The sequence below is a fragment of the Mastigoproctus giganteus genome, chromosome 10 (assembly GCF_048544385.1).
Source record: "Mastigoproctus giganteus isolate SK-2022 chromosome 10, ASM4854438v1, whole genome shotgun sequence".
In the NCBI taxonomy this organism is placed as follows: domain Eukaryota; kingdom Metazoa; phylum Arthropoda; class Arachnida; order Uropygi; family Thelyphonidae; genus Mastigoproctus; species Mastigoproctus giganteus.
The window spans coordinates 1133216-1235000 of record NC_143584.1 but is presented as its reverse complement, the minus strand read 5'-3'; the positions used below and the strand labels follow the sequence as shown (position 1 = coordinate 1235000).

Here is a 101785-nt window from a genome sequence, read left to right as displayed (position 1 = left end):
TGCTGCAGTTGACACAGTTCTACAAGCACGATGGGTAGCAAGAATAATGCTTCTCTGGATTGAGTTAAGCTTCTGTTTGATTTTGCAATTGGTCGCTCTGTGAAACCATGCTCCTGCAGCATACGTGGCGATAGGTAAGAAAACAGCTTTATAGTATAACTGTAAGGTACGCTTAGAGAGACCCCAGTCGCTTCGGGAGATTCTGATAATTGAGGCAGAGAATTTTCTGATTTTGGCATATAAATGTTGCAAGTGTGGTAAGAAGGATAGCCGGTGATCAATAACGACCCCAAGGACCCTGGTCTGTGTCACCAGGGGGAGCCGTATTCCATCTATCTTGACCTGAGGGGGCCGCCGAAGATCCAGTTTAGTTTTAAAAATCATCATATTTGTCTTGTGAGGATTGATGTGCAGTTTGTTAATCTTAGCCCAGTTGGTAAGGTTAGTTAGTACTAGGTTAGCAGTATCTTCCAGAGCAAGTCTTGAGTGTCCGGAGACAACAATGGTAAGGTCATCAGCAAATGCAATGACCTTGGTGCGTTCAAATGATCTGCTTAGCCAATCTTGTAAAACTACATTCCAGATCAGGGGGCCTAGGACAGATCCTTGGGGGCAGCCCCTAAAGACTGGTCTGGTGACGTGCTGATGTTTTGTTTTCACCATAACTGACCTTTCAGAAAAGTAGTTTCTAGTTAGCCAGTAGAGTTGTGAGGAGCAGTTGGCTAACCGGAGACGCTCCAGTGCACTCTCCCACCAAACTTTGTCAAATGCACCCTCAAAGTCAACACAAACAGCAAGCTCATACTTTGACTTAGATGTTTCTAGATGAAGAACCAGGTCGAAGAGGGCATCTTCGCAGGAGCGGCCAGGCGTGAAACCGTATTGTGCTGGGGAAATAAGATCTTGTGATTGGAATAAGTTGACAATCCTCAGGGCCATGAGGCGTTCCAGGATTTTGCCTAGGTTGGCCAAAAGAGCAATTGGCCTAAGGGATCTTGGCTCCATTGGTGGCTTGTTTGGTTTAGGTATAAGGTGGAGGAGTGCTTCCTTCCAGTATTTCGGAAATTTTGATTCCAGGAGGCATTTGTTATACAGGAGTAGCAGTAGGCTGGGTCTTAATTTATAAAATCTTTGTATAAACATATACTCAATCAAGTCGGGGCCTGGACATTTTTTGGGATTAATTTTCATCATAGCTGTTTCAAGTTCTTGTGGGGTAAAAGGGTTAGTACTGTTGGATGCTATATAGTTAGCATTGTTTCTTCTGATTGTCATATGTTCTGGCATATCTTCTGATACGTCATCGGGGGGGGAAAAGCTTATCTAGTATCTCGTTGACTGAGTCTTCCCAGTTGGTGGTTTCCCTCATAGCAGTGGCAACCGATCCATAGATTTCTGGGACAAAGGTTTTGTCCCTTGTGATTTTGTACAGGAGGCCCCATGGGTTAGTATTACCTGAGTCTCTGACAAATCCAGTCCAGGTTTCTCTTTTGCGAGCAGCAATAGCCTTGGTGTATTCATTCTTCTTTATCAAGTAGGCAGTGTGAAGACGTTCGACATCAGGGGGAGGCCAGTCTCTATGGCGTTGGTATTCCCTCCTGGCACTGTGGGTGTCTTTCCTGAGTTTGCTTAGTTCAGCTGTCCACCAGGCACAGGGTCTTAGCACGATAGTCTTTTTCCTAGCAGACTTGTACGCTGCTTTTGATAAAGAATTCTGAATCTTATGTCCAAGGTCAACTGCTGAGATGTGCTCCAGGCCCTGGATATTTGAATCAGGGAAGTCATTCTGGATGGTGTCATCAAAAGCGGTCCAGTGAACTGTTTTCGTGGAGAACCTAACAAAGTCCGGGGTCCGGTTCGTGGATGTTGAGTCTTTCAGGTTCAGGCAGAGGTTGAATAGGATCACCCTATGGTCACTGAGTGTCCAGTCTGGAATGATAGTCCATTCGCTGACTGCTGTCCTGAGATCCTTGGTCGAGACTGTAATGTCAATGTTGGACTGACCTGATGGACTGCAGAAGGTTGTTAGCTGGCTGGGCTGATTGTGGACAGTAAGATTCCTAGACAGGATCAAGTCTTCCAGGAGAAGTCCTCGAGGGTCTGAAGCCGGGGAGTGCCAAAGTGGGGATTTTGCATTAACATCTGAGGTGATGACGATAGCTTTAGAGCCAAGAAGGTCCAATGCGTGCTCAATATAGTGGAGTGACTCTTCAATATCCATAGATGGTGGGCAGTATAGAGATATTAGATAGAATGAGTGTGAGTAGAATGTTATCTGAATACAGGTTGCAAATTTTGTGCATAATCCATGGATCACCAGTACATCAAGATTTCTATTAAGCACTACAATACAGGATTTTGGGTCCTTTGTAGCAGAGTGGATGACTTTTGCATGTATGGAGTATCCCACAATCTTATCACTGTTGGACATCGGAGTTCTGGAGGCATAGGGCTCTTGGATGGAGATTATATCTATTGCGTGTTCTTCTGCTGCTCTTCTAATTTCGTCAGCAACTGCCCGAGACCGGTGACCATTTATTTGCATTATTCTAAGTTTTGTAAAGGGATTCTTGTTCCTAGAGTTTACTGAGGCTGAATATATTCGGAGTGGTTGTGGTGGTCTATCATCGGCTGACTGTTTCTGTAGGAGGGTTAGAACAGGTTCATCCATCAGCGGTCCTTAGTCTTGCCAGGTCGAGGGCTCTTTGATATTCTGGGCAGGCTGCATCTCTGACCGAGTGGCCGTGCTCTTTCTTTCTCCTTTTGCAATTAGCACAGCAAGGACTTTCATCCCTATGTGGGCATTCAGCAAGCACATGTCCACTGCGGGCACAGTGTCCACATGTAGGAGAGGAGTGTGTGCAATGCTGTGCTGAATGCCCAAAGCCAAGACACAAGAAACACTTTGTTAGTACTGTGAAGGGTCTGAATCGGTGAGCACTACAGCCCAGGAAGATTCTATCATGGGACATGATGTACTTGAAGAGTCTGGGGGACACTGTAATGACGCGATGTGATGCTGCAGATGAGCGAGCCTTCATAGAGAACCTGTACACCATCTCTTGTTTAATCTCTTCAAAAGAGATGTCAAACTTGTCAAGGTTTTTGTTAAACAAGTCCTCCAGTAGTTCTGTATCAGTGATGGTATTGGGCACGTCATAAACAAGGACTGATGGATCGGTGCGTTTAGGCGGGTTGCTGGACAGGCCAGCTGCCTGCAGAGCAGGTGCCATGGAGATTGAGGTCAGATCTTCCTTGTTGGTGGCTTCAAGGAGGACCCCTCGATTGCGAATAACACGTAGCGATTTAACTTTTAGTGTTTTAAAGTCTTTCTTTAGGGTGGTTTGGACCAAATCTTTAACCTCCTCGCTTGTCTTAAGTTGGGAGCCTTCAGATGCACGCAGCAGGAGGATGTGCTGATCCTTTTTAGTGGCTTGTGTCCGCTGGAGGACTGCTTGTGGCTGCTGACTGATGGGGGATTGGTGTGCTGACCCCACGACAGAAGCAAAGGATTTTGATGGAGGTCCACTTTGTTTCTCTTTTATCATCTTCACAGGCTCTCGGCCCTCACTTGAGGGCAAGGGTAGCTTGGAAATGGTGCCAAGAACCTGCTCCAGGATAGCCGTATGGGAGGAAAGTTCCTCATTAGCAGCCTTGAGCTTAGCATTTTCAATAAGCAGAGATGTGGCTATTGACTCTAAGTTGTCCCACATCTCCTGAATGGAGTTAGCAGCAGATCTGGTGAATCTGTTTGTTTCTTGGTTCAGAAAGTTTGCCAGGCCCCTATGCAGCATGGAGATGACCTGGTGGAGTGAGGCTGCATCATTGGAGTTCAGCCCAGGGACTGAAGCAGTATCAGGAATAGCAAGTCTACTAGAAGCTGGAAGGCCTGAAGCAATCAGTTGATCCAGGGCAGAGGGAAGAAGAGGAGCTCCAGGTGCTGTGGCAGAAGTTTCTGGAGCAGAAGATGGAGCGAGAATGTGAGCAGCTGGTGAGGCCAGGATCGGATGTGGTGACTCAACTTGGGAGGCCCTCCCTGTTTCAGCTAGTGATGAATTTGTGGCCATAGTGGCAGTTGGAGCTGTCAGAGTTTGAGTGCTCTGATTGGGGTCTGAGGGCTGCTTGATTAGATGATTGGGTGGGGAAGCTTGATAGAGGGCTTGAAGATGGGGAACAGGGGCTGCTGAGGCAAGAGATTCCAAGATGGAGGCAGCAACAGGGGTTGAAATGCTAAAGTTTAGCTCAGCTGTGGGAGTCTGGGGTGGATCAGCAGTAAGGATCCTGCTGTTTTTATCTTCTGGAGACAGGTTGTTGGAGGAAGAGAGGGGTTGGGCCCGGGACCTTCTCTTGGTCTTCATCTTCTTCCTCCTCCTTGGTTTACCTCCTGACTTAGGTGAGGGGAGGTACTCAGGGTCATAGGGCTCTTCCAAATTAGAGCTTGAATCATCCTGGGAGCTCATTACTAAGCGTTTTTCCCAGTTGGGTTGAAACTTTGAACTTACAGTGAGCTGTCTGATAATTATTGGGTTCTCCTGATTTCCGTTGAAGGCACGTGACTTTTCTTGAAAACCTAAGTTCAAACTATTGTCACTGGGGGATGCTGCCAAATTACTTGATTTGTATAAAGAACCCGGATGAAGCATATTCTTTAGCGGCCATGTAGTACTTACCCTTAATTTCCATATTAATCAAAGTCATTATAAAATGTTCAAAGCTAAATCTTTTATCAATGATCTCTATTAATAATCATTAACTATGACGTCACCAATGAATCTCCTAACGAAGTTAATTTATTAATTACAAACAATTATAAGCCCAAGCGTGGAATAAGTGTCTAGCTTCGGATAGGCTAAGCCAGCCAATCCAGACCAGGTCTTGTGATCACGTGATCAGCAGTTCCAGACAACGGCCTTTGTTCTCAACAAATGTGGAAGAAGCAATGGCCACCTCCAGGTAACATAATTATTGAAGACAAAAACATTTCCCCACAATACTCAAAAAATTTTAGAAACATCATTCTAAAAAAACATATGAGGCAAAATCGGAAATCCTAAAGATTTACTAGGCACAATTCAAACTACCTAAAGCTAGTCAAAACTTATATATCATCAGGTTATAAATTGCAATGCAAAAGAACGGACGGCCGAACCTATATGGCGCTGGCTTGCTATCCTCCGTTGGAGTTGACAGCACAAGACAAAAATTAAAAACTGCTATATCTCCAAAACACCTTAGAAGTTCGGCACAAAATAATATCTGCGGACTCACCGTCACCTAGGGATCTTGGATATCACAAAATAAATCCAGTATAGGGGAATTATACTACTTTTAAAAACTCATAGAAACGGAGCACCAAATTACACGTCCATACTGCCGATTAGCCATACGTGTAAGGGTGTTTGGGGAGATCGCCATCTCGTCCACAGCAGTGTGCGCCTTTTAGTAAGGCAACCAGCCAATCCAGAGGGGGTGTAGCGCTCCTAACAAGTGACGCCGTATTAGAAAGCCCACAGAACTGCCGCTCTTTAGTCGCCCTGGCAGAAATCCGTCACCCTGGCCTGTCCATCGCAGATAAAAGCCCCGATCTTACTCAGAATGAATTAAGGACGACGGGAATATCCCGCATAACCATAGTGATCCCGTAAATATTATTACAAACGTCTTAACTAATCTTTGCACTCAACTAATGCATCAGTATTTACTGCAGGCTTCTGCGCCTTTGCCAGACACATTGCCAGATTGTAAGTGTGGGTCACTTACTGATGAGCTACGTGTTTTTGGAGTTATGAATGAACGGATGTCAGCCGAAATATAACGAGTGAAGTCCTACGTCGAAGATCTAAACCGCCAACTTACAACTCGTGATGGCTTTTACCATACACTAGATAAAAGTCCTAAAGAACGTGACACTTCATATTAAGCCCTTTCTAACTCCCTAGGACTCCCGCCAGAGGAAACATGCTCCTACTCTGAAAGTATTACTCACTTAACCATTCCGATTAAACGTCTAGGAGCACAATTAGAAGATCTATGGGATGAAGTTTACTCTATGCGTGAACAAAATAAAGCTGTCAGGCATATGAGAACGGATCTCTTTGACTCATCTCGGTCAAACCACAATATCGTCCTACAGAGGTTAGCTAATCTTCAGCATCTCTCCAATACTGATGCGGCTAATGAACTGTCACTAGAAGAGAGCCAGCACAGCCTTGAAAACGACAAGGGACAAATCGGATCACCAAAGATCAATTTTCGACTGCAGAGTGCTCCTTCCAGTGAAGAATACCCTATCACAATGCATAATTGCCTATGTCTTGATCACTTCGCACAACTCTCAGAGCACCTTATCCGGTCAGAACGAGTAATTAAGGAGCTGTCGTTGCCACTGCAAACTAACCTTGCAAACCTAACTATAGAAAATGAACATCTAAGTTCTCAAAACAAAGTAATATTAGACAAATATGATGACGTAGAAACACATCTGCATGACTTGAAACAGTATGTTAGTCAAATCGGAATACCAACGAGTCAACGTTCATTTATTGAACCAATATTGCACCACCCTTCTCCCTATCTTTCTCCCAATACTTCTTCCGAAGAGCCCACTGTGGGGAGTAAGCCTGATTCCACTGTGACCCCACCTCATATGTGTGAAGAAGAGAAAACAAATGAATGTGTGGAATTTCGGGAAAAAGCAACTCCCTATCTAAAGCAAGTTCTTCAGCAGAAATGCTACTCTACTAAGCTGCCATCCCGCGAATACGTGATTCACATGTTTCCCCTGCAGTTGCCGAGGCACCTTGTGCAACCAGAATCACCCTGACCTCTGTAGGCCCAGAAAAATGTCCAAACTACTTCGACTTTTACTGTGGGTGCCACATTAACTCATATAGGAAAATGCATCGACAGATCCACAACAAATAATCCAGTGGCAAATTGCCTCAATGAAGACGTTACTGAGTGGCCGTATCAAGAAGCTAATACTTCATGCAGCAGTCTGCCGGATTGCCCGCCAATCCAGAATGCTGCACACTGTCTCAGTAGCCTTGTGCCGAATAGACTGAATAACAAATCATATGGGAACAGAAATGAAATTTTCTTCAAAAGAAAAGTTGTTCAAAGACCTCCCGTCTCCTCCTATTCACCTAGTCGTAGCGGGTACAGCCGAAACAACTCCATCTTGGCCGCTGGTACACAATAACAACTGCGGTAGCTTGTCAGGTGCATCATTCTCCTCTCGAATAAAACCCATGATCACAAGATTCATCCAACAATCTAAAGCCATTTTTGTTTCCCGAGTCGCCCCCCAAACTACTCCAGACCAAATTGTGTCTAAATGTCTACGACTCATGAATATAACTGTAAGAGTCGTCCTACTCAAGAGGGCAGCCACATATGCGTCCTTCAAAATTGAGTGTGATGAAAAAGATATTAATAATGTTGCCGCCACTTCCTTCTGGCCAGTGGGAGCTCTCATCAGACCTTCTTATTATCACAACAGCCAGCCGAGATTAAAACTACCTCGCTATGTATATCCCAGTAAGCCAACCACAAACTCACAAGTACGACGCCAAAAGAAGGAAACCAGGCCACTGAAGAATATACGCACCACGTCAGTTACACAGGATAATGAACCTCTACCAGATCGCCAGTCTGATGTCAATCGAATTTCTACAATAGTCACTAAAAGGTAAAGTGCAGCCATTATAAACCCACTGCAGAATGGAAGCCTCCTCAACAATTCATGCTGAGAGAAATGGACCATAATCTGGCACGCTGGTCCAGTGCGGGTTGGCAGATCGACCGTATTCAGCAGTCAGGGGCTTGAACCCAGGTCTACTCAAAGAGCGTGTGCTACTGCACTCCCGCTCCTGACCACTCGGCTACGGAGGCCTATTCACTACCCGACACATGATACAAAGTAAGACTATACCCCGTAAAAGACCAACTAGGATACAGATAAAACCATTATCCATAGGGAAGATTTTTTATCAGAATGTTAGGTGCTTACGAAACAACTTGGATGCATTGGAACAAATGCTCTTGTCACGGTCTGCTGATGTTATCTGTCTCACCGAGACCTGGCTCCAGCCTGGCTTCTCAACAAATTACATGTGTCAGCCACCCATATAGTATGTGGAGATTTCAACCTTCCACCCAACTCAATAACCGGCTGGACACCATGTTAAATAAACTACAGCCATGCTCCATCTCTCTTATCAATGGCCAACCTACAAGTGGTGAATAGACTTGACCTAATTCTGTCTTCTGGTAAATGTATAATTGATGTACACCCTGAAATGTTCTTTCCATCCGATCATAGCCCAATTGTAATGCTCATAATGATACCGTATGTGGACTTCAATGCCAAGGAAAAAAATTAAGAGCCAGCTTGTCACTTCGCCAGCCTTTCTGGACCCAAATAAATGCTTATTTCCTGCCAGCTGTATCCCGTGGGAATGTCTACTCAAATGTGACGCCTTATTTGCAACAACTCTCTTAACCAGTTGGATTAACTCTATTACAGAATTTGCGGCTTCCAAAGTAGTAAGGATGTCATCAAAATCTAAAACCTGGTGGAACTCCAGCCTAACTGCATTGTTTAAACTAAAGCAAACTCTGAACAGAAAATGGAAACTGTCTAATGACACACAAAATAGAATTAACTACTCGAGGGCCACAGCAATATTTAATAGGGAAAAATCTTGAGCAATCAGCCGCTACATGAAAGACACACTTGACAGAGGAAAGCTACCTCGTTGCACACATAAAAGTGATACAAATCAGGGGCTTGACAAAGAAGCGTGGATGGACCACATCAGCTGTTCCTCCGAAACTTAATGGCAAACCTATCCCAGTTGTTGAGACGCATAGAGATCTCGGAGTAACATTTGATACGAAATTTACGTTCAAGTCTCATATTGACCCGATTGTAAAGAAAATGAACTACTGGTGCTGTTTTGTTGGGCAACAAAACAGCACCTCTTGCACGTGAAACAGACTGCAACAACCGCACGATATTTAAGAACCATAGTGTATTCAGCTATTTTGTATGGCGCTAAATTGTGGGCGTCAGCCACCCCTACCCACATTAGGAGAATATATACAAGTGAATTCTGGCTGCTGAAGTGGGCAAACCATAAGCACCACCTCCCACAACAGTTAAGGACCACGCAGCTCTCTGAACAGCTTAAACTGCAGCGTTTATCAGACATCATTGCCTGGAAACGTTTAATAACTACAATCAAAATGATGACTGGCACGATATCATCACCATGCTTCTGGCAGCTTTGTGAGTGGCACATCCCGCCATCTGCATTAAGAGGTACAAAATCCTTGAGAATGAAGACTGAAGATGGGTTTATACCCGCCAGTGCGTTAGAATCAATTCAGTTCCTTAAACGTATAGGAATTGACCTACTAAGGCTCATAGAAGACCCGAAATATAGGAAACAAACCGCAGTGTGGCTCGCTGAGGCTACTGTTGCCTGGTAGTTGTGTGAATTTCTGTCAACAACTGTGTGTACGCAATTGAATATGTCGCACAAGTTGATCAGTGGATGTGATGTTAAGATGAACTTGTATTACAATGCCAGGACGCTAGACAGAAATGCAGTGATGAGTAATGCAGTTTATATTTCATCTGTTCGTGTATATTTAACCTTTCTTGATTATTTTAGCCATTCTTTTATTTTATACCCCTGGCATTTTCTGCCGTGAAGGGAATTTGTCACTTACCGGTGTACACCTATATCTTAATTTTGGTAGGACAAATAAAGATTTATTTATTTATAAGACAGTTATCTTCGAGAGTGTACACTTCCACCAAACTTCCAGCAACGCCTTCTGAAGAACTTGTGAGATTTCTCAATTTGAACGGCCCTTCTTTGTAAGAACGCTTCGAGGGAACTGCCAGACGTTAACCACAGACTTCGGAATATTCGAACGGGCGATGGACAGTTATGAACTCTGCCGGTTTCCACGATGCGTGAAAGGGACCAGGGTTCGAATCCCGTCAGGCGAAAAGAATTTCGACCGGCTTTTTTCATACCGTGGCTGAATTACTCCGCAGGGTATGCGAGCTGCACGTTCGGTTTTCCGCGGAACACCGAAGTTTTTCATCCAAAGAACAAAGTGTGGAATAGTACAAATCCAAAATTTTTATATACTGTAAAAATTACGGCCGGCTACCCGTAATGTCTTACATATACCGATTCATATATTATGTCTATAAATTGCGCGTGTTCTCTAGTCGATTTGCCTGGACGAAAAAATCCTATCTAAGCCCGAGTCCGACTAACTCAGCCACGGAGTGAAAAACCCACTAAAGTTCCTCGCGTCATCGATGGGATTCGAATCCGGGCCTCTCCCACCCGGTGTGAGGGGGACGGTCACGATACTAATGTATACACGGAATATAAATACGGCCACAACGCACCGGTGCCTCATAGCCTTAGTTGTTTTGGTGTTACACCAACCTACCCAGAGTTGTCTGTAGCGGGTGATGAAAGACCGGCGAGCAATCGAGTGGATGCGCTCACTGCTGGATCGTTCCACACCGCTTCTATGCGGGGGAGGATTAAAGTAGTGGCATTATTATTATTATTGTTGTTAACAGCTACCAAACAGCAATGAAACGTGCCTGAGGATGCAGCTACAAAGCATTATTCCACAGCTTCAAAGCAGAAGCTTGGAGTATACATTTCCAAAGTAAAGAGAAAGTAAATGTACATAAGAAGACTACTCAATTGAAAGATAAAATAAATAAAATTAGGACTCATCCGTCATTCAGGGTACCATTTAACAGCTGGTTAAGAAGGAGTAAGTCGGCTTTATCTCTTCTTTTTTCCAGCGTTTCGAGTCCAAAGAGTCCAAACACCACTCTTGGTAGGCTTTCTCATTGTGTTCAAGGCCACTTTTAAAGCAAACGTACTTTTTTGAATATTTTCAATTTCTCAATTTTGGTAAGCAACATGTGAGGACCAGGCCTGTGAGGCAAATTCTAGGGCTGGCCTCACATAGATTTTGTAAAGAAAGATGAAAAGTGCCAACTGATTGAAGTCTCGGTTAATTCTTTAATAAATGATCAGTTGGCGATGACCACCGCCAACTGAAAGCGGAAATAATTAGTGCGGCCCTCCTTTCTTTTCTAATTTCGAATTTTTTTCCGAGATGTTTTCGCGCCGATGCACCGCAACTTCGAGCACCACAGTCACTCCGGTGGTGCGCCGCAGTAGCGAGATATTGTGAAGCGCGAGGGGGCGGAAAATGTTTGGTTACCTGATGAGCGGTGCTCTGAGCGGGCTCGTCTCCCGCAGTGATGCAGTTTCCGGCGTTTTACGCGGTCGCCAGTCAGCCATGACCTCTGAGTCACGTCCCTCTCGATGACAGCGCCATCTATCCGACGAAGGAGAGCCCCTCGTGGCAAGATCGCGTGCTACACAAAAGGCCCGTGCTGACGCGGTGGGACAATAGGCCATTGGACGGTACCTGCGATCGCCACCCTCTCGGAAAGCCGAATGGGAGACATCACGTGACGCAGCGATTGCGTGCAACACGGATCACGGCAGCGAGAAACAGTGACCTTCTTACAGCGGCCGACCCACACACGTTTTGGATTCCGGAGTGGCAACAACGTCGGAACTTTCTTCGTTCTCACCTGCGCGTTCTTTATGTGCTGGCCGTGTGTTTACCGTCAGTGATGACCCCCGCTCTCTCCTTGGTCACAACATCTATGACAATTCCCTTTCACGCCATCCCCTCAATTTCGCCCGGCGTGGAAGAGATCGACTTGTCCCGTCACGGGCTTCACCGCCTTCCCGAATCGCTGTTCTCCAAGCCGGACTTCAAGTCGCTCGACCTGCAGCGCAATCTGCTGGGCGAAGTGCAAGGTTCCGGCCGTTCGCTGCATGACCTAACGATTTTCCGCAATCTCGCCAGGCTAAATGTGGCCGACAATGGACTTAAAGAAATCCCGACTTCCGTGTGTCGCCTTACCAATCTCACTCACCTGGACGTGTCAAGGAATGCTCTCCGTACTTTGCCTCCCGACATCAGTCAGCTTGTAAGGTGAGTCCGTTTTCGTTCTATTCGCGAATGTGTTTTTATCATCGGGGTTCTATGAACGTGCAAGCGAGACTTCATCGAGTCGAGAAAATAAACTTGAACGCTGTATGGAAAGAACGAAAACTGACAAGGTGCGATTTTAGCTTTAAGTGTTCCAACTGCGATTCGTAGTACGGTGCAGTTGGTGGAGCGCAAGAAGACCCCAAAGAGGAAACTGAGAAAGAATGAGTTTTATCGCACCAGCGTCAAAGCACTCGATTATGGGCCACTAGATCGTATACTGGAACGAACTTCAACAAACCGTCGAAGACTGTTGGTTGCAGAACGTGACTAGTGGATGACACATCAGTGGGCACTCTGCGTGAGGGGAAGTGGTGTGTGTGTGCGTGTGTGTGTGTGCACATTACTTGGAACCAGTATCAATTGGCAATGAGCCAATTGCTAGTAGCTCAAATACCCCTCTTCTGGGATATTGCTGCTGTCTGGAGAAAGGACGATTCCAACCTCACTCTTGTCTACCCTATAACCTCAGTTCTAGTTCACGTAAGAGAAAATGTCAAGAAATCTGCGTTCGATTAGTCTGGGGAAGGGATGGGGTTCTAGCATTAGAGGAAAGTTAATAATACAGATAAGGGGTAGAAGACAAAGAGTCCCGAATCGCACTTCTGAATTAATGTGATGAATTTACTGGCCAATCCATACTGGCAATACTCTCTCTGCAGAGGGTGGAAGAGCTGTTTGAGGATGAACATTGTTTAATAAAAGAACGTCGGGAGCAGCTGCTCCTGCGAAAATATGGATCTCCTTTTTTGATACTTTACAGCTGCGAGAGTTCCTCCTGGGGCACACCTGTACAGCCATCAAAAGCGATTACAGACCACACCATGAACTATCGCCTCAACACTTTCTGCGATGAAAGCAGGATGAAATTCGTCTCCTCCTCCTATCCAGAAGGAAGTGCGTTTAAGAATACGATTGAAGCGTGTACTGGAGTACATTAATACCGTGGTCCATTTCTCCCGGGACCAGTAGCTATGATGTCAACACCAAATCAGAGCGTTTTTTTTTTTTTTTTTTTGTATACAGTGGTGAAGAGGCTCGTCGTGCATAAACCCTTTTAAAAACGGCACGAACGAATATAAGCCTTCCTGCGGATTCGTGGAACTGTAAAGCAATTTTCCCCGCTGTGCGATTTCTATAACGTCTCGCATTCGCAACAGTTAACGGCCATCTTGCGTGACGGTTGACTTCGGATTGACCTTCGTGAGAAAGTTGCGTTTTGGTTCTTTTACGACGCCGCGAGATGCATTCGAGTCACACCGCGAATGACTCGGCCCTTGGGTTGACCTTGTCTCGCTTCCAGCGTTCCTATTTCTCTCCGCCTCAAAGAGTTCCCCAAACGGCGTCCTTGTGGCTTTTCACGATTCCACCCCCTTTCTTTACAGGTCCACAAACTGTTTTTGTTTCTTGAAAAACAACGAATATTGTTTTCTGTAAACATTTTTATTCGCGGTTCGTGTTTGTTGCTAAGATTTTGAGGCGGCATAATTCTTCTCGACACCTTCGCGTCCTTAAGATTTCAATCGACTGTTCTCCGTAATATCCCCGGCGCATACGAATTATCTTTGAAAATGGCAGCACTTCGACCGAAAATAGCGGACGCAGTGAATGGAAGAAGGTCGTCGCTGCAGAAGAGAAAAGGAGTGGGTCACAGACCACGACCTCGAGACAGAATCGGAAAACCTTTTGCGAAACATCGACGAAAGCGTGTGCGCGGCAAAGATTTTCCGAGACCGTGAACACGAGAGAAAATAAAACGCTAAGAGGTCAGCCGTACCTTTAAATAAAGTGGCGATGTTATCCGCAGCCCGCCGCTTACCGTGGCAACCCGCAGGCAGGAGCGCGAGAGGCTCACCAGGACAAAGACATTTTGAACCTTTGTTGCCGCGGTCCAGTGGTCTCGTTAAATGACTCGACAGACAACGCTTTCAACGGGTGAAGAAATGTCGAAATGCCGGATGAAAATCTCATCCCCCCCCCCTAGAATAAAGGAACGAAAGATAAATTTGGTTCCCACAATAAAGAACACGTCGTTAGTTGATTTTCCACGGGGTTAAATCGAATTATTCCTCGATTGACGATTATATTTTCTTGTAAATACGCCAACACTTCTTTATTTAAACGGCAATCTCCAACTTTGTTCTATGAATTGATGTCCTGTTGGAGTAGTTAGAAAACAGTTACTTTTTGGATGAGGGTGGAAAGCTATTGATACCGAGACAGTCGCATCTATTGTGGAGGAGGACTGAACAATCCATAATTTGTTCTTTCTTGCATACGATGGTTTTAGCGGTGAATGGTTTCTTAAGGATCTTTTAAACCTTAACTGTTTGTAATATGCTGTTCAATTTATTAATTATTTTGTTTGAAATCTGTTAAACTCGACCTAATCGTATCTTTGTAGTATTACGAGAAATTTAACTTTTAATAAAAAACATTTCAAATTTCAATATTAACTATAAATAATAATTTTTATACTAACGTAGTCTCGAATTCGCTTCCTGATGTCCACGCTTTGTTCAGTTTACAGTGTCTTCGCGCCGACTTCAACCTGCTCACCTGCGTTCCTGGTCAAATGGCGGCGCTCACCAAACTGGTTCATCTGACCCTCAGCTACAACGAGCTCACTCGAGTGCCCCGCGAGGTCGGGAAATTCACGTCGCTGCGCACGTTGGATTTGTCGGGGAACCAACTGAGGCAGTTCGACCCGGATGTGTGGACTAAGATGGCGCAACTGCAAGAGTTAAATCTCAGCGAAAACAACTTCCTCGGCACCATCCAGTTCCCTAAGTTACAGGTGAGACCACCCTCTCTTTTTCTGAGACGTCTTCGATTGTTATTTGAGAAATGACTCCCGAGTGTCGTTTCTAAGATTCACGCGCTCACCGAGGACAGTTATTCCTCTTTAAAAAAGTTGCGAAATCCCTAAATATCCCTCGTTAAAAAAAATCCCTAAATATCACGTGTTATGATAAGAGGCCGTGGGCCGCAACCTAAAGCTTCAGTCTCTTCCACACTACGAACAGTTTGTTTTAAGCTTGAAACAGTGGCGAGTCACCTGACAGATGTCTCTCCAAAATAACGGTCCCGCTTTAACTGTTTATAATAGCTAAATATTACTTTCACTCTCCCATTCTTCTTCTTTTTTCTCATATGTACAAATTACGCAACACTCCAATTTCCCGTGTTTCACTGCGCACTGAATTTCAAATAAGTGTGAAAACGGAAGTAACTTGAACGTTTTCTTTTAAAAATATTTATAAACGTAAGAAGTGGAAATCCGTGCGCGTGCGTACGTTTGAAATTTCGGGCGGTTTTTTGTTCAACTGGAAAATGGGAGAGACTGATAGTTTCGCGTTTATATTTTGTCTACAACTTTTTGGTTTCTTTTAATTTATTTTTTTTTTAAAATAAAAAAGGTATAAAAATAATTAACTTTTTTACTAAAACGTATAATCCATTTAAATAATAAAATATTGGCGAGCTTTAAGCAAATTAAAAGCGGCAAAAATTTAAAAGTTGGCCACCTCTCGGGTGGTTCTCCACCATTTCTGTTACAATTTGGAGAGCTAAACTTGGCCAGAATATATTGTGAAGTTAATAATTAACTTCACAATATATTTCAACCAGGAATGAATTAACTTCGGAAAGTAAAAAGTGCAATTGCGTCCATCTTTATTATAAAATTCGTCTCGAAATTTCGATCACAGCGTGCGATCTTCCCTTTTCATAATCGGGTGGTCTTCCGGATGCGTTTTGTTTCTACACGTGCCCGCTGGTCAATTGATGTGGGAACGCTATATCCTTGCAGCGTAGGGTTCAGCGTTCGCGATACTCTTATTGGCAATGTGGACACCGCTGTTGTGAAGAAGCGCAACCCTTATGGGAAGCAAAAGGTGGTGAAAAATGATTGCCTCCCCCACTGACACCGCGTTCACTTCTCAGATTTGACGAGGAGAAATGCGGCAGTTGTCCAGAATAAACTCATAAACTGCGGACAATTGGCAACTGTTAATATGAAACGATTGACTGCTATTTGCTACCCTGGTCAGCCTGAAAAAGAGCAATCTCTATCTCAGGCTGACCTTTAATTACATTTGCGCTCATAACAACTGTTCTTTTGGCGTTGCAGCACATCCCAGTTATTCAGTTGTGGCACCTCGGTGGCATCTCAATCACTGGCTCTGATTGAAGAAGTTGCCATGTGGCAGAGGAGGGCGTATGACGTCACATTACACGAGGACCATATTCAAAGTCCTCGGGGAATAGCCAAAAAATTCGAACACGTGACCCTACTGACTTTACAGTACCTCCTTGTGGTACGACCAAGGGAAGGAGCGCGAATGCGGATAGTGAGACGAGAAAGACGAAACAACTAAGCAAAAAGAGCGCGAGATGCTAGCCGTTATTTCTGAGAGGCAACGAAAATTCCAGGTGAAACTTGACATCCCCCTTCGCACGCAACTGTCGCAGAATATCCTCCAAATGTAGATTCGAAAGGTCCTCTCTGTATGCGAATAAATCGAGAAACAGCGAAAACTTTTCGGCTTCACTCAAAATGTTCTTTCTTTCTTTCTTTCTTTCTGCGATTCTGAATTCTGTTTACCGAGCGGTGGGCAATGTTTCCTGTTTCCCAGAAGAGAGGGACTCGCCACGCGGGTAGCCATCCTGCGAAGCGTACCACCAGGTGGCATTGTTTGTTTTGTTTGAAATGAAGTGAACTGCGGAGAAGACTGGGTAATTAGTCTCGCCTGGTGGAACGGGCGTTCTGTTTGCTTTCACGACATCTTTTCGACTCGTCTCTTTTCGGTGTTCGCCGACTTCATCATGAAATCCCTTCCAACGATGCCAGTCAATCGGGGGATTTTCGGGGCAGTTAAACTGACTTTGGGGCGTTTTTGCGGCATCCACGTTTGTCGCGGATGCAACGAGTCCAGGTGTCGGGGCAGATACGCGTCGTTCATCTGTCGCTCCACTGCCCCATTTGTACGTCGTTTTTCCCTTCGTACCGTCACCTTCACGCGCCATTGCGTCCGGCAATTAGCGCGAAATGGGATTGCATTTTGCGCCGACTGCATCCGCGACAATCGTCCAAGTAATTAAGAGCTAATTATCGCGGAATCTCGCGCTTGGCAACTGGACCAAGAAACGCTTATCGATTTCTATTTTCGGCCTCTCCTTCTTTGTTTCGCCATTCTATTCCTGGTGACAGCCGACTTATCGGTCGCCATCGAGACCTACTACGCCAGTTAATTGAGAAGCAAAAAGGCTTCCTCATTCGCCGCTTATTTCTTTTTGCGGCTGTCGTCACTCGCCAGAATACGGCAATAGTTTTCCTTTTATATTTCGGGGAGCTGCCCCGAGGGAGAGACTCGCGCGCGTGAAGCCGCAAATACAGTTCACGTTCGTCCAATGATCTCCAATTTATCTGTTACGCCTAAGATTTCGCCTCCGTTTTGGCACGTCATTTGCGCGACTTTAACTTAGCGTTAGAAAAGGCACGTGATGCAAGAAAACGAGCTTCGGCAGGAAAAAAAAAAAAAAAAACTGCCATTTCACCTGTCCATTCCCTCCAGCAGGTGGCCTCGTTCTTCCTGGAGTTTATTCAACCTAAAACAACACGTCCATTCTAACAACAGATGGAAGTTTGTTCCAGCAATGAGCCACCCCCTGGCTAAAGGAAAACTTCAGGTTATCTATTGTGCAACCAATTTTTTCCAACGGTCAAACACCCGGGGCTGAAATTTCCAAGAAAATTGGTTCAATGAATTTCGCCTCCATTTGTTTTGTCCGTTTCAAGACTGACACAGAAATATTTACAATTTTTTCCCCAGTTTATTTGTGAACACTGCAAGTTTGACAGATGAAACGATTATTAAATAAATAAATTTTCTGTTTATACAGCGGGACAACCACACGGTCAGAGGAGTTCACAAGTACGGAATATAACGAAACGGCGCCGTATTTAGCAGTCACTCGAGATCCGTGTACCTATGCGCCCTGGCGCCTGACCAGTCGGCTACGGCGGATTTAAGTTGACTCCTTACAGATTTCCGCCTTCATTAGACAAACCGGGAATCTTTCGCTTCGACTCTGCCACCACGCGCTTTATGAAGTTCAGTCCACTGAACACAATCGGAAAATGAACGAATGACTCTCTCATTGACTTCTTTGACAACTCCCAATCACTGATGAACTCCATCCACCTTTGCCCGTTCTCTTGTGTCGCAAATTCATTAGCTCTCATTTAATTAATGCAGTTTTTTATTCCTTTTTTTTTCTTTAATTAATGCAGTTTTTTATTTTCTTTAATTTATTGATTATTTGTTTTATCGGTAACTGAACTTAATGCTTCTTTTGTACATGATTTTAATGTTTGAATGTATATCGATGGTATATGTTACTGTTGGATTTCTTATTATTGGACGATCTATTCTCGATTTAAAACTACTGCAGAGGGGGCAAAATATTTCCCAATTTTAAACCAGCACCAAAGGGTGGGGGGAAATAGTTTCGGGGTTTTTCTCCCTTTTGCGCCGGTTTAAAATCGGGAATCAGTTAGGCGCAGAAATAAATGGTCCGATCACTGGGAACTGGTCGGTGGAACTAGGCCAGCTCTTCACTCCTTGTCGCAAAGGTCCATGGCTGTGAGCACTATTACAGTCAAGATTGAAGAGATACCACGTGCAACAACCGGTGAAGGACTGCCTCACCTCTCTATATTTTCTGCATTTCTCTCATGCTTTTGTAATTTATAGCACCTTTGAGAATTCTTTCAATTATATAAAATAATAAACAGTACGTTCTGTACCTTTCAGGTCAAGCATACATGTGCTCCATGTAACTCCCGGACACATGTCCCTGTCTTAACCTCTGTATGTAAATATCACCCCCCTAGCTTCCTGTTGTCCAGGGGGTGGCTCTTCGACAGAGCAATAAACAGATTTAATAAATGATAATAAAATAAAGTAAATTTCAACCATTCCATTTATTGATGTGGAGTGTTTGCAAAATGCAATCGATTCATTTGTAATAATCATTTAACTAAGATTGCAAAAATTTTCACAGCAAATTCAAAAAAAAAAACTCTTTCACTCCTCAAAGGTGGTACCCTCTTTCGATTATAACGTGACGACATTTAATTACTAGCGCGATCGTTAAAAGCCAATTTGATTTTTTTTTAAATTCACAGAAGTGTACAAAGTTTGGTTTACAAGTTTTATTTTTATTTTATTTTTATTTTTAACATATGATATACACAACAGGCATTCGCCCAGTTAAAGTGTATAACAGAGTAAAGGTTGTACAAACATAAAAATAAATGGTACACTAATATACTTTGTACAATGGAAACGGGAAAAGTTCAATTCACAAAAATAAAAAGATATTCATGACGTCAAGTCCAGCGCTATGTAAACTCGCAGAACGCAGTTGTTGCAGGAGACATCATCATCACACACACACGAATTAATGAGGACATCTTTAGCCCAGAACTCATCCGTCAATCGGTCAACCTACTCCAAACAGTTCTGTGAAATTGTTTCTTGTTCACAGCCATATCCAAGTCAAACTTGTTCATGAGTGCCAATGTTCTTTTGAAGAAGGAGTTCCTGGATATCTCTAATCCACAGTTGCCAATGTGGAATGCAGTCTTCTGTCTAGTAGCCACTGCTGGAGCGTGTAGGTCAATATGGCATAGAAGATCCGGCAGGTAGGTTGAACCAGCGAAGATGTGGTACAACAGTTTTAAATCAAGAACAGTTCGCCGAGTTTCCAGAGATTGAAGCTTGAAGTAGGAACAGAGATTCCGGTAGAAGATTCTGTGGTAAAAGTTACAGGCCTTCGGGATATCCGTTACGCGCGCAATTTTTTTTTATTACGTACGAAACAATATTGAGATGCGTTAGTGTGCCCCAAGTTAAGCATACTGTTCCCTTTCAAATGAACTCGTTCACGAAACTTCTCAAGATGCCACTTCTGAAAAGCGAAGATTTTCGAGGATCGCGTATTTCGTAAAAACCTGTTCTAGTTTTCATTGAGCAACTCTCAAACGAATTTTCTCTACCGACGAACCCTCACGCTTATCCTTGGCGAATGCAATTCCCTAAAAAATATTCAACGCAAAAGTACTCGCGGCTTTTACTGAACCTTTTCGCAATTTGATTCTTCTACGTCGATCTCTGCTCTCAAAAATTCATCGTTCAATTGTAAACCAAATTGTCCGCAGCTACACTGCCCAACGAAAGTAACGGAACCAATTGCTTTTCGTCAATCTTTTATTGTGGACAATGTCACCGAAGGCAAAAAGTTGATTTAATGGGCATCCTGGCACGCAATTTACGAGTATACGGTAGAAATCGATCGTCCACCTTACAGAGCCACACTTCACGAAAATAATTGGTGCCTGTAAAAACACGGCTCGCGACTACATCGCCTCATTCCCGTTATTTTGGCTCACTCAGTGGGATGGAAACATCTCCAATACTCACGATGGCGGGTCGTCGATGCTTAGATGATTCTTTCAGATGGCAGACTGAATTTAAGCCGGGCAATCGCAGGCGGAGGTGGCACGCCGGTTTTATGTGTCACGCAGTGTCGTCTCGGACAGATGGAAGCGGCTTTGGGAGACACGACAAGGAGAGCTGGCCAAGGTCACCCGGAACAGACCGCTATTTGGCTCCAACAGCAAGATGGAACCTTACGATGTCCTGTCATTAACTGTCTCTTGATATTGCTATAGCAACAGGTGAAAACATTTCTAACCGCACTGTGTTAAGAAGGCTCAATCGAGTGGACTCTACGCAAGTAAGCCAGTAGTTTGTATCCCATTAACTCCAAAAAACCGCAGAAGCTCGTCGAAACTGGTGCCATGAATATGAATTGGAGCCCCGACAAATGTCCCATTTTAGCCTACAAGTAGATTCTGGATGTTATTTCACCTGCAGACAACGAGGAATGCGGTACCATCCGCCCAACTTCGGAGAAATGGACACGCGGCGGAAGGGATGTTCTCGTTTTTGCTAGAGGTACCGAGAACAGATCCTCGAGCCCTATATGAGACTTTTTAGGGGTTCTGTTGACCCAAATTTTATTTTCATGCACGATAACGCTACTGCACAGAGCTGAAGTGAGGAAGGAATATCTTGATATGGAAGATATTCAACGACTACCGTGGCCAACACAATCGGCAGACTTAAATCCCATCGGACACGTGTGGGATATTCTATTGCACGCGCACAGCAAACTTATTGGTCATTTGGTGAGCCAAGGTTTGCGCTGGTGGAAGAATGGAATTTGTTGCCACAGAATCTAATAGACACCATCATATTGAGCATGTTCACCGCTGTCAGGCCTGTTTGGCCAATTTAGGGGATCGTACGCTGTACCGAGGTCATGTGACCATATTTTCTAGCATCTTGTATCGACTTGTGATGTTACCCTTTTTAGTAATTCTTATACAACCCGTTATACCTGTCCAAAGTTTCTCGTTATCTCCTTATTTCATCTTTATTCTACGCTACACCGCCGTACCAAATTTTGTCCCCCCTCATTGCAAGCTGCACGAGTTATTGCGAGTTGGTACATCATCGCGAGCTGCACCGCGTTTTGTACGTGTTCTGTGAATTTCGTCGAGAAGTGTGGAAGTGTAAAGGGGATGTTGCGCGCCTCAGTGCCTTTAAAATTGTTTGAAGCGCTTCACTACCGCGCTATTTCTTCGCATCTAGATTTGATAGTTTTGAGTGAAAGGCATTTTTAAAAAGAAAATCTTCTCGGAAAAAACTTTCGAAAACTTAATGAAACAACGGACAGGAATCGCGTAAATATCGAAGCGCAGCTTCGCAAGTACATTATTTTCGGTAATATTGATTGGTAAAAGAAAATTATAAATTAAGCGATAATAAATGCGCACATCGGGGGAAACGAATCTGGCGCAATGTGGTTTGATGCGCCCTCTACCACCACATCCGCAAGTTGTTGCCCGAACTTTGGTCCTCTCGCGTACGAAGTAAAATAACGTAATATTCCCCAACTTTTATTTTACGTGTTTGCTTCTACTATTCGTGTTTCGAAAGTAGCCACCGTCAAAGGTTTCTTCGTTAATTCTAATGGAAAGAACCCAAATTGCTTTTCTTCTTCTTTCTCTGATTAACGCGAATCCCATTTATTTCGGAATGACCCACCCACGACCGTTGTGACGGTCGTGGGTGGGAACAAATTGATTAAACTGGATTTTAGCCCCGTTTTCTCATAATTAAAGCGAGTCGCGTTTCAGTGAGCGACATAATGCGGTCGGAAAGTTAACGTCATTAAACGCGCAAACCCCCCTAATTATTACCGCCTGCGCAGTCTTTCGAAATGATTCCACCTACGGTTTTTTCAACGAGACTCAATAAAAATCGTCATCGAATAAGGGGGACAGTTTCGCTTCGTAATTCCTTAACCCTTCAACCTCCGCAACATAATAGGGCATTGTTGCCGCACGTCGGAATTGCGGAAGTGAGGGCCACAAGAAACAGCACGGGAAAATTGCTCCGTTTACAGCCAACGCGGAGGAAAAACACGATTGTACACGGTTATCTTGAAGGAGAAAAGGAGAAAAATTACCCCAATGCCCGGCGAGATTTTAACTGAATTCTCTCCTCTTTAACAACCGTCGTCTCCGACCCTTGAGTTTTGCCATTGGCAGCGAACCTCGCACAATTCTAGTTTCAATATTTCAGTTCTTAATAAATCTTAATAACTGAAATAATTTGAATCGTACTCTAGTTTCTTTTAAAAGTGCAATAACTGGAACGTTTATTAACATATTACTAAGGGGCTTCGCCCACCCCCGAGCACGCTTTTCTACGTTAAATGTTGGGGTATACAGAATAAGTAAAATCTTTTCTACGCGAAAGACACCTGTCGAAGCGCACTGGTCCATATGTAATCGGGAAATGACCTAAGTAATTATTTACCTGCGCATTTGTAGTGCGCGGCATTCTCAAGATAGAATAAACATCGCGGTAAATCTCCAGAACGGTGTACACCCTCCAACATGGCAGCGAGCAAAACAGTGGGAAAGCAGTGATTGGCAAGTTGTGACTCCCATATTTGGATAAACGGACAAGAACAAAGCAGTGATTGGCAGATGTCACTGCTTTCCTGCCCACTCTCCCCCTAGGTTATGCCTAGGGTGTTTTTCCCCACATTTGCCGTTGTTTTTAAATCGGGAACTCGTTTTCCCATTTTAAAACAGTGGGATGGGGGTAAACACCGTATCTAAGCTAAGCCCCCCTCCTTGGCAACACAAAACAATCAGAAAAGGGAGGTGCCTTCACCTTTCAATTATCGCAGTTTTCCTCGCTTTCATCGAACTACCTGCCGGTGTATAGTCCTGGAATTCACACAACATCATCACTATATAATTAAGGCGTTCACCCGCGTTTATATAGGTCACTTAGGAAAAGGCCTTTTGCTTTGGGTTCCACAATGCATGAAGAATATTGCTGCATCCCAAAGAGCGGAACTAAAATATTTACAAAATAATAAACTACAATATTTACAAATATACAATTTCATTAATATACAGAAAATATTACGATGGAACATCAAACGTTAGAAAGTGAATCACGTGCACCAGGTAGGTGAACGTTATGGAAGCAGTTGTCAATAATTAATGGCATTTGTAGTGACGTAATTTCCTTGCGCTCTTCTCCCATTGGCTCGCATAAATATCACTGGGAAGAAAACGTTTTTTAATGTATATATGACAGCGCAAACTATATATCAAAAATTCATTGGTCATTGAGTACTGGATTTTAAGATGGTTAAACCATCTTAATGGCCAATTTTCACCATCTCGCAATCTACAATGTATGCAAACCTTGGTTGCACCTCTTGAAATCGGTTGCTCATGGCAGGAAACCTAGGCAACTTCTGTCAGCTCCTCACCGATCGCCTCGGTGCATGCCCCTAGCTGAAGGCTGTGTAGGGGTGAAGCGTAAGCAATAAATTGAGTAAATAATAGTACATATTTCGATTAGCAGCATCTTACGCTTAGTGGTTTACAATCATTTTAATAAGCCAATTTTAGCTATACGTGGCGATTCCTAAAATTTGTCGTTGAATTCTAATTTTTTTTTTTTATTTCCTTTTTAACGATAGAATTATATCGGCGTAGATTTTAACAAGCGGTTGAACTACGAAAAAGCCTACCTTGACAAAGACAAGAAATTTGACGATTTTAGGGTAGTGGTTGAAACGATCTACTTTTACTTTCATTCATTTAAAACTGTAACGAGATAAAATAAAAGACGAGCAGCAACGGAAAGTACACTGAGCAAGACACACGGCATCCAGAAAGGTGAAAGTTCACTCCACACACCAATCATTTTATTCCTAAACTAGAAAAATTGCTAACGTAGCGGGTCAACGTGTACAGTTGCAATTGCGACAGCAACAAAAAGAAGGTGATCACAGTGGGCTCAAGTGGGATTTACTCAAAGAGGTAACTACCATCAGGGGTAAAGGGAAGGGTTCTTACTTTCGTAAGGACGACTACGATGGTCTGAGACAGTATTTAAATTCTATACAGTGGGACCAACTGATGATGTTACCAACAGCAAATTCAAAACTAATGAGACATATGGCACAGAACAAAAATGCATGGGATACATATAAATTAACACGTGACGCAGAAGCCTATGATAGATACAAGTTGATCTGTAACCAAGTTACAAAGGAGTTTAGGCAGGCGAAGGCAAATTACGAGCAATCTTTTGCAAGGGATGCAAAGAAAAACAGCAAAGAGTTCTTTACTTATGTAAACTCTAGAAGGAAGGGGATGAAACAGATTGATCCACTTGATATCGATGATTCAACTGTTGATGATCCTGCTCAGGTAGCTAAAAAACTAAATGAATATTTTGCATCGACATTCACACATGAGGAGTTATTCAGCAAGGGGAATGCCAGAGGTGTATTCAACTCTGGCAGTAAGCTAGAGAATCTTGTAATAACTGAGAGTAAAGTGGAGGAGAAACTGTTGAAGATGAAACTCTGTGGTACAAGAAAGGCACCTGGGGTGGATGGGATCTATCCAGTTATATTAAAGGAGGCGGCAAAGGAAGTAAGCAAACCCTTAGCCATAATTATGAGAGCTTCTTTGGACTCAGGAGAGGTACCCATAGACTGGAGATGTGCAAATGTGACCCCAATTCACAAAGGAGGATCAGAGGGCGACACAAGTAATTATAGACCTGTCAGTTTAACTTCTGTTCCCGGAAAATTAATGGAGGCACTAGTTAAAGAAGCACTGCAGGATCATCTAGACAAGATATCAGTTATAGCTCAGACACAGCATGGTTTTGTTAAGAGGAATTCTTGCCTGACCAATTTGATTGGATACTATGATTTAGTCACAAAAGAACTGGATGCAAAGAATAATTTTGATATTATATACTGTATTTGGATCTTAGAAAGGCTTTTGATACTGTTGCACATGGAAGCCTGCTGCACAAATTGGACCAGTATGGTGTTAAGGGCAAAATGCTGCTATGGATAAAGGGATGGTTGAGTGGGAGAAGACACTGGTAATCAATGGACACTGCTCATTGTGGACTAATGTTATTAGTGGAGTCCCTCAGGGCTCAGTGTTGGGTCCATTGTTGTTTTCTGTATTTATAAATGATATTGATGATGGTATATCGGGCTTAATGTCCAAGTTTGCAGACGATACAAAGGTTTGGCAGGGTTGTTAGGGACGCTTTGCTGCTGCAACAGGATATGGAAAGGTTGAGCAGATGGGTTGAGAGGTGGCAAATGAAGAAATTTGACAAATGAAAAGTACTACATATGGGAAACAGCAACCCCAGAGCAACATATCAACTCTCTGGTACTACACTGACAATGGTAGAGAACGAAAAGGACCTGGGGGTAATTATGCAGGCAGATATGAAGTTTTCTGAGCAGTGTAGACGGTCTGCAACAGTAGCTCATGGTGTCTTGTCAATGATATACAGGAAATTTTCTAGCAGGGATAAGGAGGTGATTATTCCCTTGTATAAGGCAATGGTCAGGCCACACCTAGAGTACTGTATACAGGCCTGGAGGCCTCATTTCAGGAAGGATGTAGAGCTGCTGGAACGAGTACAGAGAAGGGCAACTAGATTGGTGAATGGGACAAAGGGGTTCTCTTACGAAGAAAGGCTTAAGTTTTGCAAATTACAGTGTCTGGAGACTAGGCACCGGCGAGGTGATCTGACAGAGGTGTATAAAGCCTTGAATGGTTTGAGCATGCTCAATGCTGATGGGATTCTCCCACTTGCTCAGAATAATCACCTAAGAGGGCATAAATTCAAATTGAGGAAGGACGGATGTCGGATAGATGTGCGGAAATTTGCCTTTAGCCAGCCTGTAGTTGGTTGGTGGAACAGACTTCCATCCTTTGTTGTGGAAGTTGATAGCCTAAATAAGTTTAAGACTCAGCTGGACAGGTATTTCGAACGAACAGAGGGGTGAAATGGGAGTGTTTTTTTTTTTTTTTTTTTTTTTTAGCTTGCTTTGTTGCATCAAATGCCTCTACTAATGCTAACATACAAGTTCTAATCTTGTATGTTGTTCATCCTTCAACAAAACGTCTTACTCCACCAAGCCAGTTGCGATTGTGGACACCGGAGTTCGCGATTTAATGTCAGTAAAACCGCGTACTCTGGTGGAGGAAATATGTTAAATAAATATGTTTAAGTGACCTTAAGTGAAGGGTAGCGTTGCCAAATCTTTTATTACAATTAGCCAATTCCCACGTATGTATTCTCGAAAAAAATTAAAATCTGAATAATAATATGGGGAATAAAATATGATGAAAAAAAAAATATATATATACATATATGGAGGATGGATATGTAATTCTTCCGATAAAAGAATGCTGTACTGTATTGTAGATTCGTGAAAGGCAGCGTTTTTAATGAAGTTCTAGCGAAATTTCGTGCTATAAAAATGTTTTAATTTGAACAGGAACAGTGTAGAATGTGCAGTTCTGAAACACGCTTAATGTTCTTGTTGTTTCGGGTTTTAGGAGGATCAGCGGATAAGGCCATGTTGCTCCGCGTATATTGCTGTACGTTGTGTGTGTTCTGTGGTTGATTTTCTGTTTGCTGGACGAAAATCCCGATTTTCCAGGAGAAAAAGAAAATCATGCCACCCTCTCTTGATACCAGCTAACTCAGTCACGTTGTGAAAAAGACCGGTAAGAATTTCTCACATCATCGACGGGACTCGAACTCAGTTGTTTTCCACCTGGTATGAGGATTCTGCTACCAACTGTGCTACCCACGAGGGCCAAACGTCTAATGTCCTGATGAAATATTCCCAAAATCTTACTCCACCTGCTTTTTAAAAGCACAAAATAGATAAATAAAAAGAAACATTGATTACTTCCCTGCCTATTGATGTTATTATCATCACTCATTTTTCGTTATAAAGTGTTTTTATGATTAAATAGCGGGACTGCTTAATGCTTTATCTTAGAGATATGTTAGGTCCGCTACTTTTTGGAATAACGTTCTTCCTCCTATTTCTTAATCTGTTCTCCGTGTGTGTCACATACTGTTGGATAAGAAATGTTCCTGCGGACTTAAAAATAAAGAAAAGACACTTTCCAAAACGTGCAGCGTTGAGCAGGTACGCTAACGAAGAAAACTCGTAATTTCAGGCATAGTCAAAGGACATCTTTACAATATAGCGAAGGAGTAATACAGAAAACAAGAGAAACTGCTGTGTACAGAAAGTACTTGATTTGTTAGAAAAACAAAGATACAATTTACGTAGTTAACTGTATCTCTCCTCAGTCTTGAGGGATGCAAGTTAAATTAGTGATGATCGTAATCGGATGATCATAATTGATAGTTATTAGTTGATTAGTTAACTGAGAGATTTTAAAAATCGAAATTTAATTCCTTAAAAGTCAAAAGTTTATTCCAATTTTGATTATAGGGCAACTTCGGCTTCTTAGTTTAGCGAAAAAACGGCATAATATATATTTAATCTTCTTGGAAAGTGTTAGATGAATCATAAGTAAGTAAAACTATAACTATATTTAAAAAAAACCAAACAAACAACTGTTCGTAATTAACAGAGTTAAAATGTGTATAAAAATAAAAAATGAGCGCAAAAACTTACTGTTCCAGTAACGCTAATTCCCTCCAAATCCGTTATTTTCTTTTAAAGAATATCTCGTAACTTTACTTGATCTTCTTTTTCTGAAAGCAACGTTTACTTTTTTTAATTCATATTTTTATGAAAAACAAAGCTAAAAATTTTACAAAAACTGCGAGTGAGTGCTGCAAATATCTCCATACAGTACTTAAAATTAGCGAGAAACGCAGTTCTTTACATTTCGGGAGTGTTTGGTTATCAATTCGTCAAAATGATCACACTATTTCTCTGGAGTGGGGAGATCATGGAATCGTACAGAAATTACTTCTAAAAACTCCCACGGGACCAACGAAACACGCTGCAAGTTTGGTGTTGGTCCGACCTCCTTTATATGACAGGGGGGTTTCACCACTGATGGTAACAAACTGTTTATTCGTCACTAACCATTTAAAACACTAATCAAGAATTGGGGCAAGGATATGCGAAAGAGGCTTACGATTAGCAAGAGGATGAAATTTTGTCAGCAACGAGTTTGCTTTTCTGCATAGAAATACTGAGTGATGTTGAGAGATTCATAATGTTGGCCTTTGTTGTGGGTAAGTCCTTGTTTTTGGAAGTGGACGGGGCTCAGGATGTGGAAAAGGACTGACTACTGGAAAAACAGGCTGGGGGGCTGTTGGTAGGATAGTGAAACTCTTTCCTTCTATTAATGTTATACCTGAATTAATAACCTGAACGAGAAATGAATCAGAAAATTCCCTCGTCATGGAAAGGTATTTTCAAAGCTATAAATTATTTATGTCAAAATAATGGGTTATGCACGTTTATTACTTTTAAATTTTATACGATTAAGGAAGAACGTGGGAGTGTGCTCTTACTATATTGACAGAAATTACGGTATGAAACTTTATACTTTTCTTCTGTGGTATTATATGGCTATTTATGCTTCCAGAAATTAATAAATTGTATTCAGAATAAGGTATTGAATTAAACGAGTCTTCTTTTACTTTGCAGAATCTGCAGCTTCTGACCATCCAGAACAACAGCATCGAGCGTCTCCGTGTCGAAAACTTTGCGAATTTGAAATATTTGGATTGTTCGTACAATAACCTCTGTACTCTGTGGGTGTATGGAGGGGCTCTAGAGGTCCTCAATGCATCCAATAACAGTAAGTCCGTCCGCTGTTCTATTTCGCTAATTCCCCTTTGCTGCGCAATCAATGATGCGCGCATGTTTTGACTGGTTTAATGCATTTGGAAGTTATCGGATGCGCCGATCAACTTGCCACTAATCGTTCACGTCCATGTACTTCTCGGTTATGCGTGCAAGCTTCAGGTAAATCCCTCCCATTGTTTTTCTGATTCGAATGAATGATGATGTAATTTGAATGATGTATTTACAGTTTTCATTTAATGACTTTTTTTTAAACGATACAAAAAGCAATGGGAATATTTATGCAGATGATATTCACCCATAGGCAAGTTAGTATGATTTTTACTGAATTGAACCTTGTTTTAGACATCTCTTACCGAGATGGCCGGGTCTCAGCATTTTGCTGCCCATGGTGAAATAGGAATAAGATACCCTTTAATGTCAACTGGCACGTTTCGCAAGTAACTCCCTCAGCCGTTTTGTCTCTTCTTTTCACCTACAAGCGCTTCCCTGTTTGTCACATTAGTAATGAGTAAATGCAACAGAATTGAATGTTATGCATAAATTCACAAAGGAATTAAAATTATCGATAAAGTTTTTTTTTTTTTTTTATGAAAACACCAAACACGAAAGGTATCAAAACCTATAGTACTTAGTACCGTGCATGGGTTGAAGGAGAAGTATGTGTGTGGGAGGGGGGGATGCCGGAAACTTTGCTCTAGAGACTAAACATGGGTTTCACCACTTCAAGCCTCTAATAAGCAAAGTGGTGGTATTTCACCGGTTGATGAAAGTCATCTACCACCTAAGTGCGTGGAATGACATTTATACGAGAAGACAAATATTATTAGAAAAATATGAGCGTTTTATTCTGATTGTTTCCTTTATATTTTAAAAATTGGATTCTACTCAGGTCACAATTAAAGTCTGCGTTATTTGTAATGTTGTGTTAAGCTTTGATTTTAAGATAAGGAATGAGGAATCTGGAATAAAGTTTTTACGAACGAGAAATTTAAATTTATAAATCGATACGCAATCTGTACCTTTCTACTTCTCCCTTAATGAGGGTGGTAGAAATTTAGTACATTTATTTCTCTCTTCTGTAATAGGGAAAAATTTTATTTTTCTCCTCCTCAACGTAAAATATGTCTCGCGCAAATCGCGATGAAGTTGATGGACAAGTTCTGTTAACACGCTGTTCTGATTATTAAATTGAATTAACTTAAAATAAAACCCAATAAGATTAGGGTAGCAAAGACATCAGACACATCTGATCCCATATATGAACGCTATAAATGATTTATTTAGGAAATTAACAGAAAACCGCATTCCATTATACAAATCCATTTAAAGCATTAGGAAAGAAGAAAAGAACGTTTAACTAACAAAACATACTTTAAATTATTGGCATCCCTCCCTTAAAAATCGAAGGCCCTTTCAAAACTTTCCTATCGATAAGTATTAAAACAGTCCACACTGAAATTATACAAACAGCAACTTAAACTATTACTCCTCCAAACTACCACCACTAAACAGGATGTTCTAATGAAATTTAAGCGAGTTGGAAAATTTAAATTGACCCAAAGCGTGACAAAATATTTTCAGAATACCATCTTCGAGTGACAAGCGACTGCATTCCATAGTTTTATTTATATCTGTGGAAAGTTTATCGACCATGGTCTACTTTTTGGAAAACCAGATGCGATACGGAAAATATTCCAAGAGTTTTTAATAAATTTTTTTTTGCTGGAAGGCTAAAATTTGCAATTACAAATGAGAAAAATCAGAATTTAAACTTTTTTTTTTTTTTTTTTTTTAAATTTGACGTAAATGCGAAGACAAAGTATTTTAACAAAATTCTCTCATATTAACGTACACCAAGAAAAGGAGCTCTCGTACTTTCCTTCCCCTGTCCTTTTTCGCCTTCTACCGCCCTCCCCTGCTCCCTGAAATAATGCAATGGAACTTTCCATAAATAAAATGCTAACTTTCTTACCAGTTAGGAGTAATATTTTAAGTTGATGTCCGTATAAGTTCTGAGGCGAGTGTTTTAATCCGTACCGGTGGGAAAGTTTTTCAAAGGGTCTTCGATTTTTAAGGGATGAATGATCTTATATGATATAATCACAGGTACGTTTACCTTTCTTCTTTCCTAATAGCTTAGATATATCTGTGTAATGGACTGTGCATGTATTGGTTCCCCCCCCCTACCAATTTCCTAAATTAGTCGTTTATAGCGTTCATAACACGAGGTCAAATGTCCTAATGTGAATTGCAGTTTTTGTGGTGTATGTGCATAGCGGGTTTCGAAAAGGAATCAAAAGACCAAAAACATATTTCCGCTTATGTTTGCGGTCCAACGTTGTTCGTGTGAACGCGTCGATGAGTGTATGTTGCCATTTTGAATCATCGTGGCTTTCAAACACTTACTTGAACTGTCACCAGAAAGATGCCATTCTTTTGGATACAATTGTGACTAATGTCAATTTCTTCATAAAGACCAATCAAATCTTAGAGATTCTGTGGAAGTCGTGCAGCTGGGATTCGGTAGACTCCACTCTTTAAAACGACATACTGTACCTCCAGCTCTGCATTGGATTTGGTTAGGTTGCATTGGAGGATTTAGCGACGGGCTAGGACCTCCAAGTCCCTCGCTAAATCATCCAATTCTTGCTAATTATTATGGAATTGTAGCGATTTATTTGAACAGACTTCTCACGTGTAATCTCAATAGGTTCATCATTGAATTAACCAGGTTCGTCATCGAATTCCAAAAATGAATTTGGAAATTGGAAGGTCTTCGTTGTGTGCCACTGGAGCAATAGAGGGTGATATGTTGAAATGCACTAAAGCTTTTCGATCCGCAGAATTAAAATTTGTGTGTATTAATATGATGTGTATCGATATCTGCATATTGTGTCTATAAATTACTTGTATTTTGCGGTCAACATGTAACTGTTTGATGGACAAAGTTTTTCAGGGAGGAAAAACCACGTAATTCTCGCTTGAGACCGACTAATTCAGTCACTTTGTAAAACAAGCCCAAAAATTCCACGTCTTAATAATGTGATTCGGACTCGAGATGTTTCCATCCGCTGTGGGAGGAAGGGAATTTTATTCTTTGTGATACCCGCAAAGATTTTGATATATTCACCATACAAAAGTAGCAGCCTCCAAATCGTTTGTGCGTTCTTTCCATATTGGAGGAGAAGCAAAAGATATATACGCTTAGGAATACCAGGAAACCCATCCCTATAACGTTGACTTGCAGCTACCAAAGCATATATGAGGTGGCCACAACTTTCCTAGATCACCCACAGACATTGCAAAATAGGCTTCATACGTACTGAAAAACATGGTGCCACATTGATTCACCAGCTTCGGATCTCTACAAACATAACAGAAGGAGTCTGCAGATTACTTACACGCTCACTTGGCAGCCATAGCAAACCTCAAAAACAGTTATGCTAATACTTACAGGCACAACACCCTGTAAAGTTTTCTATAAACTTCTTTCGTCGCCGCCGTAGCCAGGTGGGCAGGAGCAGTGGTGCAAAGCACACGCTTCTTGATTAGACTCGGGGTTCGAGCCTGTCACCACCAAATACGGAAAGGTCAGGGAATGACCACCGTATATCCCCGAGCAGTATGGCCTTAGTTGCTCCTAAAAACCAAATAACAACATAAACTTCTTTAACTGCAAATTAAAAAGTAGCGCGGCAGTGATTAAAAGGCTGGCGAGTTCGAATCCTGTCAGCCGATGCGCTGGAATTTTTATGGGTGTTTCGCAACATTTGCTACATTGGTTTGTCTCGGGCAACAGATGCGTGTTTTATTTCTAGAAAAGTCGGGCTTTTCATCCAGTAAGGAATAAACCACCGAAAAATACACGCAATTACAGATACAATATACTCGCGCCTTAGTTACTTTGATACTTAAAGATCGATACCTTCAATCGGTGCCTGACTGGATATTCCACGCGTCCCTCCCACTCGCAAGTAGGTCAAATTCCTGCGAGTGTTCCTCGAACCCGGCATTTCATAAAAGAACACATTCAGTACTAAAGTCCCAAGGGATTTAGAAAAAACTTTCCACGGGTGTTTTCTTTTGCTCAGTGCTCTAGACCGAAGTACGCGTATCGTCCACAGCACTTCAGAGTTAGCTAAAGAAAATGAGGATTAGAATTTGGGCCTTGAAATGGGCCAATCTCATTTGGCAATCTTGTCTCCTTTGTGGTCTTACTGTCTGTGATCTTACCTCCCAAATACTACTGCGAAACAAGTCTGGTGCACAACTTTCGACATACACTTTCGGTGCACAAATTATATTTACATTTGGTAATCTGTATAGAATTAAGGAAGGCCATCTCAACCTGGAAAATGGTAGGCTGGCGTGTCTCTGCAAGAAACTTAAGCGCTGAACCTGCGTTTCACCCAACCCCCGGAGACTTTGTTCGTTTTAAGACACCGCTGAATTCGATTTATTCAAACCACGAGTGCAATAATAAATCCCCCGTCAAAATGCAGTGGCAAAGATTGTTGCGGCAGAGTTAGCCGTTAAACTCAGTTCTTATCTTGTACATATTTTAATTTTATTCTTCCCCCCCCCCCTCTTTTTTAATTTAAGGAACTGAGAATTTTATAATTAATTTTGTCTGGTCAGATGTTGGTAACGTGTTACATATCCTTTCTCAACGAGTGTCCAATTTTCAGTGCTGCAGTCAACAGTACCACATCTTCGTACAAACATTGTACAAGTTGCGTAGCAAACTTTGAAAGCGGGCTGCAGGCACAATGGGTAAGGGTCATCGACACGAACAAATGGACTCGCCCCGAATGGGCATCGTCAGCAGGTGCAGCAGGAAGATCAAAGGAGACGCTGAGCACGCACACCACAGTGGAGTGCAGACGGGGATGCACTTCAGTCGGGGATGCACCAAACGCACTTGTGTCACTCATTTCCGGTCAATTGGGAAGACGGCAGGTTCGCTCAGTGTTGCGCCAGCGTGGGAAAGAGGAGTTTCCTCAAGAACTCGAGGGTCACGTATTTCTGCCGGTGCCGTTTTGGTGGTCGTATTTCCGTTCTCCGTGGGGTGCCGTTTCTGCGACGGAATGCTCGCATATGGCCTGCGAAGGAACTATCAACTCTGACAGCTGAATTAGCAACCTGTCAGTTTACTTGCTGCAGTGCGCGCGGCGACCACCTGCCCCACTCACACACACCACACGTGTGTTCTTTTGAATAGCTATTATATTGAACCGCCTTGATTAGCTGTCTGAATACAGATTTCCTTTCTTTCATTTCAGAGCTCCCCCGAGTGGAATGTCTTTCGACGCCATCTTCTCTGCACGTTCTCAATGTTTCCTGGTAAGTACAGAAGCGCAGTTTCCTTTCAATTAAGATTCTATAACACGAGTCTAGGTTTGAAGCAATGAAAGTTCGAGCTCTACTTTTCGGAACTTCCAAAAATCAAATTTGCTTAAAGTGCGACACACACCTTTAGTTCGGTGCCATTCGTTGAATGTGTCCTCTCCTGGTGATGTGCTCCTTGTTGGCCAGAGTTTCACAACTGAGTCAAGCGTCTACTCTTAATCTGCAGTATTTCTGTGCAGTCAGACTGACAGAATGCGCTCTTGTCCAGAAGTTCTGTGAGCTCGATGCCTCTTTGAAAATAAAATCGGAAATTACTCGGCTACTACCTCAAACACTTCTTGCCATGTGAGAGAGGTTCTGCAGTTTTTTACAACAGGTTTTGCTTTTCTTTTGTATTTTTATTTGCATTTTGTTTTTCAATTTGGCTCTAGTCTGCATCTAAATTTAGATTTTGTATCCTTGAGAGTAGAATCACGTTTCCTACTTAGTATTACAATGGCTAAATGATGCGAGGAGATCAATTTTTCTGCATTTACTGAAAGAGAAGAAAATTCTATTACCCGTCCCTCTCACCAAAGAGTTGCTATCCAATTTCACGTTAAACTTCACCAAACTCTTCGCCTCGACCACCGTCGCTGGCAATTCATTCCAGTGATGTATAACAAGCTGCCTGAAAGTAAACTTCGAGATCCAGACTATTACTTTCTAGAATTTTTGACCTGCGTCGCCTACTTATTTTCTCTTGTTTAAGGTGAAAATACCCCTCCCTCATTCATTTTACTAATTCACTTCGGGGTCTGATATCTATCTAATCAGACTGGCCCCCCCCCTAAGATGTCTAGTCCAAGCTTTTCTGCCGACCGGGCTAGCCGGGTGGGTAAAGTGCCTGCCTGGCAATCCAAAGGTCGGGGTTCGAATCCCACCTGTGGCTTGGATCAGAGTAGAAAATGAGAAAAACCTTGGGAGGTGCAATATGGCCACGGAAGCTTTTCTAAGCCGTCCTTCATAGGGACATTGATTAGCGTCCCTTACCAATTTGGTTGCCCATCTCTCAACCTTTTAAAGAAATTCCATGTCTTTCTTGAAGTGTGAACATAATATTGTAATATAACAATAACTTGAACAGGATGTTCTATAGATCCGCTTTGACCATCCTTATACAAAAAGGCATCTTTTTCCCCTAATTATGTAGGCCCTACGACGTGCTTTCCTAGACGTTTCTTTAAACTGCACGCAAAATTTCACGTATGACTGAATCGTAAAATCTCCCCACTCGAGTCTTTCTTCTTGCACCACTTTTAACTCGAAGACCTAAACTTCAATCTCCACTTCATTTGTGCAACCGATCTCAGATACTTTATGCAAATGGTGTGGTTCTGATCATTAACCACCTTTCCTACTGTTAAATCATCAACAGGCATTGGCAACTTCCCCGTGCATTTCCTCATCAATGTCAGTAAGGAAGATAAATAAATAAATTGTCTGTTTTTACTGAGGGACTTGAGGAGTTCACAAGGTGAAGAGAATACAAGAACAGCATTGGGGAAGGACTATACAAGAACAGCATTGGAGAAGGAAGGAGTCAGCAGGACAATGCTCCACGTCATACCGCTTGCGTTCCGACGGACCGATTTGAGGATATGAGCGTCGAAAATTTGGACTAGTGAGCCCTCAACATCTACAGAGAGCTTGGAAGGATTGGATCGTCGGGTGTGAGGAGTGAATGCCTAAAAACAGAGCTGGACTGGTCATCGCTGTGAAACCAGAGGAAAATATCCAACGACATTTATCCAAAAAAAAAAAAAAAAACTGGTGGAGATAGTTCACGGAACCGTAATGCGGCTAATGGTTTCAATACTAATGGTCGTAGATATGGTGTCCTGATATTATTAGAAGAGCAGAGTATTTAACATCAAAAGAGTCGTTGATTTTGTAGACACCAATTAATATCGGGAGAGAATTTTGTCGGAGAATTTCCTCGTACTGGAGATCGAGCAAGTTAGCGTGTCTTTGTCCTTTTGTCCTTCTTCATCGCTGGTGTGGTGCGTGTAGAGCTATCTCAGCACACCCTTTTTCCTGATTGCTATCACTTAGTATTTGGCTGTTATGAGCTACTGAGAAAGATAGCGTAATCTTTGACGGTTTGAGCTGTTCCTGAATGTTTCACTGATCAGCTGTTATAAGACTTACGAAAGACTCGTAAGCTCACCTGCCACTGCTTTATTGCTGTGAATTCTTGTCGACTGATCTCTGGACAATTTTGAATTGTAAAATTCGACTAAACTCACTTGAAGTGAAAAGGAATTATTGCTCCACGTTAGTATCTGCTGTGTAAACTGTTGTATATACTTCATCTTTACAATATACACGGTCTAGCTGATCACACTTCATGGACTAATGTCATTAGTGGATTCTCCCAGGGTTCGGTGTTGAGATCATTGTTGTTTTCTACATTGATCAATGATATCGATGACGGTATATCAGGCTTAATGTCGAAGTTTGCAAATGATACAAAGGTTGGCAGAGTTGTTAATGACAGTAATGATGGTACGCTACTGCAACAGTATCTAGAAACGTTTGGTAGATGAGCTGAGAAGTGGCAACTGAAGTTTTAACATTGACAAATGGAAAGTGCTCAATATGAATAGCAGTAACCCCAGAATAACGTATTCAACTTCGCGGTACTACACTCAAGGTAGTGGAGAATGAAGAAGACTGGTGGGAGGGGGGTAATTGTGCAGTCAGATTTGAAGTTTTCAAAGCACCGAAAACTGGCTGCCAGAGCAGCTCATGGGGTTTTGTCAGTAATATACAGGAACTTTGCTAGCAGGGGTAAGGAGGTGATTATCCCTTTTGTATAGGGCAATGGTCAAAATGTCTGAGTTTTCGTGTGGCAGTCTCCAGGGTTTCTCACATACGCCACAAGGCAATAGTCAGGCTACACCTTGAGTACTGCATACAGATCTGGAGGCCTCATTTTAGGAAGGGTGTAGAGCCGCTGGAACGAGTATAGAGAAGGGCAACGAGATTGGTGAGGAGAACAAAGGGTTGCTCTTATAATTTGCAGAACTTAAGCCTTTCTTATCAAGAAAGGCTTAAGTTCTGCAAATTGCAGGAGAATAAGAACCTCTGAGGTGACCTAATGGAGGTGTATAAGGTCTTGAATGGTTTGAGCAGGCTCAATGCTGATGAAATTCTTCCTGTTGCTCAGATTACGCACTTGACAGGCATAAATTCAAATTGAGAAAAGACAGTTGTAGAATAGATGTGCGGAAATTGCTGGAACAAACTTCGATCTGTTGTTGTGGAAGTTGATAGCTTAAATAAATTCAAGGAAGAACTGGACAGACTTTTGGAGCGAATGGATAGGTGAAGTGTGAAGTTTTTTTTGGCTGAATGCTGTATACGCTTGCTTTCTTGCATCATTGTCACTATTAATGCTAATGGATGTGTGTGGGGAGAACATTGTTTCGATTTTGGTTAAATAAAGAAAAAATGTTAGTCGAAAGCTAGAGTATGTTACTTTAGGGTATTTAAATTTCAGCTTCTACCATTGAATTATCTGTAAAATGTCATTTTTCAGGAACCACTTCCAAGAGCCACCGAAATGGATATGCGAAGCCCCTCTCCTGGTCGAGTTAGACGTGAGCCACAACGGACTGGAATCCCTCCCAGACAGGTATGAACGCATTGTTTTCTGCGGATGATCTTTCATACATTGCAAAAATTGTTAGCAGTTCCGTTCACATTCTTTTTCCTGTGGCTTCACAGCTCTTTTGGTTTCTCTGCGCAGATTCCTCAGTTCCAGCCAAAATTACCTTCAGGTCCTCAGGCTAAACCACAACCTGTTGTCGTCGATTCCTCCTCACGCCGTGCAGAGCTCGCTGAGGTGTCTACACATTCAGCACAACAGGATAACGCACCTTCCAGACAGCCTCTTTGCTTCACTGAATAGGTACGGTGGCATTGCTTTTTTTTCAAGTTTCAATATTTTGGCGGCAGTGGAAGATTTTATGCTTTTGCAACATAATGCTATTACATAAGTGTACCAAAATATTGTCATATATGAGATCTTTAGAATTCGTCTAAGCTGCTTCCCCCCCCCCACTAGTTTGCCATGGCTACCAAACGAAGTGCTCGTTCTATATTTGCAAATATTATCTACGACCGAAATCAAAATTTCGATCCAATATATTTAATTTTTTTTATCAAAATTTAATCTCAAAATTGCTCTTAATGTGTCCCAACATTTCGTCTTCTATTCCTTGATGCCACACAATGAAGACCTGTCAATTCCTAATCCATCTTCAAGAGAACTGGATGATGACTCTGGTGAAAGGGATAATTGAAACTACACCACCAGAAATCTGTTTAAGTAGCGCAACATTTACTTAATCACCGAGGAGTGGATGGCGGATGACTTAATGAGAGACTTGGGTTTAACGAAATCCACAGCAGTCCCCCTGATATCTCACTCATGAGTGGAATCTGTGGTATCCCAGCTGCACGACTTCTACATACGGAAAAAGAACTGCCATTTATGTATGCTTTTGTACCGTTGCGGAATCGGGGGGAGGGGACTAGAACAGTCAGAGGAATCGACAAAAGGTTTTGTACGGTTGTTAAAGAACACGAGAGGGACCTTTCGAGACACTGATGTGGGTCCCAGACAGAAATTGTAGTTTAGCCACTGGTTAGAGAGGATCAAGTATAACCACTATACGAGTTAAAGGGTTGTCTGTGGGAGGACTTCAAGTGCTGGGCTTGCGAGGTGTTTTCTTGCTTTCAATGCTTCTAAAATGGTTGAGTGGTATATTGGCATTGCAGGAGAAAAGAATGATGTGCCAGACTGAAGCAACTCAATTCTGTCGATCTTGTTAGGAGAAGTTGAAATATTCACACAATGCAGTAAAGAATACTTGGTTCAAAGAAACCCAGTCTCGCTTTTATCAATGAAGTCTGAGTTTGAAGCTGGGCAAACAATTGTTTAAAATATTGGATTCTCAAGATGACAAACAAATGCAAACATATGCAGCGTGTTTCCAAAATTGTTCGGTGCATATTATTGGTCCACAAATTAAGCAGATGTTGGCTTCACAAGAACTGAAAGGCAAAATGACACTTGCTGAGCGAAATGCTTGGCAGTTCTTTTGCCTTGTAGTGAATGGCTTTCAGAGTGAAAATTGACAAGTTGATTAGTGAAGAGCATGGGGAGTGAAGAGCAAAAACTTTAAATGTACATTGTTGAGGGAATTTTTTTTTAATTAATCCAAGGATGGTTTCCATTGCTTAATTTGAAAATCTTTAGTTTCTTGTTTACTAGCAACTTCTGTATCGAATTTTGCTAGTGTTAATAGCAACGATGAACACTCTGTTCTGTGCAGAAGTTAAACACTATAATAAACTTGATATAATGTTATTGCATATTTACTTTTATTTCTGGACGGGCAAACAGTTTATGCTATGCAAAAACTAAGACAATATTCAGAATCAGCAGACTCAAATTCGTAAGAGATGCAGATAAAGAGAGCCTTTTTGAAAATTTCCGCAGATGGTTATTTACCAGTATTATTTATCACTTAAGGTATTATTTTTAATACCTCCTATTTAGAGTCCTGCAAGAAAAATATATAACCAATTTCGTGGGGAGAGGAAGCTACAGAAAGGGTGAAAGTTTGTAAGGGATTAGGCTTCAGAAAGATAAGTATAACTTTGGTCAACGGTGTGTATCGATTCTCTTCATGAATCGTTGTCCGTTTGGCTGATAGAAAGAAGGGTTATATGACGTTGCGAAAAATCTAATAACTATTTGGAGACCTACTGAGCTGTAGTGAGAGAAGTACTGTTAGTCTCGCGACCCAGAGACAATCAAGCAGCACAGCTCCTGAGCAGGAAAAAAAAAGTATTTTAAGACATAAACGAAAAAAGAGATTCTAGATTGCAGCATTCGTAATGGACTCCAGAGTGCGAAGCTTGCTAGACGTTATTGGCTGTACTGAGATTATCACTTCAGCATTAATTCCTGTGCACGAAGTGGAATGGTGAACCGTCGCTTCTTCCTAACGATCACATCTATTTCAGCTGACTCTTTCGCATCACTCAATGCAATTGGATTGCTTTCAGTTTGAAAAATAAAGTTGAAATGCCACCAAGGCGTGCAAAAAGCACAAATGTTCTATTTTTGTTTGAGTCTACTTCCGAAAAACTAAATTGAAGCGCAGGCGACTTTACGAAGATTAACAAAGAGTTCTTCTTAACAGAGGAAGAATTGGTAGTTTCTTCTTAAGCTTCAACCTTGCGAATGACATCATTCTAAGTTCTGCATCGAAGTTGCGAATTTAGTGCTGTATTTAACTCGTAATTTAATATTTCTCGCAGTTATTCGTTACGCAACTCCTAACTTCTGCGCGTTGTTCTATTCCAGCCTCGAGGAGCTCAACGCCTCCTTCAACCACCTCTGCCACGCGCCATGTCTGGACTCGTGTCCGAAACTCAGGAGGCTCTACCTGTCGAGAAATTCCATCAAAGATCACGATTTTGAGAGGATCTCCAGGTGCTCAGGCTTGCACACTCTCCACCTGGGATTCAACGGCATAACCCAACTCCCTGAAAGGTGAGCTCCAATTAATACGCTTTTCAATATATCTTGAAATGTTAGGTATTTTGACAGAATTCTAATAAACCGAAAAACGCAATAGAAACAGGGAAATGTCTAGACTCGGTTGCTGTTCACTCGAGGTCTGTATTTCTCAAGGTATTATATGAAAATATCTTGAAAAATGCACTTAAAACGCATAACATTCTGTCGGTCGAATTCAAGATTCCAATGAAATTACTTGGCTATAATAATATCAAAGTAGCGCATAAAAGATTTATAGAGCCTAAATTTAAGCGGTAATTTTATTTTATTGCGATTTATAAAAGCTTTACCAAACCAATTTATATATTTCGTTTTAAGAACATTTAAAATCGGTAGAATTCGATGAAAACATTACTTCAAACCTTTCTTTTTAAAAATTTGAAATATTTCAATGCTCCTCGGAAAAGTACAAAACTGCTGAATGCGGAAGAAAAAAAGTTGGAAACTTCAATTATTTGTATCCATTCAAACTGGTTTCTCCGCGTACCAAGGCATGCCACTGAGTAGTGCGCAAAATTGCGGCGCTTCCAGTAACTTTCAGCTTTAAGGTGTTGGACAAATATAAATTCATTTTAATATTCATCAAAATTGCTTATTTGACATTCGCCTGTAATAAGGACAAAACATAAGAAACTGGCAAGTCAGAACTGCATGGTCAGCAAGTGACCATAACCCCATAACGTTTGAAGTTGTTATGGACTCAGGCTGTATGGCAAGAAGGAACTCATACGATTTCCCAAGGTACAGGACTCAGGGTGCAAATTGGGAAACTTTTGAGAACAGGCTGTGCGCAGAAGCCACGGCTGATAACATTGAGAGAATTGGGCAACTACCGGCAATGGAGCAGGTGGGAGCCGTAAATGACCTAATAAGGTTGGTCTGTGATGCCTCTCTCGCAAAGAAAAAGAGAAAACAGAATCATGTGCCCTGGTGGTCTCAGGATCTCACAAATCTGAGAAATGAACTGAAAAGTGCTCGGCGTAACTATCACCGTGCCAAGAGAAATAATAGGGCTAGGGTTGAGGTGGACCGTCTGGGCGACCTTTACAAGCTGGCCAGGCGGACCTACTTTAATCAAATTTATAGAGAAAAGAAGAATGCTTGGGAACAACTGGTTAAATCGACACTAAAGGATGAACCGTGGGGACTTGCTTACAAAATTGTGGCGGAGAAATTGCACCCTGGTGAGATCGTTTCGTCTATCGTGGCTGATGGGCAAGAGACTCTTTCTTGGACAGAGTCGATGAATGCAATACTGGATGGCATTATTTGCCAAGACATTTGTGTACCAGAGAGTACGGAACAAACAAATTTAAGGATGGAGCACTTGATGTATTTTGGATTAACTGATGAGGACCCGTTTACTAATCTTGAAATTGGCGCAGCTATTGACTCTTTGAAGGATAACAAATGTCCAGGCTTAGATTTACTTGAAGTTGCAATATTAAAAAGAATCTGGACAATCAAACCACAACTAATTGCTAATCTTCTTAATTCCTGTTTGGCTGACGGGTGTTTTCCAACTCCCTGGAAGCAAGCCAATCTTAAAATTCTGGTTAAAAATCCTAACAAACCCCTCAATGTTCCATCCACCTATCGTCCTATTGCATTACTACCAGTGCTAGGCAAGGTTTTAGAAAACGTTATTGTAACTAGATTTATGAAATATTATAAGGCTAAAAATCTACAAGTAAACACTCAATTTGGCTTTACAAAAGGCTGTTCAACTGTTGATGCTATAAAGTTTGTAATGGATTCGGTCTCGAATGCGGATTCCAAGTATGTCCTCGGCCTTTTTGTGGACTTCAAAGGGGCCTTTGACACCTTATGGTGGCAAAGTGTCCTGGCGAGGTTCCGGGAGGCCGAGGTGTCTGCTCCCCTTTATCGACTAGTTTCTGATTATTTCCATGGTCGTAGCCTAGTGGTGTATTCTGGTGTCTGTTCGCTTACTCGTGCTGTTACTCGGGGTTGCCCTCAGGGATCAGTCCTAGGACCGATCTGCTGGAATGTGGTTCTTGATGGGTGGCTTGGGGTACAGCGCGACAAAATTTTGAAGGCAGCATATGCAGATGACTTGACCATTTTGGTTTTTGGAGAGTCTCGTAGGGAACTTGAAGAACGTGCGAACGAAATCTTGGAAGACCTTGATGGTTGGTGTAGTATGCACAAACTACAGATTTCTATTGACAAAACTAAACAAATGCTTTTGAAAGGTTATTTGAACCTGAATAGGCCCCCCAGTATAAAAATTAATAATCAATCCATTAAAATTGTAAGAACGTATAAATATCTTGGAATAACGATGGACGATAGATTTAGTTTCGTAGCCCACGCAAAAAATATGCTGAACAAAATAAAAGTCTTAACTGGTAAAATCATTAGAATAACTAAAAATGTCTGGGGAATTAAACCCGCAACTTTAAAGTTATACTACGAGTGTATTTTTATACCAATAATTTGTTATGCTGCAGGTGCATGGGGTTATCGTGTTAATAACTGTTTAGTCTCGAAGTATTTGACTCAAGCGCAACGTTTCTTTCTTCTTGCAATCACAAGAAATTGCAGAACAGTGTCAACAATGGCACTCCAAGTACTGAGTGGAAAACTTCCCATTCAATATGAAGTTATTTATCACTACTTACAATATTATCGTCGGAAAGCTTTGCCTGCAAGGGTGAGCAACTATTCAATTAATTTAGACATACCAACTAAGGATGATAATTGTAGAATTAGAAGAGAGTTTGTTAATAGTTGGCAATTAACTTGGTCCAATGCAGAAGTTGGTAGAGTTACTTTTAGATACTTTCCCAACATATTAGAATTTACCAAGCAACGGTTGGCCTGGTTTTGCCCAGGTCTGAATGTGTCTTTTCTTCTAACAGGGCATGGCAGCTTGAACTCCAAATTGTTCTCTCTGGGGTTGGTTGCCTCTCCATTGTGTAAGTGTGGTGCTCCTGAAACCATGGAGCATTTAATATTTAACTGCTATCTCTATACAGACTTAAGAAATAATCTACAGCTTCTTACAGAAGTGTACAATGAAGATGACCTACCATGTTTTGTCAATGATAAAGAAAATTTCCTAGCTTTTTGTAATTTTGCAGATAAATTGTTTGCACGTAGGAAGAGATTAATTGGAGTCGATCTGTAAACAGTGATGCCAAGTAATCCAGAGTCTGTATTCAAGGACAAGCACTTTTTTTTTTTTTTTTTTTTTTCCTTAAAATATGTTTTCTGTAAACAAGTCCTTAGTTCTCTTTTCTTAAGTAATTATGTTGATTCCACGATGGTAATAATGTTGTGTTTTGCAGATTATTTGCCATAAATATAAAATTAGATTTAGTAGAATTAACAGAGGTTGTCTGTTGGTTGTGTTAGTGGTTCTTGAGCCGAGTGTGGTTTCTGTCAAACTGTGACTTGTAAAGACTACCACGATATTAATAGCGATTTTGCGTACAGTGGAAAAACTGGCTGTGCATGTTGTAAATATATGATATTGAATTGTAAAACGCTGACAGGGTGCTACTTATGTATGTCCATGGATAGCGCCTCGCTATTTGCCTTCTGAGTTTAACGGTGAAATCTGGTAGTGTCGGATCAGATAATCATAGCACCAGCCAGGAAAAAAAAAAAAAAAAAAGTTGAGGTAAAGTGGTTGAGTCCTGTAAAACGACTGAACAAGTGTGTCTGGTTGCTGTGGCCTAATACTTTTTAAATGGTGTTAATTAATGTAATGAAGTGTTATTCATAGTTTTGGTTGTCTGATTAAGTCCCCCAGGAGTGGTGATCGTACTCACTTAGCTAATAGTAAACATTGTATATAGTTTTTTTTATTTTTTTTTTTATTATTATTATTTACTTTATTTATATATATATATATATATATCTGATAATTAAAATAAATATGATATTTAAAATAAAAATAAATAAATATGGCTACATAGCCATATTTATTTATTTTTATCACTTTTGCCTAACTTTTACCTCACATAATATATATATATATATATATATATATATTATATATATATATATATATATATTTTTTAACTCTATCCACTATTGTAAACTTCTCTCTTCTATTTCATGTGAGGTCTATCTCTCCCTTATCTTCTATGCAACCCCCCCATACCTCAATTGTTACCCCTACTTCCTTTCCCTTGGGGCTCCCAGGCTTGCCTGACAGCCCCAGTAAGAGTCTCAACTAGAAAGTGAAACTGGCGCGCCTCCTCGTGGCCAAGGTTGGGAGTCAGAGGGCAGGGGACCAAGTGTCCCCTGCCTCCTGGCTGCAAAGTCGCCAGTGCCGGCACTCAACACTCATCATAACAAGACACATACTTACACACCTACATACATACATACACTTGCCGGCCTTCACCTTTTCAGATGCTACAGCGGCATATAGGGGAAACCCTGGAGACCGCAAATGAAACAAACACACCTTGACACCTTGTAATAACGATCATCGATGATCCCACTTGCACCTGTGGTGGGACTGAGAGTTGGTCGCACCTTATGTATGACTGCCCCCTGTATGAGGATCTTCGCTGCACCTTTATCACTTCCTTGACCTACATACCCAAAGACCAAGAAACACACCTGCTTGATAGTAGGGAGGAATATACAGCTTTTACGCGTTTCGCACAAGAGCTCTTCAGCCGAAGGAAATCCTTATCTACAGTTCCTGTACCTGCGCCACAGCAGTCCCAAGGAAGACAACAGACGGTTTGAGACCATGATGGACTTTCATCCAGACTAGACAGTCATGAACTTGACTGCCACACCATCAAACGGACAACTATCTGATGACTGGAGTTTGAAAGCTACCATTGGATCGAATTAAACCCCTGGATTGGACACCACCCGATGTCGATGACAGAGGCGCCAAATGGCGATCCTATCTGTGCTCAATTGTACAGTCACTTTCGACCCCATTCCTTCCCCTTTCTTCGCCTTCACCTGATTGACTGAGTGTACATTGACTGGTTGGGGATGCCTTCGCCTATATCCCCTTACTCTTACTTTCATTCTCCCTCTTCTGTACACCCTGTACTACCTCACTCTATCTAATCGCTGCTTTTTTTTTTTTTAATTAATTAATTATTTATTATTATTTTTTTCTTTTAATTAATTTTTTATTTTTATTTATTTATTTATTTTTTTATTTTGTTTTATTTAATTTTTTTTATTATTATTATTTTTTTTTATTATTATTTATTATTTATTTTTTAACTTGGTCTCCGCTCAGGAAGCTGAGGCGACCCTGACGGAGACTAGCCAGAGAACTATGGGCAGCCTGGCTACCTCCTAGTGGTGTGTGCGGACAACGTGGGGTTCCACCAGGGGCCCTGCGGCGAAATGCCAGGACACACAACAGAACCCTACACAAAACTACACATTCAACACACTACACTTTTCTGGCATTTACAGTGTTCTGTATTTCTTCACAGGGTACATATGGCGCAGATGTGGGAAACCACAGGTGGCGCCCGACCCTAACACTATGCACACTATGTAATAACGATTCATTAAATAATTTAGCTGATGACGCTAAATAGAAGTTGGCTAATCCTGAAAGCAGAAAGCGTTTTGCTATTTTCTCAATTATTTTATTTCGATCAAAGTAGACAGAATATTTAGCCCCTTTAATGTGTATAGCAAAGGGGGAAAAGAACACCAGTATAAACACCAGATAAGGGGTAGTCTAGTATGAAATAATAATACAACACGAAACGAAACTGAAAACGTGTCTTGTGTACTTCATTCGCACTTTTCATTTCCCTAAAAAATAAAAAAAAAATATTCCTTTTTACGGATTACCAGGTTCAACTTAGGGAAATAAAAATTTTGTATTTTTTTTTTTTTTTTTTTTTGAAATAAGGGATTTAAAAAAAAATTGAAATCGAGGTAATGGTGCTGCCATCTCGTAGCGGAATTCAAAAATAGAAATGCCTGGGAAATAACGCTTATTCGCACAAAATGAAAGTACAGTAAATAGCTTTTCGTTTTTGTATTAGTAGTGGCAAATGATACAAAGAAACAAGCTTGTACATCAGCCCCCCCTTCCCCAATAAACGATCAATATTCTCTTCTAATAAGTCTAATTCTATTCAAACTACCCACTCCTGCAATTGTTCAATGACAATCGCTATTTATCAATCCTACATCTTTCGCAAAGCTATTTTTGAGTTTTTTTTTTTTTTTTTTTTTTTTGTGTTTATGTTGTTAATGATTAATGGCCAATGATTGGCGCTGGTCTCGCGTCATACGATGATAAAATTCAACAAGATGTAAACGTCCGGCCGAGTTAAAATCGTGCGATGAAAAATGTAAATTATTTTTACAATCCCAGTTGACACCACCAGAGGCCGCCACGAGTATTAACAACAGCTTTTCGCAATGAAGTCGGTGATTATTAATATTAGCTACATGGTGCAAGGAAGCCGAGACTTATGCTGCACCAGCTAAAATAAAAAAATAATAAATTTCTCGAGTTACCCTGAGAGAGAGAGAGAGAGAGAGAGAGAGAGAGAGAGAGAGAGAGAGAGAGAGATGATATCCAGCTCAGGACCCTGAGTGTGCCAAGCCCATACTCACCACATGTGAGCCTCTGGGATTGATGATCAGCAGCTGTCTGTTGGCGAGTGGGCCTCGTTTGTCCGTTCTGTTCTCTTCCAGTTTGTAAATTGATGATAACTCTGCGATTATAGGTCCATCAGGGAGGCGCTGTGGTCGCGTTCTGTATCAGTTTACGTTTGACTTTTGTGAATTATAATTATAGTTTAATTATTTTATAGCCGATTTTGCGCAGTACCAGTTGTTTCTACAGGAACTGTTTCTCCCGGCCTTCGTGATCGATGCTTTATTGATCGTCAGTTAAGTGTTTTTATCTCGATTACACCGGATTTATATTCGTTAGGCCTAGTTGCCATCCACGTCACTTACATGCCTGGATTGTATTTTTATTTGTAGTTATTAGATATTATCAAATCACTTTGTGCGAAATATTACAAAGTTCAAGTAATATCTTTCATTATTCATTGAACATTTCCTTGTATATCATTATTTTGTATAAATGGAGCCGCAGATTTGTATTATCTGTGCGATGAATACCTATGTTGTAGCATCTGTTCTCACTTCTACTGTTCTTCAGTTGCATTCCCTTCAATCGCCAGCTAACTAGAAAAGCCCGCAACCGTTGAAAGTGTGGGAACTGCCTCCCCATCTCTAAATCTTCCACCTACTCTTCCAGTTTTCGTTCATCTAATACTGATATCACTTCTAATGATAGTTCTAAAAGATGGTTAATCAGTCACATTGATGATCTGAACTTGTCTTTAATAACTAATAAAAACTTCATCTGAAACACTATCCTTGCAGCGTAGTAATTCTTTGTTATCTAGCCTTCTCGAACGGCAAATTGCTGTAACAAGTGATCTTTTGGGATCAATGAATAGTCTACTTCAAAAAGTACAAAACCTATTCCAAATGCATAGTAAGATTCCTACGCATGATGCTTAGACTTGCCCACAACTTATTTCCAGTTCTACTGTAACTGAAGCCTGTACATCAGCCATTTCATCTCGTGTTTGTGTCTGCTGTTCTGACAATGTTTTTACTGCAGTCCAGTGCACACTCTGTAAAAACCATATGTCAGCGTTGCCTCAAATATCTGCCTGACGATGTTCGTACACATCAGAACCCTTGATCTCACATTTGCCTTAAGTGCTACTTTACTTCTCCGTCTACTGTTGGCCCTCTGAGTGTCTCCCATTCAGCACCAATCTCTAATCAATCGTCGTCGCACTTTCAATCTGTATCAAGTTCTAATGGGCCTCCTGTCTCTACTATCTCATCTCTCACCCCAGCTTAACAGAATTGAGTATCTCTGCAATATTCTTCTTTCTAGAGCTCCCAGTAATGAACCGACAACCAATCCTGAAATTATATCCGGCAACCAATCCTGAAATATTATCCCTCTTCTTGCACAAACTGTCACCCTTCAGATTCATTCATTCAGACCACAAGAATTGTCTGATTTATTCAGACAATGCTTGAGAACAGGACCATTATTGTTCGTAATGGCAATCTGCGCTACACCAGGACTATTACAGCTGACGTGACGGGACGAACTGACATCATCACCTTTGCCGATGATACTGCTGAATACATCAATGACTTAATCCTTCAGAAAATCTGGAACCTTGAGGCTTTCTCCGGTTTCGGACTTCACATCAATCCTGAGAAGTCAAAACAGTTGACTCTCAAACGGAACCCAACAACGGTGCTACCCATTTTAAGAGGATCCGCGATTTCTACCGTCCAAACAACATAGAGATCTGGGCGTTCTTTTTGATCAAAAGCTCTCCTTTCTACCGCACATAGACCACTTGCAAATAAAGTTCTGTCGATTCCGGTAGATGATTAAACAACTAATGCACGTCCATGACCAGGTTGTTGGGTGCAGATATATTAAGACATGTGTTTATGCGGTCATACTCTATGGCGCCGAATTTAGTAGTAGTAGTGGCATGTGATGCAAGAAAGCAAATATATGAGCTTATGCAGCATCAGCCAAAAAAAAAAAAAAAAAAATCACACCATTCCCTCCAAATGCCTGTCCAGTTCCTCCTTAAATTTATTTAACCTATCAACTTCCACAACGACAGATGGAAGTTTGTTCAAGCAATTAACCACCCGCTGGCTAAAGGAAATTTTCCGCACATCTATTCTACATCTGTCTTTTCTTAATTTGAATTTATGCCCCCTTAGATTCGTAATCTGAACAAGTGGAAGGATCCCATCAGAATTCAGCGTGCTCAACCCATTCAAGGCCTTATATACCTCAATCAGATCACCGCGCAGGTGCCTAGTCTCCAGCCACTGCAATTTGCAGAACTTAAGCCTCTCTTGGTAAGAGGATCCCTTCATTCCCCTCACCAATCTTGTTGCCCTTCTCTGTACATGCTCAAGCAAATCTACATCCTTCCTAAAATGAGGCCTCCAGACCTGTACGCCGTACTCAAGGCGTGGCCTGACCATTGCCTTATACAGAGGGATAATCACCTCCTTTTCCCTGCTAGCAAAATTCCTATATATCATTGACAAAACCCCGTGACCTGCCCTGGCAGCCTGTCTACAATGCTCAGAGAACTTCGGACTGCACAATTACTCCCAGGTCATTTTCATTTTCTACCACCTTAAGTGTAGTACCACACAGTTGGTACGTTTCTCTCGGGTTACTTCTACCCATATGCAGTACTTTGCATTTGTCAAGGTTAAACTTCAGTTGCCACTTCTTAGCCCATCTGCCCAAATTATCTAGATCCTGTTGCAGTAGCACACTGCCATTACTGTCATTAACAACCCTGCCAACCTTTGTATCATCTGCAAACTTCGACATTAAGCCTGATATACCTTCATCAATATCATTGATAAATATACAAAACAACAGTGGACTTAACACCGAACCCTGTGGGACTCCACTAATAACATTAGTCCAAGAAGAGCAGCGCCCATTGATTACCACCCTCTGTCTTCTCCCACTTATCAATCCTTTTATCCATTGTAGCAACTTACCCTTAATACCATTCTGCTCCAATTTGTACAATAGTCTTCCATGCGCAACAGTGTCAAAAGCTTTCCTGAAATCCAAATATATGATATCAAAATTATTTTTTGCATCCAGTTCCTTTGTAACCACATCATAATATCCTATCAAATTTATCAGACAAGACTTTCCCTTAACAAACCCATGCTGTGTCTGAATTATTGCTGCAGTCTTGTCTAGATGATCCTGCAATGCATCTTTAACCAGTGACTCCATTATTTTACTTGGAACAGAAGTTAAACTAACTGGTCTGTAATTACTTGTGTCACCCTTCGATCCCCCTTTGTGAATTGGGGATACATTTGCACATCTCCAGTCCGTGGGAACCTCCCCTGAGTCCAAGGATGCTCTCATAATTATGGCTAAGGGTTTGCTTAGTTGCTTTGCCGCCTCCTTTAATATAACTGGATAGATCCCATCCACCACAGGTGCTTTTCTTACGTTTAACTTCAACAATTTTTCTTCCATTTTTCTCTCAGTATTACAAGATCATTAAGCACCCTGCTACAATTTGATAACCTTCTGCCATTTTCAAACCTTAATAACTCCTCATGTGTGAATGTAGATGCAAAATACTCATCAGTTTGTTTGCTATCTGAGCAGGATCATCAACAGTCGAACCATCGATGTCAAGTGGACCAATCAGATTCATCTCCTTCCTTTTAGAGTTTATATAAGTAAAGAAATCCTTGCTGTTTTTCTTAGCATCTTTTGCCAAGGATTTCTCATCTTTTGTCGTAGCAGTTGAATTCTGGACTTCAACTGCTACGACCCATCTTAGACGGATTTTCGCGGGGGAATTGTGGCTAATGCAGTGGGCCATATGGAAATTTCGGCTTCCCCCTCTACCAAGGACCACCCAGATGGCGGCAGCTCTCAACTTCAGATGTTTTTGCCATCAAAATGTTGGTCAGCATTATTTTAGTACCAGAATGCTGGGCTAACTGACCCGTGAAAATGTTGCAAGACATACACTCCTTGGACGGCGACCTCTACAAATTCGCAGTGGATAAGAAATATAGTCAGAAAGCACTCGATCGAATTCCTTCCCAGGACCACATCAGAGGACACTAGAACCTGCTCCCGAGGGCCTATCTATCAGTGCCATGGATCCATCACCCCAATATTCAAACCTTTCTGGAGTCATAATGCTGTTTTTTTTTTTTCCATCTTTGTTTATTATGTTGTGTAATTTCTTTTATGTAAACCCCTGGCTTGTATCCGTGAAGGGAGTTGTATACAGCAATGTGCCTTCTGTATATAATGAAGAGTTCTTCTATGTTACAGTCTAACACCGTACCCATTGGGAAATCCCAAGGCCTTTGTCCACTTCAATGTACAATGTAGCGTTCCAAGCTCGTTCTTCACATCCTTCAACTGTAGGACTACTGAATTCCTAAGCCTCACCCAACAAATACTATCAATCAATCTTCCATTGCTGATGTTTTTGATTATGAAATTGTGAAAGAGTTCATCCAGAATGATCGCGCACAAACCTAATTACTCGCAGGCCGCGTGACGTAATATCGCGTGGCCTGTGAGTAATTGGGGCGACTGCGGCCAAGAATAACAGATCAGAAAATCCCCCAATGTGGGGGGATTTCGCATTAATCATTGTGGCTATATTCCTGACTATACTATAGTACCACGATGCTTTAAATGCCTTGGCTACGGCCATTCAGTTAGGACGTGTACTCAAGAAGCTCAAACATGTGGTCACTGCGGTTGTTCAGGTCATAATATTGCAGATTGCCAGAATAAAGACAAACCCCCTGAATGTCCGAACTGTAAGCGGAGAAAAAAGAACTATGCTCATTCATACAAAGATGCTAAATGCCAAGAATATTTAAAGGCGCTGGAAATTATCAGATCTAAAACTAGTTATGAATAATACACCTCCAATCAGTTCCAACACAAGCAGTACAAATTTAAAACAATTAAATTTTCTCCAACTTAACTGTCAACGTGCGATTGCAGTTATGCATGACCTCACCACAACCGTTCTTGATCACTCTATTCATATCATGGCCCTACAGGAACCTTACTCCTATAAGGGATTAGTAAAAGGTTTACCTATGCGATTTAGAGTCTTACAATCTGACCCAGACATTACTGGTACTGGCGGAAATGCAAGAAGGAGAATTTGGACAGCTATTGTCATTGCTGACCCTAATTTAACTGTTACTCGGATTTCAAGTCTTTGCTCTGCACACGCAGTCTGTGCCTGCATTGAAGGCTGGTTCGGGAAATTTTATCTTATCTCGATTTATTGTCAATGTGCCCAACATAATGATTCTATTCAACCATTTGTGAACTATATTGATTCCGCCGTGAGAGCTTTACAGAATGAACAAATATTCCTGTTAATGGATGCTAATGCCCATTCGACACTGTGGAATGCTCAACAAACAAATGAAAAAGGGGAACTTTTAGAGGAAGTAATTATGACACATCGTCTAAAAATTCTTAACACACATGGACATCCACCGACTTTTGTTTCCACACGTGGACAATCATTTATAGATGTCTCCTTGGCAACACTGTCTTTGGCCCAAAGGATCTCGGATTAGCAGGTTAAAACTGATTGGGTAACAAGTGACCATAATGTTATCAAGTTTACTATGACAGATATTGTTTCTCGTTCTAGATCGGATCCTTTTGATGTGCCTCGTTTTCACACTAGGTCTGCAAAGTGGCAGGTCTTTGACAAGGTAATAAAAGAAATGTTTACTCCTGAGCAGATGGGTATTATGGAATCTCTTCCTTTGGATAATCAAGTTGAATTTATACAGAACACTATTATACAGGCTTGTGAAGCCTCAATGAAATTTAGAAAGCGCAAACCATATCACGTTCCTTGGTGGTCTTCTACATTAACTGATTTAAAACAGCTTACTAGAAGGACTAGACGTGAATTCCAGAGGGCGAAGAGAAATCCATCGCGTACGGTACTTGAATTGACGGTTTTACAAAGTAGATACAAACAAGCAAGACGAAATTATCATAATGAGATTCGCAAACAAAAAAGGACTTCTTGGGAGAGTTTAATTAGCACCCAGGGAAATAGTGATCCCTGGGGACTTATTTACAAGCTTGTGACCAAAAAGATTCCACCAGGGGAGATTTTCACTTCTGTCACAACAGCAGAAGGTCAAAGTACCCTATCTTGGTCTTCTACTATAGATAGAATATTAGACGTAATTATACATCAAGATTCTGATACTAATATGTCACCGGAACAAATTGACATCGTACATTTAAATTCTAACTACACAGGATTGACTGAAGAACCTCCATTCTCTCTGGAAGAGGTCGAATGCGCAATAAAATCCATGCGCTCAGGTAAATCCCCTGGGTATGATAAAATTGAAGTTGATGTTGTTAAAAGAGTCTGGAAAATTGTACCAGCTTCAATATTAATTTTGTTTAATTCATGCCTACGAAGTGGTGAATTCCCTAGAGTGTGGAAAAGAGCTTTGCTCAAAATCTTGCTTAAGAATCCCAAAAAACCGGCTGAGGATCCATCATCATATAGGCCTATAGCCCTTCTCCCAGTTCTGGGAAAGGCGCTAGAGAAGGTTGTTGCCAGCAGATTAATTGCAGCATATGCCGACAAAAGACTTGCTTCTGGAGACCAGTATGGGTTCACCAAAGGACGAGGGACAGAAGATGCATTAGTTAGACTTCTAGATATTCAGGCTGATACAGATTCCAAGTATTTGCTCGGCCTCTTTGTGGACTTCAAAGGGGCCTTTGACACCCTTTGGTGGCAAAGTGCCCTGGCGAGGTTCCGGGAGGCCGAAGTGTCCATAAATATATATAAGCTTTTAAAGAGCTATTTTTCTGATCGTACCATTTCTGTCAAATCTGGACTGGAGGAGGTTTCTCGCAGAGTTACAAGAGGATGTCCACAGGGGTCAATACTTGGTCCCTTGTGTTGGAATCTGGTTTTTGATTCCTGGTTGGTTAAGAGTTTTCCAGCTATTCATATGATCGCATACGCTGACGATCTTACAATATTAATCCAGGGTAATTCTAGGAAAAGCCTTGAAGAATCAGCAAATGCTGTGCTGTTAGAACTCTCCAACTGGTCTTCAACACATAAATTGCAGGTTTCAATTGCAAAAACGTCTCAGATGTTGCTTAAGGGAAAGCTTGACCATGGAAGACCTCCAGTTATTAAATATAGGGAACAAACCATTAAGTACCTATCGAAGACCAAATACCTAGGCATTTATATTGATGATGCTCTCAGTTTCCTACCACATGTTCAGTATGTGAAAGAAAAGGCTAAATTGTTCCTGAGCCGAATTAAACAGATAACAAGACAAGACTGGGGTCTTAGAGGTCAAACCTTACGACTTCACTATAATTGTGTGTTTTTGTCGATAATTTCTTATGGAGCTGGTGCATGGGGCTTTAGAGCTAATAAAGTTGCTGTAGTAAAGCAACTGTTACAAGCACAGAGGGCTGCCCTCCTAACCATGTCAAGAGCTTGTCGAACTACCTCCACGATGGCTCTTCAGGTTTTGCTTGGGAAACTACCTGTCCATTTTGAAGTTCAGTACCGCTACCTTAAGTATCACCTTTTGAAGAAAATACCATTGACCTATGATAACATCCAATTAGATCTAAGTGCTCCCATTAAGACTGAGAAGAAAAGATTAAGGCAAATTTTTATTGCAAAATGGCAGCAGGAGTGGTCTTCATCTGATATTGGTGCAGTCACAAGGGACTTTCTGCCTGTAGCAAGGGAAATTAAAAAGGAGGAGTTAAAGTGGTTTTCGCCGGGCTTATATGGTATGTTTATATTAACTGGCCACGGAAGTATAAATACTAAACTTCACAAACTGGGACTTTCACCAACAACATCTTGTTTGTGTGGCCAGGAAGAAACTGTTAACCATATTCTTCATCAATGTCATTATTATAACGATCTTCGACGTGACCTACTTAGTGTAGTTCCTAACTTGGACTCCAGCAACAATAAAATTCTGGTTGAGTCCCAGACAGCTTTTAATGCTATGAATGTGTTTGCTTCTCGTGCATTTAAAAGAAGAACCGAAATTAGGTCCTAGTTTTACTGTTCCTGCGATTTCTTGGATCCTTTATTGGATTAGGAAAGAAATATCTCTCATTTTTGATTGGATTCTATATCTGCAACTGATTAGTATCATTAAGTGCTACACTATACTTTCCTGGATTTTATAATAGACTTGTTCTTGATGTGGAACTGTTTTCAGCAGAATAGGTATTTATTGTATAAGGAATTTTGCTCTACTCATCGAGATATTATTTGGCCTTTAGCGTTTCATAGTTTTTGGAATTAATATTTCTTTGTGAGTGACATGTGACCACTGTGACTTTTCATATTACAGACTTTTCCTAGTAACTCTGTTATCAACTATCTTGGATGATTATCTTAGACTTTTTGGGCTCTCTTAGAGCTTGTATTTAGGCAAGAACTTTTTAAAACATAATTTTGAACCCTGCCTAATGTGATCTCATCTAGGATTTGGACATGTATATTACTTTTGCGTTAACCCTGAAACATTTTATTTATTGGGCCAGGTTATGGCATTACCCTGGCATTACATTGGACGAATCTGTACATAGTGTATATTCTGCTGTGTTCCTGAAGAAGAGGATATTGTACATATTGCACATAGTGTCTTTCTGTGGAGCTTTTCAGAATTCGTGGATTTGCTTTCACTGTGTTTTTTGTTAGAAGATCAATTATTCTTCAACAACTGAAGACGTTCTGCCTACAAGGGGTTAGGCAAACTGTAAATTAAGATGTTTTGCTGATCCTAGTTCCTAGGATGGGATTTTCCATGAGATAGGTCTCCATGGTTAGAGAAGTTAGTCCACTTCTCCCTACTTTATTCTTGCTTAACTTCTTCTCACTTCTAACTATTGGAGAGTCCCTCTGTTGATTCTCCTCTATTCTATCCATTTACCTCCCCAGATCCCAAACTTCTCCCTCTGTATTCCTCTTTTTCCACTTCATTCTCTTTTTCGGGCACTCTCAGGTGTTATGCCCTGGGCTTGCCCAGCAGGAGATAATTGATCCTGGCCGCCTCCACGTGGCGGGGATGGGGGGTGAGACGTAGTGACCAGGTGTTACTGCTTCTTACCTGCTAAGAGCCAGGTACCGGCCGATAACATAACAACAGAACACATCATAACACTTACACGTCCAACACACTGCATACAATTGGCCGGTCTTGGCATAAGCTTCAACACAAGAAGTACAATAGCGGCTTATGGGGGAAACCCTGGGATCCGCCACAACAACACATGAATATCCCCTGAATATCCCCCTGTGGCTATATTCTCTTTTCGCTAATTACAGTGGTTGTTTTCTTTATTTGTTTTAATATAATTTATTTATATTCATTTTGCCCCTGTACCTTAGTATTGCTATCTATGGCAATGGTTCGCTAATATTTTCTTGCTCAACAGCTTCCTTGAAGCACTAAGACCCACAGACTACCTGACCCAGTAAAATTATCAGAACTTTCCAGGAGCTGAGGGATTTTTTCCTACAACCATCGGTTTGTCACGAGTAAATGACACATAGCATTATAAAACGGGTATTTATGGTGCCAACTATTTCTAGGTATACGCTTTAATGATATTCATTTACCACGATGCAAATGAAATTAAATAAGATTGGTCAGCCATCGCATGAAACTGACTTTGAAATTCCCATCAACTTTAAATCCTCCAAAAAACTAACTTTTTTTTTTTTTGCCCTGTACTATTGTTGCTTTACCTCTTTTGAATTCCTACTAGTCTAAACGACTACGTCTAATTATTCATCATTTTCATAGCTGATTTCTGCTCAATTTACTTCATTTATATACATTTCGTCCCTCTAATAATCACAGTAACTATTAGTTTATTTCTGTTCCTGAATTTAATAAAGTTCTGAAGATCTCTGATCTGAGCACATATCTTTCGGAGCCTTTCCTGGAACTCATCAGCTGTTCTGTGATCCGCTTTCCTTCTGAACTAAGCCTTTCCTTTCCTTTTCTCTTCCCTTTAGAATTCCACACCTTTTCAGTTACTTTTCTCTGTTCAAGTCACGATATGTAATATACCAGCTAGGACTGTCACATCACTCCAGTAGCACCGAATTCCGCACCCTCCTCCCATCACTTTTTCCTTTCTCTCTCCTTTTCACTCATTTTTTTCTCTCCAACATCTATCAGACTTTCTTTTCGCGCAAAAACCTTCTATAATTCCCTGTTATTTGCATATCTCCGCCTATTAGTTCGAACTTCAGCCAATCACTGTTATCTCTTAAACTTATTCTTCTCACAACTTCGCTTTTCCCTTGCAACGGAGCCCTTCTACCGTTAGATTATGTTTTTGAACCACTCCCAGCCAACACCCTTCCACAATGACTACGTGCCGCATCTTCCAGTGCCTTTATGACAGGTCCGTCGCAGGAACTGTGAAGGGCAACAGAGGGATGGGCTGTTTCCATCACGGCGGAAATTAAAACCGATATTTTCGGGGTCTTCACTTATACGGTGCTCTCGGCCGGAGGGTTTCACAACTGTCGTCTGGTGTTGATACTGTTTCGTGAGCCGCACCTGGCCGTGGACATGTTGGCGTGGGGTGGTGGAAGTCACTCGCGATTTACAGGGCAAAACTTCGCCGTGTTTGAAGAGGTAACCAACGGTAAGTTGACTCGCAGATTTTACTCGACCCCTTGGACATCCCCCACTAGCTTGGACCACGAGGACTGATACCGAGGATTAAACCTCCCGTATTGATAAGGAGCGAGGCGAACTTTCTTCCTCGATGCTTCTCTCGGGTTTCCAAATATCGGGAATAAGATAGACCATTCCCTTCGTTTAAGGAATACTTTGTTCTTAATGAAGTTAAAATAATTAGAAATGACACAATTGTGATTTCCCCTCGTTAGTTTTCTTCAACCTTCACTGGCAGACAAAAGTGCTTCGTCTCCTCTCCGGCTGGAATCTCCTGCCTTGTTTTGACCAATAGAAATGTTCGCTTCCACTAAACCTGGGACGACTGGTTTAGATGGTTTTGTTTCATCGATCATTTTCCTCAAGTTGGTGTATTGTTGAGCCCAGGTAAGTGGTCGCAGATTCGCATTTTACGCACGCTAAAAAATCTGTAACAGAAGCCCTCCTCTCCCCACTCGAAACCAGTTTTCTTTTTTCGTGTTCTCTTTAGAGAGTGAGTGTATTTCCAGTGAGTGTTCGGAGCAGTGTCGTAATCGGCACATTTGGTACGACAAATAAAGATTCTTTCTTATTTCCCTGAAGCCACTTACCAGAACGTTCTTTTCCCACAGCTTCTTCAAGGCGCTGCCATCTTTGCACGAAGTCTCGCTGGCCGGAAATGAAATTGCCCGACTTCCAGAATCCTTGAAGCGCCTACAAAATCTCGAGCGTCTGTACGTGCATTCCAACAAGCTGGAGACTGTCCCTCCTCTGGTGTCAAACGCTCGTCTGAAGGTAAGTGGGCTGCAGCGGGAAATGTTCCCACTTGCTGCAATTTTAGTTCGGGATTCGATTGTTTAGGATGGAAGACGTTTCCAATCAGTTTTTAATTGTAGTTAAAGAAACAAAACTAATTTGCATCAAAATGCATTTTAAGGTGAGTTTTTTTTTCTTTTGTGTAATTAAGGTGTCAATCACCAGTGGACGGCGGCCTCACGTGATTGTGAAACGCACGAAAAACCCCCGAAAAAATTCCGTGCAATTATAAAAAACATTCAATGTTTTGTATCGGTTTCAACCACGTTGACCGAGAACATTTCAGCGGACTTACTTTCATTTATGATGGAACCTGAAATTTGTAATGATGAAACCGGAGAAAGGTACTGGTTGAGTAAGAAATTTTGTTGAAGGACGTTCGTCAAGGATTAGAACTGGATGATATCATCTTCCTACCATACAGTCAGTGCAATGTACACTCTTCATTTCCATGTTTAATACCGTACTACATATTCTGGATTGGATTTTACTAAATTGGTTTAGTAGGATTGCATTACTTCAGTGATCACGAATTGACTACCCAACTAATTATTTTTAAAATCAGTTTATTTCCCCAAGAAACCTTGGGTCACCCCGGAAAAGCACTGTGCCAGAAGGGTGTGAATATTTATAGACAATATACAAGAGTACATGCGTGCTCGACCCAAGAAATTTACAGGATTAAATGTACAATTGCATGGAGACGAAAACAAAAGTCTTTGACATATACAAAAAGCAAGTAAAAAAATAAAAAAGCAGTCAGTCCAGTCATATCCTGGAGCAGGTGAACATCAGATTCATTATCTGGTAGCAGTTCTTGAGGATTTCGTTCCTGTAGAGCTTGTCTTCACAGAACCTATTAGAGTGGATCCTAAATTTATTGAAGCTCCGAAGACAATTGGCTGGAAACATGTTCCTCAGAGAATCAATGCTTGACAACGTAAGACGTGGAGGGACACAGGAGTCGGGGTGCTCCCCTCTTGCTCTCCTCGGGCCAGAGATTAATGTGGATACCGATGGATCATCAATTCGCCTCGTTATAAGCCATGCAAGTGTGAGGACATTTTTTGTCATGATGAGATGTCTCCAGGGAGTGGTGCCCAGATTTGCTTGTAGGATTAATCTGGAGATAGTTAGGGGGTGGCCTACCACCCTGTTCATCCATCTAAGCAACCAGTACTCTAAACTGAATACTTGTTAAGGTATGAGGCACGGGCACATGACCAAATTTCTGATGCATAGAGGGATTGGAATAATACACCTCAGGATGTGCCGAACAAGCAGCGCTGGCTGATGCACACCAACGAGCTCCTGGCGCACTGCCCAAAGAGTCGCGTACATCTTCTGCCTCATACTGACAAAGTGAGGCTGAAAGGCGAGCCCAGGTGAGGCCAAGGTCAGTGTAAAGTGTTTTTGGATCAAACGGCACCAGGAGTTTCCCCCGTCTTTGTGTAGTATATGTTGTCGTGTGATACAGTACACTCTAAAGACCAGAGATTTAAAAGTGTGTGGATCATGTATATGTGTAATGTTTAGTACCGTTGTTCATCTGGCCTTTTAGCCGTTGGGCCCCTAATGGGACCCACCGTTGCCCACACTTGGCCTCGTGGAGGCAGACCAGGTACACCCAGTATAGTTATATTTACTCTGACAGGCCCTGCCACCTAATTTCCTGAGATTTTCAATGGCTAGGACCTAAAAAAAAAAAAAAAAACAGTTACTATACTTTATGCTGAAAGGGAGTAGGGTATGAAAAGGCCGAATGGTAACAGGGTTGTTGCATGGTTGACTTAAGATTGCGTGTGGGTTTGGAAAATTTTGGTTTCATTAGACGCGGTCGCAAAGTCAGAGAGAGAGGGTGGGGAGACTGAAGACTGGGGAGATAAGACAGAGGTGGAGTAAATAGAGAAGGCGACCCCAGATGTCAGTGAGGCATGCCCATGCCCCACTAGATGGAGAAAATGGGTTGGTGAGGAGGGGATGAGATAATTGACTTATCCTCCCCCACCCAGGAAGTAGGAAGAAAGTACTGTGCAAGAGTGCACTGATATGGGGAGGCCAATGGCTTTAGCAGCAAGCTGCAGCAATAGTCATGTCCGGTGTGTTTGTTTCAGAGGTCACAGCCGCTGGTGTCAGGTTCAGGAGATGTGTAGAGTCAAGTCTGACTTGGTGATCACTGGTGTCTTCCGCCGCAGAGGAATCTCGAGACAGGTGAGCAGTAGACTGCGTCAGTTCCGTGTCCGGTCCTGGTCCTGTTGCAAAAGGTCCATAGTGTGGTTAGCTCAATCTTTCTGTTTGAATGTTTCTGTTCAATTAGGTTGTTGTTTCATTCAATTACTGGCTTTAGTTCTGATGAATAGCAATAAGTGTCCTCCGCCTAGAAAACACCTCTTGCGCAAACTTCGTGAAGGCCAGGAACTCCTCCCTCGAGTCTAGAAGGTGATGCTCCAGTCCTGCTGGTAGATATGTGAGTTCCGTCATAAGTCGACAGCGGAAGTCCTCATAATGGTCGCAGCTGTACATAATGTGGGACCATTTTCTGTCTCTCCACATGTGCAGAGGGGGTCTTCTGTTATTCGAAAATAAGTTAACCTGGCGTTGAAGGCACCATGGCCTGTCAAGAGAAAGGTTGTAAATAGACCTGGGGGGAACCAACAGGGGGTTCTAGGATACACGCGTCCGACTGTAGGCAGGAACTTCCTGGTAATTCTCCTTTTTGTTGAAGCAGCCACCTTTCCTGCCATGCCTGCTGCACACGATTCTCAAGTCTGGTTCTTTCTTCTCTTCTGTTCCCTGCTACGTTGATGGTGTATTCCCCCAGAGTTTAGGGTAATACTTTGGTCAAGGCCAAGGTCAGTATGGGACGTCATTTTTTGCACTGGCTTCCCACTAACAAAGATTTAGATTTCATTTTTCACTCTCTTCTTGGTTATCGGTAGTTGCGCTGATTTGGAAGGGCTCAGATGCAGCCCAATTGTAGCAAGATAATTTTCCAAGCTCAGTATCTGCCTAGAAGCTTCTCGGTTGATATCATGAATTTGGTGATTATGATCTGAGCTCAGGTAGAACTTCAGATCGTCGGCGTAAGAGACAAAGTTAGGATTCTGAGCTAGGAAAGGCTCCAAAACTGCTGCAAACAGGATAGCTAAAAGCACGCTTCCTTGCGGGATGCCTCTGGAGACGTCAATAGTTACCCGGAAGTCGTGGGTCACAGACAGGTGTCTAGGAAATAAAATTGACTTCAAAATTTGAAGTAAGGTATCTGCCAGGCCGAAGTAGTGTTTGAGAATGGTATGGTAAAAAGAGCTGGGTGGTGTATTCTGTCATATGCCGATTTAATGTCCAGGAATATGATATCAATCTGTGATATCATAATACCGTGTTGAGCCACCGTTCGCACGAATAACAGCCGCTATTTGCCTAGGTATTGGCTCCACTAAATGTCTGAAGGTGTCTGTAGGGATTTCAGCCATATACTGCTTGCAAGGCTTTCCACGGTGTCTGAATAGATGACGGTTGTCCATATGCCTCACTTCACATTTCAAAACTTCCCACAGGTGTTCATTTGGATTGAGGTCAAGCGAATTTGGAGATCAATCGAGACGGGTGATATCTTCACCGTGTTCCTCGAACAATTCGTGCACTGTGCATCCCCGATGACACAGCGCATCATCGTCTTGGAAGATCCCTTTCTTTTCGGGAAAAATGAAACACGACAGGGTGCACATGGTCTCCTAAGAAAGGAAACTTTCTTATGTGCACCCTGCACTCTAAGATAGCGAACCCTCTCCCCTCAGTGGAACGTTTTTTCGTCCTCCTGAGAGGGGGGGTGGGTTCGCTATAAGGTGCTTCGACAATATTAATGCTAATAGAAATAACCTTTCCGTAGGTTTTGGATGTTGCCTGCAACGATCTTCGGAAACTCGATGTGCAATCCCTGGTGACTCCGTCTTTAGTTTATCTCGATCTGTCCTCAAACTTTGACCTGGTGATCGAAAAGAATGACTTCCAAACGCTGTGGTGAGTATTGGATTAAATATAGAATTTATTTTTAAAATTTTTATTTTTTTAATTTTTATTTATTTAATTTTGTTTCTTATTTTTTCGCATCGTCCCGTAGGACACCATATTCGATGCAGCTTTTACCGCCATGTTTCCTAATTTTATGAGATTCTGACTCTAGATCAACGCAATTTTCGAACTAGACCTACGAGCCCTTTCGCAGTTTTCTCTCATGCAGATTGAGGTACTTCAACCGACCTTTTGAAGTGCGTTTGATGCAGTTAATCTTTTATTAAAAGTTTTTCCAGTATGCTATTCGTAGTCTTTTACTTAACTGATTCTATTTCAGGCAAAAAGTGTTAAAACGTTCTCATCAGATAACATTTTTTAACGACGGAGTACCACAAGGATCCTCTCTAGGTTCGTTTCTCATTCACACACGTTAATGGCCTGGCTTTTATCTTAAGACCCTGTAATGCGCGTTTACTGCTGTATGTTATAAAATTCTGCATGTCGTGTAATTGTAGAGAGGAAAGATTTAAAATTTCAGCATTTCTTAGAATAATTTGAGTTGTTAACAACCCATGCATTATGCTAATCCCTTACTGTACTCTTTCCCCATCACCAAAATGCAATTATTCAATTCTGCTTTGAACTAACAAAACCCTCCAGCTCGGTGACCTCGGCAAATTAATTTATTCCAATAATCCACAACGCGAGATGAAATTCATGAGCCCTCCCCAATAAAAAAGGGAAGTAACAGAAGGCTGGATTTGTTTGTTTGTACTGCTCACGTTTGTTTGCACTCAATGGGCCCCCACCCTAAGATGTCTAACTGACAATCTTTGCAGTCTGGATATCGATTGGATCGATATGAACATCGATTAGCAACCCCCACCAATTTCGTTGTTCCTCTCACACCTTTCTAGAAGTTCTACGTCTTTCTTCAAGTGTGGCCTCCAGACCCGAGCACGATATTTTGAATGCAGTCTCGACTTTGTATGAAACAAAGAGACAACGACTCCCTTCAAATAATCCACACTTCCCCACTTGCAAAAGACTAATTTTAAAAAAATTAGATCAATGGGATTTCAATTAAAGTTGGGCAACTTTAATTGAAAAATTAAAATTGTTTTTTTTTATTTTGGGTTGGGCATTTAAAGTTGGGCAAATCATGGACAACTTATTGTCCATCATTTGCCCAACATCATTTACCAACGACGAAAGTAAACATTTCTCTCTATCCGATGGGGCATCTTGCTGTACTTGTGTTTCAGTCAGAGAGCAGTGCGTGGGCTGCTTCCCTCGTTGCTTTTTGTCGAACAAATCTTTTAGAAGGTGCCCCTCGGTAAATTTTCTTTTGATGAAAAAAGGCGAAGGAGCTCGATTTAATTTTCGCTTCTGCATTTTGCTTTTCTTCCAGCAACCAACGATGCGTGAACATTGTGGACATCAGCTGCACCGGACGTGTCGGCCCGAACAGCGAATTGAGGAGGGCTGAAGACGATTCTTCGTGCCAGTGGAGCATCGGTTTCTCGGAGAGTCCTGCCGGCACCTGCAGGTAAAAATACTTGCTGTGTTTTCACGAGCAATACTTAAACGAACTTCTGAATTCTAAATTCTGTCAAATTAGTGAAATTCTGCTGGCATTTTTATCGGGTACAAAGGTCGGGCTGCTCTGACTGTCGTCCTCTATTTCTCAGTAAGGAAATGACGTCATTGTGTTTTCGATTGTGCGTGTAAGTTGGTCTCATTCGATGCTCGACTCGATGGGTGCAAAAGTAACGAGGGCTTCGTCTCTTTTGTAGGTTGTTCGTGTTCTCCGCAGACTCCAGCAGCGTGATGCTCGCCTTGGTGCAACACGAAAACCCCACACAAGTGGCGGCAGCAATCGGCAGGTTATCCGGGATGATCAAAGCGCACGAAGAATACAAAGACCCAAAGAATCTGGAAGCAGTCGCCTCTAGGTAAGTGACTGGGTAAGTTCGCCCTCTCGAACGACAGCAGTCTGATTTCTTCCTGATCTTAGAGTGATTATATAAAAAAAAAAAAATTAACCCCTCTTACCACCCAAAACAGTGCAATGTGTACTGTGACGCAGAAAAACCATGCACAAAGCCGAAGGTAAATATAAACACTCACTTCAAGACAAAATAACAAAGCACCAGAGGGAAGAAACCTATTTCTTGTTAGCATTAGTGGTGGCATGCAAGAAACGTTTGTCTACTTCTTCCTTCGATTTATTTAAGCTATCAACTTCCACAACAACATATGGAATATTTCAGCAATCAACCTCCACTCGCTGGCTAAAGGAAACCTTCCGCCATTTTCTTTCTCAACTTGAATTAATACCACTCAGGCTTTTCGTCTGAGCAAGAGGAAGAACCCCGTCAGCATTGAGCCTGCTCAAAGCATTCAAGGCCTGATACACCTCAATCAGATCACCTCGCAGGTGCCTAGTCTCCAGATGCTGCAACTTACAGAACTTAATCCTTTCTTGGTAAGAGCACCCATTTGTTCCCCTCACCAATCTCGTTGTCCTTTTCTGTACTCGTTCTAGCAACTCTACATCCTTCTTAAAACGAGGCCTCCAGACCTGTATACAGTACTCAAGGTGTGGCCTGATCCTTGTCTTATACAAGGGGACAATCACCTCCTTATTCCTGCTAGTAAAATTCCTGTATATCATTGACAAGACACCATGAGCTACTCTTGCAGCCCGTCTCCACTGCTCAGAGAACTTCATACCCGACTACACAACTACCCCAGTTCTTTTTCATTCTCCACTACCCTGAGTGTAGTAAGTTTCTCTGGGTTTGCTGCTTACCCATACGCAGTACTTTGCATTTGTCAATGTTAAACTTCAGTTGCCACTTCTCAGCCCATCTGCCCAAATTTTCTACATCGTGTGTAACGTATTGTCATTACTGCCAACCTTCGTATCGTCTGCAAACTTGGACATTAAGGTTGATATACAATAATGGGCCCAACACCGAACCCTGGGGGACTCCACTAATAACATTAGTCCACAAAGAGCAGTATCCATTGATTACCACTCAGTCTTCTACTCAACCACCCTTTTATCCATTGTAGCAACTTGCCCTTAATGCCATACTACTCCAGTTTGTACAGTAGTCTTCCATGCGCAACACTATCAAAAGAATTCCTGAAATTCAGGTACATGATTTCAAAATTATTTTTGCATCCAGTTCCTCTGACCAGATCCTAGTATCCAATGAAATTGGTCAGAGAAGATCGTCCCTTAACCAATGCATGCTGTGATTGAAGTGTAATTGCATTCCTGGTCTTTTCAATGATTGCAGCTTGTAGTGGAGATGAGTGTTGGGTGCTCATCTTTGGGTGTAATGGGTAGTATGCCTTTCGTCATAATATAAACTAGTCTTTACGAGTATCATCTTGGCTTGTGCGTTGTGGTAGAAAAGGATTTAATTTTTTATAATTTTGTCTTTAAGACAATAATTCGTTTCGCTTCATTTTGATTAAGGGCTTTTGGATTTTGCTCTCTACTTTACCTCGTTTTCTTTTAACTGTGGCAAAGCGCTTTCGACCTAATGCGTTCTAAGTCGTTTGAAGCCCAAAAGATGGCCATTTCTTCTTTTGGGTGGTAAAATTAAGCTGCCCGAAAGTCTTTGACTTGAAGAATGATTTTGACAGTCTTCGATTTAATTCAACTGTTTGAACCTAGTTTTTACCGCTTTAAAAATGCTAACGAGTGAAATAAATGGCCCAAATATTTGAAATATGTGAGTGGTACGTCCTCCCCCTCCAAGTCTCTGAGGTTAAGTTCCAAATCATACTAAAACGGAACCGGTTGCACATTTCTGATTCCTACCGGCTCAAGCACTTCCAAACATGCAAGCGCTCCAAAAAATGAAAACAGATGTGCAGGAATTGATGAAGAACAAGAAGCGCATGCAGCCCCTTACAAGTGAATCTCTCATCTAAAGGCGAAGTAAATGGTTTCAAGTAATAACAAGTGTGTGCGCAGCTTTGAGGTAACTTCATCTGCTGCTGCCTGCAGATTCCGTGCATGCGAATCAGCACTGTTAGTAACGTATGAACATGGTGATCAACTGTTCCAGTGAACTCATCTGAATTGATTTGTATGAATATTTTGGTTTAGTTTATAAATTGTGCATAATGTCAGTTTATATACGTAACTTCCGATCACTATATGAGCATCATATGATCCTACCGTGATTATGGATAATAGTGTGCATAAAGTTATGTAACCCCCCCCCCCCCTCTCTCTCTCTCATCATCGGGCCTTTAAGATCCAGGAATTATTTTTTTCTACTTGCTTTTCTGTATATGTACGAAGATAAAGCTCTTTACAAGCACCAAAGAAAGCACATCTACTAAAAGAAATCGGCCATCACTTTGATGCACAACTTAAAGAAACACTTGACAACATTAAACAGCATCTGCTCTTACAAGAAGATCACTTTTAACGAGAGATCTTCTTCGGATTTCTGAGATGTAAGTGAATAATCATCGGTGATGAAAAGACCACGGTATCTTATCTCAGGTCCTGTCAGGGTCCGAATAAGGTCTGCATACGGTTGCAGTCGAGATAAAGTGTACTCTAACAAAGCGATGTAAGTGTCATACCATCGATTCCTCAGGCACAGAACGAGACTTAATTAGTGCCGGAAGAAGGTCTCTTTTCAAATTTCGGTGAGGTTCTAGGAAGTGGGCCTTCAACTGGCAACTCTCTTGCCTAAAGCATTCCATCTCCTGACTGCTCCTGAAAAGAGCGAACAGAAATGATCGCTCATCTCCATATTTCACAGCCGTGAGATTCCCAAGAAGATCAGTACCGGTACGAACCATCCCTGTTCCGTGTGTCATCGACCAGAAAGCTGCAAGAATGGCCACATACTTTGCTGGATCCACCTATCTCTGCTTTTCTTTCCGCAATCCCAGAGGCCCAGTAACAAACTCGCTTGTGGATGTGAGAGAATGTAAGTAGAAGAATCATTTAGAAGATTTTCTAAAAGATTGGTTAATTCGAAAGCATAACATTCAAAAGGCATTCGCTATGGACTACTCAGACTTCCCATTTACGCCCTACGAATCGGCAACATCTTCCATGCGCGCAAGAACCGCATCCTTTCATCTTCTAACTTTCCAGACAACCACGTGGAATACGAATGAAGTGACAAGAGGGCCAGCACATGTAATCAACACTTCCAGAACCCCGACAGAACTCTATACTCGCAATACCGGATATTGGTAGTCTGGATCCCTCGTGTGCATATTTTACATAAGATCCCGTGGTTCAGGAGCAACTATAATTCCATCGTTACTGGAGCAACTGTGCCACTGCACTTTGGGAAGTCCTGTTTTTCACGCGGCAGAATGATTGCACAATAGTTCCAAAGCCCTAAGCTGACAGCTGATCCAGAGCCCCTACAAGAACTTTCACTCAGCAGCGAGCCCCCCAGGGTGCACCAGTACAACTCTAGGAGAATTGGAAATGAAAAATAAAAGGGTTTAAATTACTTTTACGTACCCCAAGTAGTAGCGCATTTGAGGGTACCTCGCCATGTGTCCCGGTTCAGAACCGGTTTTCAGTTGTTACGATTTTACCTTAGTTAAGTTTCGTAGATGTTCCAAAATCTGTCTCCTCCCTCGTTTAATTTTAGTGACTGAGATTAGGCTGTAATTTATAAATCAGTCCGTTTTACGTTCTTTTCCCTTAAGAATTCATTCAATGCTTCTGTTTCTTCTCAGAATCTTTCCCACGGTTTTTTTATTTTGCTTTGTTTTTTTTAGCATATGCAGAAAAAGTCTTCCTTCCATCCTAATAATCACCATCTGCACACTACACAATGGGTTGAGCGTGCATTTATATACATCGCGCGTATCATTTTTAAATCCACTGTTATTTAATTCGCTATTAAATTCATTCTTATTAAATTTAGTTTTACATTATTGAATGAATAAAACATAATACTAACTTAAACGCGTGTACTACTACATCCTCGCGTTGACCTCTCAGTTACGTGATGCGTGACGAATGGTACTCTGCTTCTGCGCTCATTTTTGTTTACTTTTTCAGGGTGGCCAAATCCGAAACGTCGAGATGCGACCTCTCCTTGACCTTTTGCCACATCTCCGTTCCCTCGACAGATGTCAATCGGACTGTCCGACTGGTCAGCACGGGCTCGGCTGCCAGCTGCGTCGTCGTAGGACAGGAGGGGAACAAGGTGCTGAGAGACGGGAAAAGGACAAACACGTGGGCACGAGCTTCGTACGAACTTCCCGCACAGGTGAGTGGACATCGTCTAAAAACGTTGTCGTTCGCGCACGTCGTCAGACACCGACGGAACACACCACGTGCACCTTCTTCGTGCGGCCGATCACTTGGATAGCGGCCATATTTTCAGTAGCACGTTGGTTTAATCCATCCTTTCCGTTTGTCTTCCCGCTGCACTCGCTTCGACACTTTGCGCACATTAACGAAGAAATGCACGGACCACCACCTCCAACATTTCGATCTGATTAAGGGTTGCCGATCAATCGGGGACGTTTTTGTTTGTCGTGTCATCCGTGGAAGAGGTTTGGAGAATGCGAGCAGTTCCTGTGGACATTAATAGGTTGTCGTGCACGTTTCAGTAACTCGGGTGTTTGCAGCTGCCATAGAAAAACAAAAGAATCAACCGATTGCAGCCTATTTTATGGTTGGTTTTTTGAAATTGCGAGTTGTTTGATACGTCCACTATCATCTGGTACCAGGTGGTTAACGAATCTTTGCCTGAGGTTTCAGATGACTTGAACAGACTTCAAAGATGGTCAGAGAAGTAGCGGCTATATTTTAACGCAGCTAAATGCAAGGTCTTGCACGTGGGGAATAGCAACCTAGAAATAAATTACTCACTTGGTGGCGGTCGAATTTTAAAAAAAAAGGGGGGTCTGGGCGTTACGATATAGGCAGATATGAAGTTTTCTGAGCAGTGTAAACAGGCAGCCAAGAAAGCCCATGAGGTCCTACCGATGATTTATCGAACATTGTGCTATAGAGATAGGGAGGTCATAATCCCACTGCATAAGACAATTGTAAGACCACATTTGGAATACTGTGTTCAAGTATGGAGACCTCATCTGAAGAAGGACAGAGTTTATTGAAAGGGCAACTGGAATGGCGAGATCGGCAAAAGGGCGACCGTACGAGGAAGACTCAGATTATGTGATCTACAGAGCTTGGCAACAACCAGGCACCTCTGACCTCGGCTCCGAAAAGGGTTAATAAAATGATTTGAAAGTGGAATTTTCGCTGTTTTAAAGAATTCCAGAACTATGGGGAGTTGTAAATTCAAATTACAGGGGTTGAGGTTTAAATTAGATTGTACGAAGTTTTCTTTCAGCCAGCGAGTCGTTGATTGCTGGAACAAGTTGCCCCCTCAGGTAGTTATAATTTTTATTATTATCACTTTATTAAACAAAAACGAATTCATCTAGGAGGGTGGTTCATAACTTGTTAGATAGGAACACATAAAATAAAATACATGAATAAGTCATTTTGCTGAACGGAATATCGCCAGTCCAATAAGACTTTTCAACACGCTATAAAGCGTTCCTTACAGTTTGAGTTCATGGGCTCTTCAAGTCTCTTGCTATGAAAGCTTTAAATATTCCTCGCGTCATCGACGGGATTCGAACTCTGGTCTTTTGTGCCCGGTGTGGAAAGGATGGCGATTAATACCAACTGTGCTACACAAAAAGTACTTTTCGCCGAACGTGGGGCTCGAACCCACGACCCCGAGATTAAGAGTCTCGTGCTCTACCGACTGAGCTAGCCGGGCGTTGTTAGTTGAGGCTGACAGTATGAATAAATTCAAAGCCAACTGGATACTTATGACGAGGGATACTTCCTTGCACTACATTGCTATTACTATTGTTATTTATTACTAATAATAAATAAATATTCATTTATTGCAAATACAGCAAGCCCATCACAGCGCATGGCTAGGGGCAGGTAATAATACAAAGGGAATGACATAAAACAATCGAGTATATGTACATAGCAGATTTCATACAAACATTAACAATCACTAGGAATTATGAGTTCAAAAAGAATTTGCAGAACAGGACATTTGGCTTTCAGTTGCAATTACTGAGTTGGATTATTTTTCTTCATTTCATCGGAGATCTGACTCCTGTAGGCTTCAGAGTTGATTAACCTGTTGCAATCAATGTTGTGATGATTTATGAGGTGAAGAGATGCATTGCGGAACATTCTGTCCATTTGTTTGAGCCTGGAGAGGTTGGATTTGAATTGCTGGTTTCTTGAATTTTCCCTGTTGGGGATATCTATTATATTGGCTAAGTTTGGTGAATCGCAAGCAGAGGTGATTAACTTTGCAAGAAGCATGACTCCAGACTCGTTGAGCATCTGTTGCAGAGGCTTTGTTTTTAGGTTTTCATAAAACTGTTGCCTGGATATTGTGAGAGAGAGAGAGAGATAGATAATCTTTATTACCCTTCACGGCCATAAAGCCAGGGGCTTACAGTTTCCCAAACTTCCGGGAAAATTGAACAATTATTTACAAAAAGGTAATTTTACAAAGAAAACATTATAATACAAAGGAGAGAACTCCTTACGAGAGTTAAATCTGATTGAGCTGGCTTAACATCGAGATAAGAGCACCAGCTCAATCAGACAGGAACAGATGCAAGGTACACATGTCATTGCTGATTAGTCCTACTCATCATAATTTTTTTCCGGTAAGTCCGGTCAGCAGCGAATTTGTTGAGGTCGGCGTCCAGTGCCTGGGTTTGCTTGAGCATCTGCTGAGGAAGGAACCTGTCCGAGAGATGGAGTCGTGCTGAATGCGAGTAGAGCTCGGGATTGGCCCTAAGGGCAGCAGGGGGGATCCTCCAGCCACAGGTATCCCAGAATGAAGGTGTTGCCATTATGCCTGTTATCATCTTGACTGTTGCTAGGAGGCGTTGGTCTTCGACTAAGGTGGGAAGCCGTGGAATCCCGAGAGAGTTGGCAAGCTGTGTGGTACGAATCAGAGCTGGAAGGTTGTGCTTCCTGTTGGCCCACTTTAGGAGCCAGAATTCTGTGGCAAAGAGTGGTTTCTTTATTGACGGTGCCGCTGACGCCCAAATTTCAGCAGCATAGAGTAAAGGTGGAAAGATAACTGTTCTTATGTACCTCACAGTTATCTTTTTATCTGTGATATGAAGGAGATGTTGTTTTGCTATCCACCGGAGTCTTGAAGCACGTGTGAGGAGCATGTCCATGTGGGCGTTGAATCGAAGTTTTGGGTCGAATACAACGCCCAGATCACGATGGCTGGACACAATTGGGATGAGGGTGTTGCCAACCGAAGGCTGGAGAGAAGGCGTTTGCTTCAATGAATACACCATGAATTCGGACTTAGCAGGATTGATCTTGAGCCCAAACTGGCAGAGGTAAGATGTGACTGTGGTGAGTGTTGTTAATTTCCACTTTTACCAGATCTAGGTCTTGACCTGGGATGATGGGAGTGAGTATCTTGATATCGTCCGCATAGCTCAGTAGACATCGAGAATGTGCAACCAGTGGGAAGATAGTGGATGAAAATAGAAGGCCCGAAATGACCCCTCCTTGTGGGACTCCTGCGGTGACGGATCTAGTAAGGGTGCGATCTCCTGTACGAAGCTTTATAACTCTGTTATTCAGAAGAGAGGAGAGAAAGCATAATATGTTCCCTGTGATCTGGAAGTGGCATTCCAGGAGAGTGAGAAGTTGGTTTACTTGGACGGCATCAAATGCAGCCTCAATGTCTAAGTAAGTCACAACTAGTTCCTGCCTATTCTCCAATGCTGACAAGATAGTATTCGTGGTGGCTAGCAGATTGGTGATCGTTGATTTGTTTGGAAGGGAGTAGTGAATTTGGGCTGGATTACTGGGCAAGATCTGCTTAGTGAGGATGGGGAGTAAGGCCTTCTCCAGGAGCTTCAGCAGGCTGGAGGAGTTGGAGATGGGTCGGAAGTGTTTAGGTTTCGATGGCGACTGAACTTTGGCTAAAGGTATGATGAGATAGTTTTTCCACTGCTGTGGGAAAATTTTTGTTCGAGAGTAACTGGTTGAAGATAATTAAAAGTGGCTGAATTGTATGGGGAAAACGAAGCTTACTATTGAGCCATCTAAGAACCCAATATTCTAGGGCAATGAATTACTTGGCGGTTACTTGAGGAGCACCAGACCAGATTTCGGAAGCATAGAACAGAATGGGAAAGATGCATCTATGAACATGCTTAATGACTGTGTTTTTTTCTGTCTTGAATCGCTGCTGTTTCTTGTTTGATTAACCATTTTGCTTTTTGAATTTTTTGAGCAACATATAAATAGTGGGCATTAAAGGAGAGATTTTTATCAAAAACAACTCCAAGGTCTTTGTGAGCGTAAACATTTGGGATTGGGACATCTGCAATTTTTATTTCTATGTGGTTGGGTTGTTTCTGAAGGGAATAAGTAATTTGAGCAGATTTGCTTGCATTTATATTCAGATTGAGATCTTTCAGGTACTCGATGATTTCACAAATCTGTGAATTCGCATCATTGATAACTTTGCGAATATCATCACTGGCTTTGGAGATTATAAATAACTTTAAATCATCGGCATATGCCAGTAGATTTGGATTTTCTTGTAGAAGTGGTTGAAGAGATGCTGAAAATATAGTACTGGAGAGAACGGCTCCTTGCGGAATGCCTGTTGAGGTTGTGACGAGAATATTGTCAGTACTAGTGGGGAAGAGGAGAAGTCTGCGATTTAGGCTGTATTGAAGATAGGAAATAATCATTGTGTCAACGAGAAAATGATTTTTTAGTATTTGAAAAGCTTTTTTGAGATCTATGTTGTCGAAAGCACCTTTGATGTCAAAATAAAATACATCGCATTGTGCCTTATCTTGAAACGCAGTTTGGATGCGTACAATGGTGTCAGCTAGGTTTGTTGTTGTGGAGCGCCCTTTAGGACCAAAATGCATATTGACAGGTGCATTAGCGAAGATTGCATGTTGAAGATATGGGAGCATGATTTTTTTCAATAATTTTAATAATTATTGACGAAACAGCAATTGGTCGATGGCCGGGATGGTTATTTCTGCAAGCTTTTTTAGGAATCAGCGTAATCCTGAAAGTTTTCCACTGTCTTGGAAGGAATGGCTGAGGATTGCAGCTGGAAATTATATGCACCAACGAATCAATGATGTATACGCTGGACAATATAATAATAAAACCAGGGATGCCTTCACTACTATCAGGGCGTATTTGGTTAACTGCACGCTGAACTGTATTCTTGTTCACAAGTTGGTTAATTAGCAGGGCTTGACCCGGAGACACAGTGTTGCACGTTTACTTACTGTGTAGCCTCTCGAAGTCCAATAATCCACTCTCCAGTGAAGCTGCTGATTTCGGTGCCCTGGCAATCCCGATAATTTTGTTCGCTCTGAAGCCTATCCCGCGAAGACAGGAGCCCCTTAAATGCGTAACACAAGTGTTACTTTGAAATTTACGGCCCCTACATTCGTTTTTCTGCAGATCGTTCCTTTTGCACATCTCGGCGCACTACTGATTTGCATGAACTTCCGATCGTTCTTTCTTCACGCTGCAATTTCAATGTCACAGATTACACAACTTTCGATGACTGCAGATCGACAATTCCATGTCCAGTTCTCCAACGTGGTAAGCAACGTCTACATCCTGGAATGAGACATGCAGCTCGGTGGTTGAACTGTCACATCTCTTTTCCACTTCTTTAAGTGCTCTCTGATAGTCGATGATGTGAGGGGAAGAAGCGAATGCAGCGTGGCTTTTTGGATCCAACTGTTTCGTTTATGGAAGTGAAGTAGTTCCGAAGCCAAGAATATTCATTGACCTCTAACTAATTTATGGAGCAATTTCGCCACGCAAATGAAATAAAAGCCAATTGCATCTTCGGTCGACTTGATGTGAGCATCCCCTGGACTTAGGCGGTGACGGGACAATTGCAACTTCATTTACACCTATGTTTATTGTATTTATTTACTTGCAATAATATCTCTCTCTCTCTCTCTCTCTCTCTCTCTCTCTCTCTCTCGTATCTGGTTGCTCCTCGCAATTAGCGTAGTGGGCCGTCCTCCCCACACCGGTTGAAAAAGACGTTGAATTCTTTCTTTAACGTGAGGAATTATGGGTTTTTCACAACATGGTTGAGTTAGTCTGTCTCAGGCGAAGGTAAAGTTTTTTTTTTTTTTTTTTTTTTTTTTCTCTCTCTCCAGGAAATTCGGATTTTCGTCTAGCAAACAGAAAATCGACTCCAGGAGCACAATAATGCCTCAGTCGCTGATGCGCCAAAAAAATAAATAAAAAAAAATCCAATATGACAATTTTTTTTTTTTTTTTTTTCGCATTTTCTCCACCGAGCTTATGCAAATATCGTTCGTTCGAACGATGTTGATGCAAATGTCTAACGAACCAGCCCTAGTGCAGGAAAAGCAGAATTGTTAAGAATATCGCAACAGAGTTGCATTCACAGTTTCACCGATGCCATCCAGAGAACCGAGGCCAAACTGCGCAAATCCAACCACTCTTATAACTGTACCACCACTCAACTTCAGCACAATCTGGATGGAACCGTTCTTTGGGGACCGACGCCTAATGTGTGTGAGATGTAAATCTTGTGTGTGTGTGTGGGCTGGGGAAATTAATAGAGGGTGAGAATTGTAAGATACATTTCTTACAAGGTTTTTTGTATGTGATGAGAATTTTAGTTAATGTATTGATTGGAATGGACTCAGGAATTAAGTCTATCCTTGCTCCATGTCTATTGTCTATAAATTGCGTGTGTTGTGAGATTGAATTTCTGTTAGCTCGACGAAAAACTCGAGTTTCCAGGAAGGAAAACCATGCTATCCTCGCCTGAGACTGACTAACTCAGCCGCGTTATGAAAAAGAGCCATAAAAATTCCTCTCGTCATTGACGGGGCTCTTTTCCACCCGGTGCGGGGGGGATGGCGATCCTGCCAACTGTGCTACCTACGAAGGCTTATGTCCAGACTGTGTAGCACGATTCACAACTCCACATGTCAGCCGCAGCTGTAACGTCCAATGCTGTAACGTTCGCTTGTTTTGCTGTGGGCTTACTGGATAGATGAAACTTGGAGGGACTGAAAACCATCAAATCGACCAGCAATTTACAGACACAAAATATACGGGTTTATGTAATTAATTACGGGTAATCCTAACTTAATAATTTGATATCCAGTAAACCCAGCAAAGGCGCCTTTTTGACTTCCTCTCTCTGTCTCTTTCACCTCTCTGGGGATCATTAATTACTGCCACAGTTCTTGTGAAGGAAATAATTACTGCATTCGCCTTTTTTGTCTCGTTCTGCCTGTCATGTGTTCTGTGTGACTACCTTTGCATTGCATTCTACTTTTAGGTGATACTGCTATCTACCTGTCGCATAATCTGCAAAATTAACTATTGCTTTCCAGGGCAAGGGCAAGGTCAATGGCCTAATATTGATATAAACTATTTAAATTGTTGGCAGGGATTCAAGTGGGCAGGGCTTACTTGAATCCTTGCCAACGACAGTTCACGAAGTGATTCGTGCTAAAAGACGGGTTATTAATTGATAAATTTCCGAGGTGGCTAATTTTTTGGTTTGGGGAAGGTGCTGTAGCTCTTGGCTTAAGGGTGCAATGGGATGCCGTTCTGTCAAGAAAACACATTGTTGGACATTATGTATCAAAGGCTCCACTGGAAATAGCAATTTGTGCAGACACATTAAATTATACTCGTAACTCTGGCAGACGCATATCTATTGACACAATGAATGGATCTATTATTTAATAACATTCTGAAAACTAAATTCAATAACAGTTTTAAATAATTGATATTTTCTTACAGGAATGTGTCTTGGGCTGTCACGAGGAGCCAGTAAAGCAACTTTCAGACTGCACTGAGAATGCTCGAGACTTCGAGCTCTCTGAAGTGAGCCTGCACTCGACGGACCGGTTTCTCGTGATCGGCAGCGGAGCTCTTCTGAGAATGATGGAAGTGGATGATGTGCTCGACCAGCTGCGGACTTCCAAGACTCCCGGCCAGATGGCAAAGTCCTTGTCCCAACTTGCAGGATCCGTGGCAAATAGCCATCCAGAAACTGTGGCAGTTGTCAGGTTCCACATTCCCGAACCCCCCACAGAGTTGCCTCCGGCAGAGACCAGCGAAGTGGAGAAGAACGAGGAGGATGCCTCAGACGATGGTGAGAAGTTTCGGTGCTGGGAATTCATGCTGGAACAAAACCACAAGATGCTCTTCACTAAGGAACTGGAGACTCTCCATCGCTCTTTTCTCCACCACCCGGCACAACGCGTACATCTCCTCCACACTAGGTCACCACTGCAGCGATATCCTGCCAAGGGACACACTTAACAGATGTGAATCCACGATAACCGTTCCAACGCAAATATGTTCTGCAGTTCTCAGCAGGAATCTGAATTCACCTACGGAAAAGGGAAAAAATTCCCAGTTAAGAAGAATAAGTCTTTTAGAGAAAATACGCCCGAAGGGAAATGTTCCCCATTTTGCAAGCCAAAAAGTGTGATCTGTCATCTGTGGAACTTGTTGGGGATAGTTTAACTCTCTCTCCCATTCCTTTTTGAATTGGAATCCGTCAGCATTTTCCCTAGAATGTAGAATACCCTACGTTTCGTTCGCAAGATATCTGGAGTTCAAAAGTCGGATGCAGCCTTTCTCAGTCGGTCAACAGTGACTGTCCGATTTTTACGGGAGACTTAAGATTCAACAAGGAACTTTGAACTTTCTATGGCTCCTCAAACTTTGTACATTAAGCAGTAAATAAAATTGTAAAAAGTCGTAGAACGTTCATTTATTGAGATGGTTACAGCAGTCTTAGAACTCTATAAACGGTACACCAATCACGACACAATCCATCTGATTATTGACATTCAAATTTTGGCCCCAGTCAAAACAGAGCAGTGCAGTTTTTCTTCTTAAATAAGCCAAAAGTCACTCCAAATTTAAAGCAGAGCCATCGGGCTGTCTTGTCTAAATGGTCCTTGTAAGTAGCGCTTAGGGAATAAGAAATCGTCCTGCTTTTAATACATTGAAAATTCAATCGAGCTTTTCACTTCTCGTTCGCTAAGTTCCTAAACACCATTCAAGGGGATCACTTCACTTCTCGGTTTCCTATTGCTGTTTGATTTTCCTTAAAGAAAGATTGTCGGTAAGCTCGAATAACGATGTCACCTGACGGCGCTTTTGAAACCTAACATGACCTGTAGGCTGTGGGCAAGCGTTGGCAAACGAGTTAATAGGGTCATTCACTTTTTAGATATTTATTGACTGAGAACATATATTACAGAAATTACAATAGCAATGTACAGAGCAAATGGAATCACATTTCCGTAAATCATTTTTTTTTTGTGGTGGGGAATGAACGGTGGGGGAAAATGGCGAGTTCTGTGTGCACAGCTTCTTTATTCTGATGGAGAATCTCACACTCACTCTGATCTAACTCAAATGCGACTTCATCAGTCCCAGAGGATTGATTTTTGTCAGTCCATCATCGAAGTCGTGCGGATGAAGTGGAAGTTACCTCTCGAACCGCCTATCGAAGTGCACTTGGTCCGTTTCGCCGGTCACTTTCAGGTAGTTCTGAGCGTTTCTCTGCTTCCGCTGGTAACTAGCTTTTTGTCTCGCCATCCTCGAAACGATGACGATGAGAGCGACGAGCAGCACGAAGAGGGTGACAGATGCCAATACAACGACGGCCTTCGACCCTCCGGACTTTGTGGCACACTTCAGGGCATCGCTGGGAACCTCCACAAGCACTTTCCCTCGGAGAGATTCGGGTTCGCTGCACCTGTCGTATGAAAACACAAATCAATTACACGAACTCTCAAGTTAATATTTCTGTAATTTCGGCTTGAGCTAATGAAGTAATAAATTAATTAATTATCGACTAATAACTTAACGAACTGTTCACCTTATTGGTTCAATCCACTAATGAAAGAAGCTTAATAGAAAAGGGGTTTGAATTTTCCTGTTAGGGCCACGTAGGCATTGCGGGAGTTTGGAAGAATACCATGCTTTCTGGTGTCATGTGTATTCGAATACATAGCGTAGTCCTCCACTTTTTTTTTTTTTTTTTTTTTTATGTGAACTCCAAACATGACAGGTATTAGAACCTATAGTACTTAGTACCGTGATTGGGTTGGAGGTAGAAAAGACGAAAGAAGATATTTGTTGACATTGGACTTGAACTTCTGTAGATTGTAATATTCAGGAAATACGTATGAAGGAAGGTTGTTCCAGAAAACGGCAGTTGAACGAATAAACGAGGAAGATGAAAAGTTGGTTCTGTGGGTTTGAAGTTGGACAGTAAATGGCTGGTGGCGGCACGTGTTCGGACTGTTTTGAAAGAGAGAGAGCGGGAATTATAGAAGCCAATTCAGAAGAACAGTGCCCATGGAAGTATCTGTAGAAGAGGCATGCAGCAGAAACAGTACGTCTATGAGACAGCGGGTGGAGAGACTCTGTTAGAGATGAATCATTAATTAGCCTAACTGCCCTCTTCTGAATGGAATCAAGAAGCCTGGGCGAGGTTTTAGGGGCACCACCCCAGATGTGGGAACAAGATTCCATGGCAGGGCGGATTTGCGATTTATACAGAGTGAGCAGCTGTTTGGAAGAAAAGTAACGCCGAGAGCGAAAGTGAAACCCAACTTTTTTAGATGCAGAGGAAGCAATGTTTGTAATGTGCTTGTGCCAAGAGAGATTAGAAGTCAGGGTAATCCCCAAAAGAGATATATCATTTTGCCTAGAAATCGGAGTGTCACCAAAGATAAGCATAGGAGCAGAAGAATCCTTTTTGTGAGATATAAGACAAGACTGAGTTTTAGAAGGGTTGAAATCAACTAAGTTGTCTTTGCCCCACTGGAGAATTTCCTGTAGATCGGCATTTAAGGAATTGGTAGCGGATTTTCGAGAAGCTGAAGCTGATTGAGCAGGACCATGTTTCTCAAAATGGAAAGCGGAATGCAGTGTGCTATCATCGGCAAAACTATGGATAGGATTTCCAGTCAATGGAAGAAGGTCATTAATATACAAGAGGAAAAGAGTGGGGGAAAGAACTGAACCTTGGGGGACACCGGCATTAGTGGGGAAGTTAGAAGACAGAGAGCCATCTACCATCACCCTCAGTGAGCGATCAGAGAGAAAACTGGATAACCAATTACTAAAAACAGTTGACAAACCATAAGATGGAAGCTTGTTTAGAAGACCTTTATGCCAAACACGATCGAAAGCCCTTGAGACGTCAAGAGCAACTACTTGTGTTTCACCGAACCTTTCCATTGAATTAGTCCATAAATGAGTAACATAAGCCAGAATATCACCAGTGGATCGACACTGACGGAATCCATACATATCGCTGCGCTGATCTGAAGTCACAGGGGAGGGGGTTCAAAGAAATGTGCGTTGGCTGTCATGTGGCAGCGATAACCACTTCAGTGCGTCGTCAAATACGTTCTACCAATTTCTTATAAAGCCAGTAGTATTGTGACAGCTCTCTTCCACTGAGAGAGAGAGCCGTCTTGATCTTCATCCCAAAGATCTTCATTTAGGTTGAGGTTGGCGCTCTGCCAACGTCTGTGTGTCGGACGAAATATTAATAATGGTTCTGTGCACTGAAGCCAACTGATCTAGTCCATGCCACGAGAATCCCAGGCCATGACCATCGCTGTGCTCGTAATTTCACGTTGGAGACAGCATACTCTGGTTACAACCATCGTTTTGCAGGCATCCTTGATACCAAAACGACTCTGCCAGACCGAAAGAGTGTAGTGTGACCTCACTCCTGAACGTGAACTGTACATTGATCTACAGTCCACGTTCGGTGAGCCTTTCAATGTCAATCGATGGATTGTAGCCCTTTCATGAAATAATTTCATGTCCATTTCGCTGTGATCAGTGGCCACTCCGAACTGAGATTCTCTAGTGTCTGATGGCGAGATGAAGGCATGTACATTTGTAACTCAGGTTGGTCGGTATTTTCTTGGGCTCAGTGTGACCTCTGTACTTCTACAGCAGGGTGTCAGTTAATTAAATGAAATAAAATAAATTTTTCCGTTTGTACTCCGGGAAAACCATATGAGGATTTCATAGAGAGAGAGAGAGAGAGAGAGAGATACAAGGACATTATCATATTTAGTAGCCACTTGAGTTTTAACCACAGTCAGTCAAATCAAAAGCAGGTACTTCTGTACCCTCATGCTTGACTACTTTGTGCTAGGCGGAACTTACATTTGCATAAATTTTTGAGGGAAGTAAGTGTGATGTTTGTTTCTGTGTGCTCTGAAGTCCGATTTGGTATGTGTGTGTGTGTGGTCCGCGGCGGAACAACCTCCACTCATTATATCTCAGTCCGAGATCGATTAACTAGATGCAGAGCGAAAAAAGCTGAGAAAAATCGAAGATATTTGATCTCTCACGTTGTTCCACTCTTTAAGCGCGTGCCATGAGCTTGCAGAGTGAAACAACGTGCAGTGCAACTTACCTTGACAATTTGATCTCTTTAACCGCATTTAGTGGCCATGTTCGTCAATCCAAAATGAAAAAGTTTTTTTTTCTCATGCATGTCACGTAGAAGATCATCATTCTGAACTTCCTTACTAACATCATATACAATTAACTTCCTTCCAGGTCTTTTGAGAAATCCAAAAGCTAACCCAAGACGTGCCAATTGTTCACACGTTTTAATTTCTTATGTCTTTCTTAGTTTGGGCCTCTAAAACAATGCCACGATCAAATACGTTTCTTACCTTCTGTATCCTGACCCCTCTCAACGAGTTTCTCATTTCCTTATCAACAGTAATTAGTAATTCGAACATCTTCACTTCTTTTAAGTACAGAGTCGTCATTACCTTGAATTAACAAAACATGTTCACCAACATATAATCTAGCTTCTTCATCGTCTGAGGAACGCACTTTCAAGCCAACGTCCTTCGCAGCAGAAGTCACGTCACTCTTAACTACATAAAGTTTCAGATTTTGTCGATTATCCATATCTTGCTTATAATTCTGAGCGGATTCATGCGTACATTGTATCCGTTCCTTAAATTTCTCATTCTGTATTCCAAAACCATGGCCTCAAGCAGATCCCATCAAAACAGCATTCTGCTGATTTAACTTCGATTGATACCGCTCTCCTTGGCAAAAAGGAAATCTTCCAAATCTTTGCATAAATTAAATGTTAGAGTATACATTTCTACACACAACTCCCTTCACGGGTACAAGCCAGGGGTTTACATTACCTCCTCCAAAATCACTATCTGCAGGAGGCAGTTTTCTCTCCCCAAAAGAAGTCCTGTTTTTGGACATCAGGATTAAAATTCATGTTTTCGTTCCTAATTTCTTTTGAGCACGACGACAAGATACTCGCTTCAGTCTCATTCCCTATCGCAACTTTAGCTGAAGAATTTTTATTTTTCTCAGCCAAATCCATATCACTCTGAACATTTCTCTTAACTTTACTTAATTCCTTATCGCAATCATTCTTAAGAGTATTAATCTTGACTTTTATCGTATTACTTCGTCCTAAAACAGGAGATCTACTGCATGATGAACACAGTGATCCAACCGAACTTTCTTCCCCACCATAGTATTTCCGCTTTTGATAACGATTTTCATGGAATATTCAGATCTACGTAGTATCAAAAGTGCAATGTCCTTATCGTCCCTATTATTCACTGTCCAATTCTGCCGACATGGTAGCGTTATTCGAGAGAACCTCCTTCCATTCCAACATCTTCTCACCTACACCTCCAGAGACAGAAGCGTCGGAAGATTCTTTGCTTGCACTCATTGACAATTTACCTTGTGACATACTTGGATGCTGAAATTCCAGCTTGCGCGAAGAATTCCAATTCTTCCTTAATTTATGTTTGTAATTGCAGACTTAGTGGTCTCTCTACTAACAGTGAGATTTGACTCCTTAATACCATTTTCAAGGTTTGTTGAACCTGCAACCTCTTTCAATTCAACACCACTAATTTTCTCACATGTGAGATCAACCCTGTGTGTATCTGACTCCATTTGATATATATATTTTTTATCACCATAGAGGGCACAATTTCCCAAAGAGGGCACAAAAGTAATATAGATGTCGCTGCACAAACAGATAGAGAACACTAATAATCATATAGTTGGCACTACCGGCTTTCTTCCTTCAATAACAATGGAGGCCTTTACTAAAGAAATCACAAAATCTTTAAAATTCTATCTTTTCCGATGAGAAGATATTTTGTCTCAAAATTAGATACAACTAATCAGCCAGACACATCCTTCCATCCATACCTTGCAGGATTCAAAAAGTAGCTCTTCGAACCTCTTGGTTGATCTTCTTTAGTTAATACGAGGTAGGGTTAACAAAATTGAAATTAAAGTGGAATTTACTTACATCTCCGATGATAACAAAATATGCATGTGATACGAATAAGGTAATACACACCGGGCATCAAACACTGACAGATTTGAGAGCGAACAAGAAGTGTCACGTTTACACTTTCAGTTGGCGTTTCTAAGGTGAATGGCTAATTCCAAACACGAACGCCTCCAGGTTTGACCTCGTAAGTTCAAAGGGTTTCTGAGAGGATCAATGATAACAGCTGGTCATAAAAAACGCCCGGCTGATATGGACTAGAAGGCATAAATACTGGACTGTTGACAATTGGAGAGCTGTGATATGTGGTCTGACGAATCCAATTTTGCCTATACTGATTTTCCCCCCAGAAATTGGGGTTTTTTCGTCTAGCAAAACAGGCAAATCGACCAAAGAACACGCGCAATTTACAGACAAAAATATGGGTTTATGTAATCAATTATGGGTAACCCTAATATAATAATTTAATTTGATTTTATACTATAATGATTCTAGATACAGAGTTTATACAGGAGAAGAGATGAGATAGGACTGTGTGCACATGATCCAGACTGCATGCAAGGTGTCGTGCAACTGTTCAACAATGCAATCTCTGCAAGTTATTTTGGGTTACTGTTCCAAAGTGTAGTCATTTCTAGGGATGTTCGGTAACCCTTCTGTTATTCGCGTACGAAACTTGGAAAATGAAGGAACAAGTTAAGTTCAGCTTACCTGACAGTATCTAGGAAGTTGTTCTTCGCCTGCATCTCCTGCATCCACTGGATCCTGCAGTCACAATTCCACGAATTGCCATTCATCTCCAAATACTTCGGATTCAGGCCACGAAGTAAGTCGACCGACAGAGTCTCGAGAGCGTTGTTTCGCAGTACCAGCGTTTCCAGACGGACAGCCCTGATAGAGGAGTTCCAGGAAAATGCCAAGGGATCGATGTAGGACAGTTTGTTGTTATGGCTGCAGTGCAGTTCCTTCAGGTTCAGGAGGTGCCCAAACGCGTAGGCCGAGATGGACTGCACTTCTTCCAGGTTGTTCAAGTAGAGCAGGGTCAAGTTGGATGCCCCCTTAAAGGCGTCTGCCGGTATTTCCGAAATGGGATTCCAGCTGACGTCCAGCAACTGCAGACCTTCGAAACCGTCCAGGCCCGATGTGGGGATCTCGGACAGTCCGTTCGAGGAGAGGTAAAGTTGCTGCAGCCTCGGGAGGGAAGCTGCCAGATGGTCGGGGAAGACGGTGAGTCCAGTTGTTTTCAGATTTAAAATTTGCAATTTATTCAGGTGGCGGAACAGCTGGGGGTCGATTAACTTCAGCGGGTTGAACTCTAAGTTCAGTTCGTTGAGGTTGGGAGTTGGGGAAAACATTTTGCCGTTGATGGACTGCAGAGTATTGTAGCTGAGGTCGAGGATTTTTAGGTTGCGCAGTCCAAGAAGGGCCTTCAAGGACAGACTCCAGATGCTGTTATGAGCCAGATTCAGACGATCTAGAGAGGTCAAAGGCTCAAACACTTGATCATGAATGACCTGTATGGCGTTGAAAGACAAATCAAGCTGGTGAATCCCTTTGCCTGCAGCGAAAGAGCCTTTTGGAACCTCCCGTATTCTGTTTCCCCGAAAGCTCACGGCAGCGATCGCATCGGGGAATGAAACGTTCTGTAAGAGAACCTGCAGGTAAAGGCTACCGCAGTCAACTGTGAGGAACCCTTCCGAGGAAGGAGGAGAAAGGGGACAGGTGCATTGGTAGCTGGGTCCGCACAACTCGTCGTATCCGTTGCTTTGATTTCCACCAGCGAACGTCACAGGCAGGGGATCGATGAAGAGGATTGCGAAAACCAGATATCGGCTGCATACGACTAACGTCGGCATCTGAAACAAAGAAAGACGAAATTACTTTCCGATCTATGTGTAATCGTTAGTTGATTACCTAATTTTGGACACTCATAAAAATGCTTTTGGACGGTAAATAAACAGCGCTCAGTCAACAGCAGATCCGAAAATATTTTTTAGGTTTCGAACATATTAAAATAATCGATTCGTTAATGTAGTCCCGTTCTGGTTGCTGATCAGTTAACACTCCCACGAAACTGCATTCTTGCACAGATGACGGCAGTATCTCTTAGCAGAGGATACTGATAGCGACACCCGTTAAGTTTGAAACTCCATAAATTCAGAGAAAAGAAAAATCGGATTTCGCTGACAAGTGGTATTTCTGGCAGTTAAAATATTATTCGATGTTTTTGTTCAACTCAATATCGCGCAGTAATACGTTAGGCCTTTTAACTGGCATCGATTTGGAGACTCAAGTGTAAATTGGTTCGTGTACAAACTCGTGAGGGACGCATCTTTCAATGACTTCCCTTTTCGCTCTCACCAAATTGCACAAGTGCAATGTCATCGAAGAGTTGTCTTCGTACGTCGGAAAGACATTTTCGCATTTTTACTGTAAATATTTCCCGTCAGCCCGCGAATACACTCCTTTTTAAACCCGGACTGCTTCTTTCAACGGATGTCACCATCGTCTTCGTAAGTCTCCTGTACTCGCGATAATTTCTCATTCAGGTTCGTTTTCAGTAATTATGAAATCGTTTAAATTGCAGTCCGTCGGCTACACTGTTTCTTCTTCGAGATGTTCGATTCGCCTTTTCCAGGGGTCGGCGTGTTAGGAAAGAAATAACGTCTTAGTCCCGATATAAGAAGATTGAGCCTTGAGATTATTTCTCTGCTCATCCCAGTGAATCGAGTTTCCGTCCCTGGGAGGTGGAGCTGTGCTATTTAATTCTTAATAATATCCTCGGCTTGAAAACACGAACAAAATTATTAAAATATAAAAACATCGTTCATCAACAAAAATCAACCACAGAGTTTTGAGATCCAAACTTCTAAGCGATAATTCTGACTAATGTTAAATCGGCGTACTCGTGACAATCTAGTACCACGTGCATTGACGTCTCTTCCTCTCCACAGGTACATCTAGTACTATCTATAATGCAATAATTGACATAATCTTACTGCCAGTCCATGTCCGGTTAATAAGAAAGCTGCAGGCATGCCAAACCGGAGCCATCATCTTTTCCTTACATCAATAATATCTAGGCAAAAAGATATAGGATTGCTTACCCTTAATATTTTTGTCCCATCTCTGTTGCATAAAGTATATAATTCATTTAATATCCTTTTCTTCTCTATCTTTAAATTATTTCTTGTGTGCTTGTATCAGGACAAGATGTTATTCCTAATACAATGATAGATATAATTTTCTTTATTATCATACTAGAAAGAACAATTAATAAATGCACAGGCAATTTCCCTGCAGCGCCTCTGTTCTGAAAGCTCGAGTTGCACCTAGAAGAGCAAATCTCTGCACTTGATTTAGATGTTTTTCAATAATACTCTATGCTGCCAAGCATATGTTACTATGAGGATAAATAAGCAATCATATAAAAGATTTGCCGACCGGGCTAGCCGGGTGGGTAAAGTGCCTGCCTGGCAACCCAAAGGGCGCGGGTTCGAATCCCGCCTCGGGCTTGGATCAGAGTAGAAAATACAAGAACTTTGGGAGGTGCATTATGGTCACAGAAGCCGATGCGCTAACAAAAAACATCTATAATAATATAAAAGATATATTTATCATACCTCAGTCAACTCGTATAATTCTGTGAACTTAGCATACAATGATTTTACCTTATTTTTAAGAAGCTTAACATGCTTAGAAAAGAATATCCGCTCTTCCAGATATAAATTCAAGTACCGTAACAACCTAGAGCAGGGAGATTCCCTCTGCTTTTTCAGCGCCCTTTACTAAGGATGTATATATTTTTTTTCCCGCATTGTTCTTCCAACCACTGGATTTCTATTCATGCAACATAAGGACTTTGAGCAACATAAGGACTGTTGTTCTATACGATATTTCAAGTTTATACACCACGCTCCAGTCTATTAATTTCCTAATATTTCACTGGCACCTAACTCAGAGCAAGACAGCCAGATCATCAGCATAAACTATAAATTCAATTAGGATATTGTCGTTTTAGAAAGTCATCCATTACTGTATTAGGTTCCATGTGAAGGAACACAGCAATTGATGAATCCTGAAGACGTCCTCTGCTTACATCACCGAACATTGAAGACATCCTCTGCTTATTAAACAAGTTATTTAAGTGGATCTAGTTTCAATAACTATACTTCTGAAAAAAGTTATTTTATATATTTTTTTTTATGAAACCCCCAAACACGAGAGGTATTAGAACCTATAGTACTTAGTACCGTGCTTGGGTTGGAGGTTGTGAAGACGAAAGAAGTTTGTTGACATTAGATTTGAATTTCTGTAGACTAACTTTCAGGAAATACGTATGAAGGAAGGTTGTTCCAGAAAACGGCAGTTGAGTGAATAAACGAGGAAGATGAAAAGTTGGTTCTGTGAGTTTGAAGTTGGACAGTAAATGGATGCTGGCTGGTGGCGGTACGTGTTCAGACTGTTTTGAAAGAGGGAAAGGGAATTATAGAAGCCAATTCAGAAGAACAGTGCCCATGGAAGTATCTGTAGAAGAGGCATGCAGCAGAAACAGTACGTCTATGAGAAAGTGAGTGGATAGATTCTGTTAGAGATGAGTCATTAATTAACCTAACTGCCCTCTTCTGAATGGAATCAAGAAGCCTGAGAGAGGTTTTGGGGGCACCACCCCAGATGTGGGAACAATATTCCATGGTAGGGCGAATTTCCAATTTGTACAGAGTGAGCAGCTGTTTGGAAGAAAAGTAATGCCGAGAGCGAAAGAGAAAACCAAGTTTTTTAGATGCAGAGGAAGCAATATTTGTAATGTGCTTGTGCCAAGAGAGATTAGAAGTCAGGGTAATCCCCAAAAGAGATATATCATTTTGCCTAGAAATCGGATTGTCACTATAAATCAGTATTTATGCATGGGCAATGCACTTCCATCATTTCTACTACCCAAGAAGTATGTATGCATAGTTTAATTACATCTCATAACGAGCTGCCGATGTATTGCACTGCTTTGAATACCACCACCCAGACGGCACCATTTCGAAACTTATTGGTTTACTCATTGTTCGGTGGGCAGGTACACTGTTGCAGTGCCGGACCAAGGTATTTCAGCGCTCCAGGCAGAACGATTTTTCGGCGCCCTTTACTGAGGATATATATTTTTTTTCCCCTCATTGTTCTTGTTTTTGCACCCCTTAAAGAATGGCGCCCCGAGCAAGGGCCCTGCTAGCTCGTGCCTTAATCCCGCACTGCACTGTTGCAACAACAAGGTACCTGTCCACCCACCGATGAGTGGGTGGGCAGTCGGTGGTATCCGCCGAGAATAAGTAACAGTAACTTTCTCCATTGGTGAAGCGTTACTTATTTAAAGCAGCCCAATACCTCGGCAACTCGTTGCGAAGGTATTCACAATATGAGATATAAGTAAACGATGCATGCATACTACTGGACAGTAGAAATAATGGAGTGCATTACCAATGCATAAACAACCTTTTTCATACTCTTAGATATTTAGTCAAGAAATATTTTCAAAACTATACTTCTGTTTAAAAAATAACTTTTGAACACTGAATACAAGTTATCTGTACATTGAGCCCGCCTAATACACGTAGGATACCTCCCCACCAGAGCATGTCAAATGCACCTTTAAAATTTACACTCTTTGTAGATTTTAGTCCCAATCCAGGTGTGAACCAACTTGAACAGGGATCGAGGTGGGACGTCCACATCACGCCGCCCGTATGTTACTAGACAATCCTTGGATAGGAGTGTGTTAAGTGCCAAAGCAACTGGCTATTAGGCGTTAGTATACAGCGTCAACAACTTGCTTGTGTTCTGCGGTCGATTTGCCTGTTTACAGGACGAAAAATCTGAATTTCTGTGAAAAAAAAACCTCGCTTACCTTTTCCGGAGATCGATTAATTCAGTCACTTTGTGAAAAAGACCCATAAAATATCTCCTACCGTCGTTGACGCAAGTCGAACTCAGGTCTTTTCTACCCACTGTGGGGAGGACGGAGATTATGTCCACTGTGCTGCGTGAGAGGATGTAAGTGGTATCTGAAAAGCCCACCCAAATATCTTCAACGTATTTATCTTCAATCTACCGTTATTTCTAAAATTGTACGTTTTTAAATTTTTTTCTAATATAAATGGTCCCCTTTTATTATTCTTTTAATAAAACCCTTTCATTGTCCATCACAGTGAAATGATTTTAAGAGAAACATTTAAAAATGTAGGAAAATGTAAGTGTATTTTACAAAAGAACCCGCAAGACTTTTTATAATGTGAAATTTTAGAAGTTTTATTCTTGTGTTTTTCAATATATTTTAGATGTTTTTTCCGTCAATTTTCGTGTCTGATCTGCGAAATGTTCCACCTCCACTCGTGTTTTCATAAATAATATGTAACCTGTCAAAATAATCAACTTGTTCTTTGAAGTAACTCCTCATTGTGTTCGCTTTTAAAATATTTGGAAATAGCCTCCCATTGATATTTTTACAAATTCTTGCCTTTTCGCCTGAAATGCCTTTTAATATGTATATCGCCACGTGCAAAACAAGTGACACAAATCAAAAATTCTGTTACTGAGATCTTGATAGGAATCAACTGGAAAAAAGGGCGTCCTTTGGCAAAAGGATTATTCAATCGCGTAGATCTTTTAGGAGGAAATATCTGCCTGTTTTAATTAGCCGTTTCTTAATATTTATGAAGTGGTTTGAATTAAAATTTGCCTATATGTCCGTATCTGTTTTATTTATTTTTGTTTCACGATATATTAGCCTATTATTAGTTTCATGATCATCGCATCTAAAACCGGAAGTTTGTCTCCGCTTCCGATTACAGGTACATATTGTGATAATTAAATCTAATAATACGCTAAGAGTACGCAAATACATCGGAAAAGAAAATATATTTGGGTCCACGTGACAATTGTACTATACACATCTAAGAGAGTCATTGAAATAAGATTTGCAATTTTCCTGCTATGTGGTACTTAAGAAACAAGTAAATAAAATAATTAATACTAATAACGATATTGGGTTGGCGATATCTCCAACGGCGTTTTGAAGTTTTGACACTCAGTGATCACTGAATTATGACCACCAGTAGATCTCACCAGTGAAACATTGGTCCGTACGGACCAGGGATCCTAGCTCTTGCCAATAAAACATGCCCCGCATTTAGCAACCACCACCATCTGCCTGGACAGTGGGCACCATGGACTCGTATTACTTGCGCCACACACACACACACACACACGAAGAAGTCAGTTGGCGTGTTGCAGCAAGTATTTTTAGATTTATCTGACCAGCACAAGCGTTTCTAGCCTTCCAGTGTCCAGCGTGTGTTGTTGTTTCAACAACCAGCGTGTTGTTAACACCACAGCATTCGCGGTCAACGACGATCAGTGGTGAGAGGAGAGAGTGTCTCTTAGGTCATCTTCTGTGGTGTCCCATACATCTGATTGTGCAGTGCATCGTCATTTGGGATATTGTTCCTGCATTCCTCATATATTGTGATGCTAACTATCGCACAGTGACCTGCTGCATTCTTCGATTACCACGAACATTCACCTTGCCCAATCCTGTCGGTGGGAGGTGGTTTGACCAGTTTTCGACACCATTCTTTGTATACCTTAACCACAGTGGGCCATGAGCAACTGACAAGACTTGCCGTTTCCAATATGCAAGCACGCAACACACGAGCTCCCACTTTACTACGTCCCATAACTGTTGCTTTATCGCTTTCACTTGCACGGCCAAGGCGCCTCCGTAGCCAGGTGGGAAAGAGCAGCAGTGCGTAGCACACGCTTCTTGATTAGACCGGGGTTCGAACCCGTCACCACCAAATACGGAGGATACGGAAAGGTCAGGGAATGACCACCGCATATCCCGGAGCAATATGGCCTTAGTTGCTAATGCTCCTAAAAACCAAATAACAAACAAACATTTCTTGCACGACCAGATGCAAATTTCACTACCGTAGCGTATGAAGACAGTGTGCTTTTTATAGTGGGAACTATAAAAAGCATAGTCCATTACGGATGTGGTGGTCAGAATTCAGATATCACTGAGTGTCTGTCTTGAACAGCTGACGTTATGACCTTTTATATATGAATTTGTCGCCTTCTGTATATCATTTTCTTTTCTTTTTTCCTCTTTTTTTTCCCTTTTCTTCTTTTTTATTTTCCTTTTTCTGTTTTCTTGTCTTTCTTCTTTTTATTTCCTTGTATTTTTTTATATACGTTACATAATACCAGATTCAATTTTGCATTTATTATATCTTAAAGACACCGTGTGTGATATACCCATTATGCAGCATTTGTCCAACAAAAGTACCCAGTATCCTACAAATTCATCAATTTTTTTACCGAGCTCTTGCATAAGAAATGTCTGTCTCTTCCAGTAAACTTTGTACTCTGACAATGCACTGCATTATTTCGCTATGAAGGAAACACGAAGTTCGATTCTGAGCAAGGAGAAGTAAAAATATATTTTGCCAAATCCGAAACTGATTTAATTCAGTATTTGAAAAAGAAAGGAAGTAAAAAGTGTTGAAAGTCTTTCGTAAATTGGAACAGACGGTGAATATTTAGTTTATTTTATATTTATTTAAGCTTATATATTGTAGTACAATAAGATAACGTAGGACTGGTAGATGGCGCTGTTATTAATTAATAACAGAATTCACTGCCAACCAACATACGAAACGCTGTGACTTTAATCTTTTCTGAATTCGCATCGCGTTGAAAAGCAAATTAAGGTTAGAACTTTAAAGAAAAGTGCGCTTACCGTTGACATGTGAAGAAGGCAGTAAATAGGTGTGCTGAAGGCTGATAAGGGACGGCGGAAAACTGAACTGGTCGCACGTAGTAAATGTCGAAGTTATCAGCAGTTGACTCTTGAAATCTATTCTCGATACACCTACATAATGATAACTGCGGACAAAAGCTGCTGTTTGTAATGAATGCATTGTGTTTATCCACGCACTTTAGCCTCTCCCGATTGTTTATTTGCCCCAAACCACTGAATGTCAGGAAATCGTCGATGCACTAATCGCAATAAGGCCAGTTGCGACAAGAATTGCAAAATATTTTTAACTACGCCAGTTAGAAAAGGACAGGTGGAAACCGAAAGTCAATAAAAATTGCGGTCAATCAATGACATATTATAATCACATTTTTATTTGGAACAGGACAAAAGTTTTATGATTTTTTTCTTTTTCTGGCAGGTTACTGTATTTGTAAAGAAATAGTCTAATCAATTTCATGCATTACATGACGATTGTGGCCGTGCGTTTTTACTGTACGCTGTGCTCCCGAGATTATTTTTCATAGTTAGCTTTGTGCGCAGGGACAAAACTGAAATTCCTGTTTAACTATATTTTCGTTACTATTTTTATTTATTTATTTTGTCAGGAGAAATCCTGATCAATTAATGCGGCGGGGTTAATGCATTAAAGGCGTTAACTTCCCACCGCGTTAATTGATCAGGAACACTTGCAATAAAAAAAAAATAATAATAAAAAAATCTTTGTTATCTTATCTTTTCTTGCCTATTATAATTTATAATTTCAATAAAATTACATGATTCAAAGCTGCTTTATATTTCAGACCTGAGAGAAGAAGCCGAGAGAGCCATTTGGCCTGGGTTCAGAAACGGGAAGGGGTATTTAAATAAAGTAGTATACCCAAATAGGATCGAGTACTCAAGTATATTTTAACTCAATCATTTTCATATACAAAGCTAAAAAAGTATCTGTCTGTTAAATAATAATGCCCCAGATTATGTATCAGAATAATCGATGACGAGCATTTTTCTATTCGCTATTGCAATGATGATATTATTATTGTAGACATGTGGGCATGTATCATAGTACGACTCCTCCAGAACGTTAGCTGAACTCCGTCCAGCTACTTTGTGATGACACCGAACTCTGCAAAAGGCCAGAAATGTGTGCGTGCGTATGTGTGTATATGCGTGCGTGAGTGTGTGTGTATATGCGTGCATGAGTGTGTGTGTATATGCGTGCGTGCGTGTGTGTGTATGCGTGCGTGCGTGTGTGTATAAGCGTGCTTGCGTGTGTTGTGTCGTTTTTGGCCATTTTGTCACCAGGAAGGCGATCATCCAGAGAGCCTGCCCAGTATGCGTCAATATCACGGGGAAGTGGGCCACAACCAACTGGAGGCGGTCGCAATAAACTTTGCTTACCCTAAAAGGACGGAAACTGCACTCACTGGAGGTAGTGCTATACCAGTGGGTGCCAGTTTATGCTGGCACCCACTGGTATAGCACCACCCACAAATGCCCAATTTCGGGGTACCAACAAAAAGAAAAAAAAAAAGTGTCAAAAATGGATGCAGATGCATCACTTTCTCTTTTCAAACACATACGGGACTATGGCAAAAACTGTCCATTACTTAGTGCTCTAATTTTGCTGAACAACTTGCAACTAGATCCCTTCATAAATTACCCGAATTTCATTCACACTGTAAAACTGCAGCTTAGCATCTCGGATTTATCTTTAATTCTTGTATAAATAAAATAATCACCTCTTTTACCATATTTCACCATCAACTAAACAAAATAATGGGATGTCTTATTTGTGGGTTGCTATTCCCCTAAATACATAGCATTTATTTAGCAGCATTAAAACATGCCACTCCTCTGACCATCTTTGAAGTCTGTTCAAGTCATCCTGATATATATATATATATATATATATATGGATCATATATATAGACACACACTACAAAACAGAACTACAATAATTTTTGGCCTTTTTAGAGAGATTTATATCATCACCCTGCTATGGAGAAGGTGAACTGATGTTTAGGAGCCGCTCTAGATGCCTTCGTGGATAAGACAGTTGGTATAATCACCTTCTCTACACCGGGTCGGTTGGTTCCTGTCAAGCATGCAAGGAATTTTCATAGTCTTTTTTGCTCTGTGGCTGAGTTAGTCGCTCTCAGACGCTGATAGCAAAGTTTCTCCCCGCAAACTCGGGGTTTTTCATCTAGAAAAACAAGCATTTATTGACACAGGTAGACATGCTAGACATGTTACACAAGGACAGATGAGTTCGTTCTTTGGTGGCCTTAACATGATGCCTTTTTTTGTCAACTTTTGTGAAGCGATCAAAGTCCTTTCCTCGTCCCATTCTGTTCCATTTGTCTGTCAGTGAAAACACCTATCTTTATTCCTTGAGGCATAAAGGCATACATATCTTTATTACTCGTCCTATTCTGTTCCATTTGTGTGTCAGTGAGTGTAAATACATATCTTTATTCCTTGTGTAATAAAATGCAGAGAGCAATTTATCCTTGGCGGTGATATTACAAAAAGGTTTTACAGAACGGTTTGAAGATTAGGTTAACATGAAATTTAGGGAGTACATAACGAGAAAATAATAAATGACAATAAGCTAAATAGTAAATAAGTACATTATAATAATAAATGTAGACATATTTACATAGGTCTGCAGAATATAGAAAAATAAATAGTGATATGTGTGTAATAAAGCTGACGCTGACTCTACCCCCATTCTTTGTAACGGATTTTGCGCACTCGTTTTTACATGCGGCAACAAATAGTTGGAATGGCGAGCCTTGCGAAAAGATTGAATGATAGCGATATCAAAAGTGAAAATGATTGGATAGTTTTTCCCGGAGTATTTCTGTGGCATGGACCGATACCGAGAAGTAGCCTTCCTTGTGATTGCTCCTTCCTGGCCAGAAGCAGCTAAACACACACACACACACACACAAGCATAAAAACCACACATATTTCTTTTACAGAGTTCTGTATCATCACAGAGTACAACAGTGGAGTTGAGCTAGCGAGACACAAGCAGAACATGTCCCCACACATCCATGTGTGGAGTTCATGGAGTTCTGTTAGCAGATCCTTGGAAAACTCAGTCCAGTTACTGGCATATAAAAAATATTATAGAAATCCATAATATTACTGGCATGAAAAAACAAAGTAGATTACAGAATGTTGAAAGGATTAACTGACTGCAAATCTGCTGTTTCTGATATCTGACGAATTGACATGAGCAAAATATGACAACCAACGATAAGGACCGCCTGAAATCAGAAAATGTTGATAGTAGAATACTGTTTCTGCAGATCCGGTCAATTTTTTTGAGATCGGAATCTAATGCTTGCATACTATGAAGAATTTTGTTCTGGAATAAGACCTTTGAACAATTTTACTAACGTGTAAGCAGCGGCGCGTTATGGATTCATGGGGCCCCGGGCAAATTTGAATTTGGGGGCCCCATGTATAGTGTTGAATTTTTCTTCGCAGGGAAATTCCACGCCTCCAGTATACTCTTACCCATGCAAAAAGCAAAAAAATAATAATTGTAGATATAATTTTATTAAAAATAAAACAAAATTTGTTCTTATAAAGAACTTTTATATATAGATTAAGTATAATCCACAAGAAAAAAGTCATAAATGAACTCAATTAGTACAGTATTTAAGTACTTTTATTGCATTAAATAATTAACTAGATTAATTAAACGAGAATTAGAATAATAATATAAATCGTTGTTTGCCTGCCAATTGCACATCCTCATCTCCATCCCTTTTCTCATCAAAATGTAATTTTCTTTTGCGTTTTCTCCCTTTGTCTGACTCATAATTTGTATTGTTTGTTAATGCAAAACATTCTGACTCTATAGTATCAAAAAATTCATTGTGGTTTCGAATGTCTTCTGATATGTACAAAGATAACGATTTTAAAAGATTTATGGCATTGCGTAAATCAGAATTTTTATTTTGAAGACTTTTACTAGTTGCATTCAATCTTTGTAGAATTGCATTCCATATGAAAAGTAAAAGCGTTGTTTCAAAACTTTCAAAGTTTTCACATAGCTTTTTTGCTTCTAATTTTGTTACAGGTTTTTCATTACAATCTTCAAAAATTTTAAATAAAAGATTCTTTTATAGCCAAAAAATTCATCTTAACAGCTAAAATTGCATCTGCTCTTGAGGACCATCTTCTAGAACAAATTTCTTTTAATGTTACATTTCCTTTTGTAGTCGCTTTCATTGAAATATCCAATCTCTTTGTGGAAGAAGAGAAAAATACAAATAAATTTTGAAGAAAATCGAAGAAGTGGAGTGCTTTTGGACAACCTTCTGCAGCAGAATTTCCCACTGAATTTAGGCTATGAGCCGCACAAGGGACATAAAATGCAGTTTTACTATGGCTCTTAATCTTCGCTCTCCTTTACCACATTTACCATAAGTTTCTAAGTGGGTTTTCAAAAACATATCCAAATTAGCCAAGTATTCTAATCAACTCATAAAATTTCCTGCACTACTATGATGCCCTCGAAATCCCAACCCTAATGAAGCTAACAGTTTCACAGTCGCAACAAATCTTTTTAGAACCTCACGCCAATAATTTGTTTGTTTTATAAGCTTTTATCAACTCTAAATCAATTCTTCCTACACTTTTCAAGCGCATTACGTACACATACACATTTCCTTATGTTCTTTAGACTCATCGTGCCTTTTTAAAATATCAACAATATGTTTCCAATCATTACATCCAATAACTAATACATTTTTTGATTTAACTGAAAACAATTTGCAAATAAAACAATACACAGATTTTGTGGTTTCTGAAAATATTAACCACTCTCTTTTTTCTGTGGTACCATTAGCTCTACTTAAATAGGAATGGGATTTGTTTAATTTTCTCGTAATGATTTTTCCATCACAATTAAAATTTCGATTTGAATTTTTAATGTTTCCAAAATTTTGCGGTTTTTCGCGAAGGCAAAACTCAATAAAATCATTTGTGATGGGGTTTGACCATAAAGCAATATCTTTAGTGTATGTTTGATATTATTTGTATGTATTGCTTTCGTATTTTTATCATTATTATCATTGATATTGAAAACAGTTCCGTTGTTGGTATTGTTTTCAGTTTGATCAATAATAACGCCTACTGATACTTTAGAGTTGGAAGGTTCATTTTCTATCTTATTTTCTTCTGTTTTGCTGCTGTCATCTTCTCGATTTTTTATTGCTACAAAATCCTGTAATGAGGTTTGTTTCTTTTTTTAATTCCGCCTCTCTAATTTTCTGCTTTTTTCTTTTTTGAACCCCAGATTCGTACGTTCTTTTCATCGCCCTAAAATATTATTTTTAATAAAAATAATTCTAAAATTATATAAAAAAAGTTTATATTCGTATATTGTATAATTTATTATTTTTTACTTTATTCATCTAATCGTTTTTCATAATTTAGTAAAATAATATTTGAATGTACAATGTAAAATAGAAATCCAGTATTCTACCCCAATTACAGAAAATAAAATGAAATAAAATTTGTTTAAATTAATTGTACATTATTGCGAAAAAGAGTCAGCGCCAAATCATGTGTTAGAATTAGTATAAAATATAAAATAAATATTTTAACAACAAAACAAACAAAATACTGGTATTAATACCTACCTCGAATTTTCTCTTTATTTATTAAATAAGTTGTTTATATTTCATATGTTGCCATATGCCGGCGTCGCACCTGCAATCTTGGGTCTCCAGATATGGGACCGAAATTTAATTCCCGATTTTTTTTACTAGAAAAATCAGTTTATAGAATATTGATTTGTTCAATATTCTATAAATTCTATTTATATTCTATTTGGGGGGCCCCCGTTGATGGGGGGCCCTAGGCAATTGCCCTTTTTGCCCATAGAATAACGCGCCGCTGCGTGTAAGCCTCCTTTTTTCAATTACTTCGGGAAGTATCGGAACTGCTGTAGCTTGAGGCACAGCTGTTAGTGAAGTGGGAGTTTATGTTTGCATGCAGACGACTCATTTGAGCAACAAGAATTTGCTAAAAAAAATAAGCGTTTTGTGGTGGTGAAAAGTAAGAATTTCATTCATCGTGTACTTGATTGTAAGTGGAACATTACACTCAGTAATGGCGAAAGGATGCAAGAAATAAATCTTACGTCAAAAAAATAATAATAATAAATAAAACATAAGTAAATAAAATAAAATAAAATACCTATTAGTTGGTCCAATCCTTTTTATAACTTATTTAGTCCATTAAATTTGTTTAAAGTATTCACTTAAAGAACTACATAAAGTGGATCTTTATTCCAACTTTGGATTACTCTCCGACTAGATACGAATGAAAAGACTGATAGAAAGCAAAGCATTACTTAAAGTATTCTATACTTCAAGCAGGTTCCTTGCAATGCCTAGATGCTGTAATGCAAAGAACCTAAGTCTTTCCTGATAGAATTTATCTTTTCTGTTGGAACGAGTGCAGAAATGAGGCCTACAGACATATTATGCAGTATAGAAGATGCCTCCTAAGCATTGCCTTATACGAGTACGATGGGATAAAAGTTTTTTTTTTTTTTTTTTTTTTTAGTGTTTAGGGTCTAATGGCACCAGGGATTTCCCCTTCTCCACGTTATGTACTCTGTTTTTGTGTCACAGAACTCTGTTAAGGCCAGAGATTTTTCAAAAAGTATAGGGGTATTGTTCTTTTGTGTAATGTCGTGGTATGTTGTTTCTCTGACCTTTTGGGACCCCCATTGTCCACACTTTGCCACTGAGAGGCAGGTCAGGTACCCAGTAGAAATTTATATTGTTAGTACTCTGGCAGACTCTGCCACCTAGTTTCCGAAGATTTTGGTGGCTACCGCCTATTTAAAAAAAAAAAAAAAAATGAACGTAGACGTTGACACCAAGGTGAAGTTGAGTTTGAACATTAGTGGAGTTTATCTAGTTAAATTAGGGGTGTGTGCTTTTGGAATAGTTAGAGTAGGGGGGAAGACTGAAGGCTGGGGGAGAAGATAGAAATATGGGGACGATAGAGAAGACAACCCCAAAGAGAACAGTGGGGGAACACCCCACCAGGAGAAAGAGGGAGGCTGGAATGTGAAGAGAACTGGGTGAGAAGGTCCAGTTCGGATCATCAGAGAATGGTGGAACACTGACGAGAGCAGAGAATCCAGTTCGAAGAATGAAGTCCGGGCAGGGTATTCATGAGACATGGTCCTGCCCATGATGAGTAGTCTAGTTTGTTAAGTCATGTGCTGTCTTGTCATTCCTGGGGATGGGTCCCAACCATGATGATTTGTCACACAGGTTTGGTGGTATCTAGCTATGCGAGGAGTGTGTAGATGTCAAATTCCAGCCTGAATAGGCACACGGTCCCTGTGCCACAGTGACAGAGTGCCTATTCAGGATCCACTGAGATCCCTTCTTTGAGGGAAGTAGGGTTCAACCATCTGAAGGAGAGTCACTGAGAGTCCAGAGGGTAGAACTATCCAGTCTGTACCTGCTGTTGAAGAAGGTTTCGTTGTCTGGTGAAGAGTTCTCGTGCATATACTGAGAAGGCATTACAGTGATGTTCATTTTCGAGGATGTGGAATTCTTGGGAAGGTAATGAATTTTCGTTATAAGAATATGGCGAAGGTGGTCCCAAAATGGTCACAAAGTTCATTAGATGGTCCCAAGGTTTCTGGAACCCACAATGACAGAGCAGGTTATCAGTGATGTTGAATAATTAGTTTCACTTGGATGGAGCCGTGACCTGTCAATAAATAGATAGTATATAGGCCTGGGGAGAACCAGGGAGGACTTGTTGAATAGACTGCTTGTGCTTGACGTATAAATTTGTAGGTTATGGCTCCTTTTGTGGATTCCGACCATCGCGTCTGCCAGGCTTGGAGCAGGTGGGAGGTAAGTCGTTTCTTCTCTGCCTTGTAGTTGTTTTGTGGATCAGATGTAAAGTCCAGGATAGTTTGTGGATTACCCTAGGAGAGTTGATACAGAACATTGGTGCGGATGATTGTCAGGTCCAGTGGAAGTACACCTGCCAGGACCTGCAGGTGTACTATCGTTGTACACTTTCAAGTTTATGACGGTTTACAGCAGTCAATGCCTCAACTAGACTGCTGAGGCATTGGTTATTGTAGTAATGAAGAGGGCTTTGTAAAATTGTGACAGGGTGCACTTCTTCAAGCCCCAGTCACGCCGGGTCATGCTTGCCACCAGAGCAGTACAGTTGGTTATTTTTTTATGAACACGAGTAAGGTGGGGAAGGTTTCTGTCTATTATGACTTGTGATAGGTTTCTGTCTATTATGACTTGTGATAGGTTTCTATCAATTATGACACCAAGATACTTGTTTGGCTTAGCAGTTTTATAGTTGCCATGGATTCTAATTTGAGGGTTTCTGATTTGAGCAAGCGATCCCTTCAACAGAACGGAGCAGGTCTTTGCTGGTGAGATGGACAGTTCATTATAGCTCAAATGGCATGGCTTTCCAGTAACAACCTGGAGTCTGCCTCCAGCATCAGGATGAGATCGTCCACATAGGCCTGCAAGCGAACCTCTCCCAAGTCAATATTCAGAAATTCGTCAAGCATATAATTCCAGAGCAGGGGGTTCTAAGATAGAGCAGACAAGCTAGAAGAAATTGCCCCGATACTTGGTAATAGGGGCTTTTACAATGACCTTCCTGTCGGCAAGCTAGCTGCTAATGCATCTGTAGAGGTTGTCAGTAGTTTGGCTCGCCGAAGTCGGCCAAGAACACGCAGCCACCCCAAGGTGTCGAATGCCCCTGCGAAGTCAATAGATATTACTAGGAGGTACTTATAATTGTTCAACTAGACTGCTGAGACTAGACTGTTGTTTGCTTGATTCATACTCTTTTCAATTGCGTCTATGGTGGAATTGCCTTGTTTAAAATCAAACTGGTTAGAAGCGGCTAGTTCTG

The 101785-nt window shown here is 41.3% G+C and overlaps 2 protein-coding genes and 1 non-coding gene across 3 annotated transcripts; 2 read left to right on the top strand and 1 right to left on the bottom strand.

The window, feature by feature from the left end:
* The first annotated feature begins 11701 nt into the window (after positions 1-11701).
* On the top strand, positions 11702-14850 carry LOC150078618 (uncharacterized). The gene is made up of 3 exons (XM_090384078.1): positions 11702-12069; positions 14650-14765; positions 14828-14850. The coding sequence occupies exons 1-3, from the start codon at positions 11702-11704 to the stop codon at positions 14848-14850; spliced, it is 507 nt and encodes a 168-aa protein (XP_090240204.1).
* Positions 14823-78411, top strand: Phlpp (PH domain leucine-rich repeat protein phosphatase). Its single transcript, XM_090383384.1, has 12 exons — positions 14823-14923; positions 29278-29431; positions 34722-34782; positions 38372-38467; positions 38582-38743; positions 41213-41401; positions 59374-59536; positions 63447-63577; positions 64983-65120; positions 65368-65526; positions 69645-69855; positions 77472-78411. The coding sequence occupies exons 1-12, from the start codon at positions 14852-14854 to the stop codon at positions 77994-77996; spliced, it is 2061 nt and encodes a 686-aa protein (XP_090239510.1). The 5' UTR covers positions 14823-14851; the 3' UTR covers positions 77997-78411.
* TRNAK-CUU (transfer RNA lysine (anticodon CUU)) lies at positions 71316-71388 on the bottom strand. The gene has a single exon. It is a non-coding gene; the product is annotated as a tRNA-Lys (tRNA).
* Positions 78412-101785: the final 23374 nt, after the last annotated feature.

Excerpts from the sequence above, each read along its gene's own strand:
- Phlpp (XM_090383384.1), top strand. The coding sequence starts at position 14,852 with ATGGCGCAACTGCAAGAGTTAAATCTCAGCGAAAACAACTTCCTCGGC. Across the intron at positions 29,432-34,721 it reads CCTCAATGCATCCAATAACA|AGCTCCCCCGAGTGGAATGT; the intron begins GTAAGTCCGTCC and ends CTTTCATTTCAG. Across the intron at positions 38,744-41,212 it reads CTCTTTGCTTCACTGAATAG|CCTCGAGGAGCTCAACGCCT; the intron begins GTACGGTGGCAT and ends GTTCTATTCCAG.
- LOC150078618 (XM_090384078.1), top strand. The coding sequence starts at position 11,702 with ATGACCCCCGCTCTCTCCTTGGTCACAACATCTATGACAATTCCCTTT. Across the intron at positions 12,070-14,649 it reads GACATCAGTCAGCTTGTAAG|TTTACAGTGTCTTCGCGCCG; the intron begins GTGAGTCCGTTT and ends CGCTTTGTTCAG. Across the intron at positions 14,766-14,827 it reads CGAGCTCACTCGAGTGCCCC|TTCGACCCGGATGTGTGGAC; the intron begins GCGAGGTCGGGA and ends CAACTGAGGCAG.